Source organism: Phyllopteryx taeniolatus, chromosome 18 (genome assembly GCF_024500385.1).
Source record: "Phyllopteryx taeniolatus isolate TA_2022b chromosome 18, UOR_Ptae_1.2, whole genome shotgun sequence".
Classification (NCBI taxonomy): Eukaryota; Metazoa; Chordata; class Actinopteri; order Syngnathiformes; family Syngnathidae; genus Phyllopteryx; species Phyllopteryx taeniolatus.
The window spans coordinates 5351637-5495815 of NC_084519.1; the positions used below are offsets into that span (position 1 = coordinate 5351637).

Genomic DNA, 144179 nt, shown 5'->3' on the forward strand with positions numbered 1-144179 from the left:
AAAGGAACTGACTTAGTATTGAATTTTAACAACGAAGTCCATTCCTCTGATATGAGAGTGGCACTTACCAAGGGGAATGGCAACAGCAAAATTGACATTCACTTACAGTAAATTTTCATTGAAATGAATTTTGTGTTTGTTTTTTGTGTGAAATTCATGTTTTGTTGGTTTTGTTCTTTTAACACAGTGATTTTGTGTGCAACTGACGCGTGGTTCATTTTGTGCATGACCTGGATGACTGAGAATCTACACAGACAATAAAATATGTACCTGTTTTGAATTTGAAATAAACCATGTTTGATTTTTCGAATTAGGAAGGGTTCCGTGCACTCTGTATGAAACTTGCGGGGTTCCGTACCTCCCACAAGGTTAAGAACCACTGAGCTAGTGCAAGCACTAAAGTGTGATGGGAGGATCGGTTTGTTTGTTAACAGGATTCAGCAATTAAACTGATTATCCATGAAAGTTTGGGCCAGGGGAGACTCTAGAACCCTTACATTTTTGTGCAAATCGGGATGAAAAAGGCAGATGGAAGAATTTATTTTTGCTTTTCACTGAGTCGTAGGAGAAACTTTTTTCCCACCCCACAGTGAGAAGTTTAAAGTCTTGGGTCATGCTCCATGAACCACAAGCAAATTTGGCATTTCCCACATTAAAAAAAAACAAAAAACCTTTATAGAGGAAATTCTAATCTCATTAGTTGCACAGGTGTGGCGGCGAATACATTTCAACAATAACCAAGGAAACATTGAATTTGTAATGAGGGAGTGTGCCTTCTTGTGTAAGACATTGCTGGATGTGCTTGGCATCAAACAATGATGCAAACAAACACACAGACGATGACACAATTGTCACTCCCCTCAAACTGTGGTGAACAGTTAATGTTCCCAGGTGCTCTCTCACCAATCGACACCCAAGCTCATTAGCATGCATGGTGACACTCTGCTTCTCCTCGCCATCGGTCCCACTTCATCAGTTAAACAGCGAGTTTCTAACCCTGGCTTTGTTTGGTGAGAGCATCCGTGTCTGATAAGGGCCGCCTGATATGGCTGACATCATTAATCACCAACACTGTGGGAGGACACGGTAGGCAGGTTGAGAGTAGCGGTACCGCAACCCACCTCTCCCCGTGGATCCTTTTAACGGTACCGCGCTCCTAATTAATAGAGCTGGCCCTTTCACTGTGCAGATAGACGTCGTAATGCATGTAGAGAGACAGGTAAATAAGAGAGGTAATGGCGGCCAGAACGGGAATTTGGAATTACTCTTGTCTGTCAGCGTGATCGACAAAGGAGCAGAGGTGGAGTAAATCAAGAAAAAGGTTAAAGATGACGACAGAGAAAAATGGAGCAGACTACAGTGGATAGAAAACTGATATTCACATGTGCTTGAGAGGTGTAACCGCAAATGTCAGCGCCATCTATAAAGCCACCTTGTTGGTGACCATATATGGTCTTTTTTTTCCCATTGGAGCGGGGGGGGGGGGGGGTGTTAGTAACCAAGACATGGAACCAAGACACACAGTTAACTGCTTACCAAGACACACAGTTAACTGCTTATAGACCTTGTTGGAACTAAATTGCTCAGTAAAGCATAGGTATTGAAAATGGAGTTTCGAAAATTCTGAGGGATTTCCCCATCCCATTTAGAATAATAATTGAACAATTGTATTGTGTATACACTACGATTCAAAAGTTTGGTTTCTTAAAAATCGTCGAAAGAAAGATAAGCAGCACATAAACAATTTCCAAATCAGGGGTCCGCAAATACAAATATTAAAGAGCCAAATAAATATATTTTTTCATGAGTCAAAGGTACATTTTATTCAGGTTGGTCAGGTCACGTGACAATACTGTAATTTTCTAAACAAAATGTCCTTTTCATTCAAAACAGCAACAAAGCTAAAATGACATTTCCATTTTGACATCAATTTAAAAAAAATAATTGAATAAAACAGGGGGGTTGGCTTCATTTTAGCTGTCATTTCTTCTTTCTGTTTACCTTCAAACATCACGTCCATCACTTCAGTCATACATTCTTTTAATATTTCTGCATCTGAGAAGGGCTTCTTGTGATTACCCAAAATCCACACACTTAAATGAGCACTCTGTTGCTGTTCGCTGCTGTGTCATAGATGTGAAAAGAATCCTTCCTGATTGCCGCTTGATGTGACGATTTCAGTGCATTTACAGTGCAACAGTGTAGGTTTTCGTGACTAAGCGGAGCCAAAATGTCTGACTAAAACAGAATCAAACGAAAACCAAAGCAAAATATCCCACAGGAAATAATATAAACCCAATATTTTTTTTCCAGAAAACCCCCCACAAAAATACATTTTAGAGAATGAATATAGTTTAAGATACAGAAAACAATGTGGAAATAATAATTGACCAATGAAACGGCTCCATGAACATTAAACATCAATTTTACCTTTACCTTTCTTAGCTCCCTTTATTGGTAAAAAGTTACACTATATATACATATAATATACAGATGCAGATAAGCAGTAGTTCAGTCAGTAAGCAATCAGCAGTGCAAAATCTTCACTAAAGGAAGTGTGTCACCCCATAACACAGCAAGGTCTGACCATACTTAAATTTGGCTGACAAAATGTGAAGTTAACAGAAATACACACTGATGAAACACCGTGACAGGCCACGTCGGAGTACGTTGTAGTAAACAAGCCGAAAAATGGCATATTCTGTATGTCCATGATGCAATGCAGAATGACCACACATTCACATGCCCAACAAAAAAACTCATTAAAGTTGCAGATGTGCATGGAATGCTATGAGTAGGTGCTTGATTCCTGGAAATGAGTGGCCGAGTACTGCAGGCAGGCGGATAAATGTATTATGTTGGACCATTTTCAAACTGACAAAAACCTACAGGAATGTACATAAACCGTGACAAACTTGTTGTGAAAAAAATCGAATGGGTCCATCCCATATTAATTTCAGTTTATAAACTGGTTCATGAGCTATAGTTCTTGCGAAGAACGCTTCAAAGTCTATTTCAGGCTGAGCAGGGAGAAGTTTGAAAGCCTCCTGCAGAATCTCGGTGTATCATTTTTCTATTGTCCCAGGCACCCGCAGCTCGGGATAGTGGGACATAGCTTTTATTCTGACTTTCTCCAGTTTCCCCTTGCTGCTTACAGTACAAGTCCACCCAAAAAAAACACTCCGTCAGGCCCTCTCCTATTGGTCGCACTTTCTGACATCACCGTGACCCCGCTCAAGAATATTCCATTCACATACGCAATGAATGGGAAAGTCGACGCCGGCTTGCGCGTTGCTAAGTGCAGGGTGAAAATGCCTTTAGGCTTAAGTGAATTGTTGATGTAGATTTGATGACTCCCTAGATTCACAGAAATGTTTCAGTGATTGGCCAAAATTGTACTTTGTACTGAATTCATGTGGCCATTCATGTGAAGTCTAGTTAGTAAATAAAGAAATTGCAAAATCCTGGAAGGTCTGATCAACAGGACTTGCATTACCAGGAACGTTAGCATTCAAGTCATGACTATTTCTGTCCGTACAGTGTGAGCAATTGATTCATTAGCTTTGACATCATGTCCGCGATTAACTTAAATCACCATCATTGGTATAGCTCAATAAGCGCCAAAGGATTACAAATTGCAAACTATAATATAGTAAAGGTTTTTAGCACACCTAACACTTCATTTTAACACATAAAACACAAAGGGCACATCACTGCACCATACAATTCCACAATGTTGTAGAATGGATCTGTAAAAGTGCTAAAATGCTAGCTGCTTAATGATCATCCTGATCAGTTGTTTAATTCGGAGTGCTCCCTTCAGGTGCAGGAGCAAATTGACCCAGCGAGGAGCACATTTTATGGGTAACATTTTACACTCTTAACAACCTTAATTACCAACTATGAAAGTTCACCTTCTCCAACCTTTCACTTAAGAGAACCCTCCACTCTTGGGGGAGATGAAAACGGTTGAGCTGGCGAGTCGCATGGTTAGCGACTGCATAAGTGTGTGTGTGTGTGTGTGTGTGTGTATGGTCGGCGTGCATGATACATCAGAGGAGCTAATGATGAAACTGTTCCATTCTGTTGCTAAGATCACCGAGAGAAAACAGGCAGCGGGATGCTTGACACCCAAAACCTCTGCACTGGGTCTCGCCATGGGAGAGTCATGCATCGAGTGTGACTAATTAAGTGTTTGAGTGCTTTTCTGCCCTGTGGCTTCGAAAAATCTACTTCATAATAATCTCCTTAGAGTCAACCACATTCGTATTATTTTAATCCGTGTCTCGAATGTGATCCAGTACCGATACATTTGTACTCTCCATGCTGACTGCAACATCCGTGTTTCCATTTTCTGAGTCACTTCTCCTCACTAGGGTCACGGGCGTGCTGGAGCCTATCCCGGCTATCATCGGGTAGGATACGGGGTACACTCTGAACTGGTTGCCAGCCAATCGGAGGGCACATACCAACAAACAAACTCACATTCACACCTACGGGCAATTTAGAGTCTTCAATTAACCTCGCATGCATGTTTTTGGGATGTGGGAGGAAACCGGAGTGCCCGGAGAAAACCCACGCAGGCACGGGGAGAACATGCAAACTCCACACAGGCGGGGCCGGGGATTGAACCCCGGTCCTCAGAACTGTGAGGCAGACGCTCTAACCAGTTGTCCACCATGCCGCACAATCCATGTTTTCTGATCTCATATTTCATTTACGTACATTTATCGTTAATTTAGACACCAGAAACTATGATACCAAAACAATTTAATATAATTTCAAACTCATCTGACATGACCCATAAAAAAATGGTTGACAGATAATTTGATTTTGAAAAAAATATGTACCGTACATGTGGGTGTATGTGTCCTTCACAACCTGTTAAAATAGCAATTGTCAAGTAAGCACAAGTTGTTTGATAGCTTCAGTTTGTCGATAACCACTAACCAGCGCAAAAACATACACATGCGGCAGACTCTCCGTAGCTTTCTCTAACAACACAAGCTAAACGTAGACCCTCCCCAACAAACACAAGATCTTAGAACAGTCAAGATGTATCATGTCAACATACGTTATGACACCAATTAATACTTTCCTATCGGCCAGGTCTTGGGAGAGTAGGCCGTGAATAGGTGAGTTTATCAGCGGATAGCAGAAGTTCCAGTGAAAAAAACAAAAACATATTGGTGAATAGAGAATAGTTGGGAGTTCTCGGCAATCTACAATCAACCTGTTTAAAAAACTTCTAATTTAAGGTTTTGATTTGTTTATTTCAAACGAGTACCAAAAAAAAAAACACGTTTACAAAATAAATTTGATCTCCCTACCAAAACACCAGGTACTGATGGTCTGAAAAGGAGTAGAGAGAAGTCAAACAGTAATTGTGATATCAGTCTTTGTCACACTATTGTGACTATTCTGGCTTATAACCTATCTGGGATTTGTTTTGCAGCATTTGGTAACAACAGCATGTATTGCATTTGCTTGCACTGGTTGTTTTTTTTTGTTTTTTTTTTCCCTTGGCAGTTTGGAAAATAATTTCATATTTATCTTCAAAAACAAGCATGCCACAAAGACAAGAAAAATGTGACTTATGGTGACAGGAAGAAGGGAAAAGTAGGGTCGCCAGGAAGACAGCAAAACTCACACAATTAAGTTGATTAAATTGAATTCCAACAGCTCCCAGGTGCACACCTCTTTGCTCAATCCACACAGCTCACTGGACCACCCAAGGGGAGCAGACACAGAAGAAACAGGTGCAAGCTAACTACACAAACAAAAAAGGAAAATTCAGACAGAACATTACACATTTAAATTTCCACTGCAATCCAAAAGAAACTCTTGAGAAAACATGATTATGGTCTTCGCGAGAATGTTAAATTTTGTGTTATCTATCTATCTATCTATCTATCTATCTATCTATCTATCTATCTATCTATCTATCTATCTATCTATCTATCTATCTATCTATCTATCTATCTATCTATCTATCTATCTATCTATCTAAAACCATTTTTTCAACTTCTCAGCAGCTACTATCCCTAAATGGAATATAGTGGCAGTTTTGTATTTGACAACATAAAATATCCATCCATCCATTTCCTACACGGCTTATCCTCACTAGGGTCGCGGGTATGCTGGAGTCTATCTCAGCTAACTGCAGGCAGCCTGAACTGGTTGCCAGCCAATCGCAGGGCACATATATACAAACAACCATTCACACTCACATTCATACCTACGGGCAACTTAGAGTCTTCAGTTAAACTACCGTGCATGTTTTTGGGATGTGGCAGGAAACCGGAGTACCCGGAGAAAACCCACACAGGCATGGGGAGAACATGCAAACTCCACACAGGCGAGGCCAGATTTGAACCCGGGTCCTCAGAACTGTGAGAATGTGCTAACCAGTCGCCCACCGTGCCGCACAACATAAAATAGATTTTGTAAATCCAAACCATCAGTATCAATTGGATTACAAACAAGCAGCATGGAAGGGGAGACAGGGGTGCGGAATGAGGAAAGCAGTATTGAGCCATATGCATTGTCTCGTTAATTTTGCTGGAGGTGTGGATTCCTTTTGATCAATATCTTGTGAATGCATCTTTATTCTTCTGTGTAACCTGTTACTGTTGGCGAAATTCGAGGCCCGCTGCACAATTAGACCTCTGGAGTGGACAAGACCAATCAATAGAATAGATGTATGATCTGTGCAGTGGGAAGCAATAACTAGTCAAAGGTACAGGGTGTATTCTTCCAAGGCTAAAGGGTAATCTGGGTGAGTGACTTCCCCTTAGTTAATAGTAACCATGATTACCCAAAACCCAGCTTTAATAAAAGGACAGGTCTCTCCAAACAGTATTCAATATGGCTTCAAGATCCAAGGTTATTTTCATTTATCTCATACGGTTAAAGTATTATGTCTGGTGAATTATTTGACTTTACAGATGCAGTTTACCGCAACGGATTATTATACACATTCCAAGAACTGTGGCCAAATACACAGAGGCTTCAGCAGAGCAGGAACGTAGGAGTAACATGCTACAAAAGCAACACAGTCACTGTAGTATATTGCTTTTGCAATAATAATATATATATATATATATATATATATATATATATATATATATATATATATATTATATATTTTTTTTTTTTAACAAAGGTTGTAAAGGCACCACACACCAAGCTAAACACTAAGGTTAGTACTGATGCTCACCAAAGTTGAGGCAAGGAGAACATTGAAATAACATTTTTAGATTTTTGTTTTTGGTGAGGGCTGTGTGCTTGATTTGGATTGATGTAATGAAATGTATAAGTGTTATTATTTGTTCGTTACAACTGAAATTGCATACAACCAATCAAATCTTTCATAAAGTAATAGCATTGTGTTTCGTCACTCACTGAGAAATTGGTCACACTAAACCATACTGGCGCTGCAACAAATCAGAAGAGATCGTAGACCGAACAATAAAGCATATTCATTTACCTACTAAATTCCTCACACATACAAGGTTACGTAACTTATAGTGCCAGTTAGCATGACGAATGAGCAACCAAACACTCACCTCGGAAAGTTAAAATGTTGCTGTCACAACAAAGCAATTTGAAAAATGCAACAGACGACATTACACAAAAGAAATGAGAAAATAAGATGGAATTCATTTAAAGGAGAGTGAAGTATAGGGTGCAGTGATAAATGTGAATTATTTGTCACAAACCTGTTTCAGTGAACGGCAGTTGGAAGGAGAAAGAAGTAAAGAAATCATTGAAGCAAACCTCAAGCTTGCCAGTAGTTATTTCCAGACATATGGAGCATAAAAACTAAAACGCAGCCTATGCAAGTTTCATTTTGACGCCCTCTACAGAAAGCTAACCTTCCCCAGATGATATGTGGAATTTTCATAATCAAAATCAGATCACAAGTGTGTTATGGGCTGGAAATACAGCAGCGCTAACTAAATGCATTTGTCAACATGCAAAACGCTACTGTAAAAAGGAAACGTGTGAAAACTGCAGACATTCTACTTTCTTGACTTTTTTAAGGGGCTGAGTTCGACATCAAGCAGTGCCAACCCTTCAAGTCGAAAAAAAAATAATGTTCTTAATGGCACCAGAAATCCCCATTTAGTTGGATAAATAGTATTGTGTGTCTAATGCAGCAATTAGATCTGATAATTCTAGGATGGAAAGTGTAAATCGCTGCAGTCTGTATTTATGAGCATGTCATTCATGTCTAAAATAAATACAGTTTCTGTGCTGTGTTTTGGTTAGAAGTGAAACATCTACAGTTGTACAGTTCCAACATTGTCTTCAGCTGCTGGAAAAGCTGCTGGCTCTCTTTTCTACTTGAAATGCTTAGGTGTCTGGATGGTTGTTTATAGTGCCTTAAAAGTTTCCAGCACACTTGCCTTGGAGAAGTTATGATTGTTTGCAGAAGGTCATGAGAGAGAGAGAGAGATATATATGGCGGCACGGTGGTGAACTGGTTAGAGCGTCAGCCTCACAGTTCTGAGGACCCGGGTTCAATCCCCGGCCCCGCCTGTGTGGAGTTTGCATGTTCTTCCCGTGCCTGTGTGGGTTTTCTCCGGGCACTCCGGTTTCCTCCCACATCCCAAAAAACATGCATGAATTGGAGACTCTAAATTGCCCGTAGGCATGACTGTGAGTGCGAATGGTTGTTTGTTCCTATGTGCCCTGCGATTGGCTGGCAACCAGTTCAGGGTGTACCCCGCCTCCTGCCCGATGACAGCTGGGATAGGCTCCAGCATGCCCGCGACCCTAGTGAGGAGAAGCGGCTCAGAAAATGGATGGATGGATATATTTTTTTTTTTTTTTTTTTTTTTTAAGCCAGTGAAGAAAATATCAAGGTAAGAGGAAGCTACTCCCTATACATTATAACATTTTCAACAAATGTTTTGGGTAATGAGTTAATTAAACACAATAACTCAACCAAATATTGAAAAACAGAAATTACAAATAATACAGTGGAGACACTGTCTATCACTGACTCCACATTGGGATAACTTGAGATAACATTCATTCATCCATTTTCTTGGTCCAGTGTAATGGAAGGGCCTAGAGCCTATTCCTGGGGTTCACCTCAAATGCTGCTGTTGTATTGTCTTGTTATTAGTGTAATGGTGAATATCGCTGCTGTGACATTACTATCTATCTATCTATCTATCTATCTATCTATCTATCTATCTATCTATCTATTACTAACTGCATATGGAGAGAGGCACGGACAAACTTTCACTTCAACTGTTCATTCACACGGCAACAAAAGAGGACATGTCGAACACAGACAAAATTACACCATTTATAAATTAAACCTCGCAACACCAAGATGACACCAAAGGAATAGTTTTATTGCTTTGGGCTGAAAACAAAGAAAAAACAGTGGATTGGTCTTTTTTTTTTTTTGCGAATAACAGAGGATGGGCCAAGTCTGCAATGCATTCCTTTAGTCAATACAATTTAAGGTCCATTTACTCCGTTCTGAGAGTGGAAAAGCACCATGCCAATCAGTACAACTTCACTATAGTCCCTTATGGTCATAATTATCATAATAATGATGATAGTAATGTAATATCTTAATAATTGGGATTTTTATTTTTTTGTAAATGTCATGAGAGAGGTGATTAAGCTAATGGCTTCTTCATGGTTTGCCACACAATGATGTAAATGTTTCCATGTAATCAGTGCATTTCTATGCTGAGTAGTGTTGACAAAACTGCAGCTGCAAAGTGAAATGACATCTGTGCACAGCTAAAAGCTTCTCGGCTATATAATCATATCAACTGTCCAGTGTCTGTTAGCATATTGGTCTTTCCTTTTCTGACAGTTCCTCCCATGGTTTATAAGTAAATGGGATGACTATAAATCACTAATAAATAACACAGGCACAACTAAGATTAGGTTTAGAATAATGAGATTGCTATAAATCTCCCATGTTGCTGACTGTATGGGACAAAAACTGTTCATTCTGGGTTTGTAAATATTTTGCAATTCAGATTAGGCTGACAGTGATGGATTATCTCATCATTCTCTGAAAATGCAAAACTGTCTTCATTTGTAGACAGGGTTAACAACTTTTTATTTTTTATTTTTTTCTGCTCCTTAAATAATTTGGTGCAATAAACGCAAAATACATTTCCCTTCACGTTGAGGAAAAGAAGGACAAATCTTATCATATCACAGAATAGTGTACTTCTTCCTGCTGCCTTTACAATGAAGATTATTCATAGTGAGGCTTCTTGTTTTTATGTTTTTTTTACCGAGAGTGAATGTGCTCTCACTGCAGAACAGTGATGGCTGTTGGTCATTTGTACATGGATTTTACTGCCACGTTTGAGAAGTTGCAGTTCTGAAGCATCCACTGCAGCATGAAAAGCAATAAATGGCAGCGCTCACTGTTAAAGTCCACTTACTACCTGTGGGCCTGGTTCTTCATATGTAAATGAGAGTGTGCCTTGGAACAAGTCGATATAATATGCACACACACAAATTCTTGTAGATATTCTCTGCCTTTAGTTCTTACTCACGCACAGGCCTAACAGCCTGAAATCACACAATCTCCAAGTGAGTATAGCTGTGTCCTGCAGATCAAAACAAAGAACTCAGTTTAAATCTATTCCTTCAGTATGATGGATGCAAGTTCCTATACCACTTAATTAAATGTGATGCCTTTGTTTCCCTTTCTTTATCTCACCGAACAATGACTCGCAAACTATTGCGTAAACACTCTTTGCTTCGTTGCTAATATCCAGCATTGGGTCATTTGAAAGCGCAAACTGTTTACACTTGTTGAAAGCAGCCATTTTGATTCTCAATACCGACACTTGGATTGAAGGAAAGAACGTTAACCTTGTTTCTTTGTAGCCAAACGCCGAAAGGAGCTTTCTTTTCCCAGAGAGAAATTAAACGGCACAAAACAGTGCCTTTACACTTTATCTTTTTATACCCAATTCTGATATTGTGCCTCTATAAAATGTTATATTCCCTCCCCTCAAGTGTGGCATATTTGATTTTACTCTATGCGTACAACCAAATGGAGGTACAGAACTACATTGGCCAGGTGTTTTATTTTTGTAAATTAATTTAAAAATTTTGATGCTGGGAATTAATAATTGGAGTCACTTGAACCATATGATGTAGATGTAGTGTAAAACCATCCAAAAAACTAAACCAACAAGGGGAGACAAATTCCAACTGAGAATTCAAATATCTAAAGTACAACTCAAACACAGTGGCACACAATCAAATATGATGGTCGACCTTTGGTTAATTCAAAATGTTTAGTTCAATTTTCCCTATAATTAATGATGGGGAGAAAAATAACTCAACAGGACAAACCTTAGCCATCATAAAATCTTTATTTATTGGACAGTGTTCTGAGTAACATCGATAACAGCTTTAATTACCATATGCATGTAGAACCAAAAAAGAAACATTAATACTATCCACCCATCCATCCATTTTCTATACCGCTTATCGTTATTAGGGTCACGGGTGTGCTGGAGCCTATCCCAGCTGACTTGGGGTGAGAAGTGGGATACACCCTGGAGCCAGCCAATCTCAGGGTACATAAAGACAAACGACTTCACATTCACACCTAAGGACAAATTGGAGACTTTATTTAACGTTGCCTGCATGTTTTTTGGAATGTTGTACTTTGGAAGTACCCGAGAAAAAAAAAAAAAAAAAAAAACTCGCAAGCACAGGGCGAAGATGCAAACTCCACACAGGAAGATCATAGACCTGATAGGAACCCACAACCTCGAAACAGTGAGGCGGATGTGCTAAACAGTTAACCTCCGTGCCGCCACATTTCAATAAAAGCCTCAAAACAGACAATGTAAATGCAACATTAACTTTGATGACGTGACGAACATGCATAGTGACATGTGAGGTAAATCAACCAGCAGATGTAAGTACAGTAATCATGTTCCGTATTTTATTATCCTTAGGTTTACCATTTCTGGAAAAAGGCAAAACACACTCATGGAGATGATCTTTTAGATGGTTACTGAATGGAGGTCTCGCAATGCTACAGTATGCTGAGGTCTCACGTGCGTGACAAGAAGGAGGATGGCAGTTTGGGATCTTTGTGCGAATTTAGGTATTTGACCTGTGAACCCTTCCAACTGAGAGGGTTCATTGTATAAATATAACTAATCAGGATTTAAGCCAAAAAAATATATTTCCCTGATTGTGGTATGCTAGATATTCAGCGAGGCTACTCACAATCGCTTAGGGCGACTAAACACCTCCACCGCAAAACTGACACAAACATCAAACGGCTTTATTCCGATATCACTGGAAAATAAACTTTAATGACGCATTCACATGCTAAAATAGTTTTTTTTTAACAGAACCACTGGGTTTCTGTAATGCTGCACAGCTGCTCAGCATGTGTGGTAGTCTCTTCCAGTCTGCTAGAGACTTATTTAAAAAAAAAAAACGTCTCCTTATAACAAAATAATTGGGTCTGGAAAGAAATATTCAGACACTGCAGGCGTACAATGGAATTCTGCTTTCAGATGTTGCCATTGTAAAACATTTGTGCCGGCTTGCATCAGGTCCTTGGATTCTGCCGCATACTTTACACATGCAAATTGAAATACGTTTATGAAACATTTTCACATCTTTGAGTCAATAAATAAGAAGTAAGAAATGATCAAAATATATACCAAGGGACATTTGAAAAAATAAATAAATAAACCCTCACCTGCCTATAAATTATATTTCAAGAGATATAAGAAGGGCACCAAAGTTTGAGAAGTTGCCTTTTCATATACTGAAAAGACAAAGACCAATTTTTTCCCATGCGCCCAACTCAATCTGATCTGTGGTCTATGACACCCAAGGTAAAATGGTTTCCTGAATGTGAGATAACAGAACAGCACTGACCTGCTCAGTATCTTATATGCATAAAATGAGTCCATTTTAGTTTTGTGACATTGTAAGCAAACACAAGACATTTATAGTGTAGTGGTTCACACTCTGATTTTTGTGCAGCTGGCATGGGATCATTTTTACCTGACTGCCAAGTCAGTGATCAGCATGACAGCCACAGTGACCTAGATCAGAATAAGCAGTATAAAGAAAATGGATGGCTGAATGTGGAGAAATCAAAAACCAAAGAGGTGAGCCAAATAGTACATTATTTATTACTGTTTGAGTGTATCCTTTTGTAATGCATTCTGTTAATTAACAGTTGAGCCATTACCCCTCTACTTATCATATTATCATCCAATCCTTATTTGCATAGAACGGATGAATTATTGATCATCTTTCTGTTGGTTGATTCTAATGACTGAGATGTTATTTCTGTGAGAGTTTACATGTACATAAGCACCTGATCCATGGCTAATCTAAAAGCTTTGAGTCTGTGTTTGTGCGTGTGTGTTTGTGTGTGGGCTGTGTGTGATTGTGATTGGAATGGCTTCACACAGCAGCCTTTCAATTATTGAAGCTAAACAGCACACTTCCATCACACTTACCATTCTGATCATTAAAACCTTATGGTGAAAACCACCCTAAGCAAAACAGCGGGCAGTGACTTACTCATAAATTTTACATTATCTCTCATGGGTTTTCTTTTTTTAATTAAAGTTTTAGTGTCATAGTTTATCAAGGGAAATGTTTTGGTGTAGTCATAAAAGTCTATACACTCTGTCTCGTATTTGTTTTGAGGAAACAAATGGAAAATTGGAAGAAAACTGCTTCATGCACCTTAAATTAAGGCAAGCAATCCTGTGCTTGGAAAGACGGTGGACGACTGGTTAGCACATCTGTCTCACATTTCTGAGGACTGGGGTTCAAATCCCGGCCCCACCTGTGTGGAGTTTGCATGTTTTCCCCGTGCCTGGGTGGGTTTTCTCCGGATACTCCAGTTTCCTCCCACATCCCAAAAACATGCATGGTAGGTTAATTGAAGACTCTAAATCGCCCGTAGGTGTGAATGTGAGTAAGAATGGTTGTTTGTTTCTATGTGCCGTGCGATTGGCTGGCGACCGGTTCAGGCTGTACCCCGCCACTCGCCTGAAGATAGCTGGGATAGCCTCCAGCATGCCTGCGACCAGCGTGAGGATAAGCGGTACAGGAAATGCCATCCATCCATCCATTTTCTACCGCTTATCCGAGGTCGGGTCGCGGGGGCAGTAGCTTTAACAGGGACACCCAGACTTCCCTCTCCCCAGCCACTTCGTCCACCTCTTCCGGGGGGATCCCGAGGTGTTCCCAGGCCAGCCGAAAGACGTAGTCTCTCAGCGTGTCCTGGGTCGTCCCCGGGGTCTCCTCCCGGGGGGACGAGCCTGGAACACCTCACCGGGGAGGCGTCCGGGAGGCATCCGAATCAGATGCCCCAGCCACCTCATCTGGCTACTCTCGATGTGGAGGAGCAGTGGCTCTACTCTGAGATCCTCCCGGATGACCGAGCTTCTCACCCTATCTCTAAGGGAGAGCCCAGACATCCTGCTGAGGAAACTCATTTAAGCCGCTTGTATCCGGGATCTTGTTCTTTCGGTCACGACCCACAGCTCGTGACTATAGGTGAAGGTAGGGCACGTAGATCGACCGGTAAATCGAGAGAGTCACCTTTCGGCTTAGCTCCTTCTTTACCACGACGGACCGATACAAAGTCCGCATCACTGCAGACACTGCACTGATCCGCCTGTCGAGCTCCCGTTCCATTCTTCCCTCTCGTGAACAAGACCCCAAGATACTTGAACTCCTCCACTTGGGCAGGATCTCATCCCCGACCTGGAGAGGGCACACCACCCTTTTCCGACTGTGGACCATGGTCTTAGATTTGGAGGTGCTGATTCTCATCCCAGGTACAGAAAATGAATGGATGGAATCCTATGCTTTGCATCCCTGCATTCAATTGTAGCCAATGTCCAGCTCAATCATAAATGAAAGTGACTTTGAGAGCAAGCAAACAGAGCTTAAGTGAATCAGTTTGGCAAAGGAAGGCATGTTCCAGGCAGCCAGGTGATGGATGGTGATGCTTAGGAGCTGTGACTTTTGGGTAAGTGACAATGACACACATAAAGACCACCATTACCCGTTTTAAAATGCAGTTAAAATCTTATCGACCCGCCCGTTTCACTTGCCAATGTGCCAGAGCTTCACCGCAGCTGCGGCTGAATGACAGGCGGAGAATGATTTGCATTGAGATGCAACTTGTCCACTTTGTTTAGCACAAACACTTACACTTCAAGATAATCATGCAAGCAGCGTTTGGCTCGAAAGCGAGATAGTAACGCACCTGCACAGTGATCTGTGAATGTGCTGATATTGCTACCCCGTTTATAACATTCGCCACACCTGCAAGTTAAAATTACCAAGTAAAAGTAAAACACCAAGTAAAATCAGCACAGAAATAAGTTGATGTAGGGGCAAATAGTTGGGGAACAGAATGGCATCAGGGAGCTGAAGTGGGCTGGACAATGCAAGGAGACCTCAGGCGGACAGCCCGGGGGTTGGTGGGGACAGCCTGGTGGAATATCCCAAGCGGATATCCTGTGGCCTTAAGGGTGGTGAAGCCAGGGATCTCATGTGGATGGCCTGAGGGCAGGACTGACAAGGACAAAGTAAGCAGTGCCAGCAATGAATGATGTGTCGCAGGAGAGGGCAAATAGGATGGCAGCTTTGTTGCTGTGCATTTCAAAGACTAGAAGGATACTGAAAGCTGGTCCAATAGCCATCGAGTAATATCGCAGAAAAGCCACGGCAATGGTTAATGGATGATGGAGATGATATGATAGCTACTGCAAGAGTCTGTGCGTTGCTGTCTCAAATGACAAGAACAGGTGCAGCAGAAGCCTATGAGCTGCATAGAGATGAGATGTGTGTACCGTTAAACAAGTAAGCTCATGACACACAATGAAAGATAACACTGGTGGGCCTTCATGTCCCTTTACAGAGATTTGCATTTGGGCGGTTTCTGTACAAAGTTGCTGAAAGAAAAATTTGATACAGGTCATAACTGCCAAATTCATCTTATTGTAAAAATGGACTGACAGCAAACAATTTATAAAACAAAAACAAAAAGGTAATAAACATTTTGCACCTGAGCACACGCCTACATCATGGTGTTTTCAAGAGTGTCTTCCATTGAGGTTCAGGTTGCTGGAGTTGTTGGTTCTTCTCAGTTTGCCATGACTGGTAGCAAAGTAAAACACAATTTCCCCACAAATCTCATGATATCATCAATGCATTTTTTCCCCCAATCAATATTGAAATCATAATAATTTAAAGACTGATGAATCATTTTGCAACCTAATTTGTACATACTTGCATCAATCAGACATTGTTCAACAAAATTCGATCTTTTATTTTCAATATTCAGCTCAAAACATTACTTTCACTATCCACGGTTGTTTTCATTTGGTTTCTTGAAAAAAGTAAAGATGAGTTGGTCTTGTCTAGACTGTTATGTTGTGACACTTTGCTTGTTCCCAAAACAAAGCGAATGGTGACAGTGCGGTGTGATGCAAATATACTTATCAATGTCCACTTTTGCTAGCTAAAAGATGTACATTTAACAACATGGGTTTTCGTTCACCTGGTTAGATATGGCGTGCCCATGACTGTTCTTGGAACACAATATAAAATAATGCATCATTAAGATTGCGTTAAGGGGATACACAAGTTTATCTTTGTCAGATCTAAATATACAGTATAGCATATGGCAAACAACTTATTGGTGGTGCTGTTTTTAATTGCAATTTAAAACAGGCTATTGTCTACACTGTCTAAATGTATACAGTACGTGAGTAGCACAGCCCCCTCGCTGCTTATTACAAAAAAAGTGCCCCGAGGTAACTGATGTAAACCCCTAATGCACCCGGCCTCTGACTGACTTAAAACTGTTTCTGCTGGGTTATTCCAAAGGCTTGCATTTTAAAAAAAAAAAAAAAACTATGTGGCAGATGAAATGGATAAAGACTATGAATAAGGATCCCAATCCCTGCAAGCAAGAGCATGACACACAAAACGCAGCGTTCGGAGAAAATCCATAAATGCAAATGTTGCTTTGGATGCGCTGCAGTGGCTGCAGGACACGAGGAACTTCATATTGTACCTCGACGAGCTCATCAGTTCATGAAGAGCCGAGTGGGCGCTGCATTGATTCATGGCAAATGCCTTGATGTTGATTTGCTTATTCTAGGGCTTTTTTGATTGTCACGTCTTCTTACTAATGCAAATCCCACCATTATTCTGCACAACAAGCGCGAATTAACATACAGCAGGAAGGGAGACGGAAATCGATATTCTAATGCTGTATTACTTACATGTTTCAGTTTTTATTTGGGCCCAAGTATTGGAGAAAGATTTACAACCAAAATTAGATGTGACTGTAATTTAACTTTATTTTATTATGGTAAAAAAAAAAAAAAAGGTAAAGAATACAAATACAAGGATTACTTAGCATTGTTTCTGTCACAATTAATATTACTATTCTATTTAAAATGCAAACTATTCTATTTAAAATGTAAACTCAACTTACACTGTTACTAAATATCTTCATAACTGATAAAGATACCTATTAGTGTAACTTGCACTGTCTTACAATTAACTGAGAGTGTCTGATAAATAAATATTATTCTCTTCATTTAAATGAACATGAAATGTTTTTTTTCTTCTTCTTTGATTTTAATTCAAAGCCATTTCCAGAGTGTAGAAGTGTTAAAAATGCTCGCGTTGCGTTTTAGTGTGTTTAAGAGGGAAACAAACAAGTCTGATATTTGAATTAATGTTTAGAAAGCCAATTCATTTAACTGTTAAGATCAACTGACTTTTTGGGAAAAGATAACAATGGCAGCTTACAGGTTGAATTTGTATTTGTTTTTCTTCTATAGCAAAAGTATGAAGCGATCTGAGGAAAAAATGTAGACTTGTTCCCATCAGTGGTCATAAATCTCTTTCCTCGTGAGCATATGTGAGTTACTCTTTAGATTATTGCAGACTTAAAGGCAAGATGCTGAAGCGGAATCCCAAATTTGCCAGCTTCTAAGAACACTGCCTGTATTGGAATGTAAAGTTCAAGACCTATGAGGCACTGACCATGCCCCTTTTATGATGTTTTGTACTCTTCAGTTAAGAACATTTTCTGCTCCTTTTTTCATGCCTTTTTGGACTTTATTTAGATTTAGATTTTTTTATTGAGTGACTATTTCTGAATTGAAAATGAGCAGCTGTCTGAAGCATTCTACTTTTGAGTCCTGTGTTTTTCCAGTGAACTAGTTTGTGTTTCGGTTTTGACTGAACGAGGCCTGCGACTGATGACTTTTGACATGAACAACAATACAAGCTGATCATTAATACTTACAGCAACAACATGAAACACAGTGTTGTAACAAAAAAATGCAAATTGTGAAATACAAAGGGGTCTTCAAAATAAAATGAAATACAGAAAGGCAAATGATTACTGTGCGGCCAAATTGGCTTTGTTTTAGGCTGTCCTGTTTTCGCCAATCATTCATTCTAGCATCTACACCAAGGGTGTCAAACTATTTTTTTGTCTCAGGCCACATTATAGTTATGATTTCCCTCACCGAAACATATTATTACTGCTTTATATATTATATATTATTATTTGCTTCTTTATCATATGATTGAAAGCGTTATCATATGATTGAAAGCTGTTGTTTGTTTGAATCTAACCTTTTTTTTTTACTTTGTAACTATTACTTTATAATCATTTTCATCATTATAATACACTTCACTTTAATCAGGCAAGAAAACATGCAAAATGTTGAAACGTTATTGACATCAGAGGAATATGTTTGGATGCATTGTTATGCAATGCTTTGATGCAATCCTACGGCAATGTCACATCATGGAGATCACATTGCTTTCTTTTTCTTTGTCGTTAATGATTTTTGGACCAGTAAATGTTTGGCCTGGTAAAGGTAATAGCTCTGGTTCAAATAGGACAGACGTTTTGTTGTCAGAGGTTGAATATCTTTTTTGTAATGGGTTAAAAGAAAACAATAGTTTTTCTGACATAACACAAAACGCATGTCCACGAATGAACTTTCCAACCTTAATTTCACAATTATTCTTTTTAATTTGAACTCAATACAGTTAAACATCGATTTAAGGAACTAATTGGGTCGTCCGTTAAATCAGATTGTCCATTAAATTGAAGCACATTTTTGTGGCCTAAAAACACAATTACAATACAAAATGATTGTTTTGTACTTTTTTTGTGGGCTAAAATCAACCAGACATTAGAAAATGATTGTAAACAAATATATATATAAAAAAAAAGGTTTAAAATCATTGAAAAGTTTTAAAGTTAATCCAAACTAGTCACGAGTGCATGAAATGGGTGATTTTGAGTTCCAACTGGACACTACTTTCTGTCCGTTAAATCTGAAGTCTGTTATATCGGGGTCTGTTAAATCGGGGTTCCACTGTACTTCTTTATACGCTTGATTATGGATAAACTCCATGAGGGGTTTCAGAAAAAGGATGAGTATGGTATCATAATTGTTTGAACATGTTTTTATTATGCTTCCACTGAGTAGCCAATTCCTGGTAGTGCTGCCAGAGCTGGATAGGCTGCATCAATTCAATTAAAATCTCTGGCTTCATTTCTGCGATCTGTGTCCCGCTTGCAGCAAACTGTCAAGGTTGCTAGGTTACAACATGTGGTGCTCAGTGAGAGTGGAAACAACACTTAGAAAAATTTATTGGTTTTTTATTATCACTCTTTTCAGTGAATTTGAACTTTTATTTATTTATACTTTTCATGTTCTTATGAATATGAAATTAAAAGTTTGTTATATGGAATGGTGTGCTAAAAGTAGCCCAAATATTGGATTTTATAAATCTGTATAGTGGATGATTTGAGTGTAGTTGTGTGCTGATTCATGCAAAAGCCTTTATTTGATGTAATTCCTCCCCTCTACACATCAATAGATAACATAAGCCAATTCTCCTCTTCATGAATGTTAATGTCTCGGTGGAGGGCAATGGATGTGTGTGGTCTTTTTGTCCTTATGAATCATTTATGCAACTTGGCTGTGCTGTACTATAAATGTATGCATCTAGTGCCTGCCCATGTAGTGCTACATTGAAGTTAACAAAAGGCAAGGATGCACTCTATAAATTTACATCTATGACTGAAAAACATTGCTTTCTTTTGACAGGCTTTGAAGTTGAGTTAATTTTTAATGAAGGTCGATATCAACATGCATGCTACCAATGTAGATGCCAGACATGATTAGCCAGTTGCAGATGAAACACTTCTGGAGTTGTGGACACTGCACTGTTCAGTGTTTGTCATCTCAAATGTCTCCAAAAATTGTGCCTTGAATTTATTTTTCTTTCAAAACGAAAAATGGAAATTTAAATGTTCTGTTTTTATAAAACTGGCGCCATCATGAAATCCACTGGCTCTGCCAAGCATTAAAGCGCTAGTTATTGTTATTGTGTTGGGTTTGTTTGTCGTTGTTAGTTGGCAAATGCTACAACACCACTTTCCATGACACTTTGTAGACAGGTGGCACATGTGTAGAGCAAACACCCATTCAATTTGAGCCACATTTGGAAAGCATTTTCTGTCATCGCTGTTTGTTCTCAATGGATGTGAGCTCTTTCCTCATTTACGATATTTATTTGGCAGGAAAGACAATGATGTTTGTCTGTTTAGTTTGCAATGCATACTAAAGCGATGGGTGCTGGAAATCGTCTGAACAGGTGTTGCCGAAAGGAACTCAGACAGATTCGATTTATATTTAGCATCATTCTACCATGGATGTGTTGCATTAGACAGTCGATTATTATCCTGCCTGCAGGAAACCAACCACATTACAACTTATCATTATAAAACATTACAGTTCTAATCAAGGCTCTTGTGAGATTATTCATCACAAATAAATGATTACATTTGACACTGTTCTATTTGTATCCCACTGATAGCAAGTAAAGTTATTAATAACTGGTATTATTGGGAATTAGTGGAGTGTAACATATGGTTGTATAATACCTATTTGGAAATGTTTGCTAATGTTTCCACAGATGCCGACCAATAGGTTGACTTGTTATTGTGGCAGCTTGTGGTCGACTTCCTGGGACACGTGGTCCATCAGTACCATCGATGAGGTAATTCTGGAAATATGTGCTCATTGAGTAATAATGTAAAAAATAAAATCATAATAATCAAACAATGAGTGTTATGTATTGCTTTGTGGGTAGAATGTGGTAGGCAGCACAGAGGAAGAGTGGTTTGCAATCTCCTGCACAGTGAAGAAATTATGGGTACAAACCTCAGCTATAGCCCCCTCCTGTGTGCAGTTTGGATGTTCCCCCTGTTCCTGTGTAGGTTTTTTTCCAGGGACTCCAGCTTCCTCTCATATTCTATTCCGTTGTTTATATTAGGGGCTGACCAATTAATCGGCCGGCCGATTCAATCGTCCAATATTTTAAACCACAACTATATTTTGTAAAAAAAAAATAAAAAAATAGTAATTTTCACCCAAGCCACTAAAAGCGTAGATGACAGAATTAGGGCTTATTAGGGCTGTGAGCTTCTGAGACATCGTGCTATATTTTTTATATTTAGTGACTATCCTATACATTCCCGCACTTGATCACTTGGTGGAGCTCAAAAATGACGTATGATGTATTTTACCTACAAAGGGGCAGCCCCATATATGTTCTGCCAAATATGGGAATCGGTATTGGCCTCAAAACCTCCATATCAGTACACGACTCACTAAAAGCTAAGGATACTGGGCTTTCAGATGAAATTTTAGGTTTAACCTACAGCATAACCTTTACAGGTGAACTTAATTTGACCTTGTCCACATTTATACACGTCAAACTCTTGAATGTTTCAGTACTTTTTGCACCACTTGCTCTTCTCTAACAAGTAGTTGAACACTTGAGTGGTGAGCACATCTGCCTCACAGTTTTGAGGTTGGGGCTTAGAATCTGGGTTCCGGCCTTCATGTGTGGAGTTTGAATGTTCTTCATGTGCCTGCATGTTTTTTTTTTTCCTGGGTAGCCTGCCTTCCTCCCAAATAAGCCTCGTAGGTTCATTGAAGACTGTATACTGCCCATAAGTGTGAATGGTTGTTTGTCTGTATGTAGCCTGTGATTGGCAGACGCCGAGTTCAGGGTGTTCCCCACCTCTCTCCTGAAGTCAGCTGGGATGGCACCAGCTCATGTGCGGTATAGAAAATGGATGGATAGATGGTTTTGGGTTTATGTTCACCCTTTTCCTCTGCCTCTATTAATAACATGCCCTTGTGTCCCTGTGTTAGCCAATCAGTCTCACGCTTGTTTTATTGTCTGATCAGTGCTGCCCACAATTTCTTTCTGTATCATCCAATCAGATGAAAGCCAACCCTTGTGGTCTACAAGCTGGGCTCCCCTGTTCATTCCCAGTTGGATCACTGTCAGTGTGGTTGTAACAATCTCTGTTTTTTGTTATTCTTGCCATAGAATTGTAAAATGTCTGACGGCACTTCTTTTCCTGCAATTGGCTCCACCTGTCTCAATTATTTCCACCACCTGCCATGTTATTCTACTTTTGTCTTCATTTTCTCTGCTAGACACCATCATTTGTCACATAACATTTATTTCTACAATCTATTTCTATATCTTGACGACAGTTTCTGGAAACATCCCTACAAGGCAACAGTCAAATATTGGGGTTGCAGCCTGTCAATGCAGCACAGACAAATTCCATGTATGGAAATGTATATTGTTAAAAAGAAATCGACATCTAGTGGAGAATCTGAGCCTTAATTCATCCAATGGTTGAATGTATTCTGGTGAAGATTCAACAAAAGTAATTTAGGTTTATTTATCGCATTAAACTAACAAATGGTGGTTTCAAGAAAAATAAAAAAAATATCTTAATGAGCAAACAAAATAAAAAAATAAAATCAAATTTTAAAAAAGCAACCCTCAAACCAAAAAGAGATTGTATTGCATTCCTTCACACATCAAATCCCACAGATTCATATCAGCCATCTTCTCTAGCCAGCTGGTGTTGTGTTACATCACTTATTGGACATGCGAGAGAAACTGCTGTAGGCAGAAACTCTTCCTCGTCTGTACTGCTTGGAGAATAACTGCATTAAGCATCAACTCAGTTCATCTGAACTCCCTGCTTGGTATTTATTAGGGTTCTGTGCAAGGTTAAATAGTTATAGCTGACAACATGTCTACCATATTAATTACATCAATATAATCGCAGAAGCGGAAGGGATGGCCGGGGATATTCACTGAAGTTGCAAGGATCAATCAATATTGATCAACGATGTCGTAATGTATCGCAACATCTCACACCTGAGACCTTGGCCATCTTGAGTGATGGCCGCATCCAGAAACAGTCCAGTCACAGAAACAATTTACCTCCGAAATAAATAGGAATGAAGTGAGACACACAAACCCCCCCCCCGCAATTCCTCTCATAGCAAAGCCACACAAAGACATGCCATCATGGATCCTTTTCTCTGTTGTTACTGTGATGAATATGGAATGAAAATCCACACGGTTCTTTCAATGACATTGCTGCCAAAACAGCTCTTCAACCATTCTATGTAGCTACACCTCAGGCAATACACAATCTAATGAATAGTGCAAGGAACCAAACGGAAACATTACTTTACATTACTTTGGCCTTGTCGTGAATGAATAAACATAAGAAAGTGCATAAATGAAATGTTTACTCATAAATTCCTGCTTCACTCTGATTTCCCCTCTGACATGTCAATTTAACTGGGTGGCTTTTATTGAAATCAAATGGGAAGGGAGGAGAGAGGGAGAGTAAACACCCACAAACTTATCTATTTTCATGTGCACTCACATAACCACACACACATTTAAGGACAAGAGGTGGGAATTAACTACAGGCTGGGGCAGGCTGCTGTCTCAGGATGCTCTGGGCTATTTCAGGAGGCTATTTCAGGTCTCCCGTCTTCTTCCTGTGTCTCTTCTCACCATCTGAATGCAGCTGTGGGAGAGCACAGGATTATTTATAACACTGCATCCTTCCAAATTCTCTTTTTATGTTCCCTCTACTTGTACCTCAGTTTACAGTTTTGCACTTTAAATGAAGCAAAACTGCCTGTCAGATTTGAACATGAAGTTGTAAAAATAACCTTAACATTAGAACAGGATACAGCTTGCTCCATGTTAAATTTATACAGTGTCACGCCGAGTATATATTCCTGAGGACTTTTGCACATTATTTTATCTTCCTCAAATGAAAAAGAACAGCCTTCGAAACAATTCATGTGATGTATAGAAAATAGATGTGTTGTTAAATGATTCGTTAGTTTGAAGCAGTAACTAAAAATGCAGCTTGTTGGTTGGAGCATTTGTAAAAACCAAATGCATGCATTGATGTTACCAGTTTTTGTCTGAAGACATGCATGCAAATCTCATTTTTATTCTTCACAGGTGACCAAGCTTACTTGACACTCAAATAGTCATACACATGTTGGGATAATTTAAAAAGCTGCTTGCTGTGTAATTAGTAGAATTCATTTTGGTTACTTGAGTTAATGAAATTCATCAAAAGACACATACGCTGACCCTAAACACTCTGCATGCTGCGTCAGCATGTATCTTGCAAGTCCTCAATGCAGCCCTAGTATATTTATAAAAGTATATTTTTGGTGGAAATGTAATGATAATAATCACTGGAGTAGTCTTCTAATATACTTTTGGTCAGAGGTTGATGATTGGAATTTCCAAATATTTTAGGGTTAACTTTCCATGTAGGTTATAGTTCTGATTCTGCAAGAGTTTTTTTTTTAAAAAAAACATTAAATGTACGAATATGTAAACCATCATCTGCTTTGATGTTGTAGCAATGCCCTGTAAAACCAATCAATAATGTAATGATGCATCATAAAAGACAGACTAAAAATAAGAAAGATTATAGTTACCGTAGAATACATTATAATGAAAAGATTTTCTACCACTAAACCATCTGTGACATTCGAAATACTATTGCGCCAAATAAATAAATAAAAGAGCACCATTTCATTTATATTGCATCAAGAGAACATCTGGACTGGAGAATACAGAGTTTCAATGGTTTCTTTAATAATGAAAATCGATGTGTGTGAAATTACCAGTGTACAATAATGTTTACACATCAGTTGCACATCTGGTGGTGGATCTTCATCAAGGGGAACTATCAATTTTGGTATTAAGCACTAGAAGGTCTCTATATCTTTCAAACAAAAGCCAAGAAACAAAAATTTGAGGAATAAGTAGTTTGGATTTAGTATTTGCATTCACATGCAGTTTATTGGGGGCGCATGCTTTAAAAGAAACCATTATGTATCAACTTAACTGACTCAGTATGCAGGAAAAAGATGTAGTGTTCCCTCGCCACTTCGCGCTTCACGTTTTGCGGCTTCAGTGCTTCGCGTGTTTTTCCAAAATATTCATCAAAAAAAAAAAATAATTCATCAAAAAATAAAAAGGAAAAAGCAGCCATATTGCGGAAAGACGCGTTGTTTCATGTTGATTCGCGCGAGAGAAGGTTTCCCTGCATGCCAAAGAGATGAGTTGACTCAGAGGCTTGGTACATGCCTGTACTGTACTGTACATGTCATGGGCACACATACAAGGCGCGTGATTGGTTCCCGGCGCGACATCGACCAACGAGAGCACGAGTGGATTTATCCCGTGAGCTGATTGGCTGCGCATCATCGCAGCCTCACCCAGCATCTTCCCTTGTTGTGTCTCGCCAGTTTCGTCCACGCTGTGGACTGTCTCGCATACTGTATCTTAGTGTTGTGTTCGCGATAACTTTTTTGGATTAGTTAAGCCCTTACAATGCCGCCTAAGCGCTGTGCCCCTGCGAAAGCTTCCTCCGGGGCGCCCAAGAGGAAGAAGAAGATGATGACCATCAGCGAAAAAGTGAAACTTTTTGATATGATCAAAGAGGGCAGAAGTTATGCATCTGTGGCACGCCATTATGGCAGTTCGGTACATCAAGAAAGAGGAAGCGAACATCCGCAAAACTGCTTCAATAACCTTCAACAAGGAAGGAAAACGTGTGGTAACTCCGCGTAATAAGAGAATTGAGGAAATGTAAGCGGCATTGGCATTGTGGATTGCTGATTGCAGGGAAAAGACAGTGAGTTTGGACACCAATATGAGCAGGACAAAGGCCAAACCTCCGCCACCAACACAAGCCTCTTCGCCTCTCTCAGAAGGCAATGTTGATGAATGTTAATTACTGTATAATAAATGTTAATTACTGTATAAGGTTTTATAATTCAAGATTTAAGTAAATACGTGTACTGTTGTAATCTTTGTCTCAAATATGTAAATTATAAATACTGTTTACATATTTTAAACATTCTGGTACCTACATACACATCCGCGAAATTTCCTCGGGGGGGCGGGGCAAATCCTACTTTGCGGTTTTTCAACTTCCGCGAGGGGTTCTGGTCCCCATTAACCGCAAAAAAACGAGGGATCACTGTATACGTATAATGCTGACATCTGTTTTCGAGTTCTACTGACAAAGTCACGCTGTCTGATAAACAGCTGAAAATGAAATGTCACACCTATGTTTTGTACTTACTGTGAGGTAATTACATCCGGTAGCTGGAATTGATTTATGTGATGATACATTGCAAAGAGCTGACGAAGAATGTAAAAATTGAAATTGCTTTGCATTGGTGGTATACTTCACAGGTGTTGTGGATGCAGATGGTGTTTGATCATTTTTTATTCACACCTTGCATTAAAATGCATCCCAAAGGTCTGATATAAGATTGACTTTGATCATATGGAATGCAATGTTTGCAAAATGTACATAAACAGACAAACGTATAGTGGCCTAACTGCTGACTGTGACTGTTTGGGACATTATTGTAAATAGAGAGGGTTAAGCATCTTTTAATCCGAGTTTGCATCGTGTACACAAAATTTGATATGGTTATTGTTTTTTTTAAATATAAATTGTTTGATTCGTCTATACTTAAACACAATGAGTGAAATGAATCTCATAATTATAATAAAATTACAGGACTGTCATAGAAGTTCCTTTTCAGCTCTCTGCTGGTGACAATTGTTTTACTGATTCTTTAAACTGTGGGTAATTATTCCCTAATAAAACAAATTGTTTAGTGGTATAGTAAAGATTTCTGCATTATTTCTATATCGGGAAAATTGCAAATAATAATAACAATAATAAATAGCCTCCTGGAATAAATTGTGGTTGAGCTGTGACCTTCCAATATATAGATTGCAGTGCAGCGATCAAATTTAATCGGCAATTCTTTCAAGTGTAATTATCACTATGTCCACTGTTGTCAAACTGTAGTGACGTTATTGTCGGTACAAAGTCACACTCTGTTCTGTGTTACATTCTCTCATTGATTTCTAAGCCCTCAGTCACAGCTCCTCATGGGCAATAACATCTCCCAAAACACAAGACGTTTGGTGGAAGCACCTGGCAGCTGATAGTAGGGCCGCAGCTGCTTTATGGAGCACTACCATTTCTTCACACTCCCCCGCGGGGGCATAGTGACAAGCTGACCAGAACAGGACATACTGATCAGTAGCTAAGAGTAGAACAGAGCCACTCAGAGTTTTCCAACCTGGAGGGGGAGGACAGAACTGGCACTTCTCCCCAGCGAGTGTTGAAGGACTCCGGTGGGGTCTTTTGTCTCCGCTCTGACAGAGCCCCTCTGCGCCTCATTACGGTCAGCCTTGCCTGTCCGCCAAATAGACGTTTTTAGCTTGTGTTTTTCAACGGACACTTTTGTCTTTTCGACAGCTCTTCATCCAAAAGTACAGATGATGAGTTTGAGGGAGACTTTTGGAGAGCGCACTTCTGCATTCACACTAACACCCTTCAGTCTGTTTTGATCAAATTACTTTGTTTGTCCTTTGGTGAATATTGTATGGTCAAGTGTGAACACTAATCGGAATTGTGAATAAATCAGCTGGTCCCAACCTAGTCTCGGACAATTGTGCTGAAGAAGCAGTCCGACCTCGTTCTGATCCAAAGAATCAAGTTTGACCTGAAACCTATTTGCTGGTACACTGTAACTTAGTTGATATGACTGTTCAATTATTAAAGGAATTACATTTAGTACATTTAAAATAACATTTAAAATTCGGAGGGGTCCCGATGCAAAGGATTTCTCAGAGCAAGGACCTCAATGTTTCGATTTGCATAGCCGACCCATCCATCCATCCATTTTCCATACCGCTTATTTGCACTAGGATAGCGAGTGTGCTGGAGCCTACCCCAGCTGACTTTGGGCGAATTGATCACCAGCCAATTGCACAGCAAATATAAACAAATAAACATCACACTCATATCTACACCTACGGACAATTTTGTGTTTTCAATTAACCCATCATTCAGATTGTACATTTCCTTTTCACATTTGTCGTTTTGCAAATAGGGTGTTTTTTTTCCATGAAGAAACTAATATCTGCCTGTACCATGAATTAATATTTTGATTCGACTACAGGTCATCATTGCATGAACAAGAATAAATGTATTCCCAAAACACAGAAAGACAAAGTGCTTTTTAAACACACGTCTTAACAGTTCCCATTTAAATTCAAAGAACACCAATAACTAAAATATCTACTCAACAGGCACAAACACATCAGGCCTACATTTGAGTGCAAATTGTATTTTGATGTCTGCAACTAAAAAAGGCTGGCAAACAATTTGAAAGAAGCACAAGCATCTCAGCTCCTAAATTTCAAGTAACACCAAACAGTGAAATTAAGCCTTTTCCAGTAAAACAGAACAGGTAGATCCGATGTACATTTCAGGTAAAAAAAAAAAAAAAAAAAAAGATTTTGTTTACCTTTGAATAACATCTCGCAGTTGCATTGACACATTACTTTATGACCGAAACGTCGCTAAATGCTCTTTCATGTCGCCCCAAAATCCACGCTATCTGAATATGAACATTCAGTCGGGCTTTGTTGAGTTCTCACTCATGTAGGTTCTGCTGTTCTGGGATCTCAGTTTGGTTATCTTGCGAGTAATTGTCACCGGGTTCAGTGGATGGTCGGAGGACTTTTATTTCATTCAGAAGTGCTGCGTAACGGTTCCCACTTTCTATTGAAGCCACAGTCTCACAACATATAATGAGACAACGGGTTTGAGCCGGCTTCTGCAAGAATAGAAACGTACTGCTCAATCATTTTTAAAAACTCTCTTTTCTGTGTCAACTATGTGAACTTTGAAATGCACCATGCCACCCACATATTTTCCTACAAAGCTCTTCTGTAAATCTCACTGGTAAATAAGTAGCTTGATTGGCTCATTATGGTCACAGGATCACAACAGAGCCTCTACCGTAATGCTGCATGTAGCTTGTGTCAGAGGTGTGGACACGAGTCACATGACTTGGACTCGAGTCAGACTTAAGTCATGAATTTGATGACTTCAGACTCGACAAAATGGCACAAGACCTGCAACTCGACTTGGACTTGAAAAGCAATGACTCGTGACTTTACTCGGACTTGAGCCCAATGACTTGAAAAGACACTTTTCCCCAAGTATAGAGAAACGAACACTCTGCAGCTCTAACATGCCAATGTTTATTTTATTAAAGGAATATCAGAATGATGTAACCATAAAGTTGATGTACTCAACAGTTATCACTCAGGTGGAAGTGTCCCACCATACTAATGCTTAATTAGACCTTATTTCTTTTACCACTTAACACACTACTGAGCACGCTCAAGTATATGAATGGAGGTCACTATTATTTCAGACACTACCTAAAGTAATGGTTTTATAAAAAAAATTAAAAAAAAGCAGTGCAACATAAATGAAAAATAAATGTGGCAGTTACATAAAGTACCATTCCACAAAGTACTGGTAACATAGACAGAAACAACAACGGCAATTAACGTAACAATAGGGATGTTAATTATTGCATAAAAAAATCAACACTGGATTGTGGGAATCGTGCGACTTGACGTCACGTATGCTTGTTTTCGTTAGCATTAGAAGCTAGCTTTGTGAGCGATCACGCAACTAGTTACACAGCGGGCATGCTGTGCGTTGTCAGGGCTTCTTGTTCATTACAATCTGGTTTAGTGTATAACATCCAAATAGAATTTACTTCACTTGACAGATATACGTAGGTATACGGAGCCCCAGACATTTGTTAAACTGAGGGTACGGATTTACTAAACTGAGGGTACAGTTTACTAAACTGAGGGTACAGATTACTAAACTGAGGGTACAGTTTACTAAATTTAGGGTACAGATTACTCAATTGAGAGAACAGATTATCAATGATTTTTATTTTTCTCATACCTTGGCACCAGGGGGGCTCTGTACCATTCTTCTTTGTTTTTTGCCTCTTTTTGATGTAATATTTTTATGCAGCGCTTGCTAGTCTTCTGACTGAGATACCACAATTGGATAAAACTGTGCCTTTATAAAGGGATGACAAATTTGTGTTCCTCTTTTTTTAATCATGCATTTGATACTCACAAGAAATGCCAAGTTTGAACTGAAATCTATTTATTTGTTTTATTTTTTATTTGTTTGAAATTGCCTCAATAGAAATGTTTGTAGACGAGAAAATGCAGTTTCCTGCTATACGCACAATGTGAATTTAAGAAAAATACTGTTGATTATCTAAAAGAGGAAACCAATTGGTCATTCATTACGAAGTGAAATGTCTCATTTTCTCGTTTAATTGCTCTTTAACAAAACAAAAATATTTCATCCAATTACTTGATTACTCGATAGATTTGTCAGTAGAATACTCGATTACTAATTGCAGCCCTACTGGATGCAAATTATCAGTTGTGACAGGTCTGATTAATGTAACTCCACAAATAAAGTGAGAAAAAGCCCTCCCTTACCCTCAGCAATCAGCTTTGAAGGTGCAAAGATTTTGAGCAGCCCCCGAGTTTTTTTTTATAAATGAATATGGATTTTAAAATATATTAAATATATTAACATTAGGCGGCACGGTGGCCGACTGGTTAGAGCGTCAGCCTCACAGTTCTGAGGTGCGGGGTTCAATCCCCGTCCCCGCCTGTGTGGAGTTTGCATGTTCTCCCCGTGCCTGCGTGGGTTTTCTCCGGGCACTCCGGTTTCCTCCCACATCCCAAAAACATGCATTAATTGGAGACTCTAAATTGCCCGTAGGCATGACTGTGAGTGTGAATGGTTGTTTGTTTCGATGTGCCCTGCGATTGGCTGGCAACCAGTTCAGGGTGTACCCCGCCTCCTGCCCGATGACAGCTGGGATAGGCTCCAGCATGCCCGCGACCCTAGTGAGGAGAAGCGGCTCAGAAAATGGATGGATGGATATTAACATTATATATATTAAATATAGAAGTATATATTAATGAAATGGCAGCACGGTGGTAGACGGTTAGAGCGTCTACCTCACAGTTCTGAGGACCGGGGTTCAATCCCCGGCCCTGCCTGTGTGGAGTTTGCATGTTCTCCCCGTGCCTGCGTGGGTTTCCTCCCACATCCCAAAAACATGCATTAATTGGAGACTCTAAATTGCCCTTAGGCATGACTGTGAGTGTAAATGGTTGTTTGCTTCTATGTGCCCTGCGATTGGCTGGCAACCAGTTCAGGGTGTACCCCGCCTCCTGCCCGATGACAGCTGGGATAGGACCCTAGTGAGGAGAAGCGGCTCAGAAAATGAATGGATGGATAAATATTAATGAAATGGCAGCACGGTGGTAGACGGTTAGAGCGTCTACCTCACAGTTCTGAGGACCGGGGTTCAATCCCCGGCCCTGCCTGTGTGGAGTTTGCATGTTCTCCCCGTGCCTGGGTGGGTTTTCTCCGGGCACTCCGGTTTCCTCCCACATGCCAAAAACATGCATGGTAGGTTAATTGACGACTCTAAATTGCCAGTAGGTGTGAATGTGAGTGCAAATGGTTGTTTGTTTGTATGTGCCCTGCGATTGGCTGGCAACCAGTTCAGGGTGTACCCCGCCTCCTGCCCGATGATGGCTGGGATAGGCTCCAGACCCTAGTGAGGAGAAGCGGCTCAGAAAATGGATGGATGGATGGATATTAATGAAATATATACTGTAAATATTATATATATTAAAATATATAATTACTTTGTTGTTAAAATGACTCAAAAGGACTCGAAACTCAAAGTGCAAGACTTGCGACTTGACTCAGGACTTGCCTGTCTCGACTTGGGACTTGACTTGGGACTTGAGGGTTAAGACTTGAGACTTACTTGTTTCTTGCAAAGCAGTGACTTGGTCCCACCACTGGCTCGTACACAGTCTGTGACAGCGGCCTGTGGGAGGAAAAAACTCTTTATAAATCTTTATTTAACTCCTTATTTAAATCTTTAATTGACTGTGGTGGCACGGTGAATGTCTGGTTAGCACATCTGCCTGACAGTTCTGAGGACTCGGGTTCAAATCCGGCCTTCCCTGTGTGGAGTTTGCATGTTCTCCCCGTGCCGGTGTGAAGACTGAATTGCCCGTAGGTGTGACTGTGAGTGCGAATGGTTGTTTGTTTCTATGTGCCTTGCGATTGGCTGGCAACCAGTTCAGGGTGTACCCCGCCTCTCGCCCTAAGATAGCTGGGATAGGCTCCAGCACGCCCCTGACCCTCGTGAGGATCAGGGGTATGGAAAATGGATGGAAGGATGGATAACTGTGGGTCCGACTGAGACCTTGACTCAGTGCAGACACAGACTGCAGTCCGCCATTTGAAGCTGTCCACACTAGTCTGTACGTCAAGCCATTTTCCTGTTTACATCCTGACATGGCACTGACCAACAAGAGAATAGACAAGCGAGGACACACTGTAGTTTGATGGCCGGTGAGAACTGTTTTTACCCTCGATTGGTTTGCTGGTTTACAATTTCTGATAGAAATAGCAACAAAGACAATCAGCACGTTTGATAGACAATATCAGACATATCATCAGAGTGTAATTAGTGGTGGAAATTCATTTGACATAAGTTGGTTCGGTGGTTGGGGGTGTCTTAAATAGCACCTTGCTTCTGTAACTGTTACCCTCGGACTGTTGCCAATAGGTTGGACCATGTGCCAGATTAGGTGTGCGGGCTTTGTCTCTCACTTGTATGCACAATGTGAATTTAAGAAAAACACTGTTGATTATCTGTGCCTCATACACAGGCCTTTACCGGCGCCAGCTCTGACTATTTTGTGAATCCACACCAAATCATTCCGGCACAGGAAAAGGATAAGGTAACAAATGTGAAGAGACACCTAACATGGGCCTTGTATATTCTAGAAATACATTAAAAATATGAAGAACTAAAATGCATTCTGTCACATGAACTTAAAGTTTATGAATTGCCTGTGTAAGAATTAATGAAGCATTTGTGAAAATTCATTAGGGAAGATGTTCTGGCTTCATGCTGCCTCATTTACCTTCATCCACCCTTCATTTCAAATTTCCAACATTGTCAAAATCCTTAATTTACAATTATACAGCTTGCATACCCAATAAGATCACTAGTCTTGCACTTGTGCTGTTAGAATATCCAGCATTTTTGGTATTCTTTCTTTTAGACCTACAATTGCACAACTTTCCTATGAGGTGTCAGAAATGTTCCAGGAATGGTGTAACAAAATGTATGTTTCAATCACAAACTGAGTTTTCTCCTTTAGTGTGGGCCAGACATTCAACCAGTGCATCTGCAAAGTGATACAGCATTTATTGGTTCAGTGCTTGAGAAGAGACAAGAGTTATGGCAGGACAAGTCATGGCTGTTCCACCTCGACAACGCACCCTTTTACAATGCCCTTAGCATCCGACAGTTCCTGGTCCAGAAATAGATTGCTGTGCTGGAGCAACCTCCATACTGAGCCAACCTGGCTCCATCCATAGTAAGACATGTCTGTACCGAATGAAATTGGGCATTTCCTTAAATACTAATGTACTGTATTTATTTATTTTAAAAAACTAAAAAGAAAAGCGCGGCACGGTGGCCGACTGGTTAGACCGTCAGCCTCACAGTTCTGAGGTGCGGGGTTCAATCCCCGTCCCCGCCTGTGTGGAGTTTGCATGTTCTCCCCGTGCCTGCGTGGGTTTTCTCCGGGCACTCCGGTTTCCTCCCACATCCCAAAAACATGCATGAATTGGAGACGCTAAATTGCCCGTAGGCATGACTGTGAGTGCGAATGGTTGTTTGTCTCTATGTGCCCTGCGATTGGCTGGCAACCAGTTCAGGGTGTACCCCGCCTCCTGCCCGATGATAGCTGGGATAGGCTCCAGCACGCCCGCGACCCTAGTGAGGAGAAGCGGCTCAGAAAATGGATGGATGGATAAAAAGAAAAGCCTATACTACTAGCCTCTTTCAACTTTTTTCAACAGCCCCGAGAACGCTTTAAAACAGGAAACAGAAAACTTTCCTCATCACCCATCCTTTTTCTTCCTCCCTTGCTCCTCCATGGTCAGTTCCTTTCTTCTATTCATCCCTTCTCTCCATCCATTTGCTTTTCTCTGGTTCCCTCGCCTTTTTTTTGTCTTTGTGACCGGCCTCCAACAACACCTTTTCAGGTGTTGCAGTCACGATACGTGTCTTCACTTTTTCTTTTAGGCTTTGCTGCCTTCAACTAGGGGAATGGAGCTTACATCTGTTACGTTGCTATGCAGCCAAAATAATACATATATTAGATGGGCAGCTCAACTTGCCCCAGCCATATTGTGCAACTTAGCCTATGGCTACCATTTTAAATTTACAGTGTATTAAGCCCTACAGATAATATGGTGCAACTTTTTTTTTTTACTAACTTTAGCACCCAGTTTTGCAGCTGTTAGATATCCTAACTGATGTATAAAACTAATTTAAAATGATGTACTTTGGTCTCAATCATCGTGAACCTTATGATAGTGCTAATTTTACTTTCATGAGTAGAAACTGTTTTTATTCTGGACATAAAGGTCAAACCACTTCTGCCCTATGACTCTTAGTGAAAGAGAGTGGTGTGTGACATAGGTGAGTGTGTGGGTGATTTACTGTTCTTCTAGCATTGTATAAATGGCTGAAAAGTGCATCGTGACTGCGGCTCCCCTTTCCTACATGTGAGGGCATTACTGTAAGCTAGCATGAACTAGCAGGGGCGCACGGAATGATGAGGAGCCATATAGCAGTGGAACTGTCATGAGTGGATTTAGACTGGACCCAAGAGCAGGCGAAGGCTCAGAGGTTGTTCTGAAAAGTTTATTGAAAAAGGGGAATGGAGATGGTCCTTGAGATGTGCTGGCGGGTTGTTGAGGCAGAGAACGTGTGGCAGGCGGTGACGAGGACAGGCGGCTGGCTTGGCGGCGTGGTGGCAGAAATCCACGAGGAATACGAAGGGAACACTGAGGACAAGGAGAAACACGGAGGTCAGAAAGATGACGAGAAATAATGTAGCTTACTTGGTAACTGGGGAGCCGTTGTACCGCAGGAGAAGCTTCAATACTCTGGCGAGGATTTCCGGGGTCAGGCAGGCTTAAATGCAGGTGGGAACAAGGGCTGATTGGTGACAGGTGTGCGGCCGAAGAGGTGCTGGAAAGAGAGAGGGGAGGGGAGATAAAGCGGACGAGAGGGCGCAAAGCGCCACCCACGGTCCAACAACAGTACTGCAGGGCAGCTCATAACAGGAACACTTATAAAAATTACTAAAGTAATTTATAACAGTAAATCAATCCTTTACCTTTTCTGCGACAAATGATGTCTTACTGGGTAAAAAACATCAGAGATGTTTCGAGCAATTTATCAGTTTCACCTTTATAATGTTTCCTTCAATAACAATTTATTGGCTTTTTTTTGCACCACTCAGGCCAGGTTGTGGCTCATTTTTACTTTCATTTTTCTTAATGTCACAGTTTTTAACCTCAGCACTCATTTGACACTCCCTTAAGCTTAAGAAACTGGAAACAACATTATCGTAACACTAGCTGCCAATTTACCACTTCCTATTTACTTTATGTCATGCTTTTTAGAAAACTTGAAATTTTACCAGCCATTGAAGATGTGCATAAATTCAGTTTTTATTGGTTTTTCTTCCTTAAGGGCCTTATTCTCCGGTTATTTCACGTCTTTTCTTCTTCTTTTTTTTTTTTTTAATAAATGCATCTGACTTGTGGATCAGCAAGGCATATTCCCCCAATAGAGACTTCACATCCAACCACTGTGCATAACCTGGGTGTTTGTATGCATCCACCAAATAGATATCTGACGCTTGCTGTAAATTGTGGTGCATGGAGATTTCCTTAGAGTTGTGAATGTCATAGAAAATCAATTTGTACAATATAGAAAACTTTTAATATGAAAAGAGCTTCAGTAGCGGATGTGTCTTCATCAGTGAGACGTGTGCACCACTCCGTCTACACGCACCCCCAGCACTGGGGCGCCCCAAGGATGTGTCCTCTCTCCGTTGTTCTCTCTCTACACGAATGACTGCACCTCAACGCACCGGGCTGTCAACATCCTGCAGTTTGCAGACGACACCGCATTCATCAGCCTCATCAAAGATGGTGACGAGTCTGCGTATCGACAGGAAGCGGAGCAGCTGGAGCTGTGATGCGTCTCCAACTACCGGAGACAAATTCCTCGTGTTTTTTACATACTTGGCAAATAACGATGATTCTAATTGTGATTCTGATTCTGATGTTGCATTTTGAAGGAGAGCATGTTTTTTTTTAATTCTGTATGAAACAAATTTTTAAAAAGTAATTTAATCAAAATAGTGTGCTTATGAATGAACGCATGTATGGCGGTCCATCAATAAAAAGGGGGTGTGCCTGCCATCCTTCAGATGCCCTGCAACCCACCAAAACCCTCTTTTAAATACAGTGGTTACCACCACTGATACACCTCTTGCCAACAGATCACACAATCTATTAGAGGCAGTGAACATCTAATTTAATGCCCAACATTTTGGATCTGAGTAAAAGATCACAGTCTTAGTAGATCACGCGCAACACGCCCACTAACAGCTCGCGCTGCTATCGCTTGTTGAAGTTTAGATTAGTAGTCTGGTAAGGGTTTACTGTATTCTTGGGACCGAACAACCATATCATATTTTTATTGTCACATCTGTCTGTCCATATACCAATACACATAATACAGGTGTCAGTTTCTAAGGGTACTTCAATGGTACCGTATAGCTGGCTACAGCTAGAAAAATATGCAACAAGAGGAACAATAAATCCCTTTTCTTGAAGCCCACCAGTTCATGTGAATTCATCACAACATTCATAAATGCTTCAAGACATTTAGATCTCATTCCCATTGAACTATCTCTAAAGACTCATTGTCAATTCAGAGAAGCTGAATATCTGCCAATTGGAGTCAGTCTCAAAACGTGACCTTACTAGATACGGCTGGTTGACTGCTAGCACGCTTGAGCTACAGTAGACAGACTGCCCTCAGAGCACTCGAGGGAAAGTCAAAGGTAGCCTCGACATTTTCTGTGCACACACACAAACACATTTCATGTTCTCCGTTCAACCCCATGTCCCCATCTCACACATTACACCCAAAAAAATCCTTTTAAAGAACACACACCTGCTTATCAAAGCCTTGGTTTGAAAGCTTCTGATCAGTGGTGCAGATGGATGGCCACAGAGAATGGGCGAGTTCGGTTGTGTAGAGCAGAGGGGTGCAAGGAGAGACGAGACACTGACGACACAGAGAGAGCGTCTCTCTGATGCAGAGACTGTCCCCTCGATGGAACACCCAGCTCCTTGGAATCCACACACTGTGACAAAGCAAGATTTCTTGTTATGTAAAGGCTTTGTTTGTCATTTCAGCATACTCTTTCATCTACTACGCAGTAGATGATTATATATGATGTCTATTCTGGCACTCAAATTCATGCCACGCAGTCCATTTACTTCTTGCAGAAGCCAAAGGGTGAGAATTTCCTCCAACCACAAAGTTCTCCAAAACCCATTATGCAGCTAATTGAAAAATAGTGCCCATTCAAGAGTAATGACAGAATAAAAACAACAATGAATAGATAGTCACTGGCCACTGAACAATGTCAGTATCCAAAAGAAGAACTTTACACTCAAATATAAAAGCTGACACTGTTAGAGGCATTCTCATTGATGTGTACAACTACACTGCATTTTGCTGAGAGGCATTTGTGACTAAGTAACTATAATTAATTCATTCGAAGCAATTTGTTAATAGTGCTTTAGGAGTCAGAGGAAAGAGTCAATATAATGGATTATCTTGTGAAAGAAAGTTCAGAGGCACAGTAATGGCTATGGTGCCGATATTGATCGAAAAAGAGATGGAAATCAAAACCCATTATCAGACTCTGATCTAATGCATAAAACGGATTGGTTTTATGTAGAAAAACATGGACCAAACTGGTGGGTATTGTCGTGGGATGGATTTTGTGTGTGACAAAAATAAAAAACAACAACAAAAATAGCTCACGATAGTTTATTTAAAAAAAAAAACTGATATCTAACCGTTTTCCATGGTTGTATTGATAGTTGTTACTGGGAATATAATTAAGCTTGGAATATTTTGTCAAGTTCATAGTATTCTTCAGGTACAGTAATATATCTTTTTTTTTTTGGTGCGACAGCTGCAGTTCTGTGGTCTGCAATGTGCTAATTGCCTTGAATTGCATTTGGTAACCTTTAGCAACTTTTGTGTAGGCATATTAATTGAAAGTTCGAGACTTCACTTGTGTGGGAGTCAGTTGAAAGACCTCAGCAAATGGCAAATGATTTTGTTGTATTTGTGTGAGAAAGTTTCATATTGTGTGTGAGGCAAAAGTAAAAAGACATAAGAGACCTTGTAGTGACACTGTAATTATTTGATTTCTTCCACTTTAACATCAGACCATAAAAAGTTTACCAGGCCGTTACCTCTGCTTTCATCAGCATATTACTTTGTGCCTCTATCATGCAAATGAAATTGCACCTCAATAAACCAAAAATAAATAAAATTGTGAATGTGTCGTGACAAAACTGCACACATGCATTTGTTCAACAATGCTGTAATAATCACAAGAACATTGGTAGTTCCATTCTGTTGCGTAAGATCATTTCACTCAATGATCATGTTGCCACATTTAAAGCCTTATTGTCAGCATATTCATTCTCTGCTTTCAAATATATTTTTGCCTAGTTTGAAGGCTTCAAATATACTCAGCTTTCTGTAAATCCACTGTGCATTACCCATTTTTTAAAAATACATCCATTCCAGAATGAAGATAAATTAATCAGGTGGATGTAAAATATATCTTTCATTTTTAAATGCACTAAAGTAAAAAGGCAGGACGCAGAGAGGAGTGTGAGATGACGAGTCAGATACCCCAACAATATAAAAAAATAAAACATAGCATCAAACAGTCTAGAGTGGGACCTGATGCCATAAAGGGAATATTTTCACTGTTGGAATATAAAAGTATTTCATTATTTTTAGTCTGCATATTATATCTGAGACTCCATTGTAAAATCCATTGTAAAAAACTTTTTAAGCATGCAACCTAATGTGACCCTTTACACTACAACAGTAAAACTGTAGAATTACAACAATAAAGTTTAATTACGAGAAAAAAAAATCTTACTTTTACAAGACTAGTGTATGTTTTTTATGAGAATATTATATTATATATATATAAAGACATTTCAGAAAATATTTTACAATCATAAAGCCTGTGGTAAAATGAGGACTATTAAGAGTCTTGTCAATCTACACTTTTCCCATTTCATAAAAAATTAAGCAGTCAAGTTTGTTGCCAACAACCCAACTCAACTCCACTTTATTTATAGAGTACTTTAAAAAAACAACAGCAGCCGAAACAAAGTATTGTACATGAATAAAATTGAACATGAAATAGCCTCAATAACAATAACATTACAGTTTAATGTGATTGTGTCTATTCCCGAGAAAGAACTACACAAACTTTTGTTTAGTTTGCTCAATAAATGAATCACCTCCTCATTGATCCCATGTGTACAGTATACGGGGCTGCAGGTTTGGCCTGTGTCTAGTATCATTTTATTGGTCTCGGAGGTGTTGATCACAATGTGCTACTGTCTGCACCATGTGACCAGGCTTTTTTCCTGCCTCTCCTGTTCATCCCTTATACACACCACAATAGCTGTCATCCGAGAATTTCTGGATGTGATGCTGTGTTGTGTTGTAGTCTGATGTCCGCAGGTTGAATAGCACGGGAGAAAGCACAGTCCCCTGTGGTGCTCCAGTGTTGCTCACCACCGCCTCTGAGGTGCCGTTCCACAGCTTGACAAACTGAGGTTTCCCCATTGAAGCTATATTGTAGATAATATATGAAACTAAATGTCATGTTTAACATCCATCTTACAAATGGACCTTGTATTTAGTATGTTTCTTTCGACACTTGCGGTACTGACCCAATGTTATCACGTACTGCTTATATTATGGAGGTGTGGCTGTAAAGGAAGACTCTCGAGCATACTGTATTAAGTTTGCTGCTGCCAATACTGGACGAGATGAGGACAATGCTTAAAGATATTTTTGTTGCATTTATTTCACATTGGAGTGTAGGGAATAAACTTTATTACTATTCCTTCCAGGAAATAGAGGACATTACATGCATCATGCATTTTCGAACTGCCTGATAACAAGCTATACTTACAGTATATATACAGAATATATTCAATACACTTTTAGCACCTTTGGGATTTCATCCACTTCAGAAAAAAAATCACTGAGAAAACTTTCTGCCAAATTATGTTGCCCTCAAGCCGCAAGCATGTACTGGAGTATACAGTACATCTGGCCTAATTTACTAAAATCCATCCATCCATTTTCTGTACCGCTTATCCTCACTAGCCTATCCCAGCTATCTTTTGGTACACCCTGAACTGGTCGCCAGCCAATCGCAGGGCACATACAGTGGGTACGGAAAGTATTCAGACCCCCTTAAAATTTTCACTCTTTGTTATATTGCAGCCATTTGCTGAAATCATTTAAGTTCAATTTTTTCCTCATTATTGTACACACAGCACCTAATATTGACAGAAAAAAACAGAATTCTTGAAATTTTTTCAGATTTATTAAAAAAGAAACTGAAATATCACACAGCCATAAGTATTCAGACCCTTTGCTCAGTATTTAGTAGAAGCACCCTTTTGAGTTAATACAGCCATGAGTCTTTTTAGGAATGATGCAACAAGTTTTTCACACCTGATAAACGCTGACAACTTCACACCAGCTTTTAAATCTTACATGATTATTGGCTTGTGTCTGCAAGTGTGACTTGGCTATGCAGAGACAGCATGAAACATAATCCGTCTACCTTCCTCATGGAGTGTCACCTTCAAATAAGTGTGAGTGGTCATCCAGGGCCGTCCTGTCAGAGGCGTGAACCCACGCGATCACCGTATCCCGGGTTGAGAGCCGAGTGCACTAACCAGCAGTCTGAAAGCTTGGGAAGCCAATCTACCAGCCAGCACTAAACTTAAACTAAATCCTACAGGCCAAAACTTCCTGTTATATTGTAAATGTGCATATCTTTATCTAATGCTATTTACTCAAATAGTAAAAGTATTTACTTTAAAAAAAAATAAAAATTATGATATGCATCTAATTGCTTATGGGGGCCGCCATTTTCACATCACTATGTGTGCAAAGACAGAATTGGTAAATATTTAGCAACAACAAGCTAAACATCATAAGTGATGAGAACAGTCGTTGTGAGTCAGCGCGTCCGCCATTAGCTGACTAAATATGTGGTTTTGACATCCAGCCTTTAAGGCTTCCGAGGAGTGAGGTTTCGAGTCACGGAATTTTGCAGAGCGCGAGCTGGCATCCATTATGTAAACTTACTTTGTCTTTGGCAATTAATCTACATCCATTTCTTTCTAAAAACTACACACAACCTCCATGCAGCACCTATTCTAAAATGATAAAGTTAGTATTAGAAATGCACATGAAAATAGTTATAATATGTCTAAAGAACTGCCAGTTCAATACATAACACAAACGTCCCAACTGTCTCACCAGCGAGCAGATCTAAACTGCCATTTAAAAGGCGCATTGGTTCACAAAGCATGGACACTCCCTCCCTCTCTCTCTCCAGAGGCTCCAGAATCAACCTGGCCTGCCGTCCTCCACATCTAAGGCAACCCAGAGATGAAACAATAATTACTAACATATTGGGGTTGCATGTCACATATCAAACAATATGGATTTGGCTTGTGGCTTGCAATCAGATATTGGCATCATCATAAAGCCCATTCTCTCTGCATTTCATTGAGTGGCTCAACTCAGAAAATAGCCCCAAAATCCAATTACAGTACATTACCATGGTGGAGTATAAGGTTAAAGATTTAATCACATTTTATCAAATCATCCTTCCATTGAATGTCCTGCCTTGTATAAAAGGCTGTATGGACTGCATGCCAATTTCTATAACCATGGGTATTGTTAAAGTTTGCCTCAACTTTAGCAAACATGTCGACTATTAGAGGAAATGCATTTTATCATACTGCCAGTAATGGGACTAAAAGCAACGGCGGACTCGTCAACGTTGTTTGGATCCCATCTTCTTGCAATTTTAGCTACATCAAAGTCTGCAAAAAGAGGATGATTTTCTCCTTATTTGAATGGGATGAGTACATCACAAAATTGGCTCCACATGTAAGACATAAAGGCTGTGAATGTAAACGCTATAATTCTGCACCACACATGGAATTCTAATTTGACGTCAAAGGCAAATCTATTGAATGACTTTGTCTCTTTATTTTTAAATCCATACGGGGGAGGCAGATGTCATACTCATTTTGCTCAAGATAAACACTCTATTAATAGTGTAATGTAATTACATTTAAGCCACAACACATACAGTATTTCACCATATAAGGCTGTGCAATTTGCTCAAAGTAAATAATTAAACTTTTTTATTTTTTATTTTTTCAAAATGAAAACCAAGCTTAACTTGTTTTGGCTTTTACCGATGTGTTGTCCATCACTGACCTGTGTGATGTATGAATGATTTTGTTGAAAGCTTCACCCGTTCTACAGGAAAACACACAATACAATACACACAATAGAAAATAATGATAAAGGTTTGTCGGAAGTGTACAAAAGAAGCTATCAACAAAATACCCTGCCTTGACTTTGACTTAGGGCCTGATTTACTAAGATTCCAAATCGCAAGTGCTAAATCTTGTTCACTCTAACAGACTGCGCGCGCTGTTGATGGGCATGTTGCACCTGATCTAATAAGATTGCAATCTTTTACTAAGATCCCAAATAGTGGCCACTAAATTGTGTGCACTCTGACAAACTGTGCATGCTTTTGGCAAGAGGTGTATTGTGTTGGTGAACGTCGTATTTAAAGAGAGTTTTGTGCTTTTAGCTAGCTCTGACGGCTGGAACATTTGGGAGAGCATTGCAAGCGCAAAATGAAGCTTGTAGTGATGGATTGGAATGTACTAGTGGAACAGGCATAAAAAATATCACTTAAAAAAACAGTTACAGAAAAAAAAAACTGATTGGTCTGATAAATTTGGGGACGCCAGCAACCATATAAAAGCCAGGTTTTATTTGATTTCACTCATCCCGTGTGTGGCAATTGGATGTATATGCCCATCCTGCATAACACTGACCCAGACAGAAAGAAATGCAGAGTTGAAAGGAGTTTTTGGTTTTGGTATAGGTGATATGGCATGACTCCTTCTTGTGACTGGCTCCAAGTAAGCCCTTGGATCAGTCAAAGGGTCTGACATTGCATTGCAGAATAGAGAGTATGTTGAGTATGTAAAATGTGTTCCTGAAATTTCAAAAATCTTTACACAAGCAGAAAAGTTTGTCTTATTTTGCCTGGTCTATGCTGGCACCGCTTCAGACACGGTAATTAAAAGACACAACATCCACCTTCACAGTTTGTCTCAGGTTTGATGAATCACATTGCGTGTGATAATTAATGTATTTGCATATACTCTTCCCAGAAAGCAAAAACTGAACTGTGTGTCAATTTTGCCCATGTGGGAGACACAGTCCTGGGTGTGCCAGCAGATCATTATCCACATCTGTTTGCGTGAGCAATCAAGTTTGCGGCCATTTTTGTATGCAAAAATATTCAGTCAATCAGGCCCTTACTACTTATTACCATAGAATAGATAATAACAGGCGGCACGGTGGCCGACTGGTTAGAGCGTCAGCCTCACAGTTCTGAGGTGCGGGGTTCAATCCCCGTCCCCGCCTGTGTGGAGTTTGCATGTTCTCCCCGTGCCTGTGTGGCTTTTCTCCGGGCACTCCGGTTTCCTCCCACATCCCAAAAACATGCAATAATTGGAGACTCTAAATTACCCGTAGGCATGACTGTGAGTGCGAATGGTTGTTTGTTTCTATGTGCCCTGCGATTGGCTGGCAACCAGTTCAGGGTGTACCCCGCCTCCTGCCCGATGACAGCTGGGATAGGCTCCAGCACGCCCGCGACCCTAGTGAGGAGAAGCGGCTCAGAAAATGGATGGATGGATGGATAGATAATAACAAGCAAAACACATTTTACCAAATGCTGTCAATGAAAAATGACATGTATCCTGTTAAAACAATTCAATGGCAAGTCTTAACATGTTTTCTCTCACATGCAGAGGTTATTTTTTGCTTGCTAAATTGAGGTACTATGAGGTATGTTGACATCTGACACAATATGCTGATTATGAAATTTTATGTGACTTAACATGCATTTTTTCTTCTTTTTTTATTAAGGAATTTCAACTTAAAGGCCATTCACTTTTCTCAAGCCAGTATCTTACATACACATCAAAAGCATTTGATGACAAACTAACAAGAGATGTGCTATGCTCGATATTTGATTTTCTACAACAGAAATGTCTTAATTGTAAATTATGAGCCAAATTCTTTTCAGGTACGTGTGAAGACAATGCTTACGGAGGGCACCGGTTTTCATACTTTCACACTATTAGTGTCATATTCATTAATAATTCATACTCTAGCCAGGGTCTGTCGAATATAAAATATCAGACTTCAAGCTGAAGGAAATGGAAGCAACAAATACCGAGAAGCATAAGAAGTCAAGACAAACAAAAAAATATTATTGCACCATGTCTCTAAATAAACTTTATCTGACAATGTTTGGGTGGCACGGTGGCCGACTGGTTAGAGCGTCAGCCTCACAGTTCTGAGGACCCGGGTTCAATCCCCGGCCCCGCCTGTGTGGAGTTTGCATGTTCTCCCCGTGCCTGTGTGGCTTTTCTCCGGGCACTCCGGTTTCCTCCCACATCCCAAAAACATGCAATAATTGGAGACTCTAAATTGCCCGTAGGCATGATTGTGAGTGCAAATGGTTGTTTGTTTCTATGTGCCCTGCGATTGGCTGGCAACCAGTTCAGGGTGTACCCCGCTTCCTGCCCGATGACAGCTGGGATAGGCTCCAGCACGCCCGCGATCCTAGTGAGGATAAGCGGCTCAGAAAATGGATGGATGGATGACAATTTTTGGTCAGCACGGCGGCTGAGTTTGAATCTAAGCTCTGGCCTTACTGTGTGGAGTTTGCATGTTCTCCCCCGGGCCTATATTTTTTCTGTTTGGGCTACTGCAGCTTCCGACCACATCCTAAAAAAATACATGTTAGGTTAATTGAAGAATCTAAATTGTCCATAGGTGTGAATGTGAGTGCGAATGGTTGTTTGTTTGTATGTGCCCTGCGATTGGCTGGCAACCAATACAGGGTGTACCCCGCCTCCTGCCCGATGATGGCTGGGATAGGCTCCAGCACGCCCGCGACCCTTGTGAGGAGAAGCGGCTCAGAGAATGGATGGATGCATGGATGAAATGGTTTGGTATAGCGTTAAGACATGACCTGATGAACATTGGCGTTTATATGGGGTATTGGCGCTCCCTTGTGGATGCAACTTCTGTAAGAGTATTAGAAGAGCAAAGTACCGCACGTTCAGAGTGGATGTCAATCCCATCCAGGGCTAACGTTGAATTATAGACCAATTCTATGTTCAAATGATAACTTACTGATAGAGTACATTTATAACTTAATATTCTTATGTTCATACTGTGAAAATTAACAAGGTGGTCAATAAACAGAATACAAATCGTACTCATGGTACCAACAAAATGACAGCATGACACATTAGTGTGGAAAACATAAACACAAGTTATACAACTAGTACAACTGCTACTGTGGAACAACAAAAAGACACAACTAATATTTATTGACCTAATACGGGGGACAAACATACATTAAAAATCAATATATTTCTAGCGGTGGCACGGTGACGACTGGTAAGAGCATTTGCCTCACACTTCTGAGGACCGGGGTTCAATCCCCGGCGCCGCCAGTGTGGAGTTCGCATGTTCTCCCAGTGCCTGCGTGGGTTTTCTCCGAGCAGTCCGGTTTCCTCCCACATCCCAAAAATATGCATGGTACGTTAATTGAAGACTCTAAATTGCCCTTAGGTGTGAATGTGAGTGTGAATGATTGTTTGTTTATATGTGCCCTGCGATTGGCTGGCAACCAGTTCAGGGTGTACCCCGCCTCCTGCCCGATGATAGCTGGGATAGGCTGCAGCGCTCCCGCGACCCTTGTGAGGATAAGTGGCTCAGATAATGGATGGATGGATATTTCTAGCGCTTTATAAAATGCCGCTTGGCATCCCAGCCTGCCCTGTGGCAATTGTAAACAGTTTTGGCTAATTAACCGTTTTTTCGTTAATGTTACTTGTTAACTTGTAGTGTAATAATAGTTGTATGCTACTTACTTGCTGTGCATCATTTTGTTGTAGTTGGTCTACTGTTTAGAGAGAGCCCTCTTCGTTTCACTGTGGGATAAACTTTCTAGATAATCACTGAATTTCAATAAAATGCATGCTGGAAAAAGTAGCGAAGATTCAAACCAAGACTGGCGTGCAGCCACTCTTTAAATGAGCTACTTACGAAATCCATTGACACTTGTAGCCTAATTAATTGGGGTGAAAGGCAGACTCATCTTAAAATTCTTCATAACATTTTCTATGTCGGAAAAATGATTAAGCATTTAATTGTCTTCATAAGAGGGACAAAGTTATCATGCTGAGATAAGTTCTTTATCTGCCCAAGATTTTGCGTAAGATTTGTATTTTTTAAATTCTGTTTGTTGCCTTAATTCTAATTATTCTTTGCTGTTGCCGTAATCACTTTGTTTATAATTCAATATTTTTCAGGAAATAAAAGGTCCACTCTGGTGTCTTTTCGAGTGAGTCATCAATGTAAAACATTTTTTCATTTATTATACGTTACATTTACCAATGATGAAGTTTGCGTCATGCAGCGCTTAAATGTGGAGGGAGCGTACATACAGAGTCTCATAACCACTAATATTATAATGCTCTAAATATACAGTATGCTTGTGCATACATTGGCTCCTGTTTTATATATTTTTTTATGGCTCGTGCTTTGGAATTCTTGGATCTTGAGGCCACCACTAACATTTGGAAACAGGATTTTATCACCAGCAGCTTGAGTCATCACAATCAATTTGTTATTCTATGCACTCCATATGCAATTTGTACATGTACCATACTGTGAGGTCGTTCTAATAGTTTGCCAACCACATTTAGCTGGATTGGGTAACTGAAATATTAGACACAGCACCGTGTTAGGCAGTACAGATCTTCCCCACTGCAAGCTACAACCACAATATTTGGAATATTGTTAAATTCATACAGTAATTCTCTTACAGTGGGATTCAGTGTCATAGTACTCTTTAAATATGTGAATGTCCTAATGTTGTTGCCAGGGAGTGGATACTACACCATCATAAAGTGTTCAGAGAAAGAAAGTGACATTGATTTTTTTTTTAAAATAAATATCACAACAGTGCTTTGCTATTGATGATATAAATTTTTAAAGTGAGAAAATACCCTGGATCCACATCCTTATGTAGTGTTGCCTCAAAATATGATTCATTTTGTTTTGACCCTCTTGTCATTGGCCTTAAGCCCTACCTCAGCACAAAATTCCACTAAAAACTGTACATTAGGTGTGTTCAAGACAATTAAAAGGCATTAAAAACATCATCTCATTGGCAAGGTTATTCAACAGCTGTTAAATTGGCTGGTAGCTAATGAAGTTCTGCGGAGCCTGGTGAGCAGTGGATTTCGCTTTAAGGTCGTAATGTCATTGACCCATTCTGGATCAATGCCAGAAACCAGACTCAATCCCACCAAAAGTCGCTGTGCTTTCATAAGCTCCTGTGACCCTGATTTACGTTAGGGACAAAAATATACATTCAACAAACTCTTTTGGTCTTCTTGGTAATTGTGTGTGATCTGTTCTAGGAAGAACATTTATCTTTTGTTTAGTTGCACTAAGCATGAGTTGTTTTTTTTTTTGCTGATAGATTGTATACACAACTAACATCAAATGAATTAATAGAGTTGGCTGAAGAACATGTATTGTGTGAACAAATTAATAGACAAGTGCCCCTCTGAATGTGAACTCTTCATCGTTTTCAATATTTTGGCCACAATACTTCTAGTATGGTAAGGTCACTAGCAAGCTCGGATTAGTTTGGTGTGGAATAAATCTTTATTTGCCTAACAGTAAGGAAGTTGAAAAAAGGAGGTGCCAAGGGTGGGATGAGCATGTTTACATTTAGTGAGGACAGAACAACAATGTTTGACAGGAATACTGCTTGGGGTAAAGAATGCGGTTTCATTGTTTCACTGAATTTACACAGTCCTTTGTCAAGAAATGGCTGCACTTTTGGAATTTTAATCATGTTTTGTCTTGTTTTCCTTTTAAAACATTTTTAATGACTCAAATGAATTTACTGTATAACACCTTTCAAATTTTGCATTGATGTGAGAACACAGGTAATTTAAGAATGGTCCCAGCATGTTCCATAATATGTTTCTCCACCTGAGACACGGCCTTCATCACTCCTCCCCCTCCATTTGCTTTGGTCTACTAAAGTGCACCTTCATGCTTGCCTTGCAAATTGCAGTTTTTACTTAACACAGCACTTAATTGCCAGCACATGCTTGAGTGGTCACGGTGCCCATCAGAAGCAAAATGAGCCGCAACAGCGCGGCATATATTATTGTGGAATCAGCTGCCGTGGTGCCAGGCTTCCACTCTAAGCCCTTGCCTGATTGCAAACCGGAGCCGAGTCCATCTCTGGGGTATCGGTACCAGATGGTAGCGCCAATAACAGCACTAGGAGAAAAATGACAGTATGGGATGAGGAATGGAGAGCGGAAGAGAGAGTCAAAGATTGGATGGAAAAGTGTTTGGTGTGATTATTAGATTCCTAAACTTGGTTGGCTACGGGTGGATTTGCATAGCCTTGGGTTGGCAGTGGCCCACTTTCCTCTCCTTGTCTGTCTCTGAGATTGCCAGTGCATTCTATTATTTGTCAAGGCGGGTTGCGGGAAAAAGAAAATAAGAGAGCTGGCACATAGAGTTTACGTTCAACCCTCTTCCTCCCTCATGCTGTTAAAATAAAGAAACAAGTGTTTAGGAGTTAAAGTAATGGACAGATCAGAACAGGACCTTTTTGTGGGTTTTTTTTTTTAGAATGAGACCAACAGTTCAAATGACTGCGACACATCAGCTTCTGATCTCATTTTGATCTCAATTACAAAATTTGAATGGTACAGAGTCTGAAGCATATGGTGGAGGCTGAAGAAAATAAATAATTCAGTGCAGAAAGATCAGTCTATAATTCTGACTCAGAAGTGTTTACTTTAAAATACACTGAGCCGTTAAATTACACAACACTAGTAGTTTGTTTTTCCGTGTGCAGTGCACGTTAGCAACTTGCAGCTTGCGGGCCAGAGGGTGTTATTGTGAGGTGGCGGATTGCGACACGTGCCCGGGCCATTCTTGCAGATCGTCCCACATTAGTGGAGGACAAGCTAGCATTGGCCACCATGGCTTGACAGTGAACAGCAGTGTGATGGAAGATTCCAGTACAAGTTCATCAGACACGCAAAGCTCCTTGTGGGGTTGATGCTGGAGAAAGCTGGGTGGTAAACATCTCAAGATGTTACAGAGAAAGGTCTGGATCGCTATAGGCCGTGGTAGAAATTAACAGTTGATCATCTGGTGATGGCTAGCTCCTCCATGTAAGGTACAGTAAGTACTGAACTAAAGATAAAGAATGCTGTATGCATTTAGAGCTATATTATCCAGTTGGTGCGTAAGTCTGTATTTTACGCGCCTAACTGCGGTTTCAAGGTGCGAAGATTCTCCGGTAATGACTTCTGACACACCCGCCGTGCGTAGCCGACTAGTTTGCACGTAATGACTTGAGAGGCGTGACTCATTGAAGTCGTAGGCTTGCTGGAATTCCTGGGTCATGGAGTCTGCCTGAGTCGCATGAATGCTATAGAAATCTATTTGGAAAATATGTCATACTTTACATGTGAAATTAACTTCTGCTGCGGATACGGAAGTTAATCGTCGCCAGTGAGACGTGCGCAACCCTCATGTAACAGGCTACTATGAAATGTAATTAATAAATCCAGTAAATGTAATTTAATCGTAAATCAGAATACTGTGGTCATGACTGAACGCATGGAGCCGGTCCGCTTTAATAGAAAAGCGGGTGAACCAGCATTTGTTCAACAGAATTACCCAGCAACAATGATGGCGTTCCTTGAACGGATTCTACGATCGACAATGCTATAGATAACATAATAACAAATTATTCAAACTGTAAGTCATCACCGCGCCTCATTAAGATGCTGCATTTTTTATGAGGAGCGCTTTAGACAAACTCAGAGCCGCCCGCCGCCCAAGGCGGAAATGTTGCTAACAGGTGAAAAGTCTGCTTGCCCTGAAGTTTTTTTCCATTAATTAATATGATATATTATGTCAATGTTCGGCTGTCGGCGTAATGTTTTAGGGACACATTGGGCAGTCTGTGAGTGGGCCAGACGTCTCGCCCGGCCGTGCCGGGTTGGCCGTCACTGGCCATCGGCGCATCGGAGCAGTTAACTAAATCAAAACGTGCAATATGATGATTCACCTCCCCAGGGCACTAGACTTACTACAGCCTCTGGAGCACGAATGAGGAAACGTGGTTAAGTCTTTGCAGAATACGCGTAAGGCCACATATGAGAGGGAACGCCAACACTTCAGGCTCCAAGGTGCGCACATGGCCAGAAGGTGCGCATATAATAGAATTAAGTGGACGTTAGAATGGGCACAGTCAGAAAGCACGGAGCTACGCGACTTTCCTGACTTAAGCATATGGGCGAATATGGCCCCCAATAAATGAGAGTTTCTACATGTCACTGGGTCAAAAATATAATAAAATATCTCCTAGGAAAGTAGTAATTGGCTTTTTTACAGGTTTCGAAGTGGTAATATAAACACCAGTGTCCTTGCACTTTCAAAATCAAATAATCTATTAGCCATTTATTTTAAAGAATAATTTGGAACATGGAAGTACACTATGTAGAAAATGGATGGATGGATGAATTTATTAGCGTTCTAAGAAAATGACAATGGAAAAACACCTGGTAGGGTGGAAGGGACCTATAGTTGTTTCTCTCAGGACCATGTCACCACGACGACCCACATACAAGATTCACAAGGTTAAAAAAGTACTGACCACATACTGTTAAAGTCTGTAAGAACCCTGTCATAGTGCACTTGCATTAGAGTTACAATGTTCAATTGGATAAATCCTTTCATTTAAGTAAAAAAAAAACACTGCTGTAGAGAACACCCACACTGGCAGCAATTTGATTAAGTCTGGAGGCAAAACACAGACTGCTTTCTGTTCCACTGCTCTACCTTTTTAGCACAAATAAAATGAAATTTACAATAAAATGTAGTAGACCAGTTGTGTGATTGATGGCTATTATCAACAGCCAATCCCTTATAGAAAGACATTGGTAGATGTCAGTAGCGGTTTGTGCCCGTCTGTTCAGTTTTTTCCTTGGCGATTAGGCCCAGACAATAAAAGATTTATTTTTTTAAAATAACTTTGCCTCTATTCATCACCGCATAGATTTTAAATGAACAGTCAAGATGTAGACTGTAGCCCTTTAATGTAAAGTACCTACATTTTTGCAAGTCTTTGCAAAAAGAGAAATTGTAGATAAAACTTAATGCTTACCATTATTGGCACCCCTTCATTTTTTGCAGAACCTGTATAATATCTTCAGAAATAAATAGAAATGTACCGAACTTATTGCATAGAGGTCCAAAGTAATTTAACAAAGAAATGTTTTTTTTTTCTCAACCTAGATATTTTAATTTCAAAGAAGAAGAAGAAGAAAAAAAAAGAAAACAGCATGTGCCACACTATTGGCAGGCCTCCTTAATATTTGGTTGCACACCCTTTGGCAGCAATGACAGCCTCAAAACGTTTCTTGTATCCATTTACAGTATAAGCTTTTTGGACTTCTCAGGTGGTATTTCCTTTCAGCTTGTTCAAGAGCTTTAACATTTGTAGGGTTATTTTCCCCAATGGCAGATTTCAGATCCCCCCAAAGATTTTCAATTGGATTGAGATTAGGACACATTTTTAAACAGTCCATTTTTTTTCATTTTCAACCATTCCTGTGTGCTTTGAGTTTTTGTATTGCTGGAGGAAGCGTGATCTTCGCCTCAAACCAAGTTTTCTTACACTGGGTAAGGCATTGCGCTCTAAAATCTCTTGATAATTTTCTTATTTCATGATACCTGTGATACAGTCAAGGCCTCCAGTACCAGATTTGGCTAAGCAGCCCCACATTATTATGCTTGACTGTTGGCAAGGTGTTCTTTTCCCTAAAGGAAATACAGTTTGTGTGCATTGCTAAAAAGCTCTATTTTTGTTTCATCTGTCAATGAAATATTGTTTATCATTTGCTCTTTTCTCTATAGAAAATTTTCATTCACTTGATTCATTTTCTTGAGGAGATATTCCACGTTTACTACTTAAACTTCATGGGTGTCAAGAATGGTGAGCACGACTGTAGGAGAACTAATATGTATTTTTTTCCTTTTGTCAAAAATACTCCAAGGATCAAGAATTACTGCACACATTTCCCCTTCTTTTTGCTTGTCATGGAGATGACTCAAACCAGGCTATTTTTGTTTGCCTTTGATCCTGGACACCAACTTTTTGACTGGGTTGTAGCCTATTGCAGTTTCACCATACACATTTTGCAACCTTTTGAAAATATTTAGGGGTGGTTCCCCTTCCAAAGCATCCATCCATCCATCCATCCATCCATCCATTTTCTGTTCCACTTATCCTCACAAGGGTCGCAGGCGTGCTGGAGCCTATCCCAGCTATCTTCGGGCGAGAGGCGGGGTACACCTTGAACTGGTCGCCAACCAATCGCAGGGGACACCTTTCCAAAGCAAGAAATACATAAATCACAGCTCTCTGTTTCTGACAGGCATCCGACAACGCCATTTCCAAAATGGGTGACAGGAAAAGGACGGATTCAACAAAAATGTAAAAAAAAAAACCTTCGAACAAGTATTTAAAATACAAACCAAGAACATTTCAGAGAAAAAAAAATCAAGTTAATAGGTTAAATTATATTGGGCTCATTACCTTTTGACTGCCCCTCGTACTCGCCGAGTATCTTATTTATGTGCATTTGTGCAGATTATTTACAGAAAAATTAAATGCCATTCTTTTGTTCTAGTGTGCACAATGCCCATCCATTTTCTTTACCGCTTATCCTCACTAGGCTGCTAGAGCCTATCCCAGTTATCTTCGGGCGGGAGGCGGGTATACCCTGAACCGGTCGCCAGCCAATGGCAGGTCATTTAAGCCATTTTACAAAATAAAATTCAATACAAAACTGCCAGCACATGCCTAACAACACCTTACCACAGCCCGTTTTCATAAACCCCACATGAACAGGTTTCGGAGGATGCAGAGAATTTCAAAACAAATGAAAAGATGATTGCTTTTTAGATTCATAAAAGAACTCATTCCTCTATAAAATTGCCAGTGGCAGTACAAATTGAAGTGGGGGGGGGGATTTTTCTTCTTTCAAAAAGTTCTGCTGACAAGTTGGAGAAGGTGCCTTTAGGAGGGTGATGAAATGCAGCACATGAATGACAATAGTGAGAGATAAATGTGTTGGATACTCTTTTTTTCCCCCTTTAATCGCTCCATGTGTATTCAGAGACACACATCAAGCTGTCACTTAAATATAAATCTTGTAGGAAATTATTACGGTTCCAGTTCCATTACTGTTGTGTCTAAGAGGTTGAATATAACCAAACTTTATAAATCTGGCTTTATGCTTTCAAATGATGATAAGTGGGTAATGGGCTCTAACCATTTAACTGTGGAAGTGTAAAATACAAAACAAACATACCATAAATGATGGAAAATTAGGTGAAAGAGAAAATGGAACCACAATTACACAGTCATTACACAAATTGGTCATTACTGAAGTAACCTTTTAGTATTCAAGGGTGAATCCAAATGACTGTAAGGTCAGCAACTTGTTTCAGGTGCAAAACTCATTCAAATTGAGAATTATGTTTTAGAATTGATACGCTGCTACTGAATAAACCTTTCAAATGGCAAATTTTCATATGAAGAATTTTCAAGACACAGTATGTTTAGCTCACAACGTTTTGACTCACTCTCACGTGGTCATCAATGTCAGCAGCAGGTTGTTAATACCATGGAGCATTTAGCAAACCTGACACACCAGATGGTTTGTATCACAAAATAGATTGTTTCAAAATCTGTCTGGGGAATAGCTGACAGAAAGTGTTTGGAAAAGGGCAGGCATGGGAACGTTATAGATCAAACTTGTGGTCTGTCACATCTATTCTGAGCCAGTCAGTTGAGTAAACGACATAGTGCTAGCTCGTAAACAGTTAGGGCCCTTCAGAAGCTCCAAAATTGTATCGCTGAATCGATGATATGTCGCGATAATTTTTGTCTCTGAGATTTCAAAACTGTTTACATGAGCGGAAAAGATCTGTTCTCTCCTTCGCTTCTCTTTTAGCCTGCGCCGCACAGTGGAGCCGGTTTTCACCAGCCTTTCAGATGCTGTATTTAAAGACGCAAAATCAGCCATCGTAACTCATTTTGAGGATTGATAAATCACATTGCGTGTGCTAAATTAATCTATTTGCATCTACTCCTCTCAGAAGAAGCAAAATGAACTTTTGGCGACGCAATCCTGGGTGCACCCGGTTAGTAGATCACCTTGCACATCTGTGTGCACCTGTTTTTGCATGCGTAAAGCAGGCCTATTGGGCCTACCAAAATTGTGTCTGGCAAACATTCTAAATTGCCATGCAGTTAATTTTCCACGTAGTGGGAGGAGTATATGCACGTCACAATGTCATTTATAAAATCTGAGACTCATTGCACGGGCTGATTTTTCACCTTTAAATAACGAGTCTGACAGGCAGATGCAAACCAACATGCAAACCTCTTCCAACGTAGCGCAGGCAAACTGAGAGGCGGCGGGTAGCACTTTCCGCTCATTTAAATGTCTTTGAAATGCCAACAAATATTATTGGGGCATATTGGCTATTCAGCATTGCAATTTTGGAGCTTCTGAATGATCTCATTGGGCACTGCAATGATAATGATGGTAATTGTGGATGCTTCGGAATAAACTGTGCAAATGACCTGAGTTGAATTGTGCTTTACAGTTTAGATTTGTGCATGTATAAAGTCTGAGAATTAAATGAGTCATTTTGATGAAAACATCATCAGTATCGTTAGCAGCATGATCACATCTCTGATACAGACTACAGAACCCCGCCTGTTCTGAACAAGATGAGTTTGTTGTTCATGACTGTGGTGTATGGAGATAATGAAAAAAAGATATTTGAAGCGTGTGCACATTATCAACACTATCCCATCAAATTGCTGTGGTAGATTTGAGTACAGTTCCAGACTGGCTTCAGAAACTGTTAATAGTGAGAAACATACAGCAGTCTTACCCTTATATGTTTGGTAGTTTAATCTAAAACCCCTGAGGGAGGCACACACCAATTTAAGGGCCATTAAATGATGATTGATGAGGCATCCTCGCAATAAGCGTGCTCCTTTCCACTACTTTGGAAACAATCTGTTATCCCTAAAACACCAAAAGTCAGGCCACTTTGTTGTATTAGGCCCTGTAATTTTCTTGCGCCGAGGGAATGGAAGTCATTAGCTGTTTAAGTGACAACAGAGCGCTTCCAAGGGCAAGTTGTCCTGGGATGGAAAGTCCTCATTCTAACTGAAGGTCAGGGGGCTACATGTTTGTCACACCTCTTCGGAACCACATATAAAACACTCACACTCTGTTAAAAATAGTTCTACAGAACATATGGCAAAAATATATTGGGGGAAACAAACCAGTAAATGCGAAAGAATGTGGTCATGTGGTTTAGTTTTAGGGTCACTTAACTTTGACAGAGCAGGATTGTGTATCTATCGAGCTTTCTATCCTATTCTCATCCATCATGCACTACTTTCTTGTAAAAACCTATTCCACAGTAACAGCCTCTTACACTATTATAATAATGATCATTTTATCTGGTGTAGAGTGACTTATGTGACTTAATCAGAATCAGAATCATCTTTATTTGCCAAGTATGTCCAAAAAACATCCATCCATCCATCCATTTTCTGAGCCGCTGCTCCTCACTATGTTCGCGGGCGTGCTGCAGCCTATCCCAGCTGTCATCGGGCAGGAGGCGGGGTACACCCTGAACTGGTTGCCAGCCAATCGCAGGGCACATATAAACAAACAACCATTCACACTCACATTCACACCTACGGGCAATTTAGAGTTGTCAATTAACCTACCACGCATGTTTTTGGGATGTGGGAGGAAACCGGAGTGCCCGGAGAAAACCCACGCAGGCACGGGGAGAACATGCAAACTCCACACAGGCGGGGCGGGGATTGAACTGTGAACTGTGAAGCAGACGCTCTAACCAGTCATTCACCATGCCGATGTCCAAAAACACACAAGGAATTTGTCTCCGGTAATTGGAGCCGCTCTAGTACGACAACAGACACTTTTGAGACATAAAGACATTGAGAAAAACAGTCCCTGAGCAATAAAGGGTTGCTAGTTATCTGGTATTTTTATGTTTTTTGACAATTGTGCAAAAAGATGCAGAGTCCTCTAGCACTTAGAGCAGTTTGAATGATATTGCAATAGTCCGGTGCAATGACCATTGTGCAAAGGGCGCCGAGACTTCAAGCGAGTAGTATGATAATCTGGGACAATGTTGATTGTGCAAATGTTGCAGATACTCCTCAGTCAGTGTGCAAATGGAGCAGATGCTACTCTGGCATGAGTGGCCAGTATTGGTCAACAACAGATATGCAAATAGTGCAACGTGGTGAGACTACGAGAGTGAGTGCACAAGTAATATATAATTGGCCCGACAGAAATGTGACGACAAACTCAAGACAAAAAAATTGCCAGCATGTTGCAATGGAATTGTAGGTTAGGTGTTTAAGAAGTTGATTGCAAGAGGGAAGAAGCTGTTGGAATGTCTTCTAGTTCTAGTTTGCATTGATCGGTAGCGCCTACCTGAGGGAAGGAGCTGGAAGAACTGGTGACCGGGATGTGGAGGGTCCGAGAGGATTTTCCACGCTCTTGTCTTAGTTCTGGCAGCGTGAAAGTCCTCAAGGGTGGGTAGGAGGGTACCGACAATCCTTTCAGCAGTTTTGATTGTCCGTTGCAGTCAGAGTTTGTCCTTTTTTGTTGCAGCACCAAACCAGACTGTGATGGAAGAACACAGGACTGATTTGATGACCGCTGTGTAGAACTGCCTCAGCAGCTCCGGTGGCAGGCCGTGCTTTCTCTGAAGCCACAGGAAGTACATCTTCTGGTGGGCCTTTTTGAGGACGGAGTTGATGATGATCACCCACTTCAGGTCCTGAGAGACTGTAATTCCCAGGAACTTGAAGGTCTCGACGGTTGACACAAGGCAGCTGGACAGCGTGAGGGGCAGCTGTGGCGAAGGATGCCTCCTGAATCATCTCTACAGTCTGGAGCGTGTTCATCTCCAGGTTGTGTCGGCCGCACCACAGCTCCAGCCGCTCCACTTCCTGTCGATATGCAGACTCGTCACCGTCCTTGATGAGGCCGATGACAGTGGTGTCATCTGCATACTTCAGGAGTTTGACAGCCGGGTGCGTTGAGGTGCAGTCGTTCGTGTAGAGAGAGAAGAGCAGCGGAGAGAGGACACAACCTTGGGGCGCCCCAGTGCTGATGCTGCGTGTGGATGAGGGACACATAGTCTGGGCCTGCTGCTTTGTTAATCTTTTGTTGTTGGAAGATGCGTCTCACATCCTGTTCGAGGATGGTTAACGCAGAAGTCGGCGGTGTGTTAGTGGTCGGTGGTGTGGCTGGGTGGGTGTGCGAGTAAAATGGCTTACAGTTCAAAGACAGCGACTCCAAATGCGGGCTGCAGTGTGTGCTGAGCTCCGTGACGTCCGTGCACCATTTTTTGTTGATATAGAAGCATATCCCGCCGCCCTATGTTTTCCCCGTTAACTCCATGATGCGGTCTGCTAGGTGAAGATGAAAGCCCGGAAGCATGACGGCGCCATCGGGTATAGCCTCACAAAGCAAAGTCTCCGTAAAGAACATGGCGGCGGAACGTCCAAAGTCTTTACTGGACTTCATCAGAAGATGAAGCTCGTCCATTTTATTGGGTAAGGACCGTTCATTCGCGAGGTGGATGGACTGAAACGCCAGTCTGTATCCTGTGTTGCGGAGTTTCACCTGGATACCGGCTCGCTTCCCTCTGTGGCGTCGCCTTCGCCTCCATACGCTGAAGACCGCGGTCGCCGCTCCGGTGAGTAACTCGGGGGGGAAAAAACTGAGCAGATTTGCGAAAGTTGGTGAAAGAAAGTCCGGAGTAGCCTCCTTGGTGCTTTGCAAGCCTCCCCTTGTGTAAGTGAGTCGTGTAATGTCTCCAAAGACGAACTAAAAACACAAAAACAAAAACAATACTAGAGAGCGCGTAACCGAGTCAACCACACTGGTAGGCGCCATCTTGATATCTAAGTATTTGCATATCAGTCAAATGTTTATTTGGACTATTTTAAAAAGCTTAAACAATCTAGAAAAATGTTTCATCAATGTGAAGTGATCGAAAATCGGCAATGCAAATATCTCACATGCATGGCAATTATTCTGGATTCTAACGTACTGAATATCGTTTTCTTCATTCAGCTTTACTTTGCTTAAATATCAATACTTTGCTTAAATATCAAACTGTATTTTTCATTCTGTAATTCCAACTGATACCTACATTTCTAAAAATAGCTTCGATGGTTAATCAATTTAAGTCAAGCTAATTATTAAATTGCCCAAAAGTAATTCCCTATGACGCATTTGTTGTTGCCATTGTAGATGTTTTACTTTGAGTTGCTCTAAATAGCCTTTGGTTGGCACATGTCAATGTAATGGAATTGCTTTATTCAAGTGATTGTGGAACTAAGCATTCGACACCTAAGGAGGTGTGACTCATTCAGCGGTGTGATGAAACTTAAAACACAGTTTTTATGCCATTGAATGAGACGTGTGCATATGATGGATTTTTAAACTTTTAAAATTAAGCACTTACCGCAATAGTTAGTTGATATGACACTCAATGTTGTTTCGATTTTATTTTAAGCATATGTGTTTGCAATAAAGATGTTTACAAGAGCAGAAAGAATAGATGGAACACAATATGAATCACTGGCTGAGACATCCACAGATGAGAAGAGGACATAAACGGTGATCCAGAACATACTGCAGAAGTAAAATGATTGCCTGGTTTTCATTTCGCCCCTCTTGTCATAGTAAATCAACCACTTGATACTTTGCCCTCACCAAAAGCATTTCATGAGAGAAGGTATTTTACATGAAGTTAGAATCATCAGGGGGTGAGCTTGTCGAAAAAGAGAACGTACAAGCAGCAAATGTATGCCATCAAAAATGTTTATTACTAAAGCAGCATGAAAATGGAATGCCTTTAAAGGTTTTTTTGTCAGCAAGTTGACGAAGACTGAATGCCTGACTTATCAGAATAGATGAGCCCACAGCACCGTTTGCCCTCCCATTACAGATTTCCTTTTATTACAGTAAACGGAAAAATCAACCTTTTATTTTGACTCTCTCAAGGCCTGCAATCATGTTTTGATTATTGGATGCATGTGACAATTCTATCATTGTATTTTTTATTATAAGAATTGCTCCATATTTCTTTGTGGAAAACAGACACATCTCTATAAAGCCGACTGTCGTGTAAAAAATTAGAAGAACAAACGAAATTACCTTATTCTTATCCTGGCCGAAGTCCACACAAAGTACTCCTGGACAGACAGCAGACAGGAGCTGAAAGTCAGACAGATCCACACTGTGGAATTTACTTTAAAAAAAGCACTACAGAATACACACTACATTTCCAATGGACCAAATAATTAAGACGTGTAATATAGTGTTACTTTTCCAAGAAGCAGTGTACTTCGGTACAGTACGTTCCTTCATGGCGTTTCTATTGTAAACATTTTCAAAGGGCACCAAAATAAATGATCTGTATAATACCAGGCTAACAGTTTGCTACCTTCCCATGGGCTCACCACCTGTGGGAGGGGCCATAGGGGTCGGGTGCAGTCCGAGGTGGCTGAAGGCAGGGACTGAAACTGGCAGAAACTGGCTCTAGGGACGTGGAATGTCACCTCTCTGGCAGGGAAGGAGCCTGAGCTGGTGTGTGAGGTCGAGAAGTTCCGACGAGATATAGTCGGACTCGCCTCCACACGCAGCTTGGGCTCTGGTACCAGTCCTCTCGAGAGGGGTTGAGAATCCAACTCTGGAGAACTCCACTCTGGAGTTGCCCACGGTGAGAGGCGCCGAGCAGGTGTGGGTATACTTATTGCCCCCCGGCTCGGCGCCTGTACGTTGGGGTTAACCCCGGTGGACAAGAGGGTAGCCTCCCTCTGCCTTCGGGTGGGGGGAAGGGTCCTGACTGTTGTTTGTGCCTATGCACCAAACAGCAGTTCAGAGCACCCACGCTTTTTGGAGTCCTTGGCGGGGGTGCTGGAGAGCGCTCCCGCTGGGGACTCCATCGTTCTGCTGGGGGACTTCAATGCTCATTTGGGCAATGACAGTGACACTGGAAGGGCGTGATTGGGAGGAACGGCCCCCCCGATCAGAACCCGAGCGGTGTTCTGTTATTGGACTTCTGTGCTCATCACTGATTGTCCATAACGAACACCATGTTCAAGTATAAATGTGTCCACATGTGCACTTGACTCCAGGACACCCTAGGTCGCAGTTCGATGATCGACTTTGTGGTCGTGTCATCGGACTTGCGGCCGCATGTCTTGGACACTCGGGTGAAGAGAGGGGCAGAGTTGTCAACTGATCACCACCTGGTGGTGAGTTGGCTCGGACGGCTTCGATGAAATTCTTGTACACCTTCTGCCGTCTCAGGAGGGGGAAGCAGTGCTCCATCAACGCTTTTGTCCTGGCCGTGGAACGGTGGACCAGCTCTTATCCCTCGGCAGGGTCTTCGAGGGTGCATGGGAGTTCACCCAACCAGTCTACATGTGTTTTGTGGACTTGGAGAAGGCGTTCGACCGTGTCCCTCGGGGAGTCCTGTGGGGGGTGCTTCAGGAGTATGGGGTACCGAACCCCCTAATAAGGGCTGTTCGGTCCCTGTACGACCGGAATCAGAGTTTGGTCCGCATATCCAGCAGTAAGTCAGACTTGTTCCTGGTGAGGGTTGGATTCCGCCAAGGCTGCCCTTTGTCACCGATTCTGTTCCGAAATTTTATGGACAGAATTTCAAGGCGCAGCCAAGGCGTAGAGCGGGTCCGGTTTGGTGGCCTCTGTATTGCATCTCTGCTTTTTGCAAATGATGTGGTTCTGTTGGCTTCATCAAGCCGTGATCTCCAACTCTCACTGGAGCAGTTCGCAGCCGAATGTGAAGTGGCTGGGATGAGAATCAGAACCTCCATATCTGAGACCGTGGTCCTCAGTCGGAATAGGGTGGCGTGCGCTCTCCAGGTCGGGGATGAGATCCTGCCCCAAGTGGAGGAGTTCAAGTATCTTGGGGTCTTGTTCACGAGTGAGGGAAGAATGGAGCGGGAGATTGACAGGCAGATCGGTGCAGCGTCTGCAGTGATGCGGACTTTGTATCGATCCGTTGTGGTAAAGAAGGAGCTAAGCCGAAAGGCGAAGCTCTCAATTTACCATGCTGTGGGTCGTGACCGAAAAGAACAAGATCCCGGATACAAGCGGCCGAAATGAGTTTCCGCCGCATGGTGTCCGGGCTGAGGGTGAGAAGCTCGGTCATCCGGGAGGATCTCAGAATAGCGCTGCTGCTCCTCCACATCGAGAGGAGCCAGATGAGGTGGCTGGGGCATCAGATTTGGATGCCTCCCGGACGCCTCCCTGGTGAGGTGTTCCGGACACGTCCCACCGGGAGGAGACCCCAGGGACGACCCAGGACACGCTGGAGAGACTATGTCTTTCGGCTGGTCTGGGAGCACCTCAGGATCCCCCCGGAAGAGCTGGATGAAGTGGTTGGGGAGAGGGAAGTCTGGGCATCCCTGCTAAAGTTACTGCCCCCGTGACCCGACCTCAGATAATCGGTAGAAAATGGATGGATGGACAGCTTGCTAAGTTAGATACACTGGCTAACAGAAAATATTCAAGCTGGATCAGGGATAACCATTCCAAACTGTACCCTGGTGACCTGAACTAAACCATACCACGTGGTGGAAACTCAATTTTGAGATCACTTTCCTCATGTAAAAACAATGTTGTTCATTGTCCTGCAGACTCATGCCTTCACCTTTTATTTGATTTATTCTGACTCTTCGTCTGTCAACATCTCAGTCTTGTCTTTATTGGGTAATAATTGGTTGCTTTGTTAAGAGACACAACAGCGTATTTGTGAGGGAATCAAGGGAACAAGGGAGGAAGAGAATCAGCCCATTGTGAAGAGCCCAATTATAACTTTTTTCCTGTGTGTTGGTAAAACTGACAGGATTTCAAAGTGTAAGTGAAGTTCAGCCTCTTTAATGACAGTGAGTGATTCTCTTGATCACAAATGCCTCCATCACACAAAGCCAAAAGTGTCAATATAACACATCAGATTTCAGCTGAAGGCTACTGTACACAGTAAAGGAGTGCCATTTGCACTGCAGTAATATCTTTGTGAAGGTTTAAAATAAAAATCTGAAATCTTTCAGAAATCAGTAGCTGTGTTTGGGGAGGTGTCCATCACATACACAGTGTAGTGTATGAAGTGCTGCCTCCATGGGTAAAATAATTTCATTGTCTTTATGGGTACTCACTTTTTTCCACTCTCTGGGCTCTGCTCTGACAATCAGAGCCATTTCAGTCGTAACGCACGGGCTGTGCCGACTGTGTTATGAAATTCGTACTCGGGCTACAGGCTAATTTCAGCAACGCAAGAAATATTGTTGTTAATTCTTTATCCTTCCTTGGGGTAGTTTGACAAAAGCTTGTCATGGCATGTAATTAAAATAATTGTTAATTTAAAAGTATTATGTGTCTCCTTTAAGAGAAAAGTCCCTTGTACCGTCTTTCTGGGTTACATTATTAACTATCACTGTGCTGGCAAAGATATCCTAGAACATGGTGACCGTGGAGCTTTGTTCATTGGTAACCTGACATTTTTATACAAAATGTAATCAAGGGACACAATCTGTGCAGGTTCTTACCGGCGACCCACTTTTACCGAAACATGGTTCTCACCTCTGAGTCTCTGAGGTAGGTAGAGGAAAGGTGAGAACTAAAGGCTGCCAAGTTCTAATAGTAGAGTCAGTCACCGTCATTGAGGGAGTAGAATTATTGGGGCAGACAGGATACAATAGGAACAAGAGCAGTAAGGCATTGAAGTCAATAGATAAGCATAAAACTGGTTCTGTAAAACATGCTTTGGAGCAATGCTGTTTCCAACAAGAAAGAACAGAAGAACAGTTATCTTTGTGAAGAACGCTTTGGAAATGGACACATTTTTGACTTGCAATTTGTTTAGGTTTTGTACACCTTTTCCCCATTAGTAATGTGAGACTGATTTAATCTGTTCAATGGATCCGTTTTGCCCTCATAAAACCTTTTGATACTGTATGCATGTACAGTATGTATTATGTAACATTTTAGCACAATAAACCTTTTGCATGAATCCAAGTGCCAAAAGACATACAATAAACTGTTGTTAATATTAAAACTTAAAAACGAGTTAACAGTTGATGAGTAGTGCTTCCAACTATAATGTTTTTGTTTTTTTTCAGTCTATAGTCATCTGTAATTTTCCTCTTTGGGTTGTCATTGCAATGCCCTTGTGAAAGCATATACAAGAAAATACAATGGAATCTCAGTTTACGAACACCTCAGCTTTCAAACAATTTGGTCGACAAATAATTTTTTTGAATAAATATTGCTTTGGTTTATGCATTGTGCTTCAGTTTACCAGTTTACTGACAGTCTTAGCATCAGCCCGTGAGTCTCAGTTGGGATTTTTCTGACTCCGTGCAGGTATTGCAGGTAGGTTTTTGCTCTAAATTAGCCCTCAGTATCGCCCAGACGAAACTGTAAACGGCTCACCATATTGTTATTAGGGAGCCTAATTATATTACTCTTGGAAGAAAAAAAAGTAGGAAATAATGGGTAAACATGAGAATGGTGTTCGTGTTTGTGATCTCACCGTGTAGTTTGGTTTGGCGAAATGTACTGTATCTCTATTATTGTAGTAACAATAATAAATCAAATGTGTGTAGTAATTTTCTCAATGCTCATAAAAGATTTATATAGGTGCACACAAACAAAGAGACAAGTACAAAAAAATTACAGCAGATGGGGCAGAAGGTGGAGTAGAATCCACCACAGAATATGGCAGTTAGACTGGTCCATCTGACCTTAGCACATCATGTTGGAAGCTGCAGGAAGCTAGCTAGCTAAATAGCTCATGAAGGAGGCAGCAGTCCCAACCACCGCGGACAAACTGCACTGAAGGAGGTGAAAGCCTGCCCGGGTTCCACCTTTGACCACGGTAGAGCAAACAACTATTGTTGGTAAGGATACATGAAAAAAATGTTTGTTGGTATAGTGTTGGCCGCCCCCCACAGAATGCCGTCCATGGCGACTGCCCATATCGCCCATATCAGAAACCGCCCCTGATGACCAAACTCTACAAACGTGGTAAATTAGCCAACTCTTTTCTCTATATTTAAAAGCTAAGCCTTAGCAAATGTACCTCCAACCGGTGTGATGCTTAAAAAGCAAAATAACTTATCTAAATCCCCTTGAACATCAAAAAGCAAGTGCATCAAACCATTAGGTGGTGTACTTCTTGTGATTTTTGGTCGCACACTTAGCATCACAGAGTATCGCAATCACCTTTTCTCATTAAACGTCCTCAAGATGTGTGCTTCTTATAGCCCGGCTCTCATCTCAAGGACAGCCACCTGGTGTCTGCAGAGAGCTGCCTGCTCATCACTGTTTGATTTTGCCACTGCCAGCAAACTGCTGTTTTATCAGGATGGCTAATTATAGGCAGAGTAGGATGTGGAAACAGCATCCTGCCTCCAGAGTAACACAACTTGCCCACACATTCGTTTTGGAACACGTACGTAGAGAGACCACCACAGGCTGACACGGGCATTTGTGTCAATGTGTATCTGTACAAACATAAATATCCATCCATCCATCAATCATAGGGGTAGGATATTAAAAAAAATAGGGCCCCTATTTGGTGTGTGCACCACCACAAGAAGACATCAACAGTGGAACCTCGATATGTTGATTCACCAAGGCAGAGAGAAAAATTATTCAGATTTTTTTGCCATATGCAACAAGTACAATGGTATGCTTACTCACCGTAGCTCCACAGTATCAAACTGAATAAAAACAAGCACGACAACGAATAAATACAGTAATATAAATAGTATCAAAAGTAATAAGTCCTACAGTGAACATGTAACTGTTCAACATTCTCACTGCTTGTGGTTAAAAAATATTCTTGTAACTGTTGCTGTTTGTTTGTATACTGCAGTACCAATGACCGGACCGTTTTATATAGAGAGAGGCGGTGTACACCCTGACCTGGTCGCCAGCCAATCGCAGTGTGTGTGTGTGAGATTTGTAGATTTTTTTTAAATTAATTAATAGTCAGTACTTTGGAGAGCCACCTTTTGTCCAAGTCGTTTTTTATGAGTCTCTATGAGTTTGTCACATCTTGCCACTGGGATTTTTGCCCATCCCTCAAGGGGACACTGCTCCAGCTTCTTCAGGTTTGAAGGTTTCCCAGTGACTGCTGTTGAAAAACATCCCCACAGCATGATGCTGCCACCACCATGTTTCATTGTGGAGATGGTGTTCTTGGGGTGATGAGATGTGTTGGGTATGCACCACACATAGAGTAAAAATTTCCTTGATGACCGAAAATATAAATTTTATCTGACCAGAGCCCCTTTCGCCATACAGTTTGAGAGTCTCCCACATGCCTTTTTGGGAACTCAAAAAGTGCCGTCATATTTTTAGCTGAAAGTAAGAGCTTTTTTTCTGCCCACTCTTACATATACTTCTCATTTCACTTCAAAATGTAAGACTATTTTGTGCAGATCCATCACATAAAAATCAGATTAAAATTATTTTTAAATTAAAGGTAACAAAATAGGTTAAAGGTTAAGGTTAAGATTAAGTAGGTTAAGATCATCGCCTGCCACCGTGGGGAACCTAGGTTAAAGACCCCAACCGGACCATCCGCCAACACCTCCCATACTCACGGCTATGGTGTCCTTGAGCAAGACAGTGATACCCCAAAACTGCTCCCCAGGCGCTTAAGCTGCCCCTGCTCCAGTGTGTTCCACTAACAAGTGTGTGTGTTCACTTTGATGGGTAAAATGCAGAGAACAAATTTTGTGTGCATGCATGCATGTTCATGACAATAAAGATGATTCTGATTCTGAAAAAAAAAAAAAAAAAGCTCTGGGGGTCAGTATTGTCAGTACAGTATAGTGCGAGGCACTCTTGTGACTATGAAAATATATTCCGTAAAAAAAGACAACACTGCTGAAGCAGCAAAGAACAACAAAGCGGCATGGGAGCAAATTGATGTTTGATGCCGTTTTAATGCACTACTATTTAATATCCCTACTTAACATTTAACCACAGTTTAAATTGCAGCATATACTGGTAGTTGAAAAGATGCTGTTTTGAACAATATCTGACATTCATTTAGGTTCAATCCGGTGTCTGAGAAATGTACTAGGAAGCAGGCTAAAATAAAGTATAAAAACATCATTTATCAGGCAAGGCATATTTTGTTCGGCCATGATTGGTCATCACTTAGATTTTATTTATATTAATTGATATTTGACAATCGATTAAGTAAATATTCATTCAATATTAAAAATATTTATATTGAACACAATATCCATCCATCCATTTTCTGAGCCGCTTATCCTCACAAGGGTCGCGGGAGTGCTGGAGCCTATCCCAGCTATCATCGGCAGGAGGTGGGATTTAGAGTCGTCAATTAACCTACCATGCATGTTTTTGGGATGTGGGAGGAAACCGGAGTGCCCGGCGAAAACCCACCCAGGCACAGGGAGAACATGCAAACTCCACACAGGCGGGGCCAGGGATTGAACCCCGGTCCTCAGAACTGTGAGGCAGACGCTCTAACCAGTCGCCCACCGTGTCATTTAATATATTTAACCCATTTTAGGAAAAACAGCTGAATGCAACAAGTATTACGGGGCTTTTGTCAATGTAAATGCTCAGCGAGTTGGATCAAAGATGGAGCAGGCCGTACATGGTTGTGTCCACCCCTCAATTAGAAGGATCCCAGTCTGAGCAGCCGATTATCAATCATAATTTAATAAAACATCAAATATAAATTAGTCACTTGCAATCCTTTGGAATTCATCTTTGAGTTTCCTTACAGGTTTGTGGCCAGGGACGACCACCATTTCAGTTCACAGCTATTTAACTGCGAGGGTCTTTTCTCACTGGCCGACATGCGGCTGCTTTTTATGCAATATGCTCTGCATCGCCACAGAAAACTACTGTTATCGAAAAAGATTGTAGGCTACGTATCATCAGATATTAATCTGGGAATGGCATCATATCCATCCATCCATCCATTTTTTGAGCCGCTTCTCCTCACTAGGGTCGCGGGCGTGCTGGAGCCTATCCCAGCTGTCATCGGGCAGGAGGCGGGGTACACCCTGAACTGGTTGCCAGCCAATCGCAGGGCACATACAAACAAACAACCATTCGCACTCACAGTCACACCTACGGGCAATTTAGAGTCTCCAATTTATGCATGTTTTTGGGATGTGGGAGGAAACCGGAGTGCCCGGAGAAAACCCACGCAGGCACGGGGAGAACATGCAAACTCCACACAGTCGGGGCCGGGGATTGAACCCGCGTCCTCAGAAGTGTGAGGCTGACGCTCTAACCAGTCGGCCACCGTGCCACCCTCTAACCAGTCGGCCACCGTGCCGCCTGGCATCATATCATTTTAGGTTTAGTCTGCCTAAAGTTTGCCTCAATATCGATGGAGGGCGGCAGTAAAAGGAGACCAGTCGAAAGTTAGGGTTTAGCATTCAAAACCTGTTAACAAGTAGGTTAGGTCTACAGTCTGATGCCATGGTGATTGAGTCGGAATTTCTTTTATTCATCTTTCTGGAGTGGATATTTTAACATAGCCTGCTTTCTGGAACACTCACCGTCAGAAACACTATGATATGCTTGTAAGTTTGCAGTATAAGTTTGCAATCTCACTTATGCATATGTGCCCCAATTACTTCTTCTCGCAAGAAATACAAATCCCTTCCCAAAACTAGAAAAGGAAAAAAATTATTTCAAATTGGTGTTAATTTAGGTTCAGATGTTTCTTGCCTTGATCATCTCAGTGACATTTATTTGGTAAATGTCAAGCTCACTTTGAGCTCTGGAAGGTTTGTCCTACTATCGTCATGAAATCTCATTTCACATCACATCACATTTCTCAGCAATATCACCGATCGCAACCACAAATAAAAAGGTCCTGGTGAAGTGATGTGTTTGTAAAAGCTCTGCATTCTGCAGATTTTTTTAATCTTATATCAATTTGTTTACAATTGTCTAACGTTGATTTAAATACATTTCCTAATTCCCTTTACTTTGTCTTTCTTTGTGTTGCTGCAATCAGTGTGGCACTCTTGTGTTCTGTCTGAGCAAATCCAAAGTCCCTGTAATTGATGTTCATCCTTAATGACTTTGTTTTTCCAACAAGGGTTATAGCTAAATAGCTATGCTTTTCGGAACAGAAACCCAGGATTTATGACTTGAGGTTAGTGTGGCTTTTTGTTAGAAGGTTCCAGGTTTGATACACTTAATTTCCTAATTAAATTAAGTGTTGTCACCATAGACATACAATAGAATGTTCTTGAGAGGTCAAAAAAGGCAAGGATAAGTGTTTAAATGAAATTCCCATAACTTTTTATGCACATCTGAGAAGATGTAGTGTTCTGTACAATATAGTCACAAGATGACTTGGAAGAGGTTCTCTGTCATTCAAAAGAATCATCAATGTGACCATGTTGAATGCTTTTCATCACAGAAGGTACAAAGACCTTACATATGTTATGGAAATCCATTTTCTACACCGCTTAAACTCACTAGGGCGTGCTGGAACCTATCCCGGCTAACTGTGGGCAGGAGGCAGGGTACACCCTGAACTGGTTGCCAGCCAATTGCAGGGCACATTCAAACAAACAACCATTCGCACTCACATTCATACGTGCGGACAATTTAGAGTCTTCAATTTACCTACCGTACATGTTTTTGGGATGTGAGAGGAAACCGGAGTACCCGGAGAAAAACCATGCAGGCACGGGGAGAACATACAAAATCCACACAAGTAAGGGCAGATTTGAATTATAAATTGCTCCTTTTAAGTGTAGTTTTTGAATAAACTGTCTTGTTCTATACTGATTTTGCTAATATTTTTTCAGAGTTAAGGGTGAATTTCTTGGAACCAGCTCAAAGGAGAAGGAGCTTAGTTGGTCATCCCCGAAAATCCTCACAATCTTATGATCTTTTCTCATCAAATTGGTCTGTTTTTCCCCCATTTCATTCAAATGTTTCAAAATGAGTAGTGCTCTCTGCTGACTGTTGTAACTTAAACTCCTTTGGCAATGGAACTGTTTTTTTAACTAAACAGATTTTAACTAATGTCCATAGATCATTTTACTCTTGAGACTATGTGAGTCGTGGGATGCACATGTCATGGAAACAACGAGTCCGAGCTCTGGAACTATGAGCCTGTAATTTATCAAAACAGAATACAGATACAGTAATCCTCCCCTACATCGCGGTTCTTGCGGCACGGTTCCGCTATATTGCAGATTTTTTTTTTACAGTTGTTACTCTTTAATCTTTAATACTGTTTGTGCAATATTTGTGTGCTCTTGCTCTCTATCAATATATTATATGTGTTTAGGCCTGCCACGATAGCAACATTTTTTAGAACAATGTATTTTCCCCAAAACTTTGAAGAAAACGATAGTATCGTTGATGTTTTTCTATGCCACTGATATAATGATATTAGTGCATAAGGAAGGCTTGTACACAGCTTACAAATTCTGCCCTAGTAATCAAACATATGAGCACAACTGTTTAACGTTCTCTCATTTACAAAATAAAAGTAGGGCTGCATTTCACAATAAGAGGAAGTAAATAAAAAGAGAGTGTTATACGTGTTCCAATAAAGTGGTGAACTTAAGAAAAATAAAGTTCGAGTTTCCCCTTTTCTGTTTGGCATCTTGACACAACAGTGACGTCTCAAACAATTTAACATAGTTTAATTTAACAAATCTTAATTGAACTGTTTTAAGTGGTTATGTTTGTTCAAAACCTGTTTTGGTTCATAATGGCATTTCACATATTATATCCACTTAATAAGAGCTCTCAGTGAAAACTTCCCACTTGACAGTCTTTGTGCATCTTCACTTAGCATTTTGTGACATATTAATACATTAGGTTCATGACTGTGCATTTATAAGCCTAGACCAGCTGACTAGGAATAATAAAAATATTCTTTGTATGACTAAAAGTTTGGGAAGTGTTCAATTCATTCAAATTAAAATGAAGAAACCTCAAGAGAGAAAAATATTTCCTTCATCTCCCTTCACCCAAATCCTCCTCCGTTTGGGTACATGACGATGATCCATTTTACTCTTATTCGTCTCTGGCATCATTTACGACGTTTTTCACCTACTTGACTGAACATTTTGCCACTTACAGATCATCAAATTGGCCATACGTCACAAAGTGACTACACTGAGCAAAAAGAAAACTGTATGTGCCATTATGGTTGCATTGTATTGTCCTTGTCATGGTTTAAAAAAAAAAGAGATATCAGATACTTTAAGACTTTAACTCCAGTAATATTCTACAAGGTGACTTTAACTTATACTAAAGTTATTTTCTGTTTAGATACTTGTGATTTTAAATAAGTATCGCTTTTGGGTACTTTATACAAGACTGCCTATGCAATTCTTTCTTTTTTAGTTTCCTATTCTACCATGACTACACGCTTACAAAATCATCTGGAAGGCCTAGTATGCTGTCAAAGCTGATGCAAAATTTTTCCAGTTTTAGGTCAATTAGGATTATCAAAATTATTTCTATTTGCTGAATGCCAAAATAATGAGAGATTTTATTTTTACTTTTTTAGATGTTTTCCTTACTTTCTTCAAAGTCAGAAGTTTACATACATTTCATTAGTATTTGGTACAATTGCCTTTAAAACTGTATGAGTTGGGTCAAATATCCTTCCACAAGCTATCTTTGGCAGGAATTTTGGCCCATTCATCCTGACAGAACTGGAGTAACCGAGTTCATAGGACACCTTACTCGCTTACTTCTGCCCATAAATTTTCAAAAGGATTGAGATCAGGCCTTTGCAATGGCCTCTCCATAACATTGACTTTGTTATCCTTTGCCACTTTGTAACCAGTTTGGCAGTATGCTTCAGGGCATTGTCTATTTGGAAGACCCATATACAACCAAGCTTGAACTTCCTTGGCTTATGTTTTGAGATGTTGCTTCAGTATTTCCACATAATGTCATTTCCTCATGATGCCATTTATTTTGTGAAGCGCACCAGTCCCTCCTGAGGAGAAACAACCCCACAACATGATGCTGCCACCCCTGTATTTCAAAGTTGGGATGGTGTTCTCAGGCTCACAAGCTTCGCCCTTTTTCCTCCAAACCTTATGATGCTCATAACGACCAAACAGTTAAATTTTTTTGTTTCATCAGACCACAGGTCATGTCTCCCAAAATTAAGGTCTTTGGCTCTGTGTGCATTTGCAAACTGTAATCTGGCTTTTTTGTTTCTTTTGGAGTAAAGGCTTCTTCCTGACACAGTGGCCTTTCACCCCATGCCGTTACAGTACTCGTTTCACTGTGGATAATAAAACACTTCAGCCAGCATCTTCAAAAGGTGTTTTGCTTTCATTCATGGGTTGATATGCACATTTCCGACCAAAGCACATTCATTTCTGGGACATAGAACCCATCTCCTTCCTGAGCAGTATGATGGCTGGATAAGGATTACAGTGTGCGCGTAATCATGACCACATCTTAACACTGCTGTGACTCGTCCAAATTACCAGCGAGTCAGCAGTGCAGTCAGGAGACAGAAAACAGCCTGTGCACTAGCGATAGAAAACGGTCGAAATTCACCAATAATTTCTCCTTCAACGCATCAAACAAGAAACCATCTAATTCTATACAAACTTGCTTTTCATCATTGCTAGTAACTTGACCGTTTGAGATCGAAGCTTGTAACATTTTGACATTATTTCTTGAAAACACTTACCAGGTTCTACTGGCCTCTCCATGTTCCCATCAAGCTCAAATGCTCCCGTATGCTGGTCATATGTAAACCGAAAATGGTTCTGGGTGATCAATGTCGCAAAAAAGTCGATTGTTTTTTTGTTATTTTGTCCAAGTTGCTCGAGCGAAAATATGACCGACACTTAAAAAATGTAAGTCAATATTGTCTCCTACTCCTTCTGAAGCAATTGATTGATCCTTCTATGATTATTTTGGGAGATTATTGCATCAATTCCAAATAGCCGTCGTAAAATTGTAGTTGTTTGTTTACAGTTATGAAATCGAGTGGCCGCTTGCTTGTAACGCGTTTTGACCAACCAAGTTACGAGCACGATGCCTATTTCTAATAAGTGCCTCTAAGAAATCTCGCCGTAGAATGTCATTAACTTGTTGAGTGGTAGGCGCACCCTTTTAGCAGATATCGGCGAAGTGGTTGCATGATTTTGCAGATATTTTTCACACTGTGCCTATTTCCGTTGATGACTGCTAAAGTGTCACACTTCGGCGTTGGTCAAAAACCACAAAAATTTGTTTGACATGGTTTATTGCAAAATAATTGGAGGTGTAAAATTCTTCATACAATATTATTTTATATCTACATGTTGATACCTGATTACTGACGATACTGTTGTGTGTTAATATTTGATGCCTTTTAATGTATTTTGTCATTAATAACTGCTTGTAACATTTCATCACATCCGTGGAATGACCCATATATATTTTTTCCTCATTTTAAAATTTACTATTAAACAATTTATTGCAGATCCATAAAATTCTGATTTAAATTATCAATTAGAGGCTGTAATGTAACAAAATAGGTGAATACTTTTACAAGGCACTGAATTTATTAAGCTGTTAGCTAAAATGATTACTTCTTATGCAATCTAAATCATCCTCTTACTCACTCCTCACCAGCATCATATGGCAGCCTTGAATCTTAGTGCTATTTTATTTCTGCTACATAGCAGGTGGCAGAGCCAGTGTTGACACATATTACCACCATAACTGGGCTGAAATACATCGAATTAGTTACCCATAAATAGAGTGCAATATGTCCATGGTTTGACAGCAGTTTGACAGTATGAGGAAAATTATATGTGACAGGTGTGAAAGTTGACAGCTATTGCGTGCAAAAATATGTAATGGTCATTGGTGCAGGTCATGTTGTGCTATAGCTCATGTACAGCATTAGCTAATTAGATGCACCAGTTGGCAATCAGTGGGGCAATAATTCCAGCTGCAGGTCAGGTGAAGTACACAATAAAGCTTTCCGTGTCGATGTTTCATTGGGGGAAACGTAGAATCAGAATCATCTTTATTTTGCCATGTATGTCCAAAAAACACACAAGGAATTTGTCTCCGGTAGTTGGAGCCGCTCTAGTACGACAACAGATGGTCAATTGACAGAGAACACTGTCACTAACTGGATACCTCAACGCCTCAGCTCCACCTAGAAATTCTGTCCATAAAATTTATGCTCAGAATATGTGACCAAGGGCAGCTTTGGTGGAGTCCATTCCTCACTGGAAAAAAATCCAACTTACTGCAGACCAACTGACGCCGGATGCACAGGGACCAAACAACTATTTTGAAAATGTAAAAAAAATAAAATAAAAATCTGATTCATGCTACATCTGGTGGTGTTCATGACTCCCCCAAAGACCCCATTCAACCCATAGTATCATTGTCACCCACTCGCTGCCAGCACAATTTTGTTCACTCAACTTGAATTGTATTACTCCAAGGTTTCCAGCAAGATTTAAATTGACTATTCCAATATCCTTATTATTGACATGTTGGAAGAAAATATGTTGGCAAGAAAACTTGTTCTTTTACGAGGTGCACAGCAGCCGTTGTTAATGAGCATTACTGCCAGAGTTGAGTTAGGTCTAAAATACCGTGTTATAGAGCCATGACTTGACAACGGTATGACAGGGTGAGAAATAGGACATGTGGCATGAGAGTGTGAAGAAGGTCGTTTTGGCAATGCACGAATGTAGTCGGGACCGAGACCCGCACAGCTTTAAGAGAATACCATCCACATCAGACGCATAGTTGCACAGAGGAGAGCCCCTCCATGCCGGCGTATGCCCGCCTAGGCTTAGGTGGCCCAAAAAGGACTGACACGATCATTACGCGCGGAGGACCAATACCCCAAAACACCCAATCCACACTTTCCGGAGATATGCCTGCCAGAGACCTGATAAGTACAAGATAAAAAAAAAACAAATAAACAAGCCAACAACACCCAACCCCAGCGCCCCACACCAAAAATATCTCCCCACACTAAGACCCTCCCACCGCCCTATTACAACTCTCCACACGATTTAAACCTAACAACTCAATTCTAAACAACAACAACAATCAAACGAACAACTCCGCATACCCCTCTCTCCAATTACAGAACGACCAAGTTTGCCCCTAACAGCCCACACTCCAAACCGTTATGGCGCCCCAAAGTCAAGACCACCGCCCCAATCTCCCCAACTGCCCGAAACACTACTCATAACCGATAAAAATAAAATTTCCCAACCCTACATTCAAATACGTCATCCCCCCTTCTCCAAAAATGTTCCCCCCCGGGAAACTTACCCCTCACCCCCGTTCAAAATTTCCAATTGCTCCCTACAATCACCCGTACCAACGGAACCAAACATTTCCCTTAATAAACCAACAAACTAAAAGCCTTTAACCATTAATCCCCCCAATCCCTCATTCCTAAAACCACCTATCACCATACACCCCACCAACTGCATTCAAGCGACGCTCCCCTGCAGTAATTCAGTATTTCAATCCACCCCCTTCCCACAAAAATAAACCCGTTGTAGTGATGCAGAATCATTAAGACCACCCTGTGTTTTTGTGCACCTAAACGGATCCCACAGATCCCTTGCCAATTCAACCTATAAACCCCTTCAAACCATCGCTCTAGACCTCAACCAAGGGCGAAAAAAATACTCCAACCAAACCCAGTCCCCATACCACTCCTAGTTCCCCAATGTTGCAGGACAAGAGTAGGCGCACGACCGCCGGCAACCGTCTATAGTGCCTATACCCGCACAAAAGGCACCCAGCGACCGCCAGAACGACTCCTAGCCCATCAAGCCCGCACGACGTATCAACAACGGCAGGAACCCCAGGGGGGGGGGGCAAAAAATGAGCAGAAATGAGAACACATTAAGTGTCAGAAAAGATTGAAAAATAACTATCTGAAGTGCCATCTTTGACACAGTTAATCAGAATTTTAGAATTCTGGACACAGTCACTGCAATGTTCCTTTTCAGTGTCCAAAGGCAACCCATTTTACATTCTCTGATGAGTTTTGAATTGTCATGAATAACGTTCCAGTGGTTAAGAGGAGTTAAAACCTGACAAGTAAGATCATCACTCATTGAGTGTGACTTGCCTTGAGCAAAAGAAAGAAGCGAGCACAACAATCGCTGAGCATTTTCTTAGACATTCAGATTATGGGAGATGTTTATTTTTTTTTTTTAAAGATGACAAATAGTCACATGCTCGAGCTCAGAAAGAAGAGAATTAAAAAAAACCGAGGTACGGAAAATGTATACAGTGGTGCCTTGAACATGATGGTGTGGGGCTGCTTTCAACAAATGGTACTGGTAAACTTCACATTATTGAAGGAAGTATGACTGGGCAAATCTACCGAGACATTCTTGACAAAATCTGCTCCCATCTACAAGGATGATGAAAATTAAATGAGGGTGGACATTTCAGCAGGATAATGATCCAAAACATACTGCCAAGGAAGCTCTCAATTGGTTTCAAAGAAAAAAAATACTGCTGGAATAGCCCACCCAATCACCTGACTTGAATCAAATTGAAAATCTATGGAAAGAACTGAAACTCAAGGTCCATAAAAGAAGCTCACAGAACCTTCAAGATTTGAAGACTGCTTGTGTGGAGCAATGGGCCAAAACCACACCGGAGCAATGCATGCAACTAGTTTCTCCATACAGGAGGCATCTTGAACCTGTCATTGCAAACAAAGGCTTTTGTATTAAATAAATACCAGTTGGCGTGTTCAATACTTTTTCCCTGTGTTATTTCACATTATTACACATAATTTCTCATCTTATTTGTTCTACTTTCTTTGTAGTAATGGATTACTTGGTTGTTCCCAACTACTGGTGAAACTTTCATGTCAATAGCACCTTTGTAGATATATTTAGTGAGAAAATGGTGATGTGTTAAATACTCCTTTCAGCCGCTATATATATATATATATATATATATATATATATATATATATATATATATATATATATATATATATATATCAATGCGTATGGGTGTGTACATTATAAACATTGTGGCTTACAAAATATGCGCCAGGTTTTTGAAATTTTCATGTCAATAGCACCTTGATAGATATATTTTGTGACAAAAATGGTGATGGGTTAAATACTTATTTCAGCCGGTGTGTGTATATACAATATATGTATATATTAATGCGTATGGGTGTGTACATTATAAAAATTGTGGATTACAAAATATTCATCACTTTTTTTTCCATCCATCCATCCATCCATTTTCTGAGCCGCTTATCTTTTTTCACAAATTTAAAAAATTGTGACATGCAAGTGTATTGAGTTTACCCCCTCAGACCCCACAAACAAAAATCCAGACATGTCAGGGATACAGTTAAGGAGACACTAGTTAATAATATAATAATTCCATCATCCAAAAATGGAAAGCGCATGGCACAACTACAGAAACAACTCAGCTTTTTATTGTCATGTAGCTCACCTGTGTTTTGAAACTTTTACTGTGGAACATACTAGGCTGTTTGTTGCCAGCCTCCGGGCTCTGCTTTGTGGTCCAGCAGAAAGTACTTATATTTGTAACACATTTGTACATATAAAGGCCTTGCTCTTAATAAATGTCTTACCCTAAATACACACCTGGTGCACTCTGTAGTGGAGTAAATGAAAGTCATTGGCCACAGTATTTAAAATGTTTTTGTCGACTCACCCCATCAGGCATCCTCCCTTTTCTGTTCTTGTGTTTTTGCAGAGCAGTGAACAACTCTCCGATAGCCTCAATGAAAGGTATGAGTGGACCCATAGACCTATAACAATCTGGAAGCAATGGTCCAGTAAAAGAAATGGCATTGACTGCAGAGAGAAGGGACTTGTGCTGGAAGGGAGATATATACTAACGAGTGGCTCCACTTTTGAAATCTCTGAACATGTCCTTCAAGGCATGAACCAAGGATAATGGAAACGCATGTAATCTCTCATGTAAACATCATTTCTGCAATTTGCTGTTCTTGTACTTGAAGCCTGAATAGCCCCATTCTTTGAAAGCCTTTGCAAAGGAAGTGAGTTCACAAATATTATGTTCCAACTTGTTAAAGAGGATGCCAGATACCAAATATTGTACTAAATATTTTTCAGCCATGTAGCATTTTCAATATCTACACTAAACAAAAATATAAATGAACACTTTACATTTTGCTCCCATTTTTCGTGAACTGGACTCAAAGATCTAAAACTTTTTCTACATAAACAAAAGGCCATTTCCCTCAAATATTGTTCACAAACCTGTCTAAATCTGTGTTAGTGAGCATTTCTCCTTTGTCGAGATAATCCGTCCAACCTCACAGGTGTGGCATATCAAGATACTGATGAGACAGCGTGATTATTACACAGGTGTGGCTTAGGCTGGCCGCAATAAAAGGCCACCCTGAAATGTTCAGTTTTGCTTTATTGTGGGGGTCTGGGGGGTGTCAGAAAACCAGTCAGTATCTGGTGTGACCACCATTTACCTCACGGAGTGCAACACATCTCCTTCGCATAGAGCTGATCAGGTTGTTGATTGTGGCCTGTGGAATGTTGGTCCACTCTTCTTCAATGGCTGTGCGAAGTTGCTGGATATTGGCAGAAACTCAAGTCGGTTACGACGACGAACTGCAGTCAGGTCGAGACTCCGATGAGGACGACAAGCATGCAGATGAGCTTCCCTGAGACGGTTTCTGACAGTTTGTGCAGAAATTATTTGGTTACGCAACCCGATTGTTGCAGCAGCTGTCTGGGTGGCTGGTCTCAGACGATCTTGGAGGTGAACATGCTGGATGTGGAGGTCCTGGGCTGGTGTGGTTATACGTGGTCTGCGGTTGTGAAGCCGGTTGGATGTACTGCCAAATTGTCTGTAATGCCTTTGGAGACGGCTTATGTTAGAGAAATGAACATTAAATTCACGGGCAACAGCTCCGGTGGACATTCCTGCAGTCAGCATGCCAATTGCACACTCCCTCAGAACTTGCGACATCTGTGTATGTAGAAACAGTTTTAGATCTTGGAGGCCAGCTCACGAAAAATGGGAGCATTTATAGATTTGTTCAGTATAAATTAAGCACTATATAGGGTGGACAACAGGAAGGGATATGCACTGGCTTCACAGTCATCCATCTGCCGCTGCAGAACACACGTCATAGTTGTATTCAGTGATTCAAGGACTTTGTCATAGCAAAACACATTTAAACATGATATGGCACACAATTTGATACCCAAGATCCCAGATTAGCCTAATAAGCCTCAAGACTTGTGAAATATAAATAGAATAGAAAATGTTATGAGTCATATTCACAGCATGGACAGAACTGGCATCTGTTTCTTTAATTTGATGACATTTTATTCATTTCTTTTCCATACAACTTGTCCTGCATTAGGGCTATGGGTGAGCTCCAGGTGGGGTCACCCTGGACTTGGTCACCAGCCAAACGCAAAGCATGTATAGACAACCATTCACACTCACATTCACACCTAAAGAAAATTTGGACTTTAACTGACTCAAGATGAATGTTTTTGGAGTGTTGGAAGAAACTGGATTTCTCAGAGAAAAACCATGCAAACACAGGGAGACCTTAAAACTGTGAGGCAGACATTCAAGCCACTCTATCACTGTGTTGCCTTTTCTTCCCATATAGCTAAAATACAACTTGATTAGAACTGTCCATATTATTGAAAACATTTTGTTTTCTCAAACAGCTCTTATGGTAAATATACAATATCATCCTAACAAAATCCCTTGAGAACAGTCTGCCGACACATATCCGAGACACTCGAACCATGCTCTTCTTTTTGGTACTAAAAAAGGACAAGATCGCAAACAATGCTGTTTTCGTACACTCATATATTCAATACATAATTGTAAAACTTAAGCACTACTGTACAGTAACGGTTCTGGCCCTGCACAATCTGCATGCACTTGGACAAACCTCAAACATATTACACGTCAGACATTAGAATATACATGATGGACAAGCTAAAATAATACATTAAATGAATAAATAAATAATACATACAAATAATTATTTATTTTTTTGTTCAACCAAAGAAAGAGTGTTATTGCCAAAAAACACTTTCTTTGGTTGAACAAAAAAAAATTATAATTCCACTTGGCATAACTTTCCATTCAGCGGCACGGTGGCCGACTGGTTAGAGCGTCAACCTCACAGTTCTGAGGTGCGGGGTTCAATCCCCGTCCCCGCCTGTGTGGAGTTTGCATGTTCTCCCCGTGCCTGCGTGGGTTTTCTCCGGGCACTCCGGTTTCCTCCCACATCCCAAAAACATGCATTCATTGGAGACTCTAAATTGCCCGTAGGCATGACTGTGAGTGCAAATGGTTGTTAGTTTCTATGTGCCCTGCGATTGGCTGGCAACCAGTTCAGGGTGTACCCCGCCTCCTGCCCGATGACAGCTGGGATAGGCTCCAGCACGCCCGCGACCCTAGTGAGGAGAAGCGGCTCAGAAAATGGATGGATGGATGGATGGATGGATAACCTTCCATTCAAGATAACCATCACTTTTCTTTTTCTATTTTTTTTGGGGGGTGGACCTACCTACACATTCACTGCAAGATTGATGCTCCTCCTTTTGGCCCTCCATCAATAAGCCAGAAAGTCCCAATCAAAGTGGATTTGCATGATCCAACAGCTCCCCCAAGTTGGCCTGAAAGAAGTAATTCAAGTAAAACCTGGTGAGCTGATTTTAATGTTAGAATCTAATTTTAAAAAAATACCATCACCTACAAAGCTTGTAATAAACTTGACTTATTCTTTTGGCAGCTGTAATTCTCCTAAACATCTCCATATACCGCTGGGACTGTATTTATATAGGGTAGGCAAGTAATCAGTAACTGCCAAATTCTAACAACTTCTATTTCCTTGCTCTTCCAAAGTGTGCTTTGTGTTTACAAATGATGTCTGTGGACAGGCATTTAATACAAGCTACAAACCAGATACATGCTAAATAACTATTTCCACCAACTTATTCCTAAAACGCAAAAGATGGTTTGGATTCTTAAAGGACTCTTTGACACTTCAAGATCAATGCAGTTTTGCCAAATAACCATCTGACATAAACAATTATGACTGCTTTGCTAATGGTCTCCTTAAATGCTGTTGTCACTTGTTTGTGGAAAACAAGGCTGGGACAATTGACAAATGGCAACCCATTTTCTGATTCAACTAAATTTGTTCAAACTAGGGGAATAAATGAGGCTATAAATCCTGCAACAGTATACAATTAACATCTACTCGAATGGAGAGCGTTTGGCAAGACAATCGGCACTGGATTTTTTTTCACTCAAAAACATGCTGTTTAAGACAACAGAAATACACCTCAGGCAGAGCTGACATATACTTATATGCATAAATTCTATATGCTGAAGCTGTAAGTCTGACAGTATTTCCCCTCCGGGGTGAATTGGGTGATTGATTTTTAAATGTCTAAGCATCCAGGTTTCCACTTGTGTTTACATCACAATGAATGGAGATCCTGATCACTCACTGCCCATGCAGACTATGAGAAGGGGTGCGTTTAGGCATTAGATGGAACTTTACTGACATCTCGCGGTAGTACAATGAACAGCAGAACATTACAAGGAACTTCAATGTAAATTACCCATTCAGTATTTTTGCAAAACTACACAGTTTGGTTGAAATATGATTAATTAACTTGGTAAAACAATAATCTCCTGACAATACAACCACCACATGTGTGTGTTTTAAATGAGTTTTCTTAATGTGCAATTTAAATTTCCATGGTTGTCGTCCAAATGACCATACTGTATTATTAGCTCATGGGCTATATATAATATTGTAATGGCAACTACCGTATCGCAACTTTTTTCAAAAAATATATACATTATTTTATTGAACTATTTTTATTTTAACCGTGCGTTTATTTATTTTACACAACTAAAGTAACAATTAGAATAAATCAAATACTATTAAGAATTGTCTTTAATAGATATCAAAGTATGCTATGTGTGCTTGGTGAATAATAAACTCAAAAATAAAAATAAATGAAATATGGCTATTAAAAAAGAAGCCCAGTTTTAAGGGCTACATGAACGAGTTTGATGGAGAATTGTGCTTTTTTTTTTTTTTAATATTCCATTCAACTAGTTTTACTTTGAATGTAATTCTGTATTATACAACTAACATTTGTACTATGCAACTCAATAATAAAATAAATTAATTAAAATAAAATAAAAAGCGTTGGTTGTGAGCACAATAAACTAAAAACGGGTTTGATGGACAATTCCGACAGCGAGCGAGTAAAAATGTGCAATGTCATGGACTATTTTCATAAATCACTGTGCGGTGTTGACACCACCCATCAATTAAGAAACCTCATAAAGTGCACTTAAATGGCTTTCAATGTACAGCTTGAACGCTGTTACCATATAGACGCTGTTGTGTTGATACTGTATTGTGTACCAGTAAATAGACAGTACTGCGTGCTGATAGACTCGAGGTATAACACTCCATTGACGACATTGCACACGTATTACCCGCAAGGCAAAGTGTAACATTATAGGCCCTTTACGTGTACACGTAAATAATATAGCTCGACGAGTGCAAGTGGATGTTACGTACTGTACGTCTTTGTACGGCACTTCCGGTCCGCGTCGTTAGCATCATCGCACTTGAAGCTCGACTGCCACAATGGCCGATGTACCGTTGTATTTAACGAACGTCTGCGTGTCCGTGGGGCAGGATGTGGACGTGGAACGGGTCTGTGAACACGTTCTTCCTTTCCTTGGTTGTTAATATTCTCGCGTTATTGCGGGTTGTGCTTGTCGTCACGTGACAGCCGGCGGTTAGTCGTCATATTTTTATTTTATTTTTTTATTTTTTTTTCGCGTGCTCGTCGTAAAATTGTAGTAAATGTATTCATGTTCTTCATGGAGTCTTATCAGATTCAGAGTCCGAAGACAACCACGGAATTTGAGAGGGTTGAGCTGGGCGACAAACAGAGACGGCACAGCAGGGAGAAGACCCCTCGAAGGATCATCCATTTCTCCAGCGGGGAGACCATTGAGGAGTACAGTACCGATGAAGAGGAGGAAGACAAGGAGCCAGAGAGGAAGGACCTGCTCTCCTCTTCTGCTGATGCGGTGAGGGTGAGCAAGCACACACAGTTCTGTATTACTGTATGGGTCACTTTCATATGAACTGATCAGTAACGGTGAATACACTTGTAAAAATAATAATAAAATGAAACTCTAAAAATATATAATTTAGCTTCTTTTTTGTTTTCCTCCACCTTGGTTTTATATGGGTAAATGTCTCCCATGCTTGAACAGCCGCGCTTAAAGTCCATCCATCCATCCATTTTCTGTACCGCTTCTCCTCACTAGGGTCGCTGACGTGCCGGAGCCTATGCCAGCTATCTTCGGGCGAGAGCCGGGTACACTGGTTGCCAGCCAGTCGCAGGGCACATAGAAACAAACAACCATTCGTACTCACATTCACACCTACGGGCAATTTAAAGTCTTCAATTAACCTACCCTGCATGTTTTTGGGATGTGGGAGGAAACCGGAGTACCCGGAGAAAACCCACGCAGGCACGGGGAGAACATGCAAATGTCCACACAGGCGAGGCCGGGATTTGAACCCCGGTCCTCAGAACTGTGAGGCAGATGTGCTAACCAGTCGTACACTGTGCCACCTGCGCTTAAAGTCCTATTTTAAAAATAGTTATTGATGATTTCAAATTTTCGGCATTCAACGTAAAGGCAATCCTTATTGACAGAGTAAATGGTGGGAGCCCACTGAAGTACACTTCTTGCGTAACGGTAAAGACAAAAGTGCATAACAGTAGAGACAAACTACATAAAAATCATGTGAGTGGCACAATTTACATGTGTTTCCCTTCAAACTCTACAGATACGAGTGCATAAATGACTAACTACTCATTAAACCCATTAGATACACTCTTGTCTTCATACAATCATAATAACGGTAAAGACATGCAATAGTTACGACACTTTCACAAATTCATACATATGCATTCAAAACTCAGAAATAACGGCATTTATGTTGCTGTCTGCTGTTATGTGAATGCAAAATTGCTGCCTCATCCTGGGACTTCAGCTCACAGATCCCTCTGGTGTATTGCAACAACATAATGACACGCTCTCCAGTGACATTAACAGTAAAGACCACTTTTTTAAAAGAACCACTAAAATGCACTTGTGTTAGTTTTCATTGAAAACGACATATGAAGCAATAGGATAAAAATCCTATGTATCAAAAAAATGTAATTAGTATCTTCAGAAAACATGTTCAAATCATGAAACTTCATTTCGGAAACTTATGAAACTTCATTTCGGAACCCTAACGGTCAACACATTTTGGCAAAAAAAATTTGGGGGGGTAAAAATGTTATTCTATGTGACAGCTAAAATTCTTCCCAATAAGTCAAAGGTCCATTTATCGGTCAGATTACTTGCGGCAATACTGTAATTGTTCTAAACGATATGTAATTTTCATTCTGAACAACAAAAATACGAACGGAAAGAAAATGTCAATTCCATTTCGATATTAATTGGAATAAATACTTGAATAGAACAAAACATAACCCCTGTCACAAAAACAAACATATCAGGAGGGCGTTAAGAACATTTTTCTATTGGAATATAAACACAAAGAACCACAAGAAAGGAGGAAACGTGTGCTTGCGTGTGTTTGTGTGTATGTGTGTGTGTGTGTGTGTGTGTGGGCGATTCTTATTCTTATGGCATGTGTAAATGCATGTTAATTTGGTAGTGCTGATAGACAAGCATCGGTCCCTATTGTGTGTGGTGCTAAAAGACAAGCATTAATCGTATTAATTTTATTTATTTTTTTATTTAAAAATCTTTAAAAACTGTATAGTGAACCCCCCGTTTAAAGTAGGGGAAACATTTCAGATTCATCTGTGGCAGCGGGAAAATAAGTGTGTGTTTGTGTCTGAGAGAGAGACAGAGAGAGAGAAACCATGTATTTAAAATATTATATCCCTCCCATCATGCTTTAAACACATTTGAACTTGTTAAAACACACTTCAACTGTTTAAAACACACTTCTTTAAAGTATTCCTTAGCACCTGTTGTAACACTTTAGCTCGCACAGTTATCTAAATAACAGAAAAGTGTGCTTACTTCAAGCTCCATTTGTCACTCCCAATTAAGGTTTACAGGAAAACTGACACATGAAACAAAACAGAATGTCAGCATTGTATATTTAAACACCAAAATGTTTAACCAAACCATATACAACCCCAATTCCAATGAAGTTGGGACGTTGTGTTAAACATAAATAAAAACAGAATACAATGATTTGCAAATCATGTTCAACCTATATTTGATTGATTATACTACAAAGACAAGCTATATAATGTTCAAACTGATAAACTTTATTTTTTTTAGCAAATAATCATTAACTTGGAATTTTATGGCTGCAACACGTTTCAAAAAAGCTGGGACAGGGTCATGTTTACCACTGTGTTACATAACCTTTTCTTTTAACAACATTCAATAAATGTTTGGGAACTGAGGACACTAATTGTTGAAGCTTTGTAGGTGGAATTCTTTCCCATTCTTTCTTGGTGTACATCTTCAGCTGTTCAACAGTCCGGGGTCTCCATTCTCGTATTTTACGCTTCATAATGCGCCACACATTTTCAATGGGAGACAGGTCTGGACTGCAGGCAGGCCAGTCTAGTACCCGCACTCTTTTACTACGAAGCCACGCTGTTGTAACACGTGCAGAATGTGGTTTGGCATTGTCTTGCTGAAATAAGCAGTGGCGTCCATTAAAAAGACGTTGCTTGGATGGCAGCATATGTTTCTCCAAAACCTGTATGTACCTTTCAGCATTAATGGTGCCTTCACAGATGTGTAAGTTACCCATGCCATTGGCACTAACACAGCCCCATACCATCACAGATGCTGGCTTTTGAACTTTGCGTCCATAACAGCCTGGCTGGTTCTTTTCCTCTGGCCCAGAGGACATGACGTCCACAATTTCCACAACCAATTTGAGATGTGGACTTGTCGGACCACAGAACACTTTTCCACTTTACCTCAGTCCATCTTAGATGAGCTCGGGCCCAGAGAAGCTGGCGGCGTTTCTGGGTGTTGTTGATAAATGGCTTTTGCTTTGCATAGTAGGGTTTCAAGGTGCACTTACGGATGTAGCGCCGAACTGTATTTACTGACATTGGTTTTCTGAAGTGTTCCTAGCCAATGTGGTGATATCCTTTACACATTGATGTCGGTTTTTGATGCAGTGTCGCCTGAGGGATCGAAGGTCACGGGCATTCGATGTTGGTTTTCAGCATTGCCGCTTACATGCAGTGATTTCTCCAGATTCTCTGAACCTTTTGATGATATTATGGACCGTAGATGACGCAATCACTAAATTCCTTGCAACTGTACGTTGAGGAACATTGTCCTTAAACTGTTCGACTATTTTCTCACGCACTTGTTCACAAAGAAGTGAACCTCACCCCATCTTTGCTTGTGAATGACTGAGCAATTCAGGGAAGCTCCTTTTATACCAACTCATGGTACCCACCTGTTCCCAATTAGCCTGTTCACCTGTGGGATGTTCCAAACAGGTGTTTGATGAGCATTCCTCAACTTTCTCAGTCTTTTTTGCCACCTGTCCCAGCTTTTTTGGAACGTGTGGCAGCCATAAAAGTCTAAGTTAATGATTATTTGCTAAAAACAATATATTTTATCAGTTTGAACATTAAATATCTTGGCTTTGTAGTGTATTCAATTAAATATAGGTTGAACATGATTTGCAAATCATTGTATTCTGTTTTTATTTGTTTAACAAAATTTCCCAACTTCATTGCAATTGGGGTTGTAATATTGTCTAATGAGAATCCACTAGCTTAATGCTAATATATACTATGAAACGCATTAGCTGGGCTAATGGTAATTAGCATAGATGTTATGGTAAATATAAACCTTAAAACTTAAACCTCAGAGTTGCCCACCATCTTGCGGCACAACGTGATACTACACCGAAGGCTCACAACTTAAAATTAGGACTTGCCTGTATATGAGGTGTGTCCAAATGTTTCCAGGATATTTGTCACAAAAATATATATTTAAAATGCAGACTCCTTCGAAGTAATCACTTTGAATTCAAACACTCTTTCCCAGCATTCTCTGCCCCGCCGGCTTCATGCACTTGTGGAAAGATTCTTCTGTGATCATTCGCAGCTCCATCATCAGAGCCATTTTGATGTTGTCCATGTCTTCAATATAGGTCCCTTTGAAGACCCCCTTGAGGTTAGGAGAAGAAAAAAAAAATCACAGGAAGCCAGTTCGGGTGATTTGGGACGTTGCTCTAGCATGGCGATCTTCTCCGTCAGGAACTGTCAGATGCTCAGGGCATAATGAGCAGGCGTGTTGTCATGGTGAATCAGCCAGAGTTTTCCTGCCATAACTCTCGTCTCATGTTGCGCATTGAACTCGCAAACGCCACAAGATCTCCTTGTAAACGTGGTGGTTGATTGTCCAGTCCTGGAACAATATCAGACACTTTGCAGTGTGAAACTTAAAAGCCAAAAGAACCGTCTCAAAAAGATCAGAAATTCCCCTCACTTAAGGGTATACTGCACTACATTTTAGCCTTAGTTTGAATGTGATTGATCAGTTCTGTACACATCCTCAGTTATTAGAGGGTGGGCACACCTCCTTTTTTTTTACCTTCAAAGATTTCATTTGTTTTCTTTTTATTTACATGCTCTTATTTTGAAATTCACAGCCCTACTTTTATTTAGTAAATAACAAAACACACAGTTGTGCTCATATGTTTGAGTACCTAGGCAGATTTTGTAAGATGGGTACCATTCTTGAACGAAAACATGAAGGGCCAGGCGAAACACATTTAATTTTATTTGAATGGGATTCAAATTAAACTGTCAAGCATTTCACAAAAGCATTATCATCAAACAAAACATAACCATAAAGAAATTTATGATGGTTGCTGTTAAGTCATCAGTCGTATTTAAAAAAAAACAGTATTTTACAAATTCTGCCAGGGTATGTAAACTTATGAGCACAACTGTACATATTATGCAGTCATACGCCCCCCTGTCATATTGGAATGAAAGTGTAGGCTACACCTTTTTCATAACCTCTAGGTGGCGGTGGTATATTAGAATGAAAGTGCACACCTTTCTCATAACCTCTAGGTGGCGGTGGCATATTGAAATGAAAGTGTACAGCTTTTTCATAACCTCTAACTGGCGGCATACATTGGTAAAATGGAAAAGTTGTTTTAATTTTCCCCTATACCTATGTATAATGTGCACAACATTACACAACATAATGTGTAATTGACGTTTGACATTGTGGGGGGCGGGGGGAATGCGCATTATACACGAGAAATTATGGTATGGAATTGCAATTTATAGTATGTCATTTGCTTTGCAGTCAAAGATGACTTGGGGTCCGTATTTCTTGTTCCACATGTGGAGAGCTGCAACATCAACCTTATCAGGTTTGTTGATTAACACACTCCATGTTTGCCTTTGTTGTCTTTGCAGACATAAGTTATTACATAATAAAGAAATCATATTGCCAGTAGAGAAATAAACATCCTCTGAATAATATGGTAAGTATTTATGTATTTATAGTTGCTTTGTGCTGCAGGAGATCATTCTGGAAATGATGGGGTTGTCTTTTTGTCTATTTTTGTTGTCCCTTTGGCTGAGGGCCTACAGAGCTAAACAAATTTTATGTTAACTGCATCCACAATTTGGCAATTTCCACAGTATTCTGCATTTTTATTGTCAAATTTTGTAATGCCATCTGTGTTTTCCCCATCATAAATAGGATCAGACACACTACTGCTGTCTACCCTTTGTGTCCTAGTGGGAATCAATAACCAGTTTTAGTTGAGAATCAGTTCTGAATGGAATGCTGCAGCGACGAGCAAATGTCACCTACATATCAATTTATTCGGTTGTTGTTGTTTTTTGTTGTTGTTGAACAAGCAATTAATGACAATTTTGTTTATATGACACTATGAACTGCAAACAAAGAGTGTAACCAAAGTGTCCCTGTAGTTAATAAATATGACAATGGTACTTATAAAGTATGCAAATGGTTATTTTACAAGCTTTCACACTACAATGTTCTTCTGCTATATCGCAGTTCATGGTTCACGCCCGTCCTATATTGCTTAGTTGTAAGCAATCATGTTTTACGAGTTACGCTTACTTACTGTAATGCCCTAGCATCTGGGAAAGGAGAGCTCAAGTCAGTGATGTACTGGCGCGAGAAAAGTAAAACAGACACAGGAGCTGCTGTTGGCCACGGCTCACACCCAGACACGCACAAGCAAGACTTGCCGATATCACATGCGACCCTACCTGGCCCCGCCTCTTAGGCACGTGAATGTATTTAACATAGACACGACAATATGTGCAGTATTTTCTATACATTTTATGCTTGCAAATTTGTGTGTTCAAATATTTTTGTTTTAACAAGTTTGTTTTTTTAAATATATATATATATATATATATATATATATATATATACACACACACACACTCTCTCTCTATATATTGCAGTTTCACCTTTTGCGGGCGGGTCTGGAATGTATTTAATACCAAAAATATTATTTTACTTTCATACTTAATTTCAAGTCCCAACCTATTAGAGGTCCTGAAAGTGGATAGTGTTCAATCTTAAATGTAGAATTTGATAGGGGAAATAATGTAACTTGCTCTGGCAATATTGTATTTTGCATATCGGTGCCAGTGTAACTGGATTCTGATGAATCATTTTCTCACTGATGTCTTCCAGCATGTGATTACCTGGGGGAGAGGATGGCCTCCCTCTTTGGGATAACATCCGCCAAATATCAGTATGCCATTGATGAATACTACAAAATGAAGAAAGAGGTCAGTTCTGCAATGGCATTCCTTAGTCCAAGCACTTGATTGTGATTTAACAGCTTTAATGTTCACGGGTCCCTGTTGGAGGAGAAGGAGGAAAACCGACTGTCAGAAGAGGCCGAACATTCCTTTGACCAGTCACATTTTGCGGAAGGAGACGGGCCAATCACCAGGACAGAACTTCCTACTGCATCGCCTGATGTAACCTACCAGATTCAAAATGAAATTGAGGCACCTCCAGGCGCCAGGGTAGTCCCAGCTATTGTCACAGCAAACTAACCATCTCTACATGTGCAGTTAGTCACGTCTTTTTGAAAGGGACACTTGCATTGCTAAAATAAGAATCATGTATGTATGACATACGTAAATGGGTCACAGTAAACAACATTTAGCCTTCTGGCCACATGCAGACTATTTATCTGGTCATCAAAACGTGAGCCGTTATCTCCCATTTGTTGTTTATTGTTCATTTGTTTATATGCACATTTATTCATAAAGTTTCATAGCTTTATATTTAAATGTGGTATTCAAAAATCACTAACATTTTTCAGTGTTCTCAAATTGCCATTCTTGTTGTGCCTTTTCTGGAGATGTCTTTCTTCAGGCTACTGATTGTCTAAAATGGTCTTACTCTTTAGATGTGATACTGTACTACCCTTTGCTTGAAATGTGCTTGACAGCCTGCATTTTCATGGACTTTGTTTAACACCATTATGCGGAAAGAATTTTTTGAAATATTGAAGTATTTGTGGACATAGCATTCCATAGTGACAAGTATTAACAAATAACAAGCTGCGGCAACAATTGTGGCTACATTATTGTTTAAGCAGCATACACACATACCAAACATTGGGCTGAATTTGAGTATTTTACCCTTTTCCGATCAAAGTCAGCAAAGGCCAGATAATTCGAGTTCCCTAAAAGTCTCCAGAGCGGTCGTGGTCGACCTGTTAAAAAATGTGCGATTGCAAATCTTTAATGTGTGTGTTCAACACATAGGTCTTGATTGTGACTTGAAACAATAGCCAGTTAATAAGCAACCTGAAGCTTTCGGTTTGAAGCTGTTGCCAGACACAATAGAGGTTGAATTACGTCATTCACCACAAACAAATGACAAAAAAAAGCATTTGCCATTGCAATGTCCAGTATGTACCAGTTAGTGTAACTTCTATTCCTACTCAACAGCTACTCTTTCTTTGTATTTTCTGGTAGCGTGATGGCTCTCACAGGTCAGTCTTACTACGACAGACATCTGGTTTGACTCGCGATTGTTGGTGGAGACATCATTATGCATGTGGTGTGCTATGTTGGTCATCTCAAGTACACCACATACTATAAGAGCCATAACCACACTTCACATTTCCTTCATTTTTCCTCACCATGTTTGTGGGCTCTCACGTTTTTAAAATCAGATAAGATCTTGAAAATCGGTGTTTATGTACCCCAAATTAGTTAGAGGTGTCTTCAATTAACAAAAGTCACCTTTTTATATTCAACTAGAAGTAATGGTTTATTGTTTATTGGATTCATTCACTCTCCAGAACCATCTAGTGCAAAATCAAACACTAGAGCGGTCAGAATGTTATCATCGAAAGTTCCCCCCTTGTGCCGCTAATGGACCAGACACTGTCGCTGGATCCTCATTTCAATGCAATGCAGTGTCCTGTCTGCGTGTACTGTAAACAAGACAAATGGGAGCTGACATTAGTTTTCATTCCAACAGATGTATCAAGAATCCGACTTACCAGGCTATTCAGGACATACTCCATTCAAGTGGTTCACCATAAAACAGACATTCACCTCTGTGTTGTATTTGTCCATACCTAAGTTTGTGTTGCACTAAAGATTTGTGTTAAAAGCACTGAGCATATTGCTCAGCACATTATACACACCCCACATGACTATTTGCTGAGAGCAAAAGACTGATTTACTTTTCTGTGTGACTTTTAACTATTCACCAAATCAAGTGCAGATACAATATACACCTCATTGGAAACACTCCAAATTAAACACCGAATTTGCAAAGAACATTGGAATGCTCCATTATGATATACGGGTTTTAACAATATTTTTTTGTGGTTGTGTGTGTTTCTCTGGTATATAACTGCAATGTGTAATTTCAAGAGGTCTATTTTGTCCCCCATGTAGCGAAATAAGATAACCAAAATATTGTATCACAAACTTCTCTTAGGCTATTGTGTGGCAGTTCTGCATCACTGCAAACCACAAACACAATGGAGACACTAGTGTCTCGCAACAGTGCAAACTCAGCTTTATCATCTTTGTAAGAGGCAGATTTGTTGATACAGCCCTTGTATTCCATCTTGGTAGATTTTCTAACTTTACCTAATATTGTGGCCAGTGAATGTGATTCACTGCACCCAGGGCATTGTTACACAAGGTCTGTATGAAGACCTGTGACGTTTTACTTTTTGTAAATGTTTTATATTAATGTATTCACAACTCTGTGAGGGGGGGGGGGAATGAGACCACTTCAGAAAATGAAAAATGCTCAAAATACCATGGAAGGTCCTTTATTTTTTTCTTGTGGTCGCTTCCTTTTTCCAGAGCTGTATTTTACTGATTTTACACTTTATTTGGCCGTTTTATATTGTTTTCCGAACACTGGATTAAAATGTTAATAGTAAAAACCGTGTTTCGAGTTTGAATTTAATTTTCTTGCCTGATGAATCACACACTGTTGCAGTTCTAGTAATGAGTGTGAGAGGAAACAAAAGAGCCTGTGTCACGCTTTATAGCGTCCCCCACCGTACTTGTTACAGAGTGTCACCACTCTGAGGAGGATTTACTTGATGTCCAGAGTGACCTCTGCAATAATCATGCAGCAACAGTACACTCGCCAGCCACTTGTTAGGTATAACTGCCAATCTGATGAGAACTACAGTGTATATGTTGCCCGTGATTTACTGGCGACCAGTCTAGGGTGAGTTTGGGGTCTGCCTTTTGCCCGATGTCAGCTAGGATTGCAGCAACCGAACAGGATAAGTGGCAGTGAAAGTGGATGGATGGATAATCGAATAATTGGAATATCTGTGTAAAATAAATTTCCTGTTGTCACAGATCATTGTGGTGGTGCCATGATGCGACAGCGCATCTGCACAGTAGTCTAGAGTGCAAGAATTACCCATAATGCAGTCAGGCCACATTTGGCAGGCTTCTCTACAATGCCATCACTGACCAACAGTACCACCCACTGACAGTCTGCGCACAGAATGTCATGCAACACTTGTGATTAGTCATCATGCTACAACTTTTACTTTGAATAATAGGACAGATCTGGATTGGTAAAATGATCAACTGTGGAGGCTCGCGTTCATCTTGTTTCAAATTTGGAGCCAAAAAAACATTCCTTGGCTCAGGGGTCTCAAACCCATTTTTATCACAGGCCACATCGTAGTTATGACTTTCCTCAGAGGGCCGCAACGAATGTGAACCCATATAGATGAAAGATTACCTCATATACTGTAAATACATACAGGATACACAACACATTGATGAATAACCACTTTTGAAAACATAATTGAGTTTGTTTGCGTACCAAAAAGGTGGCACAGTAACCCAGAGTGGTTTGCACATCACCAGACAGTTCTGAGGTTGGGGGTTGGAATCCGGGCTCTGGCCTTTCTGTGTGGAGTTTGCATTTTCTCCCCATGTTTGTCGTTCGCGTCTGAATTCAAAACTCAGTTTGTTATGTATTTGTAATAATATGAGCCAATTATACATTATATGATTACACAGTGATAATGGCCCTCAGAGGGAAACCATAACTACGATGTGGCCTGCGCCAAAAATCACTTTGAGACCTTGCTATATATTATCCTTCTACAGGTACATATGACATGCCAAAATAAATTGTGCAACAGAAGCCTGCAGATGACAATAGATGTGATTTATTCAGTTGAAAATGCAAACGGGACATAGCCTGAAGCCTCGCACAGTTCCACTAGAAATTTGAGAACAATAAATCACATCTGTATGTGAGTGTGAAGGCTTGTTTGTCTGTATGTGCCCTGCGATTGGCTGGTGACCAGTTTAGGGTGTACCCCGCCTCTCGAAGATGGATCCAAATCACAACACCAAGGCTAAGCGATCATGTAATGAGTACAGCCAACTTCAGTAGACTGTCAAATAAATATGAATTGTTTTAAATTAAAAAAAATATATATATATATATATATATTACAACCAGTTCAGGGTGTACCCCGCCTCCTGCCCGATGACAGCTGGGATAGGCTCCAGCACGCCCGTGGATGGATGGATATATCAGTTGATATTTTTTGAACAGTTACTAGAATTTCGTGTAGACTCATATCACTTGCAGTACCGAACATATCCGCTAGAGGACACACTTGTCCTCAACACATCAATTTGAGACTGTAACTGGCCTGTGAAATATGGATTATTCTGTAGCAGAAGGCGCATATTTAGTCATTTGGGGATTTAAGGCAAGCCCAGTCATGGGGCCCTCCTCATTTTGAATATTCATGTTTATCCTCAAATAAAAAGTGTACATTTGAGCTAAAGTCCTTCTAGAGGATTATTGTCTAATAAGTGAATCATCTCAATGCTTTTACTGTAATTGATAAGAACATCAATCAACCTTGAATACAGTTTACCATATCCACCACTTTACACCGCTAACTGGAAAGCGCGTCTGGCTCTTGCTGTTGTCGGTTACACACATTCGATGTCACTGTAAAAAAGTGAAGCTTTCCATTGATACGTGTGTGCCTGCTTGTCAAGTCCCAAACTGCTTTTGTGTTTCCATTGCAAAACTGCCAAGCCTGTATTTGTATCCAGCAGCATCCACTTGTCAGCTGCTTTAAGCATACCAGGCATTTTTGTAGGACTCCAGTAGGGAAGAGGGAGGACTGACATTTGTGCCGACTCCTAACTTACCAGAATTTAGATGCTACCTATAATACAACACTCACTATTTGTGCTAGCTAATTCCTTGTGGAACAATGTGACACCCTGCTAATTTGCATATAGTTTTTTAGCAGAGTAGAAATTTCCCGGGTTTTCAGAACTCGATGCCAGGTTGGAACTTCCACAGGAGGATGTCTTCCAAATGTCTTCACTGTGATATCTATCTATCTATCTATCTATCTATCTATCTATCTATCTATCTATCTATCTATCTATCTATCTATCTATCTATCTATCTATCTATCTATCTATCTATCTATCTATCTATCTATCTATCTATCTGTCTGCTTGAGTAAGGTGCATGAATTACCACGAAAAATACAGTACACAGTACTTACTCAGTAATGTGTTGTGGTTGTTTTACTTTCAAATTATCTTCACACATAAAAAAAAATGTCTATATAACTAATTCTAAAATGTCACTGTTAAAGTAATAGCCTTCTGGAAGGCACAACATTGTTTGTTTCTTTTTCTTTTCTTTTCTTTTTTGCAACAGCGCTGATTAACAGAAATATTTTGTTTCCTTAATCTTGGTCAAATCAACCTTTGGTGTTGCCCCATGTTGCTAGGCAGAATTCATGAGCCACAATCATCTGTATCCCAAAGCCAAACACCAAAAAAAAAAAAGATTCACCTTCTACTATGCTGTTTTCTCATGTAAAATATAAATATAAAACCATTATATAACATAAAAAAGAATGTAAAGACATAAATGAAACTTTATCAAGCGTAATTAAGGATACACACACACACACTGTAATACTTTCGTGTGTCAGTGTGCCATTAATGGGGTGAGTGACATCCAGCACCGGTTGGCCATGATGCACGTCTGCGACGTGCTCCTTGCGAGTGTTCTGATTTTTTATTTGTGTGTTTGGCTGCTTGTCTGTGTTCAAGAAACAGTTGGAAGTGCATCGGCAACTGTCGTTTTCCCCTTTTTTCCCATTTCACTCGAGCGGCTGTGTCTCTGAAACTCAAACTTTGGCTCACAAACACAAAGCAAAAAATCCACCATGCAAGAACTAATAACTCAAAAATCCCACAAGGTTTTGAACTACTGTTTGAGATCACCACACTTCCATTGTGGTATATGAGGCACATATGTACCTGTATAAAAATAGCAACAGGGATAAGGGTGAGTGGTAAACAAAAGGAAATTAGACATAAAGAAAGACTTGATGAGGGAACATATTGTGGACAGCAGCTCCTTTGATGTGGGCCTCAGTGGGGCCCAACATAAGGCAGACCTGCTAAGGGAAGGGGATTTCCAACACTGCCTGGTCTCTTGTTTCAAGCCCTCAGCCTTTGCATCCTCTGCGGGTGCTACAGTTTAAAAAGAAAGCGCGTCTATGCACAGCACGATAATAGCAAAGACAGGTATTGTCATTTTTTAGATAAGCTACATTCTTAACATTACCTCTCTCTGTTCTTGGCAGTGGACATGTTCTGCCAAAAAGGATCCACGAGAAATGAAATGATCAGGAGTATTAAGGCTATTTTTATGACTGAAAACAACAAAAAGTGTCATTTAGGTTGTTAGTGTCCACAACAATGCTGTTTTAGACCTGAAAACACAACGGTGCTTGAAGATAACCTGCCTGAAGAAGGAGTCTGCTTTTACTGCATGCCTCGGGATTGCCCTGTCTCTTTAATAAAATGAAGAATTTTTGTGTTGTGCTTTATTTAGCTTTACTAGAGATTGCAAGTAGCATATAAATCCTCCACCCCTCTCATTCATGCACATATATTCTGTCTTACTTTGGCTAATCTTCATTCCTCTCCTTTCCAGTGCATGCCTCCATCTTTCTAATTATTTCTCCACCTGCTCCTTGCTTTCACTGCAGATCACAGTGTCATCTGCGAACATCATGGTCCATGGGGATTCCAGTCTAACCTCATGTCAGCCTATCCATCACCACTGCAAACAGGAAAGGGCTCAGGGCTGATCCCTGATGCAGTCCCACCTCCCCCTTAAACTCCTCTGTCACACCTACAGTACACCTCACCACTTTTCTGCTGACCTCGTACATGTCCTGTATTATTCTGACATACTTCTCTGCCACTCCAGACTTCCGCATGCAGTACCACAGTTCCTCTCTGGGTACTCTGTCATAGGCTTTCTCTACATCTACAAAGACACAATGTAGCTCCTTCTGACGTTCTCTGTACTTTTCCATCAACATCCTCAAGGCAAATAATGCATCTGTGGTACTCTTTCCAGGCATGAAACCATACTGTTGCTCGCAAATACTCACTTCTGTCCTGAGTCTAGCCTCCACTACTCTTTCCCATAACTTCATTGTGTGGCTCATCAACTTTATTCCTCTATAGTTCCCACAGCTCTGCACATCACCCTTGTTCTTCAAAATGGGCACCAGCACACTTTTCCTCCATTCCTCAGGCATCTTCTCACCCACTAGAATTCTATTGAACAAGCTGGTGAAAATATCCACAGCCACCTCTCCTAGATGCTTCCATACCTCCACAGGAATGTCATCAGGACCAACTGTCTTTCCATTTTTCATCCTCTTTAATGCCTTTCTAATTTCCCCCTTACTAATCATTGCCACTTCCTGGTCCACCACACTTGCCTCTTCTACTCTTTCTTCTCTCTCATTTTCCTCATTCATCAACTCCTCAAAGTATTCTTTGCATCTATCTAGCACACTACTGGCACCACTCAACATATTTCTATCTCTATCCTTAATCACCCTAACATGCTGCACATCCTTCCTATATCTATCCCTCTGTCCTCCCAACCTGTATAGATCTTTTTCTCCTTCTTTAGTGTCCAACCTGGGATATGTCATCATATGCCTCTTTTTTGGCCTATGCCACCTCTACCTTTGCTCTATGTCACATCTCCATGTATTCCTTTCTCCTCTCCTCAGTTCTTAGCTAAGCTCTTTCCTTGTATGATTTCCTATACTTTGAGGTTCCACCACCAAGTCTCCTTCTCTCCTTTCCTGCCAGAAGATACACCAAGTACTCTCCTGCCTGCCTGTCTGATCACCTTGTCTGCAGTGGTCAAGTCTTATGGAAGCTGCTCCTGTCCACGAGTGCCTGTCTCACCTCTTCCCGAAAAACTGCACAACACTCATCCTGTCTCAGCTTCCACCACATGGTTCTCTGCTCTGCCTTTGTCTTCCTAATCTTCCTCGCCATTACCAGAGTCACCTTACACACCACCATCCTATGCTGTCTAGCCATACTCTCCCCTACCACAACCTTACAGTCAGTAACCTCCTTCAGATTATATCGTCTGCACAAGATGTAATCCACCTGCGTGCTTCTACCTCTGCTCTTGTAGGTCACCCTATGTTCCCACCTCTTCTGGAAGGAAGTGTTCACTCCAGCCATTTCCATCCTTTTGGCAAAGTCTACCACCATCTGTCCATCCAAGTTCCTTTCCTGGATCACAAACTTACCCATCACTTCTTCATCACCCCTCTTTCCTTCACCAACATGTCCATTACAATCTGCACCAATCAAGACTCTCTCTCTCGTTCTGGGATGCTCAGAACTACTTTGTCTAGCTCCTTCCAGAATTTCTCTTTCACCTCTAGGTCACATCCTACCTGTGGGGCATAGCCACTAATTGCATTATACATAACACCCTCAATTTCAAGTTTCAGCCTCATCACTCGATCTGATACTCTTTTCACCTCCAAGACATTCTTAGCCAACTCTTCTTTTAAAATAACCCCTACTCCATTTCTCTTCCCATCTACACCATGGTAAAATAATTTAAACCCTGCCCCTAAACTTCTAGCCTTGCTGCCTTTCCACCTGGTCTCCTGGACACACAATATATCAACCTTTCTCCTAATCATCATGTCAACCAACTCCAGAGATTTTCCTGTCATAGTCCCAACATTCAAAGTCCCCACATTCAGTTCTATGCTCTGTGCTTTCCTCTTCTCTTTCTGCCTAAGAACCCACGTTCCACCTCTCCATCTTCGACCCACAGTAGCTGAATTTCCACCGGCGCCGGTGGCGGATGTTGTTAACCCGGTTCACGCCCGATCCGGTATGGAATTCTTTGGATGAACGCTCATATTTGTTTGGCAAAGTTTTAAGATGGATGACCTTCCTGACGCAACCCTCTGCATTTATCTGGGCTTGGGACCGGCCTACAGTTTGCACTGGCTTGTGCCCCCCATAGGGCTGCATTAAAATAAAAACATATAGTGATGAATAATAAGATATACAGTACAATCATTCCTCCCTATATTGTGGTTCAATTTTGGCAAGTTCAGTGCATCTGATTTTATACTTAATGCAAATAGTTAAATTGAGCATGCACAATGTGTTTTACCAAACAAAAAACGAATTTTGCTGGCTGATTATCTAAAAGGCAGGTGCAAACCAGGCGCAGAGTCACACAAAATGAGAGGCAGCATTTAAAACTTTTCTGCTCTGGTAAACATTTTTGAAATGTCATCATAAATTATTGCAACATATGGTCTACTCAGCAATGCAATTTTAAAGCTTCTGATCTAAGGGCTGACCTGGAGCCAGCCACAAGAAGGGATCATGCCACCTATGATTAAAACACCTTTCAACTCATTTTTGTGCCTCTGGGCCATTCCAGCACACGGTGACAATTGGTACTGAGAAATGTTATGCAGAATTGCACATACCTGAACATTTAATAGACTATGTACGCAACACTTCCGTGTTTGGTATAAGGTTGTATGTTAACTTCCGGATGGCGTCTAAATGCATAGTGACAACATGGGAAACATTTTAAAACTCAAAACCCAGTTGATGCTGAACATAGCGGCACACTGCAGTATTGGCTGGAGGATCTCCTCGTCTTTGCCTCGCAACATTGTTGACAGTGCAAACTGCTCCAAATAATACATGGACGATAACTTTACATTCTAAAACCATTCGTCAACGGGGGGTGACGCATGGCTTTTATGCGGTTGCTGGGTTTCCCCAAAATTTCGGAGCAATTGATTTTTTGTTTGCCTCTACCACTAACACTCCCAATTCCATCATTTCAAACTTTGCACGTGTCGTGCTCTCCCAAATGTTCCACGGTGACCAAAACCCTCATTTAAATATGGAATACGAGCTGTTGGAGTGTTTCAATTAATCCAAAACCATCACCAAGGAGACTATAAGCTGTCCTGCAGTTCTCCTCACATACAATCTACAATCTGTTAAAGCAAACACGCAATTTAGCACCTGCAATTTGGGATCTTAGTAAATCAGGTGTTTTACCACATTAGTAATGATAAGGGGAGAGTTGGCAAGAAAATTGCCACCTGAATTGAATTACCAGATAAGCTAACAACTAGCTTCTACCACTACTAATACTACTACTACTACTATTACTACTACTACTACTAGTAATGTTACTACTACTACTCATTTGCGACTCATAATTGCTCACCCAGGCCTCTTAAAAAACTCACAAGCTTTTACACAGCACATGAAAAGACTGCGCATTGTGTTCTGGAATTTCCCGAGCTGTTATTGCTTTCAGCTGCCAGTTTGCATGTTGCAGGTGGCCACAACAATTGCAATGAAAATGTAGACAATGTGAACCTACATTAATAACGTATTATAATAAGCATGTCTATCTTGCTCTTTAGTATACGATTACAGCAAAATGTGCATGTGAATGTAAAATGCTGTGTATGTGTAAAATATGTATAGATTTGCATGCAGGGTAATGGACCTGAAATGTCAAACAAAATTCAAATTTGACTGTATCTGATCCAGATTTTGCATTTGGAAGCAATTTAAAAATAACATGTTCAGATGTCTGTGAAAACTCATCATATCAGGTTGGAATTTTTTTAATAACAAAAATTCATCCATCCATCAATTGTCTATATCGCTTATCCTCATTATGGTCATGAGTAAGCTGAAGCCTATCCCAGCTGACTTTTGGGAAGAGGCGGGTTACACCCTTGACTTGCCAGCCAATCATATAGACAAACATCCATTTGAGTCTTTAAAGAACCTAACATGCTTGTTTTAGAGAATTTGTGAGGAAACCGCTGTAGCCGGAGAAATCCCACGCAAGCCTGTGGAGAGCATGCAAACTCCACAGAGTAAGGCCACAGAATTGTGAAGGAGGCATGCTTAACAATGGGCCACAGTACCATCCATAACAAACATTATAATCTAATCAAATTGATTCTGCAGGTGAACCATGTATGCCTTGGTGGAGGTCACCTCTCGTATCTTTTCCAAAACAAGCTGACTATTAGTTTGACCAAGCTTGACTGGTCAGCCAGCGTCGTGACTTGCAGGGAGGAGGCCTGCTTCCTTTTTCACAATGATTTATGTAACTGCTGGTCGCAGGAGAACTGCAGTGAAACATCTCCTTCACAGTAATGTGGCTGAGTGTGGGGCAGGTATGGTAATGCACATTTAGGTGCAAATACTTTGGGTACTTTCCTTAATAAATAGCCGCCCACCTCTGACATGAAAAGCACGAGGTGTGAACAAGGAAACAGGAAATATGTCATATCCCACCTCAGGGTCAAAACAGCTAGTGGGTGTCTGTTGGTCACCAAAATGTCATGATCCTCACTCTTGACAGAACTTTTAATTATAATAGAATTATGTTTTATTGTAATTATCATGAAAGAGAAGATGTCATATTTTAGTTGAGAAAACCGATGATTGTAAAGGGGACATACAACAGAAAATCTACCTTGTAATTGCTTTTATAGAAATAATCAGGTCACTGCAGTGCCTATCCATCTATTGAGTGTGAAATTAATCAACCAAGTAAATTGAAATAGTGGGAAATGTCAGAAAATCTATCTATAAGCACGGCATTCAGATTTTGGCCAGACTCTGACATGACCGTATTTAGGCTGAGCAATGTTTCAGTTGCGTGCGCAACATGCCCGGACACACAGACTAATTTATTCAGTGTAATTTGGCAGATTGATGGTGTAGTGGCATCTCCACAAATGCAATTCACACTTGCCTTTTTTCAGTGCTGGGATCTTGAGACTTGAGGCTGGGGACCACGACAGGGTGTACCTCATCGCTCACTCTCAGTCTCCAGGGACGGCTCATATCATGTCGGAGTGATAATTCAAAGATACAATGGACAGAAAAAACCCCATCATCAAACCTTTATTTACAAACCTAAAGACTTCATAATAATTTTGGAGGAGGACCCCCAAATATGTGCATTCTAAATTTGACCTTTGCCATGTAGTGTGGTTTGTTTCTAAATCAAGGCGGTACCTCACAGCAATGAATGACCTTATTCTAAATCATCATTTTAAGAATTACTAAGTGTTACTGAATGTCATAATTTTAGTCTCTCATCCATGCTTACAGATGCTTACAACTGTTGAAGAAAGTTTTAAGAACACTTTTGGGTAATTCTGATTCAGACAAAGAATTTATAGGGCAACAAATTTGGGAAAACATTCCCAAACATATTGGTTGAATGAGGACCATTGTCCCAAATCTTGGAATTCTACAATGAGGAAATCTCCCAACGTCCTGGAGGAGAGGAAACTCCCCGCTTTTGTTCTTCTTCGCCAACCCCACGGAGAAGCAAAACAATTGATATTTTTAGGCATTTTGCTCAATTTAACGTACTAAGCGCCTTTTAAATCGCATTGCTGTTTTTCCAGGCCTTGTGGCAAAAGTTTTTTGCACTCAGAATACGAGAAAGAAATTGTTCAGCGAAATAATTAACCATTACTTGTTATGTGTGTGGCTCCTTTTTAGCTGCCCTCTGATTTTTTTCCAAACAAAGAATCTGATACCGCTCAGGCTGCTAACTAGACCGGCCTGTTTGTCTGTGTGGGGAAACAGCTCGTGACACATAGGGGGAAATTTGAAAGGACGAGTAGAGGGAGGAGGTCAAGCAGCTCATTGTCTCGCGCTGAGGATCCAGGCTAACAAAGAGAAGCAGTGAGTGAGGAATTCCCCTAAGTAAGTTCAAACGTTTGCAGATGTGCGTCTGGCCAACCGCTACTGTACACATCTGGTGAAAGCATCCCAAGGAACCCCCACCTCTTCCCCCATTTCCATCGCCGTCTCTTCACCATGCCTTGTCTGTGTAACACTGCCCTCTGCTCTACCCTGGAAAAGCAATTTAGACCACGGCGCACGAGCCAGTCAGGCGGCCCGTCAGTCAGTCAGCTGCAGTGGATCTGCAGCAGAGTGCGAATCATAGGAAGCCTGAGAAGACCATTATGTTGGCAACAGGAGGAGAGATTTGTGCTGAGGGAAAGTTTGGGGGATTTTTACTTGCAGCTTCCAAGTAACTGGTACTGGAGGTCAGCGGTAGTCCAGCATTCTCGCAAAACTTACACGCAAAATGGCAGCATTTAAACATTCTTTAAGCTGTATTCATACTTTACCTCCACCAAGCATAAAGGACAAAGGAAGAGGATATATTTCCGTGTGTGTATATATAGTATGTAGGTATGTAGAGTAGGGGTGCGACAGTCTGCCAAAAATCACAGCTCAGTGAGTACCTTGGTTTAAGGTCATGGTTCAGTTAGAATATGGTACAGTATAGGAACAAAATGCAAAATATAAAACTGCTTATCTACTGTTCAAACAGGAACAGATTTAAAATGAAACATACATTTTTGCAAACTCCTGGGGGTAAATCTCCAGTAAATAAAAGTTTCTGAAATGAGCAAACTCATGTATAAAGTAAGAAATGTATATATATTTTGCAATAAATCTTCATCTATCATCTGTCTTTTTGCAAAAGTGCAACATCAATAGTGGGTCTAATGTGGGAACATACCATGTATCTAACCATTTCGAGTTTATGGACACATGCAGTGTGCGTGCTTACTGATTAGCTGTTTACTCTGCTCTTGCTTACAAAAGAGTAACAAAGGGTTTCACAGGACCACAGTTGACAAAGAAGGACAACATCCCCTGATCTAAACCTCCAATTGGGTGAGGGAAAACTTAAAAAAATGTAAGAAAAGAAACCTTGAGAAGGGACCGCAGATGAAGGAATCCCTCTTTCAGGATGACCAAGCTGCAATGGACGTCGAGTGGGGAACATTTATCACATAGTAAAGATTTCTTTATACTCGGCGACCGCGCCGACATCACTGTGGCTATCCCACAAGCAGTTTGCCTTTATACTCGAGCGCAACCCACGCACGCTGTTTTGAAAATGTGCCGCAGTGCTCCTCCGAGTCGGGGGTGTCGCTACGGCTGGTATTGGCTAGGAGACCACAGGGTGGCGTTTCCTCTGCATTTTATGGCCAATTCCGGTAGCCGTTTTTACTTACCGGAAAGAGCGCCACAGATACTTTAGATGCCTCAGGAAAGTGAAAAACTATAGCTAGTGTGGGCCAGGGTGTTTTAGGATTTAGCCTTCCGAGGGAATGTGGGAGGCTGGATTACGGTGCGGCACAGGTGCAGCTAAATTATGGTATAAAACAGTAAAGGCTTTTGCCATTGCTTATGAGAGACTGTTTGACCACGCTATTTGTGTGTAAGTGTGTGTGTGTGTGTGTGTGTGTGCGTGCGCGCGTGTGTGCATGTGTGTGTGTGAGTGTGAGTGGCTAACGGTTTAGCCAATTAACAGCAAGCCAACTCTAGTCACAGATACTACAGTACTGTAGTATGTGAGGATGCTGACCCCCAAGTGTATAAAATTAAGACCTGGACCTCAGATGCATATTTTGCATTGATAAGCTTTAAAAAATATATACATTATCAAATCAATATATGGTGGCTACTTCACGGGTTTTCGTCTATTGCTGGGGGTTGAAGAATGTAAACCCCTCGATAAACGAGGGAATACTGGACTTGAGTAGTGTTTTCACTGAATACTAACTCTTACTCAAGTAATTATTCAGAGGACTATATTTTACCTTTACTGGAGTCATATTATTCTAAAGTAACTAAAATTTTCATCTACTCAACCCACATCTGACCTTGGCAAAGGTCTGCACTATACTGAGTCCTCCTTTTTTTCCAATTGCCTCCAAAAATCAAACTATCTTTCATCTTATATACAATATACCACATTAGTGTGCAAAATCTTTTAATTACGATTGGTTGGATTTGTTAAAATTGTACGTTTTGTCATCCATCCATTCATTTTCCGAGCCGCTTCTCCTCACAAGGGTCACGGGCGTGCAGGAGCCTATCCCAGCTATCTTCGGGCAGGAGGCAGGGTACACCCTGAACTGGTTGTCAGCCAATCGCAGGGCACACATAAACAAACAACCATTCACACTCACATTCACACCTACGGGCAATATACAGTCTTCAATCAACCTACCGCGCATGTTTTTGGGATGAGGGAGGAAACCGGAGTGCCCGGAGAAAACCCACGCAGGCACGGGGAGAACATGCAAACCACACAGACGGGGGCGGGATTGAACCCCGGTCCTCAGAACTGTGAGGCAGCCGCTCTAACCACCTTTTGTCACGCAATGCATAATGTCAGAATTTCACTTTTTTGTGTTTCCCCTGACTGTAAGCAACAAATCTGATTCAGATTCTATCTTGAAATACATTTAGCCATATGTTGTAATTAGTGGGGAAAGAAGTTTGCTTGGGTGTTGCTGTTGTCATCTGGAGGGTCCTGATTGTTCACCTTTTCAAAATAAGACACAAATGTGAGTCAGTCAGACTTGTTTGTAGTCACTCAGGCGCTGCACACAGGCCAGAAGTGCACCAATGTGCACACACACAATAGCGGGAAATTCCCAACAAAAATTCCGTCCGAGCAGCGGGAGGACATTCCTGTGTTTTTCAGAACATTTTGTTGCTTAAATGAAAGTCACATTCACTGCTATGGAGTCTTGTTGAAAGTCCTGAGCAGAACCCTCAAGCTAGCAATACATCTCCCCCGACTGGGGATATTGGAAGTAAGATTAGATTTCTTGACAGCACTTTGGAAATATGGGAAGCATGAAGGAACAGGCAGAAATGACATGAGGGAATTTAGGTGTTAACACAACGTAAAATCCCACCCATTAACTGGTTTTAAATCTCTAAATTAAGTAATAGTCTTGCCAAAAAAATAAAAAATAAAATAAAAACACACACACACAGTATAAACATTTCAAGTGTATCAGCTGTTGAATTCTTGGGAAGTTTTGTCACTCCAAATTCCCCCAACATTCGCTGCAATGACATCACCACTCAATGTCGTTCTTTATTTATTATCCCTTTTGACATTGACATAACAAACATGATCCATGAGAACATTTTTTCCATTCAGGGACAGTGCGGACATGCAATTAATAAGTGCCAAAGTGTTTGAGAGGGGGGATTTTTATAGGCGTACAGTAGTGTGTAGAACATGAGTCATGCTGTTTGGTGGATCATTCAGTCGCCATCGTGTACCACAAGCATGTCTAACTGTTGTCGCCGTCCACGTTTGCCCTGTATTTAGTCATACAGTGGTATCGTTGTTCCTTTTAGAATTTATCATACCGGTTTGCATCACTTTCAGTATTTATTACACACTCGTAGTTCAATTGATGTGTCACATCTGGCATTGCTACAATATTTCCTCTCTTCTAAGGCCATAAGAATACTGACTTTCACTAGGAAATACTAACTCCCACAATTATGCTCTTGGATAAGTTTTTTTTTAAACCTCTAGTTCCCTTTCAGGGGGCTGTAGTGGCTGCTGGTTAGACCTTTGATAGAGGAGCGGAGGACGAATGGTTAAATAAAGTCACGTTTATTTATATAGCCCTTAATGACAAAAGAGTCTCAAAGGGCTTCACAGGACCGCAGTTCATAGAGATCATCGACATCCCCTGCTATAAAATGTTACTTTAAAAAGCAAGAGACTCCATTTGATGATTTAAAGTGTCACAGGTAGTGTCAGGAATCGGCAATGCCGTAAGGGCAGATCCCACAAAATAGACTCCAGGTCAGAGGTCCGAACAATTTGAATTATATGGCAGAGCATGTGATGGCGAGACATACAAAACTAAAGGAACTCACAACCAGAGAGACTCAAAAACAGATAACGCAGGGAGACACGACAAACGGTCCGTGTGGTATAATCCTATTGAGCCTAAATTTGGACCGCGGTCAGAACGGCGGCAAACACGGGGCAAGACGAGTGAATATTCCGACGCCCACACACTGTCACGGTGCCCCCTAAAAAGGCTGATGATTACAATGCATGACAGGTGCGTCACCGATGTCCACGCCCACCCAGACCCTGCAACATAAAGAAAAACAACTTGAAACACGGCGGCACGGTGGACGACTGGTTAGAGCGTCAGCCTCACAGTTCTGAGGACCCGGGTTCAATCCCCGGCCCCGCCTGTGTGGAGTTTGCATGTTCTCCCCGTACCTGCGTGGGTTTTCTCCGGGCACTCTGGTTTCCTCCCACATCCCAAAGACATGCATGAATTGGAGACTCTAAATTGCCTGAAGGTTTGAATGTGAGTGCGAATCTTGTTGTGTTGTGTGAATCTTTCAACGGATACTCCCTAAAGGTGTGACGCTGCAGCTATACAATCTACTTTAGTGCCCTGTACTAGTACACTAATTGAACGAAGATGAACGAACCATTACACCATCAGTGACTCTAATATACGTTAATTGTAGTTAAAAACATAAACAGAATCTTTTGGTCAAAAACTAAAATTGTACCTTGTCAGCGCTGACCTGTGTAATTTGCAGACTGCTATTTCAAGATGAACATTAGTGTACCACTTGGTTAGGTCATCTCATGGACCGCAATGAGATAGCATGAGATGGGAAGAGGTATTTAAGGAATGACGTAAGGCTTACTAAACTCACCAGTCGAACTCTGTAGTTAAATCTAAGCTAAATACGCTTGATGTTCACTTAAATGATTGTAAGATATGGATACATCTTATTTCTGCAGACCTAGATCATTTTAATAAGGTACAGTGAACAGTTCAATTGCAAAACACAGCGGTCAGACGCAGGAGTGAGAGGAAGTGTAAGAGTAAGCTGGCTCAGACAGGAAGTGCATCTATTTTGAATCAGGTATTTTAACCAGCTGTGAATTACGTCTTTGTGTTACTTGTCTTGGGAATTTAATGTGCAAAATGTTTTAGGCTGAAAAAAACCTCCCCATTTTATATAGTAGTATCATAGCCAGTGAGACTAATCTACTATAAGCTTTTTTATTCTTTGCGAGCCTTCAACATATTCTAATTGTTGGGAAACACAACAACAGACAAACAGGAGATTTACAGGTGCATGACTCATAGTTAAAAAGACACATTTGGAATCCTGTGGAACTGCATAGTCATCATGACTAACAGTGACATGTTCCTGGTTTCTAGCTTTTGGCTCTGGTTTAATGCACACTGCCAAAGTTGAAATGTTCCATTTTACTCAGGAAATTAATTTGAATGAAATACTATTATATGAACTTCACATCGACACTTCTGAAATTAAATCAGGCCAAACCAAGTCACGTGGATTCTGACAAGTCTTTCTGTATCCCATGAATCACTATATAAATTATTCCTCCTCGATGAATTCGGTTGACCTACAGTATTCATTTTAGATTAATGGAAGCATTTCAATTTGAAACAAAATGATTCACTCACATACACTTTTAAACTATCCTGAGACTGGTTTTAATTTGTTACCCTTTGAGATTGAGGTTCAGGAATACAATTTCTATATTCTGGTGATTTATTTTACAGTGTGTTTTACACACATTGTCATATGCGTTTTAACTGGTCTGTGCTGAATAATATATTGACAGAATGGGTCTATTAGCATACATTTCACCGCAACATCCTACACTAAGTGACATTTCCCCCCCACAATTTAAAACAGTTGTCAGATGTCCTACTGACATTCTTCAATGGAAATACACAAAGGATGAAGAATTATGCCACCCTTAATTTTGACTTGACACATTCCTATTCAAATCACACAGCTTTTTTTTACCATAACCATTGTAGTGGCTTATTTTATGTCTTTAAATATGCATCTGAAAGGTAGGTGCAAAGCAGTCAAAAAGAGAACTTTTCTGTTCGTGTCAACATTTTTGAAACGCCAACAAAATTAACCGGTATTGTGACATATTGTTTATTCAGCAATTTTGTAGCTGCGGAATGATCCAATGGCTGACTTGTTTGCCAGTCACAAGAAGGAGTCATGCCATGTCACCTATGAAAAAAGAAAATTCATTTCAGTTCACTCACAGTGACAGTTGGTGCTGGCCTCTCAGATCAGTTTTGCGGGTGTGCTGTCCCAAGTTTTAAATGTAACTCTAAATTGCCCGTAGGTGTGAATTTGAGTGCGAATGGTTGTTTGTTTCTATGTGCCCTGCGATTGGCTGGCAACCAGTTCAGGGTGTACCCCGCCTCCTGCCTGATGATAGCTGGGATAGGCTCCAGCACTCCCGCGACCCTAGTGAGGAGAAGCGGCTCAGAATATGGATGGATGGATATTACACAGGATGGGTACATACTGTACATCCATTGCCACACACTCGATTTAAATAAAACAAAACAGGGCTTTTATGGAGTTGCTGCCTTCCCCAAAATTAATAGAGCAATAGATTTCTTCGCTGTAACTCAGTAATAAGTTATTTTGTCTTCTGCTAACACTTCCAGTTCCATCACTTTAAATGTCCCCTTCCATCAGAATATTTTTTTTTCTATTGTTTTATCCATAACACAGGTCAAAATGTATCTGTTACATGGTTTAAGTTTGACATCTACGCGGTTTGTCGATTGAATGCACAAGGCAATAAACAGCATAAGGCTGGGAAATTGGGTGGATTTTAAATCGCCGACAGTGTGACCGAGTTTTGTCAAGTAATATTCAAGTACCTGCCCAGTTCGTGGTTGGTACCCACCCACTCAACTGTACTGAAAGGCAACACGGCATTTTTGGGTTTTAAGTAAGCGAGACTCAGCCGCTGCCAAGCCATAAAAGTACAGTCTATAAAGAATGCACATGTTTTGTTTTTCAACAGTTCTAAGATTAATTCATAATTTATGATGTAACAGTAGATGAAAGAGCGAAGATTGTATTCATAGTCGCCAGCTATGATCATCACGGCAGGTTCAATTCAAATGAATAGAGCGGATAACAAAACCTAAAAAAAAATCCCCTTCTTTTTTTATTTCCACCCACGTACGCTTTCCGATCACATTTGGACCAGCAATCTAACGTTTGAATTGTGCTTCACAATGATAGGAAGACATCGAAGGATGCGACGTCGCTATGAATGCTTGGTCGCCCCAAGCTGCCTTCTCGAAGCTAGCAGACGGCGTAATATGGATCAATCACAGCAAGCTCTTTTCCATTTTTATTTATTTATCCAATCACAGCAAAGCTCATTTGGATGTCCAATATTAATGAGAAATTCGGCCTTCTCAAATGCCAGGCAAAAAAGACCAACTACAATAATATGAAGAAGGACATTTTGGGCATTTACAACCCAAATTATCTTGCAAACCCAGTAAAAGGACATCAAATATTATAAAAAAAATACATTAAAATATTTGATGGAAGGGGACCGTTAAACTTCATCTTGAGCTTGCCATGCTCTTCCAAATATTCCATAGTAAAAAAAAACATCAGTGCGACACCTAAAGTGCAAATCCTTCTGTTAAATACTGTAAACGTTAAACGGGCGGCACTGCACATAGGGTAAGACTACACCCTGCAACCGGAGGGGCGCCGGTTCATATCCCCGCTCGAGCACATGGCATCGTTGTGTCCCTGGGCAAGACACTTAACCCACATTGCCGACGAATGGATGTGGTTGGATGTTTGGTGGCACTTCTGTCAGACTCTTCCAGGGCAGCTGTGGCTACACAAGTAGCTTATCACCACTAGGGTGTGACTGAGGCGTGACTGCATAATGCATGAAATTGTAAAGCGTCGAGTGCAGAGAAAAGCGCTGTATCTGTGTAATGCATTATTACTCTATTATTATCAATATGCTGCAATACAGTCATAATTAAGGTAAATATTTGTATGTTACGGCCATAAAAAGAAAACATCTGGTGCCCCATGACCAAGTATTCTAAAACTGAGGTGCAAACTAACTCATTGCACAGTACTGATAACGCAGCATACCTCCAGAGAAACACAATCGCATTCGTCAGGTTTTCTAACATTTTCTTTTTTCAAACCCAAAATATTATGGGTGGTTTCATTTAAAAAGGAATGCATACATTGTGGTTGGACACAAATAGGAATTCTAAATTATATTAATTAGGGTTCCATTCCATTTAGAGAGGCAGGTTCCTATGACTTAAAACTGTTGTGCAATTTTTTTTGTCAATCCGTTTTACCTTCATTTGTTCTTTTCTGTTTTGTTTTGTTTTTTGCAATAGTTAACTTTGCCCTGTTTTCTAGTTTGATGCGTGCATACATACTGTAAATGCAAGACATTTCTACTTTGTAATATTTGAACAAAAGATTGCAAAAACTGAAATCAAATGTATCCTTTCTTTGCTAAGCCCACAGTTCTTTTATCGAGGCGAACAAAGGGTGCACTACTCATTGCAACACACCATAAAGTGACATTGCAGCCATATGTGTGCTTGCAACATGACAGACCACGAGCTCATTTTAAAAAAATGCACGTTCCTTGTATTTGTGTCAAAGTTAAAGGAAGCAAGCACGACATTGTTACCAGCATGTGGGCAATTTCTCTTTATCTTCTTTTTACTAGAGTTTGCATGGCTCCACATAGCTGAATATATGATCATCCTAAAACAAACCAAAACATATGTTTAAGGTTACAGCTACACTCATTTGAGGCTTTTTAATATTTCAATGAATGCTCTTATTGTATAAATATACAGTAAGTGGAACAAAAACTGTTTTGACATTTAAGGTTTTGTGCTTGGATAGCACCTGTAACCCCAGAACTCCGTCCCACACATGTTCAAGCCAGACCCGGGGGTGGGGGGTCTTTCACACACAGGCTGGAAACACTGTATAAATATGAATGACAGACGCTTTCGTGGAGTAAGGTCAGAAGCTGGTAGGAGAGACACTGAAATAGTATGTGTGGAAAGTAAAGAGTCAACAAAGGGGTAGTAAGCATGGGTGGAGGGGGGTTCACCGTTTAGGTCATAAAATTCCATTCATCAGTATGATTAAAATGCATTCTTGAAAATCTGAATACGATAGATATGTCCAATTAAATGATTCTCAACCCCGCTGTCATTTCTTCCCAACTTTCGTTCAACCATAAATGACTATCAATTAGGAGTGGTAAAACACATGACAAAAAGTCTTCTGCAGTTTTGATTGGGGACGATAATAAAAAAAAATAACCCTGGGCTACAAAATGTTTTTTATTTTTGTAAGCTGTCTATTTTTTCAACTGATTGAGGACAATTTTGTATCGCTGAATCCGAAAATGACATCCGTTTCAGTTGTTCCGGTCAGGTTTATATGCCAAGTTGTTAACATTTTATTAATCAAATGTTACAAACAATGCTTAGTGTAAGTTGAATAATAGACATTAATCAAAGTAAGTACCTGTAAATTGAATGTTACATCACCATTGTTCAAAATTCTTGGCAGGAACCTCTGTTTATTTGAACCTCTGAAGCAAAAATATCTGTACATAAATAATAAACAAAAACATTTGGCCATAGTTCAAAAAGTTGACCTGATTTAGCAAAACCAATGCGATGTTTGGATTCAGCACATCATTCAGCTAAAAAAAAATCTTAGATAATAATTTTGTTGTTGAACGGTGAAATTAATGGTTGTGTAGGACTGCTACTGAACTAGAAACAGTGGACTCCAATTTTAAAATACCGTATTACATTGGTCTGTGATTGCTGTATCTCACTTCCCCTACACCCTATGACACTACATGAATAAACAATTCAGAAATGCTTTTTACTACCTTCCCATGTGTTTCATGATATACTGTAGATAGGATTGTATTCATGCTATGCAGTATACACGCTCGCGTAAGTAGTTTTTAAGTTAACCTTAGTAAGCTGCATAAATGCAACTGTTTGCATGGTTATGAAAAGGGCTCGGAAACCAATAAAGAGGAAGTTGTCATGAAATGTGCCCTGCAGTTCTTTTGTTGGAGCTTGGGTGGTGCTTTGCACCCCTCCCGCCCTCTCTCTCGCCCTCCCTCTCTCTATTCCCAGTAATCAGCACCACCTGTCATCAATCAGCCTGCATAAAGGCCTGCCAGATCCAAGACTCCAATTCCAGAGTATTAACGTTCAATGAGCCCACAACTCCAAGCTCACCTGTCATCCCGCCATCATCCGTACCATCCATTTCAACCAGCAACATTTCCGGTGGCCCACCCTGGTCAATTCGTCCAAGCCTGCGCCGTCTATGTCCGAGGGAAGACTTCACACCTGCCCCCAGCTGGTCTGCTGAGCCCCTTACCCATCCCGAGCCGCCCTTAGTCCCACATCGCCTTGGACTTCGTTACCGGCCTACCCCCTTCAGAAGGTAACACTATCATTTTCACTGTTGTCGATTGATTATTTTTTTTTTTTAAGTACGTCCATTACATTCCCCTCCCCAAGCTACCCTCTGCCTCTGAAACTGCTAACCTCCTTGTCCAACATGTCTTTAAACTCCATGGAATCCCCATCGATATCGTCTCTGACCGAGGTCCTCAGTTCTCCTCCCTTGTCTGGAAGGAATTCTGTAAAGCGGTGGGCGCAGCAGCCAGCTTGTCTTTAGGATACAATCCACAGACCAACGGTCAGGCAGAGCGGACAAATCAGTCCCTTGAATCGGCCGCACGCAACCCCTCCTCCTGGAGCTCATTCCTCCCGTGGATTGAGTTCGCCCACAACTCCCTCCCTTCTGTATTTTAGCTGTGTGCTTTGGGTCATTGTCTTTTTTGAAGGTGAAACTTCGGCCTAGTCTGAGGTTCTGAGCACACTGGAGAAGGTTTTTGTCCAGGATGTACCTGTACTTGGCCGTATTCATCTTTTCTTCGATTGCAACCGGTCTCCCTGTCCCTGCAGCTGAAAAACACCCCCACAGCATGATGCTGCCACCACCATGCTTCACTGTTGGGACTGTTTTGGACAGGTGATGAGCAGTTTCTGGTTTTCTCCACACATGCCACTTAGAATTAAGGCCAACAGTTTCTATCTTGGTCTCATCAGGCCAGAGAATCTTATTTCTCACCATCTTGGAGTACTTCAAGGTGTTTTTTAGCAAACTCCATGCAGGCTTTCATGTGTCTTGCACTGAGGAGAGGCTTCTGTTGGGTGACTGCCATGAAGCCCTGACTGGTGGAGGGCTGCATTGATGGTTGACTTTCTAGAACTTTCCCCCATCTCCCGACTGCATCTTTGGAGCTCAGCCACAGTGATCTTTGGGTTCTTCTTTACCTCTCTCACGAAGGCTCTTCTCCCCCAATTGCTCAGTTTGGCGGGACGGCCAGCTCTTGAAAGGGTTCTGATCGTCCCAGACGTCTTGCATTTCAGGATTATGGAGCCCACTGTGCTCTTTGGAACCTTAAGTGCAACAGATTTTTTTTGGTAAACTTTGCCACATCTGTGCCTTGCCACAATTCTGTGTCTGAGCTCTTCAGGCAGTTCCTTTGACCTCATGATTCTCATTTGCTCTGACATGCACTGTGAGCTGTAAGGTCTTATAAAGACAGGTGTGTGGCTTTCCTAATCAAGTCCAATCAGTATAATCAAACAGCTGGACTCCAATGAAGGTGTAGGACCATTTTAAGGATGATCTGAAGAAATGGACAGCACCCGAGTTAAATATGAGTGTCACAGCAAAGGGTCTGAATACTTATGACTGTGTGATATTTCAGTTTTTCTTTTCTAATAAATCAGCAAAAATTTCAACAATTACGTTTTTTTTCTGTCAATATGGGGTCCTGTGTGTACATTAATGAGGAAAAAAAATAACTTAAATGATTTATCAAATGGCTGCAATATAACAAAGTGAAAATTTTAAGGGGGTCTGAAAACTTTCCGTGCCCACTGTACCTCTGACGTCCGTGTTCTTCCTTGTCCACAGTGCTCCTTCTCTGTTTCCAGCTGTGCTGACCTCCTCCACCATGGCCCCAAGCCATCCACCTGCTCACGCCACCGCCTGCCGCACGTTCCCTGTCCCGACTACCTGCCAATACACCCCAGGGATCCAACTTGATATCCTCTTCAATAAACATTTCACCACAACCCTGTCAGCCTCCGCTTGCTTCTGGGTCCAGTTAAAACCTTAACGTGACAGAAGTAAAACTTGCTCCTAGAATGGGAGGGAAATTTTGCACCACTTTCGAATATTGATTAATCTCTATTAATCATAGATGAAAAATGTACCACATTTTGCTTTGTTATGATATTTTAAACTTGTTGTGCTTCTATGAAAAGAGACTTAAGCACTGCATTATATGCAAATTACCTTGTTTTTTTAAAAGACCCATTGGGGGGGACTTTTGAAGCAAAATTTGCCGCCAAGCACACCCATCAGTTCCCTTACTCATTTTTGCACTGGTGATGCGTTGACCCGATCACTGACATAACAACCTGCGCCGCAATTCAGATATCCATCCACGGTTAAGGTAAAGGAGCGTAAATGTTCAAAATAAATTGTCTCATTAATCGGAGTTAATACATGATTAATGTGATTTTTTTTTTTTTTTTTTTTTTTTTTTTTTTTTGTGTGTGATTAATCACAAGTTACGCTTGAACTTTGACCTCCCGATTTAGAATATGACGCCGCAAGCTGGGCATGCCTATCTCTGGACAGTTTCACCTATTCCACTTTGCAGCACCTCTCAAGCTCCGTCCAGTTGGATCGAGGAGCGGTGCACAGGCATTTTTAGATCTCTCCAAAGATGTTCAATCAAATTCAAGTCTGGGCTTACAGCTAACGCTGTAAACATAACAAAATGTGGGAAAAGTGAAGCGGTGTGAATACTTACCAGACACACTGGACTGTACATTTAGGTTGTTTTGTCTGAATTTAGCCATTAGGCATCAACGATCAAATCTATGCAGTATAAAGGATTTGCAGTGGAGGGATTTGCAAATACTTTACTTTAAGTAGATATTATAGACTGTCTGTATTTTACTTTGTTTATTTTTCTGATTAGTTTTTACTTTTACTTCCGACATTTGAAAACACATCTGTACATTCTACTTGTTACATATTTCAACCTCCATGGATGAGAACACAAGGAAAAAACAGACATGTAAATAGAGAGAACGGTTGGTTGATTGAGATCTTGGGGTATTATAGGACAGAAATTACAGAGACAGCAGCTTCTGGTGTTCAAAAATTCTATTGCATTATTATATTGTTAGTCAGTTTACAATGTTGGCAAAGCTATGAAAACAATATTGTTTTGATAGAATCTAGTGATTAGTTTTTTCCCCCCTTCTCATTATGAGCACTATACCAATTATTTTTTTCTTAAAAAAAAAAAAAAGGTGCGGGATTATTTTGTGTGCAGTTTTTTTTTCGTTCTGCCAAGTTACCAAATTCTGCCAGTAAAAATCTATGTTTAGAGTCTTCTTTAGCTTACCTTTAAGAATTTGAATCAGTAATTCTACTTTTACCAGTATTATATTTCTCCTTAAGTGTGTGCGTACTTTTCCCACTTGTGTGGAATTGTATTCAAATTTTTATTGATTTGCCTCCCGTCAAAGCGTTCAGCGTTACCATGGGGACGGATGGACCGTCTCACACAGGATGTAGTTTTAGCTTGCGCAGCATAGCTTCCGGGTTGAAACGGAGCGTCGCATTAGCAACTTGCATTTTCTTTTAGACGAACTCCTCGACCCAAGTGTACCTTGGAAAATGTCCCGAGGCTCGAGTGCAGGGTTCGATCGCCACATTACCATCTTCTCTCCTGAAGGAAGGCTTTATCAAGTCGGTCAGTATGTATTATTTTCGACAAAATCCGTCTCGTTTGCTAGCTAGCTAAATGCTCTGTCATGGTTCAGTATGCACCCTTTATAGCTGGTTGATAGCACATCACCACAGCGAAATAAATGTATTTTATGAATCCATATGTAACTCATTTTTGTTGACAAGGTAATGTTTTGACAGCTTTTATATTCCTAAGGAAGTCAAACTCCATGAACCAGCAGTTTAGTGGCTAGCTGTTGTTAGTCTGGCTAACATTTAGCCTGTCAGGCAACAACTGACTCAATTGTTTTTGTTGTATCTTTGACATAAAAGAGGGCTGCACTAAAGCATTGTAGTTTCCTTAACATCATAAAAGGAACGACCTTTTTATTGACCATCTCACTTTTGAGGTATATGGCAAATGCTTTCCTAGTTTGAAGAAAATTGAAAGTGAAAGCATCACCATTGTGGACGCATGTAGTGGGGGAAAAAAAGCATTGAGTAATTACACTAATATCTTGCGGTGTCGTCCCTTATTTAGTAAGAAGTACTTTACTAAAATAAAGGTATCTGTCGTGATTAGTGTGTTAATCTATGATTATGTATGTTATATAAACTATCCATATTTAGGCGGCCTGCAAAAACTGAAAAGTTTTGGGGGAATTCTTTTTTTTAATTCATGAAAAAAAGTTTCATTTTGCCACTCTTTATTTTTGTCCTCTGGCCTGTTATAACTCATGGAATCACACATATGTAACCCATCCAAAACAAGTGTCAAGATAGAAATGCATTACCATCATCCTTTCTCCCACTTACAGAATATGCTTTCAAGGCTATAAATCAAGGTGGACTCACGTCAGTTGCAGTTCGTGGAAAGGACTGTGCAGTTGTTGTTACACAGAAAAAAGTCCCGGTAAGCTCATATGGCTGTATTGTATTGTCCTATGTCTTTCTAGTTGTAACTTTTAACATTACAATAGTGATTTAACAATCGTCTGTATTGTGCACTCACTGGCTTGCAACTTGAAGCATTATTATATCGGCCATTGTCAGTATTTGTGGAGAAGCCCAGGTGCCTCTCTTGCGCTACTCGTACACTTAGCATCGGTGCTACTGTGTGCTGTAGTGTTCAGAGCTGTGCATGAACGTGCTCTGGTTAATTGGCTTAACTTCTTTAGCCTCTCCCCATGTTTTTCTGAGTTATTAAATGCTTGTTAACCAAGAACTATTGATCATCTATGACAACATTTTTATCCCTTTTAACAGGACAAGCTTCTGGATTCCGCCACAGTGACCCACCTTTTCAGAATAACAGATAACATTGGCTGTGTAATGTCCGGAATGACAGGTAAACAAACAAGTCACTATCAACAACACACATTTCATCTAGCAGATGCATCAGGCAGTGTTAATAATGATTAATGAATCAATTAAGCGTGTGCTAGCCATCAAATATTTGAAAAAAGTGATGCTTTTAGACTAATTTCTTATTTTCTCCCCTCACCGAACAACATCAACAGCTGACAGCCGGTCCCAAGTTCAGCGCGCTCGCTATGAAGCAGCTAACTGGAAGTACAAGTACGGCTATGAGATCCCAGTGGACATGCTGTGTAAGAGAATTGCAGACATCTCTCAAGTCTACACACAGAACGCTGAGATGCGACCGCTGGGCTGCTGTAAGTATAGGTTAGAATCGAACAAGTCATCTAATAGTTGCCACCAGTCTAAAAGATGTGCCTTTATTAATAGCTGGGTGTGTCGGCCACTTAACCACTACGTAGCACAAAGTATTATAATTGTTCATGTACACTACACCATGAAGTAATGTTATGTCATTACTACTTGCCAGTAAATTAAACAAAGGAGAAAAGCTGGACATTATCTGCAAACAACAAACAAATGTTGTTGTTTTTTTGTCAATCCCATCAAGGGTGTGCTCCCATGCTGCGACTTTCTCAAGTAAGACACAAATCCAAAAGTTTTGGTTAAAAAAACAGGGCTTTATTCTTTTGAAAGAACAAACCAGGAGAACTGGGTTTAACAGAAACAAATCATGTAATTAGTTCAAATAGTCACGATTATTATAATTAGTTAATAGGTTAGGTTACTCTTTCTTGTGGTGATACAATGTTAAAATGTTATTACAAACTTTTTGCAGGCAAATAAAGGTGAAGTGAATTTTTGTATGCTGTCTATACTCCACAGTTCTGAAGTTTGGAGTCCGAATTTCAGCTTCGGCCTTCTGTGTGGAGTTTTCTCTCTGTGCTCGTGTGGGTTGTTGCTGGGGGTATTCCAGCCTCCCCACACATTCCAAAAATATGCTTGTTAGGTTTATTGAAGACTGGCGACCAGCCCAGGGTGCACGCCCGTCTCTCGCTCAGAGTCAACTGGGATAGGCTCCAGCGCACCAAAGTCTCTAATGATGACAACAGGTGTAGAAAAAGGATGGATAGATGTGTAATCTCATATGTATTATTATATACAGTTAAATATATGACCCAAAAAAATACAACATTACTGAAAGGACCCAATAATAAATTGCACACAAATAAAAACCACCAATGTGAATCAGTTACACATTCAATTCTCATATTAACGCAGAAATAACTATAGAACGGCTCAAGTAACCGTCGCCCGATCAAATTTGTTGTGAAAATCCTGCTAACATGGACGTGTGTGACTAGCTAAATATTTACCCTTAGATTGATTGTAATAAAGGATAGGTTTGCTACAGCAGAATACTTAGGTGCACAGAGCCCAGCTCCAGTACAACAAAAAGTGGACCTGTTGCTGATCAGGTTCATTGTAGAAGACACTAAAGAAGCCCTTGGGATCCTTCCTGGTCATCGCTGCTAAAAACATTACTCCAAAGCCAGAGCATCAGTGCATTTGTCATTTCCAACCCGCAGGTATGATTGTGATCGGCATTGATGCGGAATGCGGCCCGCAGGTCTACAAATGTGACCCAGCGGGCTACTACTGTGGGTTCAAAGCCACCGCTGCTGGAGTGAAGCAGACAGAAGCCACCAGCTTCCTGGAGAAAAAGGTGAAAAAGAAATTGGACTGGACCTTCGAACAAACTATCGAGGTATGTGATCCAAAAGCAGCCTTTAAAATATCGAGCGACTTTTTGGGATTAGCGTCTTCTAATCTTCTCACCACCGCTTGGGTTATCCTGTAAATAATTGTAAGTTTCATTTTGTTTTGTTTTTCCCCACACTGCTCCAGACGGCGATTTCTTGTCTCTCAACTGTCCTCTCCATTGACTTCAAGCCCTCTGAGCTTGAGGTGGGTGTGGTCACAACACAGGACCACAAGTTCAGGTAAAGATGGCTCAGTATTTCTCTAAAAAAAAAAAAAAAACATAAGGAAAGCGATTTTCAAAAAGTAATTAGTACCCATTAGTAAGAAATAGTAGTTATCCGCGATGCGTGGGTGGAGCTTGAAGCAGGCAGTAAGATTGCATTATAATGAAAGGATGATGTGATTTATTTCTTTGCCATGTTTGGAATTTACATTGCATTTGAAAGTGTGACAACAGTTTAAGCAAACTGGAAGAATGCTACTTCGTCAAGGCAAAATCCACACTTATATGGATATATATATGTCTGGGTTTTGTATGCTGACGAAAAAAGAAAAGAAAAAAAATTAAATATGGCACCACGTGAAAAATCTATGTTTAGACTCAAAGAGAGTCATTTCCGCAAAAGACACAGTAAAAGAAATGGCAAGTGGGACATCTTTGTGAAAGGGGCTACAGCTACCAACGTATTTCCTCTTTCTAGGATTCTGACGGAGGCCGAAGTGGATACTCATCTGATGTCCCTTGCAGAGCGGGACTAAGCCTGAAGAAAGTGTTCCCTTTTTGAATTACGTTAGAGCATGATGGGATATGCAGTTCTCACATGGAAACTGGGGTTATCTTGGTTTGCTGTATATTGCCCCCACCAATACATTGAACAATAAAAACGTTTTGGAGTAAAATAATGTCAGATGTAGTTTTATCCTCAGGGCATTACATGCACGTTGTTTGCATTGAACTAAATTGATTTGAAAAGTACGTTTTCTAAAGTGACGCTCATATAACTGCATCCTCTTTCATCAGAACTGCTTTCATGTGTCAAATTTAGAAGCGGCAGGGTAGCATGTCTCTGGGAACATGAGCGGTTTACAACGCCGCTTCCTGTTGTATCACATGACTCATTGAAGTGGTGTACAGAGGTTTTGTTTCTTTTCACGACATGAGCAGTTTTGACCTTATTTTGTTTAGCGATCCAAGAACTTTTAGCAGTGGTTCATTATTGTACTGCATTGATTGCATTGTAGTGAGATCTGTTTCCAGTAGGTTCTATTAATTTACTCTGCTACACCAAATGTGCTAAGAACAACCCCAATAATGAACATCTAGTATATAAGAAATTAGCAGGATTATCTTTGTAAAGGTAAGGTATCTGATAAAACTTGAATAAGATACCAAACAGGTATAGCCATGTATTTTAAATTCCAGTTCACCAGATTGACACACTTTTTGTTTTGTTTTTTGCTTTGCTGGAGGGAATCTTGCACTTACCCTGTGGTAATAGTGTATTTTGGGGAAATGATAGCTTTGCACCAAGGCTTTCGTTATGCACCCTTGATCAGAAATGATATCACAGTTAGTCATGCCAGGTTCCTCCAGTCGTCAAATAATGTCATCTGCCCCACCTATCTCTGAATCACAAATCAAAATTGTATAAATCCCCTCTCAGATGTCATGTTTTCCGAAATCAAGGAATCATCTTCGGAGCTCCCCTGTCATGTGGAATTAGATGTGATTTTAAAAGGAAGCAGATGAGTCTCTGGAAAACCCCCTGAAGTCCCACGCATGTTTATATGACCATACAGTACTAATGTTTGCACCCCTAGGGACAATTGTAGGCAATGTGCACACTGCTATTAAACCTAATCGTCTTGGGATCTTGCAAAAGGTGCCAATTAAAGGCAGGGTTCATAGTTCACCGGTTAATCGAGGTCATTCTGCGGGGGGGGGGGGGGGGGAATGCATATCAGATGACGGGATTTGGATCAACTGTACTTTCCGCAAATGCTTCCTGCTTACTGTGACTAATTAACAAGTTTATCATTTTTGTAAAAATGACATTTCCTCCTTCGAAAGTGTGTCTTAAGTTGCTTGTGTTGCGCGATCCATTCAATGGTAGGTTGGAATATTCAGCACAGCATGTTCTATGCGTGGCGCCATGGGACTTTTTACAATATGACTCACACACTGTGACCAAGCCTCATACAAGGAAATCCCAGACTGTTCCATAGGGTTGAATGGGATCATTTTGGCCCATATCTTTGAAAGTGTGGCTTATAATTCTGAACCCTGTCAGTTTATGTGTAGTGACTAACTGTGGTTGTGTTCCAGTAAAAATGCCTCAGACAGAAGAGACCTGTAATTCATTCTTCATAAGCTTCTTTTGTTATTTTATTTAATTGATAGTGTTTCATTTCACAACATATTTACAGGTACAAAAATAATATCTCTGTATTTACAATTTACTACAAATGACCAGTCTGGTATATTCACATCACGGTATCCTTATACAGTATTGCAGAGAGAACACATGCACATTTATGCCGGTCCCGCTGTGTGTTCTGGGCACGGAGTTCTGTTTTCTGGATCTACGAGACCAGAGCAGACGACGTCTTCCTTCTTGTGATCCCCGGGCCAGCCCTTTGTGGACGTCCTGGGCAGGTGTTTGTCCTTTCATTGGGCCGTGGTTCGGGGACCCGGTAGCAGCTCTTTTGACACCACCAGTGGCAGGATCTCGTTGGACTTTACTTTCCAAACTTGATGTCATCATACAACTGCAAAAGAAGAGTAAACATATTTACAATCTTGACAAACACTACAATGCGTGCCGTGTCGAGCAGCACTCCTTTTTGGAAACTGACCTCATCTTCACTAAAATCCCGATCCTCCATATCGCTCTCGTCGGATTCGCTGTCGGGCAAGGCCCTCAGCTCCTGCGCCGTCTTCTCGTATAACTGGCGGCGTATATCGTCATTTTGCCTTCCATAGGTGAGGTGGTACGGCGTGAAACCGCCATAGTTGAGGCAATTAACGTCGGCGCCGAGGTCAAGGAGGCGACGGACCAGTGCTGGGTTTTGGACATCCACGGCCAGATGGAGTGCCGTCCTACCGCTGCATTGTTCCTATAACAAAACAAAACGAACGGTTACGTCGCTAAGTGGCTCCAAACTGGATTCGCCGCTGCAAACTCGACTTCCAGTCGATGACACCCACCTGTGCATTGATGTCTGCGCCCAGCCCAACTAGATTCTCCACTAACGAAATGTAGCCGTGAATCGACGCTAGGTGAAGACAGTTATGTCCTGGAAGGCAAGAACACAGATCAGTTAACTGAGTCTCACCCAAAACCAGGCCTTGCACCGTTTTCTCGGTAGACTTCTGAGCTTACCGCTGTAGGTGGGGAAGGAGATGATGGAGGTGAGGTAGCGCTGGCTTGTCTGAGTGATGACGCCGAAGCAGGCGAGGGAGCCTCTCTTGCAGGCTATGTGCAACGGCGTGTTGCCGCAGTCGTCGGTCAGCCGCGGGTCGCAGCCCGCCTTCAGGAGCCGTTCCGCCAACTGGGGCTGCTCGGTGATCACGGCTAGGTGCAGTGCCGTCTGCGGGAACATTTATTGTGTGTTACGACTCCGACTTCAACGTCAGCCTCTTGTGTGATTGAAGAGAATTGTGGCTTCGTACCTGTCTTTGGTGGTTCTGTGCATTCAGGAATGGGTGATTGTGGGACAGTTTGATCATCTGTTGGGCTTGATCGGAGGCTTCGTGAATGACGGCCAAGTGGAGAAGCCTGTCAGGGGGAAAACGGAGAGCTCGGTCAAATAAACGCTCAGAGGAAGTAGCTCCAGTGAAGTTCTAAGGAACAACGCCTGTGCAACAGGAACGTTTCGCAAGAGTGGAGTTTTGTCGGGCTGTTTCCACCAGTTGTGGCTTGACACATCTGATGCTTTATCAGTTACTGGCAGTGAGCCAGGGACTTTCCTGCGCCCACAGAGCTCAGCTTAAGCGCCGCCCAGACTCAGCCTAAAGTCCACACGCACACACTCGCGCAAACACGCTGATCATATTTCGCGCAAGCCTTCGAGTTTTCAATGCATATTGTGGTTGCATTGTTTTTGAAACTGCTAATACAATTGTTATTTTGCACGAGTGTGTCATTTCAATTTGTATTTATTTATTGATTGATTTTTTTTTTTTTACGCGCAAGACTCGCGTTTGCAAAACTGCTCCACGCCATTATTGTATGGAAAACGAATCCACTTACGTGTCCCCGTCCTCGGTCACGACACCTCTCCAAGGCTCGTACTCGTGAACGAGATCTTCGCGCACGCGCAAGTCTTCCAAATCGTTCACCAGCTCATCCTCCTTCAGCGATTCCAGGCCGCTATCGAAGCGGTCGTCTTGGCAGGGCAACATTTTCCCGTGTTTGGGCTCCATGTGGTCGAGGTCGTCATAATCCACGCGATCGCAGTTTGATACTCCGTGGACGTCCATGATGGCTGTCACGAGACAAGTAAACACGTACAGTCCGAAGGTCAGGAACGAGAGTGGCTGAGAGGAGGCTGGCGCACTGGGTTTTGTGCGCCTGGGTGGGAGGAGCCACTGTGGGGATTTCCAATGGACTTATCTAAAACAGGGAAATCACACAGGCAGGGCTGGGCTTTTGTGAGAAAAAAATCCCCCCCTCCTCATCCTCCAACCCTAAAGTCAAAATGAAAACTTGTAGTTTCCTATTAGACACCTACACCTACCTATGTTCGATTGTGAATGGTGGCCATGAATGAGATGGGGACAACCTCTGTTAGTCTCTTCCAAAAAAAAAAGAATAAAATCTTTCCATTGAGCGACTTGGACTAATATTTGCAATTATTTTACTCATGATGTAAACTCTATGCATATGTTTAAATATTTCTAATAAAGTGGGCCAAAGTGTGTATGGCCAATTCATATAATCAGCCATAGCCTGTGTGCTATAATATCAATTGTAATAATAACTGGTTTAATTTTACTTTATTCCAATTATTAGGAATGAAATATGAAAAACAAGCTTATATTTTGCCCATACTGTAACAGGAAAATCAGCACACCAAATGGTAGAAATGTGTTTTATTTTGCGAGATATTTTGTTGGAATATATGCTGTTTATTTCTCCAATAAAGCATACACACGATTGAATGTAAGTGAACATGTTCAATATTGTGGTTGCAGTTTCTATTGGTGTAATATAGAGAGATGTTTCTAATATTTTGGTACTATATGAGGTGTGCAGAAGAAGCTCTTGTAGCCTACTGGCTAGCTTGTGCTAGTGTACTTAACAATGAATTATTCAATTTGTTTAGGCATGGATTGCTAAATTAACTTTGTATTTAACATCTGCCTCTTAATTTCCAGTGCAGTATTAAGCCATTAACAAAATAGCATTTGAAAACTCCCCCGTGTCTGCACATTGGATGCAGAGGAGGGGGGAAATCCTTGAGTTTGTACAGTGCAACTCTTGTGAAACCAACACATCGCTTCATGTGCCACAAGAGGATGTTTGGGACTTGCCTGTCTTTGTAAATGTTTAACACTGCAGTTTTTTTAATTAGAATTTTGAGTATTTCACACATTTTGCACAACTTGTAATGGGATTTTTTTTTTTTTTTTGTATTACTTTTCACAAAAATCAAAAAATGGAAGTATGATAGAGACAGCATGTTGCACAATGTCGAAGCGTAATACGTGCTCAAATTGCTGTACCTGTCTGTGCTGCATTGTAATTCCCAGGGATTTACTTATGATAACATAGAAGCCGTATCCAAGCATACACACCTACAGTACACAGAGGGATTTCTACACAACAAAACACACCGTACAAACACACCCACTAGGGTGTTGTGTCTTTTTGTCTTAGTGTGAGTCACATTAGGGAAATGCCACTCGTATAAACATGCACGCAATCTCCTCCTTTGGCATTTAATTCCAAGCAATCTTTAATCCGTGCCAAGTGTTATAACAAAAAAAAAAAAAAAAAAAAAAAATGAGTACATGATGTCCCTGTTCTATTCACAGCCCTACATTGAGTTCCTGATTTTAACCCCGATAAAATGGTAATTCCACAACTGCTGTCTGACACTATACACGAAATACCGGAACTTCCACTAAATTACAACTTTGGAAATTAAGAGTTGTTGCAAAGACAATGCAAGCAAGTACTTTTGCTATGTGTTTACACCTGGTTGCTATGGACACCGACGCTGCCAATTGAGTGTCAAGTGAAATATATTACGCTCTGTGCGTCAGCAAATCTCCACTTGTCTGGGCATCACAATCTATTCACTCAAGAAATTCCCTAATGTTGACGTCATGAAACTTTTGCTGAAAAAGTCACGCTAATCTTTTGCATATTTTCTCATGTTTGAGTTCGCTGTTATAGTTTAAAAAGTTGGTGTGGCACAATCGTGTTAACTACACTGTAACGTATTGCTGTAAATCTATGTGGAATTTACAACAGTATGTTACTGTAATTTAACAGCATGAAACCGAATTTTCTCTTAAGTGATGAAAGGCGCCATCATCCTTTCAAATGTCCAGACACTGGACATCTTGCTGATGACTGGGGGCCATTTTGGTGGTAACACTTCATATTTAGTCAAACTTCTCAAAGTACTCATTTTTGAGTGAGAAGACATGGCTATTTGACTTCAGACAGCAAAAGCTTTCTCTTCACTCCAACCAGAACAGTCCCTGCAGGGTTCAACCAAGGATGTCAAGTTATTCTTATCTCTTGAAATCTGCAGTGTGCTGTATTGTTTTTTTTCCCTACATGGTGCTCATTTTTTGTTTGTTTGTTTTTACATGCACTTATGATCAATGATCGAGGACACCAGCCAAACCCTGCAGTACTGCACTGTTCGTGGTCTCTCTCTCTCTTCTCCACTCTCACAGTTATTGTTCACCTTTACGAATGCTTGACCTGTTTCCAGGCTAGTCTGTTCTGTTACTGTTACTGATGCGTTACTGTTATTGATGCTATTTTAATTCAGCGTCAGAGATTATGAGTTCAGTAAAGCCTATCATTAATGCATTTACTGGAGAAAGTTTCTTCCAAATATAGTAATGTCGTCCTGTATTATTGGCTCCACTAATTTGCATCTGGCGGCACGGTGTACAACTGGTTAGCACATCTGCCTCACAGTTCTGAGGAATGGGGTTCAAATCCCGGCCCCGCCTGTGTGGAGTTTGCATGTTCTCCCCGTGCCTGCGGGGGTTTTCTCCGGGCACTCCGGTTTCCTCCCACATCCCAAAAACATGCATGGTAGGTTCATTGAGGACTCTAAATTGGCCTTAGGTGTGAATGTGTGTGCGAATGGTTGTTTGTTTATATGTGCCCTGGGATTGGCTGGCGACCAGTTCAGGGTGTAACCCGCCTCTCCCCCGAAGATTGCTGGGATAGGCTCCAGCACGCCCGCAACCCTAGTGAGGAGAAGCGGAACGGAAGATGAATGAATGAATAATTTGCATCTACCAGGTTGGTTAAAAGTGGTAGAAATGAATGATTTTAGCATTTTCTAACAACAAAATGTTACCTTAAAATAAAATATATCATAGCCACACATGCTTCACTTGTATCACATATCATCCTCCTCCTCATTATTAGCAAAATCTTGGATTTCCATTATAACCGTGACAAATATATATTTCAGCTCTGTGGTCTCCTTTACGTCCAATCCAGTTGGAAGAAGCACCAGGCTACTTCCTGTTCGGTCACTTAGTGACCAGCGCCAAATACTGTATGGGTATGTGTCTCCGTGCAATGTCCTACACTCTACCCCGCGGTGAGTGCTGTGAAAACCAAGCGGAAGTGCCTTTGCACACATTCCGGTGTGATGGGTCTCAGCAATAACTCACTGATACACGGGGTAGGGAAAATGACTGCTAGTCGGGGTGGCCGGGGGACCGCCCTGGGTCCGCCGTGTTCTGTCCACCGGGCTGCTCTCCGGTGGACCCCTGGGCCCGATCCCGCCCCTCGATTGGTTGCGTGGGGTCTTCAGCCACCGCGGTGCGGGCACAGCAATTATAGGACACTTCTGGCAGTCTTTGTGCATGTAAAACAGTGTCAATTCACTCGCATATGTCCTCAGGCACACACCCTGAGGACTCTTTCACTGGGTGCGGGGCCACACACTTAAGGCCTCTTTATAATCCCGCGGTCGCATGGCCGACAACGCCCACATTGTATCACGTGACCGACGAATTGCCCCACGCAGCACCTCTGCGTAGCTTGCCGCGCACCCGACAAAAATAGTTGGTGCGCGTCGAACGCCGCGGAGATCATCTCTCGTGATTGGTCCGTTTTAGTCACATGCTGTGATGACGTACCAACGTGCCCCTTGGTTCTACATACCATCTACGTCTCCGCCTTCTCGATCGATTCTGCAGCATAATTAAACATATCGTCTGGTCATCTAGGTCCATTTGTTCTGTCACAGTCGCCATTGTTGTAAAAACGGCTACCGCAAATGGCAAATCAAAAAATGCAGCGGAAACTCCACCCTGTGGTGTCCTATCCAATACCAGCCGTTAGCGACACCCATGACTTGGAGGAGAACTGCAGCACACTTTCAAAACAGCGCGCGTGGGTTGCGCTCGAGTATAAAGGCTAACTTCGCAGGGGACAGCCGCAGTGACGTCAGCGCGGTCGCCGTCCGCGCGAGTATAAAGAAACATTTATTGCGACAAATAACTCATGACAATGCAAATCGCTTGTGTATCCCCTCACTTCTACTCTCGTCCTGTAGACTTTTATAATTGACATAATTAATGCCACCAAACTTCAGTTATACAGCCGGGTTCACGACCCTGGTCCCTGCATGCTTCTTCTCCTGTCCTTGTCCTGTTCTATCTTGTCCTGTCCTTCCCTCACAGGATGTAGCACAACAGCCCCATGCAACACTCATATTTAATGTTTCATTGTAGATAATGTAATGACTTACAACCCCAATTCCAATGAAATTGGGACGTTGTGTTAAACATAAATAAAAACAGAATACAATGATTTGCAAATCATGTTCAACCTATATTTCATTAAATACACTACAAAGACAAGATTTTTAATGTTCAAACTGATAAACTTCATTATTTTTAGCAAATAAGCATTAATTTAGAATTTTATGGCTGCAACACGTTCCAAAAAAGCTCAATTAAATATATGTCGAACATGACTTGCAAATCATCGCTCATCCGGTTTACAATTCGTGCTTTGTCTTTTATCTTTGTTTCTCTCTCCCTTCTAGAAACGTTGTTCTGTTCAACTGATCGACTCTGATTCTCAATCAACTTCAATTATAATACTAAGAAACCACAGCGGAAGCTGAAAGACTCCACTGTGACACAGTAAAACTGTTCCGGCATAAAAGAGATACAGAGCTTCCATTCTGCTTGACCTAACAGCCGAACAGAACAAAAAAAAAAGCAACAAAAAAAAGCAATAACTCACACCAGAAAGTGCAAACCTCTGTCAAGGTTGAACTATTAATGAAATTGACATAAATTGTTGTTTGTATCTCTAGCAATATTGCACAAAGGATTCAATGAATTTATTTATCATACCAACACACATTTACACATGATATGGCAGGAAATATGATACCCAAGGTCGCATATGAGGCCAAATAAATCCTGAGGCTTGAGAAATATACAATGGTGAATACAAATGCTCCAGGACTGATTTCCAAAAGAAAGACTGGTCACGGGCCAAAGATGAAACCACAGAATTTTGATGCGGATAAAGTTCCAGATCCAGAAATATCCTCTCTCGCGGTTTGTTTGTGGGTTTTGAACAGGAAACAAAAAGCAAAAGTGAAACAAATTTTGTTTATTTTTCCTTGGACCAAAATGTGTAAAATTCGATTGAGTACTGTTAATATAAATTCAAATCTCAGCTTTGACATTGTTAAGACCACATCCATAATATAATTAGGGTTATTATTTCAAATCATGTAGTTTTCATTTTTAAAAACAAGTGCAGTTTGTATTTTGTCATCTTTGATTATTGTCTCTCAACAATGACTTACGGTGAGTGAGAAAATGATGTAATGTCATAGTTCATTTTGAATCTGTCATTAATGTCAACAGGTCACATCAGCCATCTGACATGTGCATCACATATATCATATATCTGACTGAAAATAGAAGCATTAACTCCCCAGATGTGTGCATATCATTCATTAAGCATTCCCTCTTGCTTTCTGTAGGGATGTGTCACTCACTTATTTCAGCAGTCCTCATGTGCAGGAGGCCCAGTTCCACACCCACTCATGTTATAGCTCCCTTTTTAGCGGGTGTTAAAAAAAACCAAAAAAAAAACCATAATGAACAGTAAATTAAAGTAATATACTATAGTATTGCCAAGGCTGTGTTAACACATCTGTTCATGCAGGGCTATAAAATATTCACACTTCAGCACTGCGACATACTACAGTATATGAGGCAGAGTTTTAATCAATTCAATCATGCAGATAATTGTTTTTGTTATTCGAATGCAAATTTAAATAAGCATGCCCTTTTTCATTTTATATATCCAATCCAAATTAGGCTAATGGATAAAAGTGTCAAAGAGAAGTTCAAAAGATCTGTGAACATCCCCTCTGATGACCCACTTTGGTGATGAATGTGCAGGGCCAGTGTTTCAACGTAATATCTTTATTTCCATCCTCACTCGCTGTGTTATATGTACACTCACACATAGACACACGCATTTATTGTCTGCAATATGATCTTTTGACCTGCTGCTACTAGGCATCTCTCACAGTCATCACTAACTGATCCAATTGTTGCTTTGGTGTTATAAATAGTCGCACAAACACAGTTGAGTTTGAGGTTGACCATGATTGATGGCAATCATTCTTCGGTATCTTTAGATCTTTGCAGGCTGTAATGTAAACTAGCGGAAGCATAAGATTTTTAGCCTATGGAGATTAACTACCTCTATTTATCAATTCAGTGAGCACTAAAGATTTTGTAATGTTAGGGATGTTTAAAAAAAACAAAAAAAAAAAAACAAGGAAATGTTTTGTTTATGTGCGACAACAATAATAAGTCATCGAAACATGACATCAATGTCTCAGTCAAACTGATGCAAAAGACTCATCAAAATCATAACTAGAATTGCAACACAGACCTTAACCGAGGCCTGACCGTTCCACTGATTAAAACAAAAACAAAGTGCTTTCCTGTATCTATACTGTTATAACAATCCTCAACATGTTTTTTTTACTTGTCGAATGGGCCAGCCCTTTACAAATCTGCTGCTAAAGTAAGGCCAGTTCACTGTAGGCTGCAAATCAAGAAAATGTGAGCAGATGGTCCGGTCTGTGCCATTTAATGAGAACCAAAACGGGGAAAAGTGAACTTGACATTATCCAGATGAAGGCTTCATTGGGTTGGTACCTGGGCCTTCAGTGGGGAGTCACCTGACTTAATCCACCTCTTTAAATATCACGTCGCAATTAGAAACCATCAATACTACACAAAAATGCATATAACAGCTCAAAACTATGCCATGTACGTCATCTGAAGCAGTTCAGCATCAATATTTAAATAATAAGATGAGAATAACATAAAACATTAAAATGTAATACATTATACTCGCTCGAGAAGAGATGCTAATTGTTCGATAATGTGTGCAGATCGCTGCAGATATGTTTTCCTAGTTGAAAACAACTTTTGCTCTGACCGACGAATCAGAGGACAGAAAAGTGCTGACGCCATCAAGGGCCTGCTCTCTGGTCCTGTGAGGAAAAATTGGAAATCTGATCGATTTAAGAAACAGTCCCATTGCTAATACAGTTGTGTGAGCACTAATGATTCTGAAGGCCCAAGGTAGATTCAATTCACATGGGAACACATACAGGCTGAAATCTGAACCCACTAAAGAAAAGAAAAGAGATTAGACTGTTGCGAATAAATGAATACAATTCCGTGGAATAAATACGAGAATTTGGGTTGTAAATGTATGTCAATGCTTTTGATCATGTTTAGACCACATAAAAGCCCTTGCTGGACCTGACCAGCCACCACTTTGTAGTTGTTGTTGTACTAACTAACTGACTAACAGCACCTTGCTTGCTGAAGGTAATAATATTTCCCTGCATGATCAATATTTGGTGAGGTAAGTGGCATTTGGAGGTGGATCATCAAATCTACATGCGAAACCGTACAGCATATTATAAAAAAGCTCAACCATTAAAACATGTAGGAAGGCTGGGGTGATTTTACTGTTTATGGTAGGCTCGTATGGCATTTTTAACTAGCACCAACGTGAACGGGTTAACTTGCCTTCTGTTTGCGCTCATCTATCCATTTGTCATGCCTTTGTTCGCCTCTACATAGTTGTTACTAGTACATGTCTACATAACTTTACCTCCAGTATTTGAGAGGAGACAAATTTGGGGTTGTGAAAGCTCAGACTTTCTGCTTGCGCACTGTAGTGCTCCACAGATTAGACAGCGAAGTTTCCTGACCTACATGCAATGAAAACGGATCCCATTGGCAGACACAACACGGAAATAGTGGGGTTGCATGACAAACCACAACCAAACGACTAAATTCCTTTGCTGTATCAAATGTACTTTTTGTTTTTTATGTCAACAGGCTAAAGGCTGTGCCTGGTAGCGTAGATGCTTGCACAACTGTGGTTTCTAATAGGTGATGATATCATGGGTGCCTCCCATCATCATTGTTGTCGCAGTTGAACTTTTATTTTTGCTTCAGTTTTCATTGTTTTCATTTTTGTACTTGTCCTTGGCCATACAGGAATTAGATACATTGTGTACACATGCTAGAATATCAACCAACCGATTAAAATATTAAAAAAATGAAAGATTATATATAGTATCATGAAGCATTTTTTTTGCAAAAATGTTTTCATAATTTCACATTTTTAACTGTCCATCACTTAAAGAGATTACATAATTAAACCATCACCTCTCACCTCACTCCCACATCCGGTAAGTAGTAAGAAATGAGGAGGCACAATTTGACAGTTTTGGTCTTCGGGTGCTTGAATCATTCATCAAGCCAGTCTGCTCGTACTGGATTTAACGTAGGAGAAAGTCCAATTACCAAATTACCTGATGCTTCCATTGCAAGCTATTGATGTATTCTGTATGACTTGAGCGTTGAAAGTAAATTCTGTAAATGAGACATTCCTGTTTTCAGTTATGAGTCATCCAGCTGCACCTAATTCCACTGTGGTTCATAATGTTCTCCTATACATTTATTGGTATGAATGTAATGCATGTATGCACTTATTTTGCTACGATGAACATTTGCAGTTTGATGTAGTCACCAAATTTATTAAATTACCACTGGAAATTATTCAGTTTCACTTAAGTAGTCCTAAAATTCTTAATTATTGACAAACAATGTATCTTTGTCCATCTATTCATGGCGACTTATATTCACAGACAAAAAAATAAATGTTCTTCAATTAGATGTGCAGAAAGTACACGATTGACCTGTGGATCCACTTTTTTAACATTTTTGACCCAATTCAATAAATGTTGGGAAACAGTGATGTAATGTATTGTAATGCCCTTAATGGACCACATTTAGAGTTACAGATATTACATTATGAATTACTGTTGTGTGTGTGTGTATGTGTGTGTATATATATATATATATATATATGCCAGTTATAGAAAATTAGTGGGCCAACAGTTTTTCCACACAGGGCCAGGTAACTTTTTTTCCTTAATAAATAAAATCGCCATTTAACATTTAAAAACAGCATTTTAACTTCACGTGGGTTATATTTTTTCTGATATTTACAGTTTTGATGATCTGAAACATTAAACTGGGGAAACTGTCCAAAAACAAAAATTTGAGAAGGGGGGCATTACTTTTTCACGACACTCTAAATGTCTGGAAGGTAATGGCCACTACTTTGAGCACCTCTTGTAATTGTATTAATCTCATAATCTTGATAAATTAATAAATTGATAATAAATTTGCTATTAAAATATGTATGGGAGTTTTCCTTTTCCTGACGTGTGCATACATTTTTTTTGTATATATACTGTTTGTAAAAAGGGGTTGGAATTTGTGAACTGAGGGGACTTCACTTCCATGTTTGTACATTAAACTACAAATCCCAATACACGCGCTAGTTTTGCATACAACCATTTGATTGGACAGCCTGAGTAAAACCTCTTCTGATTGGTCTACTGGGGCCGTGTTTGCATTCCCAGCTGTCTTGATGCGTTATCGCTAACCGGTTAGCTGTCTGAGCTACAACATAGCCTCACACCGCTGTGAAAACTAACAACAAGATTTGCCGCGGCGTTACAGTGCGTCGGTTGTAAGTCGTAATGCCGGTTCACTCCCGGGAAAAGAAAGAGAGCAACCACGAGGAAATGGAGGTGGATTTTCCGGAGCAAGACGGTAGCAGCACAGACGAGGAGGACACGGTTAGCACGTCCGTGTCTGAAGATGGAGACAGCTCGGGTAGGAAATGAGGCCTAAAATTCACACAATCCCGTCGTGTCAGTCATAGCCTCAATGTACCATGTAGTCCGTGAGTTCTAAATCTGTTTATACACTGTGAGATGTTGCTATTGTTACAATGGCGGAATTCCTATGCCCAACCTGCCATGTCTTCTTCATATGTGAACAGAGATGGATGATGAAGACTGTGAGAGGAGGAGGATGGAGTGCCTGGACGAGATGACCACTCTGGAGAAACAGTTCACAGACTTGAAGGAGCAGTAAGTTTCCTCTCTCAGTGTCAGAAATGGGAGGAAGGTACTGCTAATAAATTGAACTGTTTTATACATGCTAACACAATTTTATTCTAACATTTTTAGGGAAAGCCTGTGACTCAACTGTCAAATCAGATCAAGGTTATTTAAATGTTGAGCCACAGCAAAAGAGGAATAAATTGGAATCATAAAATAAACATTGTAAGCCTTATTTGGGGGTCTGGAAGACAGCTCATTTTGGTACAGCAACACCTATACATACACATTAACAGTATGCATTGTTTTTCTGGACTAAACCAGCCCCGTATAGTGCGTGTCAAAAATTGAACTTGGGCTTATTTTTTGGGGACTTTTTTATTTTGTTTTTCTTCATGGAATGCACGGCATATAAAACAAAGCAATAGAAATTGAGTTTTGTGAATACTAATATGTGTACTCCTCTTTTTCCCACTCTCTCTCTGTCCTAAAAGGACTAAAAATGTTTATGGGCTTCCACCCAGACCCCTCCCTCCCCCCTCCATGTGTGGGGCTCCATACACAACCAACCTCTCTCATTCCAATTCAAACAGAGGACAGTGGTGCAGCTACCTAACATAAACAGTGACCTACAATTAAATGCTTCAAAAATGAGGAATGGTACTGATGATAGTTTGTTGGTATTGTTAAAATGTACTTGCAACCAAGTACTCTCTAGTTTTACACTTTCCTAGGTTGTTACAAAATGACATTCAGTTAAAAAATAAAATTTTTTTTTTTTTTTATCTCAAATTTTAGGGGTGGTAGGATTCCTTTTAGGGGTGTTTCAGCATCCCCCAAAATTGGGCTAGAAACACCTATGTGCGTTTGCATTGTGCACACAACATTGTTAGAGCTGCTTCTGGTTTAACTATCATCTATGCTTTAACCCTTACTGCATCCGTTGCACATTATCTTACAGCCATCATTTGAATGTCACCTTCTGATAATTTTCTTTCAAACGTTGTGTAGATTGTATAAGGAACGTCTGAGCCAGGTGGATGTCAAGCTGCAGGAAGTGATGGCTGGATGTGCCCAGGAATATCTGGAACCTTTAGCCAACCTGCAGGAGAACATGCAGATCAGAACCAAAGTGGCAGGTATGCACCTGTTGACATGCACAGTAGCTTTGAGAGCAGGAGTGGGCAATACATTTTTCCAAGGTCACGTAAAAAATTGGAATGGTTGTCGAGGCCCACACCAACGCAGTAATCTCAGATGTGTTCAATGTTAATTGTCTTAAAGTAAAACTGTAATTGTATTGTCTTCGCAACCTGCTGCTTGTGTAAATATGGTATACAGTATGCTGTTACAATTAGGACTTAAAAGTATTCAACACAATTTTAACCATTTTCATATTGAAATTCAATTTGAACCCAAATCATTATCAGGGCAAATCCCCTTCTTCTTCCAAGGTGCATAAAATAAAAATGTTGCTAACATTAGAACACAAGCTGTCCCATTTTGGGCATACTACTTTTGCTCATGCATGTTAAACCACCCACACACATGCACGTACAAAAACAACCTTGTCATTACAGTATTAATGGGGTAAGATGCTTTCAAAATAGCATTAGTATCAAAACAAAATAAAATGTTCCCCGTACACGGATACACACACCCTCTCAGCCGAGTGTGATGCAAGTTTTATTGGTGGAAAAACAACAATCAGTTGCAATTGAAACCGCTTTGAGTACCAAGCAGTAAAGTTCTACAATGCTACAAATTACAACCACAAAAGTTTCATTTTTCAACTCCTCTCCAAGCGCCAAATAGCAACAAGAAAAAGGTTATGAGTGTGTGCATGCCATCTGTGTGCATGTGTATTGACAAACAACATGGAAAACAAATTTCGCTGGCCCCCTAAAGAGGACAGGATAAGTGAAGCTTACTTTTCCTCCTGGATTAATGTTCCTTCTCCTCGTAGACTCATGCTAGCAGCGGCAAGCTCACTTGTGTGTCACACCTCTTGTTCTTGTAGTTGCAGTACAGTTCAAATTTGTCTAAAAGAATATATGTGATTCTTGGTCAGAAAGAACAGAAAATCTATGAGAACCTGTGAGACAAGCAGTAACTGTCTCTTTGCCAAGTGTGGTTATAGGTAGTTAGGTGACTCATGGCAAAATTGGGGAAAAACAACAGACAGACAGGACAAAAATGGCCCCACTTAACGTGGCCTAACCTACTCCCTCTTGGGTAGCTAGGCCTGGGGAAACAAATATTCATTTCCAGAGTTCCCCACAAACACCATCCAAGTTTATTTAACTTCATATTTTTGTGCTGCAACCCAGACTGACTATCCACCGTCTTCCTCAAACAATTTCCATCCTCACCCTTGTAACGGTTATTCCCCACCCAAACGCGCAGTGTGCTGGTCATCTGCAACACATCGAGACGTTGGTGCCAGTAATGAGTTTTATTCATAAACAAATCAACCCAAAATTAACTAGCATGTTAGGTGTTATATACACTATATGAGCATGCAAAAATACTGCCAAGGCCAGTCAAAACTGAGTAAAATTGTCTTTGTAAATGCAGAATTTTTTGGGATTCAGCATTTATTTGATTGTATTAGATTATGCAGGACTTGGTTTTGTGGCCCGTTGGTGTGGTTATCAGTCCAGAATAGTTATTGACTCCTGTCCATAAAAAGGAGTCGTGAAAGAATAAAAGAAAGTTTGTAACGTTTTCTGCTCTTTGTTTAATTAAATGTGTGACCTATTATATTGCTAAATACAGCAAGCAGCATAAGAAGAAACAAGGAAATTTGTAATTGCTTAAAGTTCATAAAAACAGAAAAATATAGTTTGTATCTATAAATTAAAAAAAAGTAGACGGTAAGTTTGCTTTTGGAAAAAAAAAAGTACACCCAATACGATAGTTTCTTTCATTAGGTAGTTTTTTTGCATACTGCTTTATTCTGCATATTTAAAAAATGTTATTCTGTTCATGTAATTGTTTTTGTTGTTTTGCATCTTTTTATTCGACTGTTTGTATCTACTTTCTTTGTTTGAAAGAACAACTACTGTACTACTCTCAAGGGATGCTACATATTGTAGTAAAATCCGAAAGGGTAGTCACTATTCAAAATGTCTTGTGGTTCATCAGTAGACTGCGAATGGTTTCAACCCTATTTACAGTATGTGCTCTGCATCCTTTTCTTAGCTGGACAGATCTTGAAGTATTTCTCTATATCCACCTGATTCAAAATGTTTGATTTAATTCGTTGCAGGCATCTATAAAGAGTTGTGTTTGGAGTCGGTGAAGAACAAGTATGACTGCGAGATCCAGGCAGCCTGCCAGCATTGGGAGGTAAAAAGATCAAATAAAATGAGGCAATTTGTTTAATTTTGCAATCCAGGATAAATGGTTTCCTTTTCTCACAGTGTCTGTGGCAATATATGAATGCTTCCTTCTATGTGTCACCCATTTATTTTCCCAGAGTGAGAAGCTGCTGCTGTTTGACACCGTGCAGAGCGAGCTGGAGGAGAAGATAAGACGACTGGAGGAAGATAGACACAGTATCGACATAACCTCAGGTACCGAGGAGTGACCAGTCAGGACACTTAACTATTACAACCTGTTTATTCAGTAGTTGTTAAGTCAATGAAAAGTAATTCCTGTATGGCCAAGGACAAGTACAAAAATGAAAAGTTTTCAAACACTACCCGATCATGAAAATAATGTTTGGAATAATTGCACTTTGGTCGGCACGGTGGGGCGACTGGTTAGACCGTCTGGCTCACAGTTCTGAGGACCGGGGTTCAATCCCCGGCCCCGCCTGTGTGGAGTTTGCATGTTCTCCCCGTGCCTGCGTGGGTTTTCTCCGGGCACTCCAGTTTCCTCCCACATCCCAAAAACATGCATGAATTGAAGACTCTAAATTGCCCGTAGGTGTGAATGTGAGTGCGAATGGTTGTTTGTTTGTATGTGCCCTGCGATTGGCTGGCACCCAGTTCAGGGTGTACCCCGCCTCCTGCCCGATGATAGCTGGGATAGGCTCCAGCACGCCCGCGACCTTAGTGAGGAGAAGCGGCTCAGAAAATGGATGGATGGATGGATGGAATTGCACTTTGAGTTGCTCAGTACAAACCTACATTGTACAATGTTGTACCTGAATGAGTTCAGTGAACAAAAGTTCATGAACTAGTTCACATTTGGTGCGAATGTGAACTGAACTTACTGTAGTTCATTTTCTGCCTGATGAATGTAATTGAGAAAGAACAGTTTTCGAATGAAAGTTCATTTTCACTCAAGGGTGCCAGGATTTGTTAGGGACTTGCAGGAAAACCCCGTCTGAACACACTATATACGAGCCCTCATATGTTAGCGGCGGATAAAAGGTGTATGCGGTGCGGCCACGGACGTCATTCATGGCAGGCACGTTGCAGCTGCGTGAGAACGCGAGTTGCGTTCAGGGACACTGCGTAAATGGGAGTGAATAGGATCTTCAGTGATGCTTTTGTATTACAGTGCATAAAAATAAAAATTGATACCTAGGAAATTGTTATTTCTATCAGAATGCTTTAGTTAAAACTGTATGATCACAATGTCATGATATGGAATTTATTTTGCTTTGTAATATAAGAATAGATAAAATATTTCGTGAATATAGTCGGCTGGAGGGAATGCAAAGTTATCAATGTTCTTTTCTCGATGGTTTCTGTTATACAGTGTTGCATGTTTTTGTTTGCACATAAGGACAAAAGTCCTGTTTTTGTTTTAATTCCTCATTTGAAAAAACACCATTCAAGCAACAGGTTTTTCCACATGTTTTTTTAGATTGTAGGGTGAAAGCTGGAGCTGACTACAGTGTAGACTGAATGGGTAGCAACTCTGGGAAAATGAAATGCCAGTATTTTAAGGGGAATAGCCCGTCAGCAACATATTGAGAGAAACCAAAAAAGAGCTATGAATTAATTCAATTTTGGAATGAACTATAAAATGAACTAGTTAATTTTTGGAACAGTGACCTGAACGTTGAACTAGTTTGTGTAGAAAAGTAACTTTCCCAACACTGACATTATATGAAAACAACTAAGTATTGGGACGTGCAGCCATTTTCACCAGGATGAACTTAAAATGGTAAAAATGTGAATTTTTTTTGTTGAGTTTTAGTCTCTTCCTCCAGAAGAATAATTTGTGAAGATCTTGTTGTTGGACATGGAGGCGTGGTTCACAATTTCTGCTCTAGTTGATCCCAAAGGTTTTCAGGGGGTTGAGGTCCGGGCTCTTAACCTTCTTCCATACCAAACCTCAACCATTCCTTCATGAACCCTGCTTTGTGACCCTGTGAACATGAACGAGTCTTCCCAGTAGTTTTCCTACAAAGTTCGAAGCTTTTTCCAAAATGTCTTGGTAGGATGAAAGCAATCTGATTTACGTGCAACTAAAGAGTCCAACCACTGATAGCTTAATCAATCGATTAAATATTTTGTCTCGATGGTGTATCTGCAATCAAGAGTCTTAGTCCGGAATAAATGAAAAAAGTTTGTGAATACAAGGTGAATTTTGAAGAATTTTGCTGGAGAATATTCTAATACCAGCTGACACAGGGTAACTCGGTGTAATGCAGCAGCCCCTCTCTAAGCCGTCCTCTTTGGTTTTTCAGAGTTGTGGAATGATGGCTTGCATTCCCGGAAAAATAAGAAGAAAGACCCGTTCTGCCCCATCAAGAAGAAGAAGCCTGTCGTTGTTTCTGATATCCTTTTCCATCGTCCCGCAATTCACTGCAGCACCTCGTCTGTCGGCATGTTGCCTCACCCTTTTCTTTAACTGCTCTTCCACGGCCTTATATTGTTTACATGCTGCAAGATCTGGATATTCTAGAAGACTGGACTGCAATAAGAAAGGTAATATTTTGAAAATGATGAGTCGGAAGTGTCTGTCAAGCTACGTGATGTGTTGTCTCTTCTCAGGCGATGGCGTCTCTCGGGCCGCATAGGGGGAAGGCTGATGGTTAGGATTGCACAAGACCATATACTGTAATGTATTTTTCTAAGCCTCACGTTATTCATGTTTTCCCTCATCTCTTTTCCCTCCAAACTCCTCAGCCAAAACAGAACGACACCACCATGTTGCACGGTCTGAAGATGGACGGCTTTTCTATGACAGCCAGTGGTACTGCAGGGGCCAGACCATCTGTATCAACAGGAAAGATGAGTTTCCCACCAGGTTTGTGTGCGGGAGGATAGGTTCTTCATGTACTTCACCACATTTTGGGTTATGCAATATACAAATGGAAGCGGTTGCTTCAGGTTCTGACTTAATGAACAACAACAACAACAAAAAAACATTTGGTCACACAAAGCACAGTTTTAAGGTTTGGGGTTCGAGTCTCGACTCTGTCGAGCCTTCCTGGGTGGAATTTGCACGTTTTCATTGCTTGCGTGGGTTTTCACTGGGTACTCCGGCTTCCTCCCACATTCCACAACAATGCATGTTACCTTAATTGAAAACTAAATTGTTCATAAATGTGTGATTGTTGGTCTACGTGCTCTGCGACTGGCTGGTGACCTGCCCAAGTGTACCCAGCCTCTCAAACAAAGTCAGAAAGAATTAGGATCCAGCTCACCCACGATCCTAATCAACACAAGTGGTGAAGAAAATGGATGAATTGTTACTTAAATGTTGAGTGAGCAGAGATTAGAATGTTCTGCTTTACAATAATGAAAGAAAATCATATAAAACTATAGTATTATTATTATGATTATTAACAAATTGAAAACAACAAGAAAAAACTAAAACAGTATTTTCAGGAATTTCCAAGTGTTTCAGGACTGTACCTACCCATACTACTACTCTATGCACCAGACAGGCTGTAGTTTGTGGACCAACTAGCATTTCAACAATTTACTCACAGATGGGTGATGAATTCAAAGCACAAACTGAAAGGTCTTCAAAAGAAAGTGTTTGTATTCTGTTTGTATAGTGTTTGTACCTCTATTCACTTGCAATGTGGCCGGAGACCTTCCGCGAATAGTGAACATAATTGCTTATCGATGTCCAAAGATGGCGGCAAAGCACTCTTTGTATTTAAGTGTATCTCCTTACCGGCACGGTGAACGACTGGTTAGCACATCTGCCTCACAGTTCTGAGGACCCTTGTTCAAATCCGGCCTCGCCTGTGTGGAGTTTGCATGTTCACGCCGGCACACCCGCGACCCGAGTGAGGATAAGCAGTGGGGAAAATGGATGGATGGATGTATCTATCTCCTTAACTGATGTAAATATAGTTCCTTTTTGTCCTCATGCCAAAATAATACTTTTTATTGCAAAAACAGGGATGTTCGACAACATTGGCGGAGCAAACTACAGTGGGGCAAAAAAGTATTTAGTCACTCCCACTTAAAAAGATGAGAGAGGCCTATAATTTTCATCGTAGGTATACCTCACCTATGAGAGACAAAATGAGAAGAGAAAATACAGAAAATCACATTGTCTGATTTTTAAAGAATTCATTAGAAAATTATGGTGGAAAAAAGTATTTGGTCACCTACAAACAAGCAAAATTTCTGGCTCTCACAAACCTGTAACTTCTTCTTTAGGCTCCACTGTCCTCCACTTGTTACCTTAATTCATGGCACAAGGTTGAACTCATCAGTATAAAAGACACCTGTCCACAACCTCAAACAGTCACACTCCAAACTCCACTATGGCCATGACCAAAGAGCTGTCAAATGACACCAGAAACAAAATTGTAGAGCTGCACCAGGCTGGGAAGACTGAATCTGCAATAAATAAGCAGCTTGGTGTGAAGAAATCAACGGTGGGAGCAATTATTAGAAAATGGAAGACACACAAGACCACTGATAATCTCCCTCGATCTGGGGCTCCACGCAAAATCTAACCCTGTGGGGTCAAAATGATCACAAGAACGGTGAGCAAAAATCCCAGAACCACACAGGGGGACCTAGTTATTGACCTGCAGAGAGCTGGGACCAAAGTAACAAAGGCTACCGTCAGGAACGCACTACACCGTCATTGACTCAAATCCTGTAGTGCCAGACGTGTGTGTCCCCCTGCTTAAGCCAGTACATGTCCAGGCCTGTCTGAAGTTTGCAAGAGAGCATTTGGATGATCCAGAAAAGGACTGGGAGAATGTCATACGGTCAGATGAAGCCAAAATATAACTTTTTGGTAAACACTCAACTTTTCATGTTTAGAGGAGAAAGAATGTTGAGTTGCGTCCAAAGAACACCATACCTACTGTGAAGCATGGGGGTGGAAACATCATTCTTTGGGGCTGTTTTTCTGCAAAGGGACCAGGACGACTGATCCGTGTAAAGGAAAGACTGAATGGGGCCATGGGTCATGAGATTTTGAGTGAAAACCTATTTCCATCAGCAAGGGCATGGAAGATGAAACATGGCTGGGTCTTTCAGCATGACAATGATCCCAAACAAAATACTTATTTTCCACCATAATTTGATAATGAATTCTTTAAAAATCAGACAATGTGATTTGCTGGATTTTCTTTTCTCATTTTGTCTCTCATAGGTGAGGAAGAGCTATGATGACAATTGGAGGCCTCTCTCATCTTTTTAAGTGGGAGAACTTGCACAATTGCTGGCTGACTAAATACTTTTCTGCCCGACTGTACCTTTTCACTCTCCTCTGGCTGTTTACAGCATCTGTGTCACATGACATTGTGTTACCAGCAGTCACAGCCTGTCCCTGCTACCATCAAGTGTCAGAATGCAAGATGAGTTCACTTCAGCTCCAACAACACAATAATAGTCTTCACAGTGTTCCAGAACAACGTATTACAAACAAATATACTGTGAAGTCGGTCACAGTTAACTTGTGTTGTGATCTTACTACATGGGCTTTTGTCTCAGTCTAACACATCCATCAAGGTTTTCTCACCGAGCTTACTGTGATCTATTTTACATAGGCTAAATTATTTGGCCACACCTCCAAATCAGTTTCTGTCAGTTCTATTGTTCCAGACGTAGCCATGCATAATGTCTTTGTGAAAGAATGGGTCAAAGAGCTCATTCAGTTCCATTGCAACAAATTAAATCCATAATTAAACAAATTTGTTCCTTCCATGATATATCACTGTGAAATATAGGCGTTAATATTGCAAAGGGAAAGCATTAAGGAACTACAGAAAGGGCTTAAAAGAGAGTGAGGTCACAAAAACACTATGCCAGGAGCTTCATGAAATGGGTTGCCATGGCTAAGCACAAGCAGATACATGCCAGTGTTATCACCAAACACAATGCCAATTGTCGGACCACTAAATTCTGGGGCAGCGGAAACGTGTACACCCAAGTGGTATTTCTCTCACGCTATTTTGTCTTTTCCACACAGTGCCATCATCACCACCATCAACAATGATGAGGTGTGGTTCAAACGACTGGACGGCACCAAGTCCAAGCTGTACATCTCCCAGCTGCAGAAAGGCAAATACACCATCAAACACTCGTGAAAACACAAGAACAGCAAACCGTCCAGAGATTTCAACACGCGTCCTTTTATGTTGTTGCATACGTCCTTAAAATACGTTACACCTCACGTCACTCCCTCTGTTTTTTTTTTGGGGTCCTTAATGAGACGTCTCAATGTCCTTGATCTATGTAAATGTG

At 40.7% G+C, this 144179-nt stretch overlaps 6 protein-coding genes across 21 annotated transcripts in view; 4 read left to right on the forward strand and 2 right to left on the reverse strand.

Annotated features, from left to right (window-relative positions):
• Positions 1-22882: 22882 nt before the first annotated feature.
• Positions 22883-82845, reverse strand: LOC133468375 (uncharacterized). Of its 10 annotated transcripts, none has more exons than XR_009785483.1 (8): positions 82707-82845; positions 80668-80772; positions 60206-60265; positions 57464-58867; positions 37527-37719; positions 35417-35522; positions 32223-35335; positions 22883-23989 (listed from the first exon to the last, which is right to left on the reverse strand). XR_009785483.1 is itself a non-coding variant. In XM_061754211.1 (7 exons), the coding sequence occupies exons 2-5, from the start codon at positions 80707-80709 to the stop codon at positions 58415-58417; spliced, it is 666 nt and encodes a 221-aa protein (XP_061610195.1). In that variant the 5' UTR covers positions 80710-80772; positions 82707-82845; the 3' UTR covers positions 22883-23989; positions 32223-32285; positions 57464-58414. The 10 variants fall into 10 exon arrangements, 2 of the variants coding, with proteins under 2 accessions (XP_061610195.1, XP_061610196.1); XR_009785480.1 differs by having other exon boundaries at positions 80664-80772; XR_009785481.1 differs by having other exon boundaries at positions 35417-36551; positions 80664-80772.
• Positions 82714-92669, forward strand: LOC133468374 (protein FAM177A1-like). Of its 6 annotated transcripts, none has more exons than XM_061754205.1 (6): positions 82714-82844; positions 83021-83233; positions 88550-88616; positions 89927-90024; positions 90106-90267; positions 91742-92669. In XM_061754205.1, exons 1-6 carry the CDS (start codon positions 82776-82778, stop codon positions 91859-91861), a joined length of 729 nt encoding a protein of 242 aa, XP_061610189.1. In that variant the 5' UTR covers positions 82714-82775; the 3' UTR covers positions 91862-92669. The 6 variants fall into 6 exon arrangements, with proteins under 6 accessions (XP_061610189.1, XP_061610190.1, XP_061610191.1 ...); XM_061754206.1 differs by having other exon boundaries at positions 90109-90267; XM_061754207.1 differs by having other exon boundaries at positions 83021-83227.
• Positions 92670-112899: 20230 nt separating this feature from the next.
• Positions 112900-115451, forward strand: LOC133468641 (uncharacterized). The gene is made up of 2 exons (XM_061754792.1): positions 112900-113373; positions 114922-115451. Exons 1-2 carry the CDS (start codon positions 112970-112972, stop codon positions 115124-115126), a joined length of 609 nt encoding a protein of 202 aa, XP_061610776.1. The 5' UTR covers positions 112900-112969; the 3' UTR covers positions 115127-115451.
• A 1155-nt stretch (positions 115452-116606) lies between these two features.
• LOC133468454 (proteasome subunit alpha type-6) lies at positions 116607-120744 on the forward strand. Its single transcript, XM_061754387.1, has 7 exons — positions 116607-116782; positions 117576-117670; positions 118024-118105; positions 118278-118433; positions 119667-119845; positions 119986-120080; positions 120543-120744. Exons 1-7 carry the CDS (start codon positions 116707-116709, stop codon positions 120598-120600), a joined length of 741 nt encoding a protein of 246 aa, XP_061610371.1. The 5' UTR covers positions 116607-116706; the 3' UTR covers positions 120601-120744.
• A 1454-nt stretch (positions 120745-122198) lies between these two features.
• nfkbiaa (nuclear factor of kappa light polypeptide gene enhancer in B-cells inhibitor, alpha a) lies at positions 122199-124389 on the reverse strand. The gene is made up of 6 exons (XM_061754386.1): positions 124095-124389; positions 123515-123620; positions 123225-123432; positions 123050-123138; positions 122698-122958; positions 122199-122610 (listed from the first exon to the last, which is right to left on the reverse strand). The coding sequence occupies exons 1-6, from the start codon at positions 124322-124324 to the stop codon at positions 122581-122583; spliced, it is 924 nt and encodes a 307-aa protein (XP_061610370.1). The 5' UTR covers positions 124325-124389; the 3' UTR covers positions 122199-122580.
• Positions 124390-134033: 9644 nt separating this feature from the next.
• The window catches only part of brms1lb (BRMS1 like transcriptional repressor b), a 10966-nt gene continuing 820 nt past the window's right edge, over positions 134034-144179 (forward strand). Inside the window, exons 1-10 of one of the 2 annotated variants that reach the window (XM_061754587.1) lie at positions 134035-134317; positions 134487-134577; positions 135559-135686; positions 137819-137898; positions 138029-138125; positions 140198-140287; positions 140374-140438; positions 140505-140544; positions 140640-140760; positions 143905-144179. The exon at positions 143905-144179 is cut by the window's right edge and continues 820 nt beyond it. In XM_061754587.1, the coding sequence (XP_061610571.1) occupies positions 134182-134317; positions 134487-134577; positions 135559-135686; positions 137819-137898; positions 138029-138125; positions 140198-140287; positions 140374-140438; positions 140505-140544; positions 140640-140760; positions 143905-144022 (966 nt within the window). In that variant the 5' untranslated portion in view covers positions 134035-134181 and the 3' untranslated portion in view covers positions 144023-144179. Of the gene's footprint in view, positions 134318-134486; positions 134578-135558; positions 135687-137818; positions 137899-138028; positions 138126-140197; positions 140288-140373; positions 140439-140504; positions 140545-140639; positions 140761-143904 lie in introns of both variants that reach the window. The other variant, XM_061754586.1, reaches the window with a different exon arrangement.

Coding starts and splice junctions, on each gene's coding strand:
- LOC133468374 (XM_061754205.1), top strand. CDS start 82,776: ATGGCCGATGTACCGTTGTATTTAACGAACGTCTGCGTGTCCGTGGGG. Junction 82,845..83,020: donor AGGATGTGGACGTGGAACGG/GTCTGTGAACAC, acceptor TTCTTCATGGAG/TCTTATCAGATTCAGAGTCC. Junction 83,234..88,549: donor CTTCTGCTGATGCGGTGAGG/GTGAGCAAGCAC, acceptor TTTGCTTTGCAG/TCAAAGATGACTTGGGGTCC.
- nfkbiaa (XM_061754386.1), bottom strand. CDS start 124,324: ATGGACGTCCACGGAGTATCAAACTGCGATCGCGTGGATTATGACGAC. Junction 123,139..123,224: donor CTCCTTCCCCACCTACAGCG/GTAAGCTCAGAA, acceptor CTTGCCTTCCAG/GACATAACTGTCTTCACCTA. Junction 122,959..123,049: donor GCGCAGACATCAATGCACAG/GTGGGTGTCATC, acceptor GTTTTGTTATAG/GAACAATGCAGCGGTAGGAC.
- LOC133468454 (XM_061754387.1), top strand. CDS start 116,707: ATGTCCCGAGGCTCGAGTGCAGGGTTCGATCGCCACATTACCATCTTC. Junction 116,783..117,575: donor AGGAAGGCTTTATCAAGTCG/GTCAGTATGTAT, acceptor TCCCACTTACAG/AATATGCTTTCAAGGCTATA. Junction 117,671..118,023: donor TTACACAGAAAAAAGTCCCG/GTAAGCTCATAT, acceptor CCCTTTTAACAG/GACAAGCTTCTGGATTCCGC.
- LOC133468641 (XM_061754792.1), top strand. CDS start 112,970: ATGTGCCCTGCAGTTCTTTTGTTGGAGCTTGGGTGGTGCTTTGCACCC. Junction 113,374..114,921: donor CGGCCTACCCCCTTCAGAAG/GTAACACTATCA, acceptor CCTTGTCCACAG/TGCTCCTTCTCTGTTTCCAG.
- LOC133468375 (XM_061754211.1), bottom strand. CDS start 80,709: ATGGAGGGCCAAAAGGAGGAGCATCAATCTTGCAGTGAATGTGTAG. Junction 77,899..80,663: donor ATCTTGCAGTGAATGTGTAG/GTAGGTCCACCC, acceptor CATTGCTTCCAG/ATTGTTATAGGTCTATGGGT. Junction 60,266..77,791: donor AAGGGAGGATGCCTGATGGG/GTGAGTCGACAA, acceptor TCTGACTTTCAG/CTCCTGTCTGCTGTCTGTCC.